Here is a 131949-nt window from a genome sequence, read left to right as displayed (position 1 = left end):
GCACATGAGACTGCCCTTTGTGCTCAGGCCACTCTGCAAAGCCCACCACTTAGCACCCCCCTTCCTTTAAAAAGTCCACTGAAACAGAGTGGTGATTGACTCTTCATAAGGGGCTGTATCTTACTTACCATTGAGTCCACCCATGGTTTAGCACCTCTTATATAATAACCACATAAACAGTGGATGGAGAGAGGGATAGACAGCGGATGGGTGGTGGTCAGAGAATGGTAACCAGAGGACATTTGCACAGAATGGATTGAATGGAGGCCTCCCTTCATCTGTCAAATTAGTATCAAGCCCACCACCAGGTGGGCCAGGCATTGCTCTTAGTGCTGAGAAGACAAGGTCTCTTTGATATTGACCCTGGAGAACATGATATTGTGAGATAAGCAGACACCTTTGTTTCCTTGTTGGGCTTAACTGCCTTCCCATCCTGGTATCCAACCACAGGCAGACCCAATAGTCCTTCAAACACTAATTTCAAGCCTTTGGAGTTTCCTGGGGGACTTGCCATCCTCCAGCCAACCATCATCGAGTCCTTGTTGTTCTCTTTCTATTAGAGGAGCCCTGATTATTCAGGTCAAATTCATAAGGTCATGTACTTAATCAACTTTAAATTACAGTACAAATAGATTAATTACCTTCAAGGGCATTATTGGTGTTGCCTTTAACAGAGGCAGTGTAAATAATGATCGTCGATGTAGAGAACCAAGCCTCAGGCCCTGCAGAGTCCCAGATCACCAAAACAGGGTACCAGCTCCATCATTCCACTGTTCTTGCTGAGATAAGAAACTCAACATTTCAGAAACACTTCCAGTTTTAAAGTCCCAACAAAAAGAGATTTTTGATTTGTACTAAATTGCTAAGAACGTTCAGTGAACCAAAATATTCCACCTCTTAAAGCTTCTAGATGATTGAGATTACCCCCCCCCAGGTTGCTATGGAGACTTGCCCATCTCCACCCTGCAGGTCCCTGGGAAACATTGGGCAGAGGAGCATAAGGAAATCTGGTGTTTCTCGACACAGCCTGGGAAGGGGCTTTTAGAGATGCAGCAGACAGCTCCCTGTTCTAGAAATGTTATTTAGGCCTCAGACGTGACACATTGGCCGGGGGTATCTTATGCGGCACTGCAGCGTCATGGCTGATCACGTGCTTTGGCTGCATGACTCTACAAGAGCACTACGTCTGTTCACGTCCTTGCTCTGTTTCCACGGAGCTCTGGTGCTCTCCACACGCTCCTCCTCCCAGCCCTATGCACCCCTGCGTGCCCCTAGCCCCTTATATTCTCCCTGGTGCTGCTTCGGCTTTACATAGGTCAGGGTTAGGACAGAGGGTATGGTTAGTAGCAGGTGTTAGGATGTAGAGGTGGAGGGTGGTTTCTTTCTGAGGAACAGTGGTAATCACTGTTTACAGTATTGTTAACTTCCTGATGCATCAAACACCATCATGTCCCACACGAGCGCAAAAAACTAGTCTGAAGTGACTTTTTAAAAAAAAAATATTTTTATTTATTTATTTGCCTCTGCCAGGTCTTTGCTGGGGCATATGGAATCTAGTTCCATGATCAGGGATCAAACCCAGGTCCCCTGCATTGGGAGCGTGGTGTCTTACCCCCTAGACCACCAGGGAAGTCCCCGAAATGGTTTTTTTTCCCCCAAAGTGATTTTTAAATTAGCGGCCATGTTGAAGTGTTCATGCCTGTCTCCTCTCCACCCGTACAGTATTGATGGTGTGTTTTTGTGTCAGACACTTGTGCAGTTCACAGGACTGTCAGATGGTTCATCTCTGCTCCTGTGTTGGAGTATACATGTGCATGCACACACACACCCTCCTCCCCATCCCAGCCTCAGCATTCTTGCAGAGGGAGGGGTTCTGTAGCCATCTCATTCTTTCAGAGAAGGGTAAGCTCTTGGGAACAGTGAGATGCCCCTTGGTGGGGGTCCACTGATTCCACCTATCTCCAGCTCCAAGGCTTCTTCAGTCTCTGGCTGTGAGCATGGTGTCTATGTTCCCAATTCCATCATTGAGCCCTGTGGCTGACAAAGGCTGTTCATTGTTGCCACTACACTTCTTCCCCTACTTATTGTGAGAAGCTGACTGGGAAATGGAGTTTGGATGCCAAAATACTGACATCTGGAACATCTCAGCTTGACAGAATGACTGATATCTTCTAAAAGTCCAGTTCCTTGTGGCTACCATAACTTCAAAGCAAAGCGTTTGGCAAAGGAACAAGCTTTGTTGACTTATTCAAACTATTGCCTACTGTTCCACAGGCTCCTCCTGTTGTCTGTAAAATGGGGACAAAAATTCCTACTTGGTAGGGAGTTATTAAATGAGTCAAATGCTTGGAAAGCAGCATGGTCCCTGGCAGATAGCACTCAATTTGTGGATTCTGTTATTTCGAACTTGGAAAGGTAGTGAAAGAAGGACTGCGGTAGGTTGAACTTCAGCCTGGTGGGACAGGTGGAGCGCAGGCTTGGATGGCAGCTCTTTGCAGTCGTATGCACCCCTTGCTGTGTGGCAATCCCCCAACCATTCCAGGGGAAGGGGCTTTGCAAAAATGGGTCCTCAGTAACGTGTTGTAGTGTAGGGTTGGGGGGAACTGCCATGTTTACCAAATGTTTGGCAATAAAATTGATGTATGATGATAAGTTTTGAAATTTTATTTTAAGACTTGATGACTAAAATGACAGACTGTTTTAAGATTTGCATCTCTTTCTTGGGGTAAAGGAAGGTGTAGTGTCCTGGTTGGACCCAGTGCTTTGATAGCATCTTTAGCAGAACCAAGTAGAAGAGGGTGTGGGGGAACCACTCTTCTGGGGTGCTCTGGTACTGCAAGGTGTGGGGCCTGGCAGGAATTCTGAGATGTGCAGCCAGCTCTGCTATGGCCCCCACGAGCATGAAGAAGAGGACAAGCCCAACCTGGGAGAGCGCCGATGTACTCGCTGTGGGAAACCGGCATTGGACCAGAAAGGAGAGAGGTAGGCGTGCATTAGCATCGCTTCCTCCTCAACAAATGACATTGTCTGAGAAGGCTCAGAAAATGCTCCTGTCTCCTTCCCTGCTCCCTGGCCCTGCACACGGCTGCATGGAGGTTAGCTGAAGGACTGGATCTGTACACGTCCACATCCCACTCTGGAGGTACATCAATGCACAGAGACGCTGAACAGGGCGCCTGGCCCAGGCTGCCTCATACTGTGCATCAGGAAGTGAGGACCACAAGTGAGGCAAGTTGCTGGGAGCTCCCCTGCATTGTCACCTTTCTTCTGCCCCTGGATATCCTAGAGGGAGGCTGCAGTGGACCTTAGAGTAGGCAGAAGGTGCCTCCTAGGAATATCTGCTTGTTTGAAGAGAACCCTCAGGGTAAGAAAAACGCAGAACCAAAGGGAGCAATTTGCTAACATGCTAAGCACTTCCATTGGGCAGCTGACTATTTTAATCACTTAATCCTCACTTAAGCTGTAACTGATAAGTACATTATTATTCCCATTTTACAAAAGAAAATTGAGGGGAGCGAGTTTAAGTCACTTCCCCAAGGTCACATAGCTAGTTGGACAGAATCCTGTTTGGAGAATTCAGTTTAAATGGGCTTAACTTCAACTGATACACATGTCACTTACTAGACCAGCCCTTTCTGCCTCTTGAGATTTACAGGAAAAGTATAATAGGAGTGGAGCAGTTTAATTGTTTGATCTGGGCTCTGTCAAAAGCTCTGGCCCTACATTTTCCTAGTCTCCTGTTGCCATGGTGGGTGGAGAATTCTGCCTGGGCTCCCATTTTCTGCAGCCAGTTAAAATAAGTGGAAATTAATAACGGGGAGGGAGGGAAAGTGAGATTCTTTGGAAAAAGAAAGGGCTGATTTATGAAGGGCCATTAAAATAAGTAAGAGCATCATTATGTCCGAGAAAATATAAAATGCAGTGAGAGTGGAAGAAAAAAGGGAGGAAACTTAAAAAAGAGGTTGGGAAATACTAAGAAGAAGCCAAACACAATTCAAGGTTAGGGACCTCCCTGGTGGTCTGATAGCTAAGAGTCTGTACTCCTAATGTGGGGGGGAGGCGGGGTGCAGGTTCAGTCCCTGGTCAGGGAACTAAATCTGCAAGCCCCAATGAAGAACTAGCACAGCCAAATAAATAAACATTTTAAAAAAGAAAAGAAAAATTCAGGTGGGATCTATGTCTTGTGAATCTGAGCATAGCTAAATAAGTCAATGCCTCAATCAAGGAGTAAGAGGCCTACCACTGGAGCTATCTTAAGGCAGCCAAAGCAAGATCCAGGGAGGAGAAAGGAGAAAGTAGGTGCCTTAGGTACTGATAGTAGCTATAGTCCCAATTCAAACTTGTTCATAGTCTAGACCTGTCAGATTTACAAAGGAAAGTGTAGGCAAGCAGTCTCTAAGGGGCTTCCCAAAAGTCAGCAAAACTTCTAAGAAAAGAATGTACCTAATTTCTTGTGCTAGTGATTAAGCCAGTTAACAGATGCTTGGAATCCATTTGAAGGTACTTTTGAGATACATCTTCTCTGTGTGGGCCCAGAACAGATCTAGTTTCTACCTCAAGTAGCAGGAAAAGTAAACAAAACTCAAGGAAAAGAGACAGTACGCTTTTAACTTTGAGGGCATGGTGGGTAACAGTATTTAGAAGGTGAAGGCTTGAAATGTACACAGAGCACTAGAGTTTAGAATGATGTAGAAGATAATTGATGATGTTTATTAGGATAGAGAAAAATCCAGTGCTGATTTTCTTTGATGCTCTTATCATCTAATTCCAATGAAAGAGCCAGCTTGCCCTGAAGCTATCAATATGGCTGAATAGGAAATTACTGATATTCAACTGTTTTTTGACCTACAAAGCAGCAAACAGTGGGGTGACTTGTGACCTAAATGGGCTGTCTGAAGCCCCTGCAGGAAAGGGGGTGGAAGTTCCTGATGGAAGCCCAGATGGCTTGGGACATCCAGGTCTCATGCAGAGAGGTGTCTCTTAAGGAGCCAGCGCAGACAGGTGAAAGGCAGCTTGCGGGTGTGCATGGGCAAAGGCAGCTTTTCTTCCTGCAGAAAGCATACATTTACATCAGCATTTCTAAGTGAGAATCCATTTGGTCTCCCCTTCATCAGACTGGGCTGCAGGGTGGTTCATTTCCTTAAAACCTGCCAACTTTTCTGCAGAGGCTATAGCCTCGTGGCTGACTGCATGCTCCCAGGAGTTCCGCAGGGAGCGAGTTGATCAGCACACTGCTGCCTGCCCAGAATACCAAACAGCAAACAGCAGGGCAGACTCCCGGTTCTCTGCTGCAGCCGGCTCTCCTGGCGCCAGCTCCGCCCTCCAAGAGCCTTTTCTCTCCCTCCATTGTCGCTTTTCTAGAAGCCTACATGTTTCCAGGTGGCAGAAAAACGTCTGCAATCCAGCGATGTATTTCTAAAACCTTCTCCATGACAACACAGGGCCTCGAGGAGACTGCCAGCTCGGAGCAGCCAGAGAACTGCCCTGGGGGCCGGATGGCAGAGAGCCGGCACCGCTCAGCCAGGGATGCTAAAATCTGCCTTAGCGGTGTTGAAGTCTGGGGTTAACATTCCGCAGATTCTGAGGAAGTGGCGAGCCCGTGCCTCCAGATGCCCAGCAATGATAATTCATAAACCCTGATGTTAGCTCCGAAGCAATAGTCCAGGGCAGCTTGGACCTCTTTTCTCCTTGAATGATCTTTTGCAGCGGAACAAGAGAGAAATCCGGCAAAGAAAGGACCTGGATTTTTTAATGGGCTGCCAGTGCTTTGTGACTGTAGAAATTCTTTACACATCTCAAGTGCTGTCCAGATGGTGTGTCTCACAGATGTCGTCTCACCCACCCGCCCAAATCACCTCCCGCCCCAGCCGATCCCACGGTGGCCAGAGCCTCAGAACCAAAAGCTCTACTTCCCCTCCCTAATATTGAACGACATTAACCTTGGGGCAGAATGCCAGGCACAGCAGAGATGGCGGCTGCAGACCCAGCATCCACAGCGAAGCTTTGCGGAGCTTGTCGTCAAAAATATGGGGGCATTAGAAAAGGGAGAAAGCCAGAGGAGCAAGCTGAGGTTTATCTGTGAGCTGGAAACAAGGATAAAGACAGGAACCAAACCAGATGGCGCTAATTCTCCTTCCCAACTCTGCCTTTCAAACTAGCTTCTTTACGGCTAAACCAGAGGCGGGACCTCCAGACCTTGGGTAGCCTTTAGCAAGAAGCCAGGTGCCTCCCCAACCATGCCCACACTGCACCCCTCCCCAAACTGTTTAAGCAGAGCCCTCTCCGATGGTGTGGTGGTTTGATAGTTTGGTTCCAAAACAGGTGGTACCAAAGACTCTGAACTCCAATCTGGAGTCAGAAGACATGTTTAGGTCAGAGGCATTGAAATCAGACCATTGGCCACCAGTCAGGGCACCAAATCCAAACTCAGGGACCCTTGAGCCACCTGCCCCCATTCTCCTGAGGTTTGCATTAGCATCAGGACTCCCTCCACCTCTGTTCTGACGGAGAGAGTGCTGAGTTCCTGCTCTGCCATCAACATCAGCCCTCTCTGCAAGGTAAGGAGTGGCTCTCCTCTGGGTGGTTTTCTGTGGTCACAGAAAGCGGGTGCCACAGGAGTGTCAGCTCTGACTCTGGGTTAGTTCACGGCTCCCTCTATTCTGTGTCATAGTACTTTTTTTTTTTTTCTGGCCTCACCACACGGCATGTGGAATCTTGATTCCCTGACCAGGGATTGAACCCAAGCCCCCTGAAGTGGAAGCACTGAGTCCTAGCCACTGGACCAGCCAGGGAAACCCCACAGTACCTTATTTTTATCTCCTAAATTACAGGACCAATGACAAAACTTGCAGTGCCCAGTGCAAACTGAAAATGGACAACCTTTCACTCAAATATCATAAACCATTTCCAGACAGCTATAGCAGAGCAGTCCGCAAAGCACAGGCCCCTTCAAAGCACAGGGCCCCGGGTGGTACACAAGAACTATCCCCATGAAGCCAGCTCTGCCAAATCCATATACTTGGTAGAAGAATCTGTAGCCAAAGATACACATTTGGGGAGTTTCAAACTTGAAGGGTGATAAGGACCTTTACAGTTGCAAAACCAGACTCAGGCGAGAAAGAAATTCAGACAGCCTATTTTGTTGTTTTCTTTTATCTAATTCCCATTTAGATCCTTCCCTACCCATGAGCACAAGGGTTGTGGAATAGTTTTCTGGGACCATCAGAGGTGGGTGATAGAACACAGCCTTTTCTGAAATGGAAGAACCTGGTTTCTGCCCATTTCATTAATAATCAGCCCTTAAAATTTTTTAATTAAGGGTGCCTTCTTTTGTTTATTTATTTATGGATGTGCTGGGTCTTCATTGCTGCATGAGGGCTTTCTCTAGATGTGATGAGTGAGGGCTGCTTTTCTTTGTGGTGCACAGTCTTCTCTTGTTGCAGAGCTTGGGCTCTAGAGACTGGGTTTCAGTAGTTGTAGCACATGGGCTTAGCTGCTCCTTGGCATGTAGGATCTTCCCAGACCAGGGCTCAAACCCATGTCCTTTGCATTGGCAGGCCTACTTGGCCTCTGCAGGCCCGGCAGCTGGGTAGACCAGCTGCTTCCCCAGGCCCCTCCCCAGGGAGGCCAAGTCAACTGGATTCCTATCCACCGTACCACAAAAGGAGTCCCAATAATCAAACTTTTTGCAAAATTATGTAGTGGTCAAAATTGTACAGTCAGTGTTCCCTGGTAGTCCAATAGTTAAGAATCCACCTTATAATGCAGGGGACACAGGTTCAATCCCTGGTCCGGGAAGATCTCACATGCCGCGGGGTGAGTAAGCCCGTGCTGCAATTCCTGAAGCCCATGTACCTAGCACCAGTCCGCTGCAGGGGAAGTCTGAGCGCCACAGTGAAGAGGAGCCCCCTCTCATCACGACTCGAGAAAGCCCACGCCCAGCAGTGAAGACCCAGCACAGCCAAAAATGAATAAATAATAAAAGTAAAAAAACGGAAGTCAGACAACCTGGCCTTTGCATCACCTTGAGCAAATTATATAATTTCTCTGAGCTTCAGTTTCCTTATCTGTAAAGCAGGCATAATAATGGTACCTATGTCGCAGGTGGTCATAAGAACCACATGAGATAAAGTGTGAAGAGAGAATAACACAGTGCCTGACAAGTAATATGAGCTCAATAAAGAGCTTCTATGATTAATTTCATTGTTTGATTTTTTTTAAAAGTAGGTGCTTCTAAAAGCTGGGCTCTGTCGGAGCCAAGGTAACTATGAGCTGAACTATTTCTCTTAGCCTCATTCTCAAGAAGAAACTGCTAGAAGGGATACAGAGAGGCTGGCTGGAGGTGTCTGTATTCCAACCCAAATCACAGACCCTAACAGTCCATTAGAGTGGGGTCATGGACCCTCAACTAAGCTCTTGAAGTTTCTCCCCCAAAGCTGAATTAAGTTCAGTTCTCTTGTCAATTCACAGACAAAATTAAGCATAAGCTGCCTTAATTTTAGGACCCTGATGCTGGGAAAGCTTGAAGGCAGAAGGAGAACAGGGTGACAGAGGATGAGATGGTTGGATGGCATCACCGATTCAATGGACATGAACTTGGGCAAACTCTGGAAGATGGTGAGGGATGGAGAGGACTGATGTGCTGCAGTCCACGGGGTCACAAAGAGTCAGACACGATTGAGCAACTGAACAAACCAACTAACCTCCACCCATGATGTTTTTCTTAAGACTTTGGTGCTTCTGGATATCTAAATTGTTAATACAATGTAGTCAAAAATGGTAGCCATTTAAAACCAAAGTGTATTGAGTATTTTGAAGTTTAAGACCACAAAGATTCATGACTTGCACGTGACTTGTCACCTGAACACATTTAAGTAAGGTGAACATGAACTTTGAAACAGTGCCCTAGGATCGACATTAGCTAATGTGAACTAGTGCCAGGGGATTAGTGGCCCTGGAGGACTCAGTTTGATGGCTCATCTGAGGGTGGCCTCCTCTCCCACCCTTGTCACTCTGCTCCACTGGGGAGGATATCTGAGCAAGGCCCATCAGAGGCCGAGCCCTAAGAAGCTCAGCCCTTTGTATCCCTCCACAAAGGTGCGGGATCCTGGCTCAAACACCAGAAACGCTTAAACCACCGTAATCTTGTTGTGGTCAAGGTCGTGCCTGAGACTAAAAGCCCCACTCTGAAGTGGTACTCCTCTTCTTCTCAAAAGCACCAATCTCATTCTTTTTAGGCTAAATGATACACCCCCCTGCTCTGGGGTAAAGTCAGCCTCTTAGGCCCTGGACTGGGGCTCACTAGACCCACCAAGCTCTCAGGAAAGTTGATGCCATTTCTGACCCTCCTGGGCTGTGGGATCACAACACTGCCTGTTTGGAAGTTTGGATGATGCTGTGTGCTTGATCCCCAGAGCCAAGGCTGATGAATGGTGAGGCAGGCCAACTGTGATCTTTTGAACTCGCAGGCCGCAATGAAAGCTGCCATCGACATAGAGTACCCCAAAGAAAGGTCTGGCAGAAGACAAGGAAGCTCTAATGAAAAGCAACAGCGTCTAACTGCTGCCAAGGCCAGTGCTCTTGGGAACTGTCTTCAAGGAAAGGCTGGCGGGAGGCCAGAGCCTCTGCATTCAAAGTCAGCTGCCAAGGCCTTGGCCCATTGGATGGTGCATTCAGTGACTGGAGAAATCCACCAGGACTGCCCTGCTCCGGGTTTGTAAACAGACCTCATCGATGTATATAAATTGAAAACAAATACAAAAGAGCTTGCATATCTTTTCTAATTAAATTTGATGTATGGATTTTCCCCATTTTTACCAAAAGACTATTTTTTTGCCCGGGCTTTCAAGTCAAAGTTAATCTAGTGAGGGTTAGTTAGTGTTGGTTGCTCAGTCATGTCCAATTCTTTATGACCCCATGGACTGTAGCTCACCAGGCTCCTCTATCCATGGAATTCTCCAGGCAAGAATACTAGAGCGGTTAGCCATTCCGTTCTCCAGGAGATCTTCCCAACCCAGGGATTGAACTTCAGGTCTCCTGCATTACAGGTGAGTTCTTTACTGTCTGAGCCGCCATGGACTCAAAACACTCCCAGGTCTCACATTGGGGTGGAGCTCTCCTGATAACAGGGCTCTTGTGGAAATGTACTCCCGTGGACTGGGTCAAGTGCTAGATTGCATCTGGCTATAGTCAACAAACCGCTAGGGGAGAGCTACTCTCCCGGGCCTGGACTGGCCTACTGGACTGTGGAAGAGAGCCCTGAGTATGTTTGGAGGAAGACAGGAATGGGGATTGGTTCTTCTGCTTTTGTTTGGGATTATGCAGTGGGGGTGTTTACGATCCCTTTAGGAAAGAACTAAGGCAGTCCTCAAGTGCATAGCCCTACCTTTGATCTAATCAACGCTTACTAAGTGCCTACTGTATTTCAGATCCTGAGAACAGAGGGCAGGTGAGATTGCCGTCCCTGCCTTAAAGCACTGCTAGGGTGGTGGGGGTTACAAATAAGCCAGTAGATCTTTGTAAGACTCTGTGATGTGTGCTTCAGTGAGGACATGGGTGAAAGCTGGTCCTGGGAGCAGCAGAAACAGCTTCCTAGAGAAATGAGATCTAAGCTGAGGCCTGAGGTTTGAGCAGAAGGCTGAGGGGAGGTTTGTTTTTCTCTTGCATGACATTCCATAGGCAGGCAGATGATCCAGGCTGGATAGATGCTCCAGGGCCCAGCTTCCTTCTAGCTTACCCTGCCATCTCCTAGGGCATTTTCCTCACGTGCATAATCAAAGCCAACTCACCAGCACAGTTTTCACATTTCAGGAAAAGAGAGAACACAAAAGACAATTTCCTCCTGTAGGAGCTGCATACCTCACTTTTGCTTCTATCTCACGGGCCGTAACTTAGTCATATGATTGCTCTGGGCTGCAAAAGAGGCTGGACAATATAGACTCTGGCTAATCTGCCATATCTCAAGCTAAAACTAAGAGGGAAGAAGGGGGAATGGACACTAGTGAACAATTAGAAGTCTCTGTGACAGTGGGGACAGAATGGTCTATGCGTGTTCCATAGTCAAGGGCAGGAGGCAAAAGAGTACAATGGACTTGGGAAAGGATATACCATACACTAAATACATCAACAACATTATTTCATTTAAACCTCACAGTTCTATATATAAATAAAAAGTGTTACCATTCTAATTTTACAGAAGCGTAAAGTGAAAGTCAGAGAGGTTAGGTAATTTCCCCAAAGTCACACAGCTCTAAAGGTTAAGCCAAGATATTGATCTAGGTCCACCCAGCTCCAGACCTGTTTGTCTTTCCATGAGGCCACAGTTCCTCTACATAAAGCCACCTAGAAGGTCAAGGAGGCTATAGGAGACTCTGGAAGTCTCTGGCAGAATGGTGCCCAATGGTGGAGGCACTGTGAGGAATGAATAAAGAATAGAAAGCAGAGAGGGGATTGGCAACAGTTGTCAGGTAAATCCAAGAAAGAACATCAGATGAAGCCAACCAGTTTTGAGTCTTAGAGAATCAATGATCAGAGGCTGCTTTGAGATCAAATTATTCCTAGTAACTGCATTCTAGAATCTCAAGACACTCAGTTACACGGATGATCTTTTCCCCCAAACTGATCAACAGGATAATTCTGAATAATCATCCACAGACAGTTAGTCCAACAATAACCAAAGCAGGAGCCCCTCCAACAGCATGCCTGATGGTTGTTCATCATTGCCAACTCAAACACTTTCAGAGCTGGGGAGCTCACTGCCCCCAACCTGTGTCTCTGTCAGAAAACTCTGGGTACACTGATCCCCTCCTGAATGGTTCCAGCTGAGGGGGAGATGGATTCTATACAGGTGTAGAGGTTGAGTGAGTCCCAACTATCTTCTGGTGTGTTTAATCCATCAGTCCACTGATTGAAGAGTTCTGGGAGTCCAGAGTTCTATCCACCCAAAGCCAAGGTTTTATGAATCACTACACAGGACATTTCTCTTCAGCATGCTTGTCCTAGGATCTTATGAGACAGAGACCCTGCACTACCTGATTTCTGAGGGCATTCCTGATCTCCTTTAATGTTAGGCATATTCATTAATCCTTTCACCCGCAGTCTTACATCCACAACCTTGAAAAAAAATCACTTTGAAATTTGCAACAGATTTGACCTATGAATAATTCAGCATGGCTCTCGACTCAGGGGAAGTATTCAGTTTCTGAAGCTTCTGAACCTACAGGAGACAGTAGATAGGATGCTGCAGGCATGCATCTGCTTAGATTTGAGTGAATGCATGGGAGGAAGAAGGGAGAGTAGGAAGATAAAAGGAAGGAGGACTGGGAGGGAGGGAAAGTAGGGAGAAGAAAAGTTACACATAGAACAGATTTCCTCCTTCAAGCAGTCTCAGAAGATCCCAAGGGCTTCAGCTCATCCTGAGGAACAGGCACTGAGGGAAGAGTTGTGGTCAGGTTGTGGTGCCAAGCCAACATGCCTCCCAGGGCAGCTGCAGAAGAGTATGGAGTGTGGATCTTGTCCACCGTGGAACCAACCTTGACCCGTAGGAACCTGGCACCAGCGTGCAGAGTTCCCCCCGGAATGCCCAGGGGTGCGGGGCCATCCCCCATCCTCACATTTTGTCTTGGCTTTGTCTCAAGACTAGAACAGATAGAAGGAAAGAGATGGAGACCTGGCTTGGTTTCAGCCCCGGTTCTACTTATCAAGGCACTGGGATCTTGGGCGGGTCACTGATGTGTGGTTTGAGCAGGGTCACTTTATCTGGATAAGGATGACAGTGTGTGGCCAGAGACTCTCCCACTTCCACCATAGGTGGGGTCTCAGCTTACTATCTTGGCATTCTTTTGCTTTTTAAGTAAATGCACTTTTTACTATTTACCTCTCACTCTAAAGAAATGTGGTGGATAGAATTTTTTTTAAAATCCTATCCTATCCCAGAGCAAACAAATGCAGACTCTTGACTATTGAAACTCGTTTATCCAAGTGGACCAGGCTGTCCTATGTAAGAGATTCCTTCTTGTAGGCTGAGGGCTCATTGAAGGAGCTTTCTTTTTTTTTTTTTTCCTTCTGAATCCCAAAACTACTTAACAGTCCCACAGTAAGGAAAGGTGAGTCCTAGGAAAAGCATTCAAGGAAAAGTGAGCAAGAATTCCTGTCCAAGGCCCAGACAGAGCTTGTCTGATCCACATTCCTCAGGCTCACTCAGGGAGAGAAATCCCAGGCAGGGAGAAGAGCCGGAGCAGGCACCCTCCCCATCTTGCAGGTCTAGAGCACTGCCTCCTTCTCCAGGCCCTTGATCACCCCTGAAAACATCCTGTTCCTTGGGACTGGAGGGGAGGAGGGGCAGGGCTAGGCAGAGTGAGATTTCAAGCTTCTCTTGAAGCTGGCACTCTCTGATCTCTGTTTCTTCATCTTTAAAACAGAAATTGGAAAAGCACCACCCTGTTTCTTTAGGGGCTGAGACAGTGGAGGTGAAGGCGTGCTGTCAACAGCAAGGAGACTCACAAATACTGGCTATGATTACAGAGCCACCAGCCCCTATTTCAGGAAGCTCTCGCTGGAGTGCAGATGGACAGCAAGCCCATTCCGGCTGCAGCAGGTTCCCTGGAGTGGCGCACTGTGTGTGAAATACAGTCCCAGCCTGCCGGTTACCTAAATGCTTGTCAGGAGCAGATCACACTCCAGCAATACTGTGAGGAGCCACCCTGCGATGGTAGACTACCTGGTGCTGGTTCTTTGCTGCAGAGAGATGGTTGTCTGCAGTTAGCATGCTTGTTCTAGAATCTGAGTCCCACAGCCTCCCTCCAGTCAGACTCCTGGCATCCTCCACACCGTGGTGGAGTCATCAGGACTCCCAGCCTGATCCTTGACTCAGCAGTTCCAAAACTCTTTCAGAAACTAATCTACCATGGGAAAGAGGTTCACATCAGCCAGCCCCCTGGTCCAGATGAGCATGCATTCTTTACAATGGAAAAGCACCCCCCTCATTTGCACAGAGCCCACATCCGCTCAAGGGACCTAGGGAGGGACCAGAGGATTTCGTGGTAAGAATAGTGAAACCAGAGGGTTTGGTCAGCCTCACAGGGCATCACCTATTACTCCAACACACTTGCATGGCAACTGCATCTTGGCCCTTTCTTATTATCCACAGTCTCTTTCTCTCTGGGCCTCTTGGGAACCCTCACTCTCCTGACAGTCTATTGCCTCTCCTTTTTCTGTCCTCCATGTTTTCTACCAAGAAAATAAGTTAGATGCAGTTTATCTGGTGTTGTGCACACATTGGACATGGGCTTCCTTAATAAGACTCACAGTGAGCCAAACCCCTAAGAACTGCCCCATGCGTCCAGGCTGCCAGCCCCAGGGAGCAGCAGTTCCTTCCGTGATTGGTCGCACTGTGGTCACTATCCCAAGGGCCAACTCTGTCCTTCAGGGGAGACTTCATCCCCACTGCCAAGGAAGTTACCGGCAAACAATCTCTTAGGCTCTGATTCTTGACATTTTTTAACTCATAGTCCAAAAAGACTCAAGCGCGCTTTACTACTATCCGCGGTTTGAAGGCCAGAAATGCTGGATGGTGATCATTATTCTAAATTATATTAGAATATTGGATGTATTTTCAAGCTCTGCGACACCCAATCCACGTGCTGACACCCTCCCCTCCTCGAAGCAGGTTCCCTCCTACTCCCAGCTTGTTGTGAGTCACCGTTTGCAGGTCACCTCTTCAAGTGGACCTTCTGACTTGTGCTGCAGGGAAATCAATTCCACAAGCATTGGGAGTGCCAGGCTCTATGCTGATATCGCCAGCCTGTTCGTGGGTGGACTCGGTGGGGGGTGGGGGGGTGGGCAGGATTTCAGAAATAATTAGCACAAAATTCAAAGAGCGAAAGAGTGACTTTTTTTTTCCTATGTTTGAATTCTGAGAGTGGATCTGAAGGTGAGATATGGCATCTCACTGAATGCAGAAAGATCCATTCAGCTGTAGAAGGAAAGATAAGGACCCTCTCCAGGGAGCTGAGGGAAACTGGAGGAGGGTGTCTGGTACCCCTGGCTAGACCACACAGTGCTGCAAAGGGAGAGGGAAGGGTTGCGGAGGATGACCCAAGATAAATAAAAGTCCCTCTCCTTTGGTTCCTTTCCAGCCTTCAAAAAGGTGACTCATTCCAGCCTCTCCTGGGTTCCACCTTTACAGTCAATGCAGAGAGCAACTTTTTTCCAGTTTCCTTCCATGGACAGAGGAGCCTAGTGGGCTACAGTCCTTGAGGTCACAAAGAGTCGGACACAACTGAGTGACTAATCAGCTGCAGAGGACCTAATGGTCCCTTTCCCGAGGTGCTGGGAGGACAAGTGGGGCATCTCTGGGAGTTTTCTCACTATTAATTACCTTGTGACACCTCCAAGGCTTTGTCTCTGCTTCGAGTGAGAAAAATGAGTCGTGAGCATCCCCAGCGCTGAGTCATGGGGAAGAGTGAGACTGTTTTCCCGAGGGCTATTTTCCTGGGGATCTGGGTGGAGCCACACTCCTAGGCCAGTGTGCACGGCCCTCAGCTGGGAAGGCTGACTGCCACTCCTCTGGCCTGAGCGGGTGAGAAATCACCTGGAGGGAAGCCGGGGAATGAGGCTGCGGGAGGCTGCCAAGGAGACTCACGGGAGGGGGAGCAGCAGGCAGCGCCCCTCCTGGAGTGGAACAAAAGGGGGCATGGTGGGAGGGGGACCTCTGCTCCTGGAGCCTGGAAACCAGATGATCAGAATGCAAACTTTGAGCTCTCATCTCAGATTTTCATACTTTTCATTTTAAAGGTCGGAGGTTTGGAAGCACTGAAAAACTCTTGGCCGTGGCATAACAACCTAAGTGAATAAGCGGGGGTGGGACCTCGTAAGGAGGTTAACCATGGAACCTGTCCTAGGGAACCTACGGGAAGTGGTCTCCGGTTTTCTGTCTCTCCTCTGTCCTCCCCTGGAATGCTGGTTCTGAGCGTATCACTAAGAGGATATGCTCTTACTCTTCCTGGCAGGCTCCTCCTCTTGTTGGGGTGCTCCAGGGTCTGAGCTTTGTTCTGATCTTCACTCACTTCTTGATGATCTCACCTAGCTTCATGGTTTTAAACACCATCAGGATGGGATAACTCCTGAATTTATGTCTACATCTCAGACTCTTTCCCATATCAGTCTTATAGATCCAATTACCTTCCTGATACATCCACTCAGATACCTGACACCTCACACTCAATGTATCCAACACCAAAACACCTAATCCTTTCCCCTAAACCTCCTCTATCTGCAGCCTTCCCCATCATAACTAATGGTGCCTGCATTCTTCCCACCACCCAAGCCAAGATCTGGGAGTCATTTTAACTCCTTTTTCTCTCCCACTCCGCATCCAATTTGTTAGGGAATCCTGTGGATTTTCCTTCCCAAATAAGTACAGAACCTGACCACTTCTCCCTGCCTCCCTTCTCATCACCTTGGCCAAGTTACCGTCGTTCCTTATCTGGATTTCTATAAGCGCTTCCTAACAGGTGTTCTTGTTACGACATGGCCTAATCCCAATATAGTACCAGGTGGTCACTTAAAGTCTGATCTTGCTGTCCCTCAGCTCAACATCTCAGGTGGTTCTCATGCCGAAAACTCAGCTTCTGTGTACCCCGGAGCCAAATCAAATCCCAGAGACAGTTTGGATGAAGCCAAAAAGGATAGCTTTCTTGCTTTGTCAGGCAAAGGAGGGGGCCACAGTGGGGCTAGTGCACTTAAAACCGTGTTTCCCAACTTGGAAAAGGTAATGAGAAGTTTTATAGTAATCGTTCAAAGAGGGTGTGATCAGCTTGTGGACATGTTTTCTGATGGGTTGGTGGTGAGTTAAGCAGCAGTCAGCATCATCACCTTCAGGTCCAGTTGGTCTGGGGTCTACAAGCTTGTGGGCAGTGTACCATCATTAATCATTTACTTCTCCCACCTGGAGGGGCTTTCAGCACCTGCAAAATGGCTCAAAGTTATTGTGTGTGTATCCATTAATGGTGAACCAGAACCTTGCCCCAAGGCTACCTTTGACAAGTTTGTTTCTCCCTGGTCTGGCATCCCCTCCCTTTACCAATTAACAACTTCTTGAATCTGCCTATCCGGAAAGGCCATGGAGGCTGAATGAAGGCTATTTCCTGCAATTAAAGAAATGGGGGCTACAGAAAGTCTTTGTGTTCAGGAGCTTCACAGGGCCTTCTCAGTATCAGCTCCCATCTCTCGCCTAGGAAAGCCTCACATGGCCCGCAAGGCCCTGCATGATCTGGTCCCAGCACCCCTCTAACCTCGTCTCCTAGTCCTGTGCCCTGCTCACCCATCCCAGCCACGCTGGCCTCCTTTCAGTTCTTCTCACCTGTGGGCATATTCCCACCCCAGGCTCTTTGCTGCAGCCATTCTATTGCCTGGAATGCCCTCCCCCCAGATATTCAAATTTCCTCACCTCCTACAATCCCATCCTCAAATTTTGCCTTCTCAGCAAGGCTCATTTTGGACTGAATCGTTTTCCCCACCCTCCCTCCAAGTTCATATGTTGAAGCCTGAACACTCAGTGTGACAGTATTTGGAAATGAAGCTTTGTTGTTGTTGAGTGCTAAGTTATGTCCAGCTCTTTTTTACCCCATGGACTGCAGCACGCCAGGCTTCCCTGTCCTTCACTATCTCCTGGAGTTTGCTCACATTCATGTCCATTGAGTCGGTGATGCCATCCAACCATCTCATCTTCTGCTGCCCTCTTCTTTTGCTTTCAATCTTTCCTAGCCTCAGGGCCTTTTCCAATGAGTTGGCTCTGCATCAGGTGGCCAAAGTATTGGAGCTTCAGCTTCAGTAGCTTATAAGGAGGTAATAAAGATTAAGTGATATGATGAGGGTGGGACCTTACACCAATAGAGCTGGTATCCTTTTAAAAAGAGGAAGAGGGACTTGCCTGTTGGTCCAGTGGTTAAGACTCCATGCTTCCAATGCAAGGGACGTGGGTTCAATCTCCCATCAGGGAACTAAGAACCCACATGCCCCACGGCAGAAAATAAATAGAAAAAATAAAAATTAAACATGAACAACATTGTCAAAAATAAACATAGGAAGAGATCCTGGAGCTCTCTAAAGAAGAGGTCATGTGAACACACAGGGAGATGGCAGTCACCAACGAGGAGAGAGAAGGGACTGCAGAGTGAAACCTACCTGGACTGCACCTTCATTTTGCACTTCCCAGGCTCCAGGGCAGTGGGAAATAGATCCCTGTGGTTGAAGCCGCCAGGTCTGGGGCATTTTGTTATGGCACCCTTAGTAGACTGATCCTGTTCCTTTATTACTATTGCAACCTGCCCACCCTCCCTTCCTGGGACACCCAGACTCCCTTATCTTGCTCAACTTGTCCTATTCACCATAGCCTTCAGTGCCTTTTTTTTTTTTTCTTCAGTGCCTTTTAATAAATGATTTAATTTATCTTTTTTCTTATATTTATTGTTTACTGTCTGTGTCCCCTGCTAGAACACAAGCTCCTTGAGGGCAGGGGTTTTTGCCTGTTTTGTTTACCAGTGTATCCAAGTGTCTAGAACAGTGTCTAGTACATAAGGGATATTCACCAAGTCTTTGTCAGGTGAAGGGATGAGGCACCTTTTTGAAGGTGCAAAAGAACCTAAGGAGAGAGTTTTTTAATTTATCTTGGGTCTGCTTGTCTCTAAAGGGGAAGCTGTCCAACCTGGCCAGGGGTTGCCAGATGGGCTGGGCAGGCCTGGCCACGGCCTCGTGCACCCAGAGGGACAAGTGTGGCTCAAGAGGCTCAAGCTCGACCTCTTGGCTGATGCTCTCCTAGTCTGAGAGTCATGCAGATGGGAGGAGCCGTTACCCGACTTGTTTAAAGAAGGTGCTAGCGTTCTCCAGTGTAAGCAGGAAGATAGTCCAAGCACACAGCAAATGCAAAGATACTGAGGCATGCAGCCATCCAGGAATACAGATTTGCAAGGAGTGTGAGTGGAGGAGAGGGACAGTGAAGCAGAGAGTCCAGAGAAGGCAAGATCACGAGGACAAGGAATGTCAAGTTCAGGTACTTGAGCTTTATTCTATCAAGAATCAGGGGCCACCACAGGACTTAAGCAGAGAAGCAGTCTGATGGGATTTACTTGCTAGAAAGACCACGTGGGCAGTAGCTGGAAGAGGAAGGCTGGAAGCAGGGAGTCCACATGGGAAGATATTTCACCAGCCCCAGGCACCTCATCGCAGCATATTTGCATCTTGTGAACTCTCAGAGTGCAGAACACACGTCTTTGTTAGCCTGTAACAGGCAGAACTAGGGCCACCTCAGGGAGGGAAAGCCAAACCCCATCCCGCCCTCCCCCACTCAGAGTGAGACAACCCAAATAGCTGGGATCGGTCTTTCTTTGGCTCTTAGCAAGAGAGGGGCTCATCTATAGGCAAATACCATTCAAAACATTCTAGCCTTAGTCTTTTCCTTAAGACATTCCCATCAGACTGTTGCCATGGCAACCATTGCTGACCCCGGGCTTCAGGAGCCCAGAGAGACGTGGTCCTGCTGTTACCGCTGCTCATCAACTCGTCAACAATGCTTGTCCCGTGATGCAACAGTCCCAGCCGGCTGTAGTTCACACACATACCCACACCCTCCCCCTGCCACACACACACAGACCCACAAATCACTCCACACACACTCCTCTGCTGCTATCCCCTGCACGTATTATTTCCACTCGCCTCTGCTGGTGCATTGCCTGACCAATTATAGATCAATTCTCCCCACCCACAGCAGGGATTCAACCAAGTGGTGGATGTATCACCTAAGCTGTGGGACCAATTCATTCCTTGGGATGAATACAGGGAATGTCAAGAAAGGAACCCTCCTTCCTCTAGGGTGCCAAGCTGGGGCTGGGAATGGCCAGGCCCTCTCCCAGATGTTTGCAATGAGAGAGCGAGGTCAATATACCAATAGAAGCAAATACATAAGCAGAGAAGAGAGCCAACATCCCAGTGACAAGAGCGCCCAGTTCTAGGCCCTAAGCCCTGGATATCCTGTGACTTATACTCTGACTCAGAGTCCTTCTAGCCTCTGAAGCCAATGTGTTCTGTCACAGCAACCAGGAGTGGCCCGATGGGCCGTCCCTCTTTCCAAGTGAATTCTTCGCAGTCACCACCCGTCCACCTCTACTTGCCTCATCTGAAGAAATCCCCTCCCTGTCTGTGTCTTAATTTGCATAGGTCTACAACTGAGATCAAACCAGTCCATCCGAAAGGAAATCGCCCTGAATATTCACTGGAAGGACTGATGCTGAAGCTGAAGTTTCAAAGCTTTGGCCACCTGATGTGAAGAGCTGACTCACTGGAAAAGACCCTGATGCTGGGAAAGATTGAAGGCAGGAGGAGAAGGGGATGACAGAGGATGAGATGGTTGGATGGCATCATCTGCCCAAGGACATGAGTTTGAGCAAACTCTGGGAGGTTGTGAAAGACAGGGAAGCCTGGTGGGCTGCCGTCCATGATGTCACAAAGAGTCAAACATGACTGAGCAACTGAAAAACAACAACAAATTCCACACCCTCATTTAATCAAGGGGAGGTCGCTTGGCTTTACAGGAACACCCAGGCCTCTAGATTCAGCCCAGGACCTTCCCATTGGCTGCCTCCTCCCTGGGAGGATACTTCTGTTGCAGAGGACACTGGACTGGGGGAGGGGCGGGGAGGGGAGGTAAAAGGAAGGTGAAGGTCAGGAGACTGCCGGACTGGAAATGGTTGGAGGCAGCAAGAAAAGGCATGGTTGCTTTGCCAAGCCCTCAGGATGAAAAGTTCTGTCCTTCAGGGCCTGCTACCCGGGACAAGCCAGATTTTGAGAAAGGAAGGATTCTAGGGAGACTGTCAGTTACCAAGCAGCTGAGTCAATCCCTCAAAAACCTATGATAGCAAATAACTTCGTGGAGACTCTTGGGGCCCTGAACATAGAAGTTCAGTTCAGTCGCTCAGTCGTGTCCAACTGTTTTCGACCCCATGGACTGCAGCACACCAGGCTTCCCTGTCCATCACCAACTCCTGGAGCTTACGCAAACTCATGTCCATTGAATCGGTGATGCCATCTAACCATCTCATCCTCTGTCATCCCCTTCTTATCCTGCCCTCAACCTTTCCCAGCATCAGGGTCTTTTCAAATGAGTCAGCTCTTCACATCAGGTGGCCAAAGTATTGGAGTCTCAGCTTCAACATCAGTCCTTCCAATGAACACCCAGGACTGATCTCCTTTAGGATGGGCTGGTTGGATCTCCTTGCAGTCCAAGGGACGCTCAAGAGTCTTCTCCAACACCACAGTTCAAAAGTATCAATTCTTCGGTGCTCAGCTTTCTTTATGGTCCAACTCACATCCATACATGCTGCTGCTGCTGCTAAGTCACTTCAGTGGTGTCCGACTCTGTGCGACCCATAGACGGCAGTTTACCAGGCTCACTGTCCCTGGGATTCTCCACGCGAGAACACTGGAATGAGTTGCCATTTCCTTCTCCAATGCATGAAAGTGTAAAGTGAAAGCGAAGTCGCTCAGTCGTGTCACACTCTTCGAGACCCCATGGACTGCAGCTTACCAGGCTCCTCTATCCATGGGATTTTCCAGGCAAGAGTACTGGAGTGGGATGCCATTGCCTTCTCTGACATCCATACATGACTACTGGAAAAATCATAGCCTTGACTGGATGGACCTTTGCTGGCAAAGTAATGTCTCTGCTTTTTAATAGGCTGTCTAGGTTGGTCATAATTTTCCTTCCAAGGAGTAAGCATCTTTTAATTTCATGGCTGCAGTCACCCTCTGCAGTGATTTTGGAGCCCAGGAAAATAAAGTCTGTTCACTGTTTCCACTGTTTCCCCATCTATTTGCCATGAAGTGAAGGGACCAGATGCCATGATCTTAGTTTTCTGAATGTTGAGTTTTAAGCCACCTTTTTCACTCCCCTCTTTCACTTTCATCAAGAGGCTCTTTAGTTCTTCTTCACTTTACGCCATAGGGGTGGTGTCATCTGCATATCTGAGGTTATTGATATTTCACCTGGCAATCTTGATTCCAGCTTGTGCTTCCTCCAGCCCAGCGTTTCTCATGATGTACTCTGCATAAAAGTTAAATAAGCAGGGTGACAATGTACAGCCTTGACATACTACTTTCCCGACTTGGAACAAGTCTGTTGTTCCATGTCCAGTTCTAACTGTTGCTTCTTGACCTGCATACAGGTTTCTCAGCAGGCAGGTCAGTAGATGTTTTTCTGGAACTCTCTTGCTTTTTCGATGATCCAACGGATGTTGGTAATTTGATCTCTGGTTCCTCTGCCTTTTCTAAATCCAGCTTGAACATCTGGAAGTTCACACTTCATGTACTATTGAAGCCTGGCTTGGAGAATTTTGAGCACTATTTGCTAGCATGTGAGATGAGTGCAATTGTGTGGTAGTTTGAGCATTCTTTGGCATTGCCTTTCTTAGGGATTGGAATGAAAACTGACATTTTCCAGTCCTGTGGCCTTTTCCAAATTTGCTGGCATATTGAGTGAAGCTCTTTCACAGCATCATCTTTTAGGATTTGAAATACAATAGCTCAACTGGAATTCCATCATCTCCACTAGCTTTGTTCGTAGTGATGCTTCCCAAGGCCCACTTGACTTTATATTTCAGGATGTCTGGTTCTAGGTGAATGATCACACCATCGTAAATATCTAGGTCATGAAGATCTTTTTTAATAGTTCTTCTGTGTATTCTTGCCACCTCTTCTTAATATCTTCTGCTTCTGTTTGGTCCATACCATTTCTGTCTTTTATTGTGCCTATCTTTGCATGAAATGTTCCCTTGGTATCTCTAATTTTCTTGAAGAGATTTCTAGTCTTTCCCATTCTGTTGTTTTCCTCTATTTCCTTGCATTGATCACTGAGGAAGGCTTTATCTCTCCTTGCTATTCTTTGGAACTCTGCATTCAAATGGAATGCAAACGGAACACAGAATAGCTCCCTACACTTGTTGAAGGAAAGAAAGGAGGGAGGAAACTCACTAAAAATAATTTACATGTAACAATTTACATATTTATACAATATTTTACATGCTAAAATTACATGCTAACATTTACATATGCTAGAAAGGATATTAGCCATGAACTCCAGTACCTGAAACTCCACATAGAAGCTCTGTGGGATTCCCCTGGTCATCCAGTGGTTAAGTATCTGCCTGCCAATTCAGGGGACACGGGTTCAGTCCCTGCTCCCGGAAGATCCCACATGCTTTGAGGCAACTAAGCCCAAGAGCCTCAGCTACTGAAGCCTATGCTCCTAGAGCCTGCGCTCTGCAACAAACGAAGCCACCGCAATGAGAAGCCCTTGAACCAGAACTATAAAGTAGCCCCTGCTCACCACAGCTAGAGAAAACCCACGCACAGCAACAAAGACCCAGCGCAGCCAAAACTAAATAAATAAACGAACAAACCTTTTTTTTTCCCCAAATCTTAAAAAAAAAAGAAGCTGTGTGACCTTGAGGTTCATTGTTCTGTAAATCAAGGAGAGGGATTTTGTGAGAACAAAAAAGAAATCAGTGCGAAGGTGGATGGTACAGCACAGAGACGAAAGATGATGGCTGAAGCAGAGACCTTTGTTTCATATCTTAAAGGGGAGAACCGCTGGCAGACTCAGCAATAATGCAGAACCTCAGTAGTATCACAAAGCCCTCCCTTTTCTCAGAGAGCCTCGGTTCACTTTCCCCCTGGAATTTGCAGCCCAGCTCAGAGCATGCTGCCACCTGCTGGGGATACGGAGGAAGTGAACACCAAGGCATCCCTCAACTCAAGGCCGCCCTGAGGAGAAACCTGGAGAAGGGGAAGCCTAGGCATACAACTTCCTCTTAGATATGACTCTCATCCTTTAAGACAGGCAGGGCCCTTACCAGCGGCCAGCAATTTGTCAGGAAAAATAGGATATCTCCCCGTTTTGTTTTTCTTTTTAAAAGTAGGATAAGATATTATTCAGCCTTAAGTGAAAGTGAAAGTCACTCAGTCGTGTTCGACCCTTAGCAACTCCAAGGACTGTACAGCCCACGGAATTCTCCAGGTCAGAATACTGGAGTGGGTAGCCATTCCCTTCTCCAGGGGATCTTCCCAACCCAAGGGTCGAACCCAGGTCTCCCGCATTGCAGGAGGATTGTTTACCAGCTGAGTCACAAGGGAAGCCCAAGAATGCTGAAGTGGGTAGCCTATCCCTTCTCCAGTGGATTTTCCCAATCCAGGAATTGAACCAGGGTCTCCTGCATTGCAGGCAGATTCTTAACCAACTGAGATATCAGGGAAGTCCTTAAGGAGGAAGAAAATTCCTACACACGCTACAACACGGATGGATCTTGAGGACATTATACTAAGTGAAATAAGCCATCACAAAAAAGACAAACATTGTATGATTCAAGTTATACTAGGTAACTAAAGTCATCAAATTCATAGAGACAGAAAGTGTTGATAGAATGGTGGTTGCCAGAAACTGGCGGGGAGCGGAAATGGAGAGTTGTTTAGTGGGTATAGAGGACTTCCCTGGTGTCCAGTGATTAAGACACCATACTTCCATGGCTAGGGGCATGGTTTTAAGCCCTGGTTGGGGAATTAAGATCCTGCATGTCTCGAGGCCCCCCCCCCCCCCAAAAAAGGAGGGATATGGAGTTTCAGTTCTGCAAGATGAAGAGTTCTGAAGACAGGTTGTACAACAACGTGAAGATACACTGTTGAACAATATACTACATACTGTTGAACTATACACTTAAAAATGGGTAAAATGCTAACTTCTATGTTATGTATATTTTACCACAATACAAAACCAGTAAGTAATAGGGATAATAAGCACATGGTATGGGCTTGACTTTATGCACTAGAATCACAATAAATATTTGAATGAAGATGGGAAGAAGTGATGCTGACAGATGGTCTCAGACACCAGGGGGAACATGAGAACTGACGTCTCTCCCTTCCCAGGCCAGCCTTCCAAGTGACTACAGTTGGTTGTGGCGACCTTCTCTTTGGGGTGATAAATCAGTTATCTTTCCTCTTCTCATCCCTTCTGATACCAGCGTGGTTCCAAGTTCAACCTGAGCTGAAATGTCCTCCCTGGGAACTGCATCTTCTCGGTCACACCTTCAGTGGCAGCCACGTCTCTGTTGATGTCAAGGCTGCAAGTTCTCAGATCATAGAATTTCAAACAGCAAGAGAGGGACTATCTGGTGGTCCAGTGGGTAAGAATCCAAGCTCCCAATGCAGGGGGCCTGGGTTTGATCCCTGGTCAGGGACCTAGATGCCACATGCCTCAACTAAGAGTCCACATGCTGCAATTGAAAATCCTACACACTGCAACAAAGACCGAAGATGTCCTGCATGCCACAACTGAGACCTGGCCTAGGCCAAATAAATGTTTTTTAACGTTGTTGTGTCAGTCACTAAGTCATGTCCGACTCTTTGCAGCCCCATGGACTGCAGCGTGCCAGGCTCTTCCATACCCCACTGTCTCCCAGAGTTTGCTCAAATTCATGTCCGTTGACTAGGTGATGCTATCTAACTGTCTCATCCTCTGCCACCCCCTTCTCCTCCTGCCTTCAATCTTTCCCAGCATCAGGGTCTTTTCCAACGAGTCAGTTCTTTCCATAAGGTGGCCAAAATATTGGAGCTCCAGCTTTAGCATCAGTCCTTCCAATCAATATTCGGGACTGATTTCCTTTAGAATTGACTAGTTTGATCTCCTTTCAGTCCAAGAGATTCAAGCGTCATCTCCAGCACCACAATTCAAAAGTATCAGTTCTTTGGTGCTCAGTTTTCTTTATGGTCCAACTCTCACATCTGTACATGACTTCTGGAAAAACCATAGCTTTGATCATATGGACCTTTGTTGGCAAAGTAATGTCTCTGTTTTTCCATATGCTGTCTAGGTTGCTCATAGCTTTTCTTCCAAGGAGCAAGCATCTTTTAATTTCATGGCTGCAGTCACCCTCTGCAGTGATTTTGGAGTCCAAGAAAATAAAGTATGTCGCTGCTTCCACTTTTTCCCCTTCTATTTGCTACAAAGTGATGGAACTGGAAGCCATGATCTTAGTTTTGTTGTTGTTGTTAATACCTACTTTTAACAAAGAAAAAAACTCCAAGGGCTCTGAGCAGCCTCAAGAGATTTGAGTTGTTTCTCCTATCTAATAAAGATACATAAATACAAAAAACATTTCAAATAGTGACATCAAAAGCTCCAGAACCAGTAAGCAGTGAGACAACACCCCCCACCCCCACCCCTACTCTGCTCCCACCTCCAGGATAGCAGCAGGCAGAGTGCGGGATAAGTTCCTCCCCCGGTGCTTGTGATGAGGGCTGTGCTCTGCAAGAGGAAAGGTTCTCTTTGTGTCACACCAAGGCTCATAGGTCCTAATTTTGCCAGGCTAACAGAGCAGGTTGTCTGTTCATAGCAAGCAGGACTCTCGGTCCAGAGGCAGGTTTCAGATCCTCCAAGGCAAGCAAGGCAGAGAGTGTGAGCCCCAAATGCATGGAGCTGGTTCTGCAACTGCCAGACAATTCCTGGAGCCCCTGTGGTCGAGCCCTGGCCTTTGGGCAGCCCTGATTCACTGCAACTTCCCTGCCTGATCATCAAGTGTCACCCAGAGATAAGCCATGGGACACACAGAATGCTGGGCTGCACTGAAGCATGGGTGGCAGTTGCAGGTAGAATTCACCACAAAGGGATAGAGTTTATTAGGATCCCCTACCCTCAGGATCTGGGGGCTTGGAGTGCTTCCTGAACTTCACCTAAACTTCTTTCTCCCAGCAGGATGGAGAGGGAGGCTCTTTTCTGGGTCAGAGAAGTTGGTAGCAATGACTGGCAGCCCAGGTCTAGGAAGGGAAGGGGAGATGAGATATGCAGAGAGTCAGGACAGCCAAACCTGTGGTGTTACACCACACCCATCCACTCCCATGTGGACATTTGAAGAACCAATTTCTCCTAGTTGCTTTGGATGTGTGGGAGTGGAACTGTTTCCAAGTGGCAAGAACAAAAAGGATACCACTGTATCCTCTTCCAAAGTCTTGCAAAGGACACACTTCACCTCTGTTCCTGAGGGTGGGGTGAGAGAATTCAGCATCTTTCCCCCCAAAGTTAAAGCCATAAGATTTCTGAGCTTGGAGAGTCTTTTGTCTGCATGCCAGGGGTCTGAGAACTTTTGTCCTGGCTTAACACAGAAGCACAAGGGTCTCCAGGGACTGCTGAGAGCTCCTTTGTTTAGTGGGGTTTTTTCTTTCTTTCTTTTTTTTTTTTTTTTTTACTGGAGTACAGTTGCTTTACAATGTTGTGTTAGCTTCCACTGCACAGCAAAGTGAATCAGCTATGAAAGGAAGTGTCAGTCTCAGTTGTGTCTGATTCTTTGTGACCCCATGGACTGTAGCCCTCCAGGCTCATCTGTCCAGGGGATTTTCCAGGCAAGAGTACTGCCTACTCCAGGCAGTCATTCCCTTCTCCAAGGGAACTATATGTATATATATATATATATACCCCCTCTTTTTTAGATTTCCTTCCCATTTAGGTCACAACAGGGTACTGAGTAGAGTTCCCTGAGCTCTACTGTAGATTCTCATTTGTTACCTATTTACACGCAGTAGTGTGTGTTAACCCCAGTCTCCCAATTCACCCCAGCCCTCCTTCCCCTTCCCCCTTGGTGTCTATAAGCGTGTTCTCTACGTTTGTGTCTCTATTTCTGCTTTGTGAATATGTTCACCTGTACCATTATTCTAGATTCCACATATAAGTGATTTTATCTAATATTTGTTTTTCTCTTTCTGACTTTCTTAACTACCTTCCAATTAGACCAAATCTGACACACCCTGGGCTTGAGCAAGTTTCTGTTTCACCATCACAATTCACTGTGGGCTCACGTGGATGGTACCTGAGCACCCACAGGCTGCTCAGGTCATGCTGGGCTGGGCAAGATAGGATGCATGGGCCCAAGAATGACATCCTTTCAGAGACAGTGGTATCTGTTCATTCTTGCCACTTGGAAACAGATCCACTCCCAGACATTCAAAGCAACTAGGAGAAACTGGTTGTTCAAACGTCCAGGTGTGGATGGGTGTGGTGTAACACCACAGGTTTGGCTGTCCTAACTCTGCATATCTCATCTCCCCTTCCCTTCCCTAGACCTGGGCTTCTACTCACCACTACCAACTTCTCTGACCCAGAAAAGAGCTTCCCTCTCCATCCTGCTGGGAGAAAGAAGTTCAGGTGAAGTTCAGGAAGCACTCCAAGCCCCCAGATCCTGGGGGTAGGAGGTCCTAATAAACTCCATCCCCTTGTGATGAATTCTACGACAACTGCCACCCAAGTTTCGATGCAGTCCAACATTCTGTGTGTCCCATGGCTTTATCTCTGGGTGACACCTGATGATCAGGCAGGGAAGTTGCAGTGAATCAGGGCTGCCCAAAGGCCAGGGCTGGACCACAGGGGCTTCAGGAGCTGTCAGTGATTCAGGCGGTGGGTCCTTCCCAGAGCCCGGGTCAGAGCCCAAGTGCTTTACAGCTCTCTTGCCTCACCTATTAGCATCTTTCTGGAGAGAAGCACTAAAGCTAGGATGACCATGGCATTACCATCTAAACTGGGACAGCAAAAGTGAAAGTCGCTCAGTTGTGTCCGACTGTTTGTGATCCCATGGACTATACAGTCCATGGAATTCTCCAGGCCAGAATTCTGGATTGGGTAGCCTTTCCCTTCTCCAGGGGATCTTCCCAACCCAGGGATCAAACCCAGGTCTCCCACATTGCAGGTGGATTCTTTACCATCTAAGCCACAAGGGAAGTCCAAGAATACTGGAGTGGGTAGCCTATCCCTTCTTTAGTGGATCTTTCAAACCCAGGAATCGAACTGGGGTCTCCTGCACTGCAGGCAGATTTTTTTACTAACTGAGCTATCAGGGAAACCCATAACAGCAAAAGGAGGAGTCATTAATAAGTATGCTGGGAAACAACACATAAAGGGCTACGATGTGGCTTCCCTCGCAGCTCAGTGGTGAAGAGTCTGCTTGCCAATGCAGGAGACATGGGTTTGATCCCTAGTTCGGGAAGATCCCACATACCACGGAACAGGCCCATGTGCCATAACTATTGGGCCTGTGCTCTAGAGCCCAAGAAGCACAACTATTGAGCTCACATGCTGCGACTACTAAAGCCCATGCCCCCTAGGACCCATGCTCCACAACAAGAGAGGCCACTGAAATGAGAAACCTGTGCACCGCAACTAGGAGCCCTTGCTCTCAGCAACTACAGAAAGCCCTCGCAGTAATGAAGACTCAGCACAGCCAAAAGTACACAAATAAGTGAAATTATATTTCAAAAAGGGTTAAGATGATAGCTCATCCATCCCCAGTGAGGGAATAAATCAAATAGGAGAATCCAGTTATCACCATTTCTCACCCTCCCTTACATGATGCAAAACAAAGCCATAAACCTCTCCTCACCAGAGCAGGTAAAAGGGTCCATTTCCAGTAGGGACACCAAAATGAGGCAAATTATCAAACTAGGTACCCTTCGCCTGCCTGAGGCTATTCCCATGGGAGCAGTCAGGTCTGTCCCTTCTGCCTGTGCTGAAGTCAGAAGAAAAGCTGGTTGCTAGCCTGGATGGGAGCGGTTTGAGGGAGAATGGATACATATATATGTGCCGCCGAGTCCTTCGCTGTCCACCTGAAACTATCACAACACTGTTAATCAACTGTGCCCGACTCTTTGAGACCCTAAGGACTGCAGCCCGCCAGGTTCTTCTGTCCATGGGGATTCTCCAGGCAAGAATACTGGAGTGGGTTGCCATGCCGTCCTCCAGGGGAATCTTCCTAACCCAGGGATCGAACCCAAGTCTCCCGCCTTGCAGGTAGATTCTTTACCATCTGAGCCAATCAGGGAAGGCCATGAACACTGATGCGGGTAGCTACCAGGGAAGCCCGTTAACCAGCTATACCCCAATACAAAATGGTTTTGGTGTTACAAAAAATAAAAATTAAGAAAAAAAAGAAAAGAAAATCCGGCTGACAGACCTTCGGGAACAAAGTTTTTTGTTACTTATTAAGGAGCCACTCCCTGGAGGTGCAATCTTCCTCCTAAGTAGCTTCACGTGTGTGTATAAACGACCACAAGCAGGCAGTTCCGTAATTCCACATTCAGCCTGCAGGGGGCAACATCTCTCTAGCAATGACCACAATGTGCGTGACACTGCAGGAAATGCTTTTAATTGACCAAGGAATTAGGGTTTTGTTTTTGTAAAAAAAAAAAAAAAAATCGGATCAATATATTTCCAGTAAATAATTTTTACCCCTACATATTTTCACATAGAGATGTTACTCTCTATTTACAGTGCTAGGTACAGAATGAGTTTTTAACAAATAAATACTTGTGGATTGATCAGTTGTTTGAAGATAACCCAAACTTGCCTGAGGCATGGAAAGTACAGCGTGAGCCAGGAGGAAAGAAATTCGAGGTTGGTGAATATGCATGAAAAAGCACTTTCCTCTCTGGTTAATAGTTTGCCCAGGGGGGGAAGTGCATTTGAAAAACCTCTCTCCAAGAGCAAACCATCATTAACTTGATTCTTTAAAAACAAAGAATAAAATAGTAATCTCGGTTCATAAATCGTCCTCATTTCAAAGTCCATCTCGCATACATGATAGATCAACGGGTTCCAGGTTTATGCAGGTTCCTACGTGTTGAAAGCTTTTACATGGAGACTCGGGCCTTTCAGGTGCATTGACTCTGAAACTCTTGCACCCCTGCTCCCCACCTAGGCTTGGAAGAGACTGGTCGAAGCCCGCCTACCACGGAGAAGGGACCGTTGAGGTTCGTTTCTCCGGCAGCCCTGACCGCAGAGCAGGGCAGCCCTCCTGGCCTTGGCTGGCCTAGCAGTAGACACGCCCGTGTTTTGAGTCAGTAACATTCCTTTCCCCACGGAGCAGCCACAGGCCTATGCCCTGCAGCCGTCTGTCCACCTCTCCGACTGGGCTCCGTTCTCCGAGCAGCACAGGATGAGCACGTTCAGTACCACTAGCATCCCTGAGCACCCTGACCCATGGGGACTCCTTCTGGGGAGAGGCTAACAGACTCAGGCAGTTTGGGACAGAAGGCCCGGATGGAGAGGATGCCGGGCAGACGTCTGTCCATGAATGAGGGACACGCAGTCCTCAGCGCCCCCTGGAGGGCAGTGTCTGCCACGACACTGGGCCAACCAATGGCTGCAAGCCTTCTTACAGGCCCAAGCCCCCATCTTCCGGGGCTCACCGCTGCAGTTGCATGGGGTAAAGCCTCTGCAGGGAGAAGGAGGCAAGGTGATCCGAGCAGGGTCAGCAGAGAGGGAGACCTCCGGGACCCCGCTGACCGGGAGTAGATGTTGCAGGAGCCCAGCCGCCTTCCTCCACTCCCTGACTTGCCACCTGTCCTCTGGGGTAGACTTCAGCATGGCTGTTGGCCGCAGTTCCTGCCGAGGGCCCTCAGGACACACAAGGGAGGGATGTGGGGATGGGGAGGGGGGAGCCAAGTCTTCCTCGAAGATGCTGAGGCTGCAGGTGGGTGAGTTCATCTGAGGAGGGGAGTGGGCGAGCGGCCCACAGCCAGGGCCCAGCCTCAGGTGCGCGTGGAGACTGTGGCCGCCACCAGCCCAGAAGTGTGCCGGGTCCCTTTCTTCTCTCCCCCACACTGTGGTTGACGTAAGGGGCCTTGACAGAGGGTTTCAAAAGCCAAAGGAGGGCTGGGAAACCCCGGAGAAGCCAGGGTCAAGGAGGGTGGCAGAGTCACGGAGAGGTACAGGGCGCTTGACAGAGGGCCGTGGGCCCTGCCCACCCCACTCCCCTAGTCAGAAAGTCTCTCCACACTATCAGGCCCCTCCTTCACTTTACCGGGCGGCCCCAGCTTGAGCCTGCACGGGCCTGGCCTGGACACAGGGTAGGGTCTGGGGTGAGGGTGCCAGGGCGGCATCCCTGTCCTCTGAGGGTGAGGCTGCCCACCCCCCCAGGTGGAGCTCTGGCAGAGAGGAACCGGGTGGTTAGGCCCCCCCCTGCCACCCCTCTGTCCCCAGTGAGGAAGGCCTTGGGGGGCCAGGGGAGGGGAGCCCATCACTTTCCCCCCCGGGGAAGCGCAGAGGGGGCTCCAGGCTGGGTGGCCATGATGTGGTAGATGGATTCTCGGAAGCGCTGGTCCCTGCTGAGCCGCTTGGCCACCTCCTTCAGCTCCTCCATGTTGTTGGCTTCCAGCTGGGAGGCCATGAAGGACTGGGACGGCTTCACTGGGGAGACAGTGGCCCCCGGGGCCCGGCTGTGAACAGTCTTCCCTCCACTGGGACACAGCCCTGTCCCCAGCCCCCACCCCACCCCACCCCACCCCCCTGCTCCCCATGTCCCCATGCTGGTCCCTGGGCTCCCGTGACCCTGGGGGAAGCCCAAGGCTGGGGCCACAAGGGCTCGGGGCACACTGTCTGACCTCAGGGCTGGGTCAGCCTCCCCACCTCCCCACCCTGCCTTCTTCGAGGCCCATTGTCGCTGACAGCCCGTGAGCATCCCGCCCACCAGTGCCCGGGGGCTGCGACACCCACCATCGTTCCAGGAGGTGCTGGAGCGGCGCCGGTGGAAGCGGCAGCTCTTGATGCGGCGAGTGGCTGCCTTGTGGATGTACACCGAGTTCTTCATGATGACCGGCATCTTGGCCTCCAGCTCCGCATTCCGGATGCACTCTTCAAAGAACCCTGCGGCCACAGTTCCACTGCACCCTCCCCTCCCGGCCGCCCCTCTCCTTCCCAGGATCCTGGTGGGCTCCAGAGGGAAATACCCTGACCCCATCCTTTGGGAGACCAGAGTCACCTGCTGAAGGGGGAAGAAACACAGGCTTCCCTACCCCCACCCCAGATCCAAGAGCCAAAGGCAGCCACACACCAAGAAGATGCCGGAAGGCAGGGTGTCTGGAGAAGAAACTCCATCCACACTTGTGGGTCACCCGGTGCACACCAGGCCCCAAGTGTGCACCCCGGCCCAGTTCCCAGTTCTGCCGGGCCTGGACGGCCGTGCAGAGCTCTAGGGCTGGGCTGGTACCGAGGGCAGGGCTTACTCTTCAGGTGGCTCACGTCAGCCCGCATCCTCTCCTCCTTCTCCTTGTTCCGCACCTTGGAGTTGAGCCCTTGTTCCAGGCTTCGCAAGGCCCCTTCTGCCTCCCGCAGACGCCTCTCCAGGTCCATGCGGACCTTCACCTCAGCCTGAGGGCAGAGGCGAGGAGAGGGAAGTGGGTCCTGGGGGGGTGGGGGGTGGGGTGCAGCTGCCAGCCCCTGGCCCCTGGGAAACCTTCTCTGATCAGCCCTGGCTCAAGTGGGCTTTGTTGCCTCTGGACTTGGATGGAAGTGACCGCATTCTGCTTGGTGTCTTATGCCCTCCACCCAACGGCCCGGACTCGGCCTCTGCACTGGGCCGGTGTCTATAATGACGCCACACACTATGCAGCAGGCTTCGCCTCAGGGCGGCTGCACTGCCCACGCCTGGCGGGTCAGATTGGCAGGGATAATTCAGGAAGTTGCCTGCTGAGGGCAGGGACGTGAGGGAAGTAAGCCTCCAGGTGAGGGGGCAGGGGACCCACCCCGAGCACCAAATGCTCCCAGTGACCCAGCACCTTGAGCTCGCGCTCGGCCTGCTGCTTCTCCACCGTCAGCTCCTGCAGCGAGTTTTGCAGCGCCTGGGACTGGCTGGAGTAGAACTCCCGCTCCTCCTCCAGCGCCCTGGAGCGCTCCTCGTTCTCCTTCATCCTGCCCCCCCGGGGAGAGGCGCTCACTCAGGGCCCCACTCGCCAAGGGTGCATCCGGTGAGAGGGTAGCCCCTGCTCAGGGAGCTGGCTAGAGAAACCCAGGGACCCTGCTTGGTGAGCCCCAGAGCTGGGCTGGGTCCTGTCCCCCCCCCCCCTCCCCCCCCGATGGTAACAGGAGTAATGTGGTCAGTGCAGGGAGTCCTGGGTCCAGATCTAGCTAGGAAGGAAGCGAGATCAGGAAGGTCCTCCAAGCCTTAGACTCCTCATCAGTAAAAAGCAGCTGGGAGGACCTGTCCAGCCCGTCTGTTAGATGGTCCTAATGATTCAAGTTAGCTTAGGATAGTGAAGGATTGCTTCCCACTTGCCTGGTGGGGAACCTGAGACCTAGGCAAAAGGAAATGAGTGATCCATCAGATCACGGCCAACCGGAACCCAAGGGCGTCCAGTTCAAGGAGAACTACCCCTGTGGGCTCAGGGCTTCAGGGCTCCCTCACCGCTTCTCCGCCAGGAGCTTCTCCTCCAAGAGCTGCTGCATCTTCTCCTCTATCTGCCTCAGGTTGCTATGGAGACCCCCGCTGGGAGGCGGCTGCTCGCTCTGATTGGCCAGCGTCTGCAGCTGGTTCTCATTCTCCTCCAGCATCTCCAGGGTTTTCTTCTTCTCTATGGAGAGCTCCTGGCATGAGGGAGGAAAGGGAGTGAAGCAGCCTAAGTCAGGTTCTCTGTCCTCACCTGCCTTTCAATTCTGGCCACTGAGGCCCTCCTTACTTAATCCTCTGAGGGACACTTGAAATGTCTTCATTCATCCCTTGAGGTAAAAGGTCAACTAGGATCTCCCTCCTCCCACTGAGGCAAGGCTACTCCTCCATCGAGGGAGTCAGGGAACAGCCCCACATGGCTTCCAGGAGACCCAAAGCCCAAGGGCGCCACAAGGTCTGGGTGCTTGTTCCTCCAGGGACAAGTGAGGGGAGTGTGTTGGGCTCATGTGAAAAACACCCAACAGGAACCAGTCCAAGAGCAGACTTAGACATTCTCCCCACTTATCAGACTGGGATCTTGTACTACTCAGAAATTCTGGAGTTGAAACTACCCGTAAGAACCACCTCCTGTGATGTGGGACAGGGAAACATAAACAAATCAAAGACGCCACTAACAAAGCCCCATCAGTCAAGGGAGAATAGAAACCTCGAAGTCTATAAGTCTTGAATTTTGTAACCATCACGGACCCCCCATGACATGCCAGGCTCACTCGAGGTACTGGACTTGGAGGGGCCTTAAGACACAGTCTACTGATGCCCACCATTTGGAAAACACAATCTCATGTGTCAAGCGCATTCACAGATGCACTAAGTGTGTGGGACCCAGAGCTCAGAGCAAATCCCTCCCCTAGAACAGTCAGGGAGGCTTGACTAAGGTGATACTCGGACCAAGTCTTAGAAGGATGAGAGCATTCTTCCAAGCGGAGAAGAGGGCAGAGCACAGTCTGGGCAGAAGGAACGGTGTGGGCAAGGATGGGGAAGATGAAAGGTGTGGCTTCCTGGGAGCATGTGTGCTCAGTGGTCTGAAGTTGGGGTTGGGATATCGTTGTGCTCGGAGGGGCAGCAGGGGGAGAGGGGACAGGAGGGGAGGAGAGGCTGGGGCCGGAGTGGGCACTTGGACGTGCTAAAGTGTCTGCCCTCTCTCCTTTGCACATGCCACCTCCTCCTCCCTCACAACTTGTGTGGAATCAAATGGATTTTCCCTCCTGCTCAATTTCACCCCCGGAGCAGCTAAGTGGATGAGTCACAGGAAGGAAGCGAAGGGTCACCTTGCCCCCGGCCCTAATCAATCCTCCGTCTGGTGTAAAAATATAAGCACTGAAGACCGTAGATTTCTCAAGGCCATAGTCACCATAAAGACAAACTTGAATTTGGCCTTCTGGGTCCTGCTTTGGGCCTCATGTGTCGACTAGAGTTCCCAATGGTCCACAGAGACGAGACCCTTTAGATCAGCGCCCTGTTTTCCTTGCAGATAACCCTCTAGAGAAACGCTGTTGGGAAAAAACTGCATCATGTGGCCCAACCAACCAGCCTGCCTCCTTCCAGGAAACCAGCCCGCCAGGAGCCCCTCACCTCCAGCGTCTGCTGTAAGGACTCTGTGAAGTGTCTTAGCTCCTTTTTCTCTTGCTCCACGCCCTTGAGGCATCTTGCAGTCAGCTCAAGCTCCCTGTGGGGACAGAAGGCGGGGAATGGCCGTGCCAACCCCTCCCAGCCCCGGTGTGGCTTCCACCACACCTCCCTGTATGGCTCAGAGGGTTCTCTGCAGGCCAGCTCCTCACATGGCTGGTCCTGCCAGCAGCTGCAGGGGCCCTGGGCTGAATGAAGGAAATCCTGGCCATGTGAGGCTGAAGTCACCTGCTCCCGGTACACATGAATCTGTCAGAGTAAATACAGGGCCACCCGAAGGGCAGAGAGAAGAGCTGGAGAAACGAAAGCCTCACTCCCTATCTTCCCAGGACAGCTCTTGCTAGAACCTATTCACTCTAACATGGGACGTGGCTGAGGCCCTTCTCTGGGGTGACAAACAAACTCCTTGCTGCTATCTTAATAAGCCTGGGTCCCCTTCCCCTTGCTTGGGATGTTTTGCCTTTCTGCCCAATTTTCAAACTCCTACCACCCCTCAAGACCCAGCTCAATTTAACCTGCTGAAGCCCACAGGCATCATACATCTTAGGTAGGGAGTCTGTTCTACGCCTTTGAGCACCTGTTTGTACATTATGGGAAGTACTGTTGATATTTCCTGGGTGTGAGTCTGGTTTTCCCAACCAGATCCTCAAGGGAGGAGACTTATTTTCCATTCCAGAGTCTGGCACAAAAGTACTTCCAGGTACTTCCAGAATTAGCTGGCTATTAGCTTGTGAGTTTCCCTGAGCTTCTCCTGCCCCAAAATACATGTCCAGTGACTTTCTTTTATAAGGTTGTTACAAGAAAAATCCTTCTCGGCTATCACTGATAATCAGTTGTGGTCGTGGTGGTGGTCGTGGTGGTGGTAATGATGGTGACTACAACCAAAACCACCTACAGTACCCAGAGCAGCTGTCTCCAAGTTCATCGATTGACTGCATCAGAATGACCCGGAAAACTTTTTAAAATATAGATTTCTGGGTTCTACCTTCAGCAGATTCTATTAATAATCCTCTGTGTGTGCTGTTTAGTTGCTCAGTTGTGTCTGACTCCTTGCAACCCCATGGACTGTAGTCTACCAGGCTCCTCTGTCCTTGGGATTTTTTCAGGCAAGAATACTGGAGTGGCTTCCCATTTCCTCCTCCAAGGGATCTTCTTGACCCAGGGATTGAACCTGTGTCTTCTATGTCTCCTGCATTGCAGGCAGATTCTTTACCTGCCAAGCCATGGGGGAAGCCCTAATAATCCTCTTAGATGATTATAATGTGCAACTGAGTTTGCAAACCATACACAGACAAAAAAAAAATTCCAAGGGACAGGCATCATTGGCCAGAACGTGATGAGACTGTGCAGAAAAGACAGGGAATGTTGGGGGGGGGTCTTGGCCAGGGGTACCTCCAGACCAGCCTGTCCTGTCTGCCCCGGGGTAAGGGAGGTGTGACCCAGCAGGAGGGCCTCACTACTGGTGGGATGTCTGGTTGGGACCTGCCCATGCCTCACACTCCACCGGGCAGAAGACCCCTTGGTGTGGGGTCTACGGCTTTTTTCTAGGCCCCCCCCCCCCAAGGCCTGGAGCTTTGGAAGGTCGGGTCCAAACTAAGTCACTGACCAGTGAGGATCTCCTGGGGGCAGGCCTCACCAGCCTGGCAGGACACACGGGTCTCACCCGTCCTAGCCTGGGCGCATCTTCCTCCCCTCACCCCCGCCCCATCAGGACACCACGGCTACCTCTTGATCTGTTCCTGCTCCATCCTCAGCTCCTGTACCACCTCCTCAAACTGCTGCTTCTCGGCCTCCAGCACCTGATTCAGGCGCTCAAGAGCCTGAAGAGGATCAGAGAGGAAGAAAAGAGTCAGAGAGAGCAAAGGGGCCCTGGCGCCAGGAACCCCCACTCTCACCCAGAGGACACCCTGGGATTCAGTACAATCTGTACCAGACTCAGAATTAAGCCCTGAGGAGTCCTGATCCTGCTCAGTAACACACAGTCTCAGTGAAACCAAGATCTGTGATGCGCTGGGCTCATTTACAACACCCTCAACAAAAGAATAGATATACAGACATACAATTGAATCACTTTTGTTGTACGCCCAACACTAAAACAACATTGTAAATCAACTATACTTCAACAAAAATTTTAACAATAAACAAACAAAACAAAACGAAAACACACTTAGCGTGCTGAGGGCAGGGTTTAGAAATTATCCCAACGTTAGTTCTTAGACTGGCGTGCTTGCATCCTACGTTGCTTCACTCATGTCAGACTCTCTGTGACCCTATGGACTGTAGCCCGCCAGGCTCCTCTGTCCCTGGGATTCTCCAGGCGAGAGTACTGGAGTGGGTTGCCATGCCCTCCTCCAGGGAATCTTCCCTACCCAGGGATGGAACTGGTGTCTCTTAGCCTCCTGTATTGGCAGATGGGTTCTTTACCACCGGCACCACCTGCGAAGCCCTCTTATGAATGGATGTTTGGTAAATAACCTGCTAATGCGGGAGATATAAGAGACATGGGTTCATTCCCGGGGTTGGGAAGCTCCCCTGGAGAAGGAAACAGCAACCCACTTCAGTATTCTTGCCTGGGAAACCCCATGGACAGAGGAGCCTGGGGGACTACAGTCCATGGGGTTCCAGAGTCGGACACGACTGAGCATCTGAGCATACTACAACATACTATGATAATTTTAGATGTCTGCTCTGCTGGGCAACTCCTGTCACTCGCACCCTAAGATGTATTGGCTGACCCCCAAGCCCTGGAGTGAAATGTGTGGGTGTACATTTCCATTAAAGATCTCTGGAGTGGCATCTGTTAGAAGTCACAAAGAAAAGTCATTTTCAGCCCCGAAGTCACACCATAAAGACGTTTTTCTCAAGGCATCCAGGAAACAATGAGCTTTGGTGGCAGCTTCCCCTGGACTCATCCCCAAGGGAACAGGTGAGCCAGAAAGCCCAGGACTAGCTGGCCCAGGGAACGGGACCTGCTCCTTCAGGACTGCTGGCAAGAACAAGTGTTTTCCCAGTAAGCAGGTGCTCCCCCAGGGGTCCTGTATTCCCAGGGCTCAGTAACAGGTAGTATTGGTGGGTACACATCATGCCACGGGTGGTTAGAAGCATTTTGTGACAACTGTTTTGTTCCTCCACATTTTATGCTCTGGGAGGATATGCACATTCTCTCTTATCTTATAGTTCTGAATTACGCCCTCATTTTTCACCCAGAGGCTTTGTTCTCAAGGATAATGGAAACCTCTCCAGGGAGGTGGGGGTGGCTGGCTGTAGGGGGAAATTGCCCTTGGCTTTGAGGAAAATCAGAGAAGGAATAAAACCCAAGGAAAGGGAAGAGTCCGATTCTAAACCCTATGTCCTTCACCACTAAGCTTCTTACCCCAAAAGTTGCTATTTTTTTCCTTCTAATTATTACTGGCATTTTGGGTGTGGCTCATAAGTGGTCATCCTGGGGCTGCTCACAGGGCTCTGATGCCCTCATGACACAGGGCATGGCCACAGCCCACCTGTAAAAGTTGGGAGGCCCGTGGGTCTGGCCGAGGCCGGTGGAAAGTGAACAGAAGTGCGTCCCTCCAGGCAGACACCCTTTACAGACTGGGCGTGACACGCTGTGTTCCCTTCCCTGCCACGTCAGCCAGTGCTTCCGCTAACAGTGGAGGCTCCGTGAGCCTGGGTTTCTCCGAGTGAGGAGGCGTGGAGCAGAGCCCCACGCTGAGCCATGTAGCTGAGTGAGAAATAGACCCTTGCTGTTCAAAACCACTAATATTTTGGGGTTGTGTGTGGTGGCAGTAGACACAGCCACATACAGACATAATATAATATAAATATATTTAAATTTTTATTCTTGTAGACCTCCCTCTTTTTAATGCAAGAAGAGTTCAGAGCTACAAAAAGTTTGAAACCCTCTGTGTTCATACATTCTCAGTAACTGACCTATGGTGTTGTGAATGGCGATAAACAGTGATGTGGCCTCAGATGCGTATTTCCTCTCTCTGGTGGCCTCTACCTGCTGCGGCAGGGCTGTTACAGGCTGGAGGCATCCCTGGGCTTAGACCTGAGAAGTCACAAGGGCACTTGGCTCTTATGGGCACCTGGCTTTTGCTGCTTCAGAGCAGATCAGATAGGACCTGACTGGAGGACACTCTCCCACGGTCTCAGCCTCTTGGCCTGGAGAGCCCCCTTTTCCAATACCCCAACCTGCAATTATTTCCCTTTACTTACTATTACCCTGTGATATCTTTTTATGATTGAAAATGAGAGAAAATTAATTATTAAAACCCCATGGAAATGTCCATACTCTGCTGGTGGGAGTGTCAATAGGTACATATTTTTAAAAAGCAGTTTGGCCACATGCATCAGAAAGTCTAAAAGTTCTTGTCCTTTGAGTCAGTAATTCCACCTACAGGAATCTATCCTAGGGAAATAATTAGAAAACTAGACCAAGATTTATATACAAAGATGTTCATTCACTGTGGCATAATTTATAATAGTGAAAACAGCCTAGATGTCCAAAAGTAGAAGATTAGTGAACATCACCTATGATGAATCAGTGCTTGGTCATTAAAACTCATGTTTTCAAAAAGTGTTGAATGATGTGGAAAATTGCTGAAGGTATAGTGTTAATGAAGGTAAAATGAAAGATATCATGAAAAAGCCCATAAAACTGAGTATCTGATATGATCCTATTAGGTTTAAAATATATATAAGAATAATCTACAGGAACAAAGACAAAGGAAAAATGCTGAATTGACAGTAATTGTCTGTGGAGTTGTAGGGTTAAAGGTAAAACCTATTTTCTTCTTCATGTTTCCTAAGTTTTCTACGAAGAGCATGATTTCTCCCATTTCTACCATTATGGGGGAAAGGTCTATATTAAAGAGCAAAAAGAAGGAGAATCTTCTTCCTGGATGCTCAGTTCTTTCCCACTTTCCATTTCATCCCAATGATTCTTAAATGATGTCCATGTGTAGCCTAAGAATGCTGATTGAAGTGGTACACACAGTCTACAAACCTGAAGCAGCTAGAAGCTCCTGTTCATGCAGCCCAGGATGGCACGAGTCTTTGAGGCCCTCCTGCCACAGGCCGCGGTCAGCTAAGACCCACGGCAGCTAAGTCTTCATCCACCCCATCATGCTCCTTCAGTGACTGTTGGACTTACTTAAGTTGCCAAAGTATGAGGTTGGAAAGAAGTCGGTAGAAAGCAGATTCCAGTTGCATGGAAAGAAGAGCTTTCAAATAATGGAACACTAATGCAAAGGACACCTCCCAAGCTGCCCGTGGCAGAATCAGGATCAACAACCGTCAGGGAGGTCACCTGAGAGTCTCACCTGAAAGGGAGAGGTCCTTTCCAGCTCCGAGAGTCTGAGTTCTGACTGGGGGCACTCCACATGGCAAGAACCCTGCCTGAAGGGTCCTGGGCATTTATGATTTCCCGTGTGCCTGCCCACGTGCCAGGTTGAGCTCTCCCAGTGCAATCAGAAGAGGAAAGGCAGGCCGGCTGGCCTCCCCCAGGGGATAAGAGCGATGAGACCAGGCCCAACGGAGCCAGGGACACCTGAGGGGCCTGTGCCCAAGGAAGGGCATGGTCTTCTGGTGAAACGCAGAACCTTGTTTTATTTTGTTTTTGTCTGCACCACGCGGCAAGCGAAACTTCACGGACCAGGGATCGAACCTACGCCCTTTGCAATGAAAGCGCAGAACCTTAACTACTGGACCACCGGGGAAGTCCTAGAGGCATAATCTTCTGATCTCAGGGCAGAAGACCCAGGATGGTCCCCTCTGAACCCTCAGCTCGTGCCCCTTGAGTTCCTGGGCCTTTCTACCTCGCGGAGGATGTCAGAGCTACACTATCACACAGCGCCCATTGGCCCGGGCCTTGCCGGTCCACAAAGCACCTCCTGCCTTGTATTTCAACGAGCCCCACAGCAACCTGGGAGCTAGCCAGGCGCAGCCATCACTGTTACTGGAGCAACACAGAGGCTAATGTGCCCACAGTCACACAGTCAGCGATAGATTGGTACCAGACCCTGCGTCTCCTTTTAAACCAAACTGCCTCTTAAAGATCAAAGAATCTTCAACTTATCACTGGGCCAGGGTGCCACATGCCTTTCTAAGTGGCCCATGCAAGGCCTCCCAGAGCATCTCTGTGACCTGGATGCAGATGGGAAAGGAGAAGGGGGCAGGTGGATCCATAATCTAGATGAACAAGGTAAGGAAGGGAAACCCTCGACAGAATGACTCCGTGAGTTCTATTCTCCATCTAGAGCACACAGCCGACCTGGAAATGCGAACTTGAACACACTCCTCTCCCTCCTGCCAGCCCGGGGCAGCCTTCACCGGGGCACCAGCTGGACTCAAGTGAGTCTTACTCACATTTTATACCCAAAACCCAGGAAATTCACAGCTGGCCAGCCTCCCTCCTTCAGCATGCTACGGCTTTAAGCGAGGCCTGTGAGCAGTGGGTCTCTGCTGGCCTCATTTCCTGGCTAAAGACCTAGATAGAGTGTCTAAATTTTCCTCGGGCTGACTGCTGCCCCAGATTTAGCCTCTCTGATGGATAAGTCTGTCTCCCCCTGCCAGTGGCTGTATCTGTCACTCCATCCCATCCCCTGGCTTCCTAAACTACCTGCCTTTAAGTTGCTGACAATCTACCACATCTCACTTCTCAAAATGCACGGAACAGTCTGAAGAAAATGCCCACACTCTAATACAGGAAGGATCCATTTGAGAGCCTGACCCTGGGGGCCCACACATAGCCAGGGGGAGAAGGCTCAATGCTGTCACCACGCCAAACCTCAAATCCATGCAATCCTAATAAAAATCCTCAGTAGATTTCCTGCGCTGTTTGGTTGGTTGGTTGGGTTTTTGTAATTGACAAAATGACACTGAAGTTCAGCCGAAAGAAAAAATGGGTGAGAATATCTGATAACATTTTAGAAGAAGAAAAATGAGGGTGGACTGTCCTACTGGTTAAAAATCAAGATGCAAAGTAAAATTATACAAATTAAAAATATTAAGTCATTCCACAACATTATTGAGCGCCCATCCTAGACCAGGTACTCTGAAAGGCCCCAGGAGTATTCAGGGTGCAACAGTACCAAGAGGCTTCTTTTTTTTTTTTTTTTTTCCGTGATATGCTTCTTGACTGTCAGGCCTGTTCCCAAGCCCAGGGAGGGTGGTTGGGAAGGGTGAGAGGTTTGTGAGAATCAAGTCAGAGAAGCAGGCACTGAGCCCGGGCGGACAGGCCCAGCCCTGAACTTTCCTGGGAGAGATAAGCAACAGGAACCAGGCAAAGAGAAGTGGACCAAATCAGGCCCTCCCTCTGTGGGTGCGTCAGGGCATGCCACTCTGCGGCTTGGAGCTCAGGCAGTTGGCAGTCCAATTGTAGGATGGGCTCATAGTTAACGATTTTAATACTAACAAACACAAATGTTCATTAAGCATGTACTCTGTGCTAAGCACTTTATATATAACATCTCACTTAATCCTCCAAACATACCTGATAAGATAGGTTCTATTATTATCCCCATTTTTCAAAAGAGGCTATTAATGCTCAGCGAGGTGGGGTAACTTGCCCAAGGTCACACAGTCAGAAGCAGTGAAGGTCCAATCCAGACACAGGCAGCCTGGCTCCACTGATAACCACTACCCCACCCTGCCCTTCATGACTTCTCAGAACAGGCAAGGCCCAGGGCTTCGTGGAGATCCCAAATAGCACGGACTTCAGCAGCCCTCGCCTTTAAACGAGGCAAGGGTTAGGGTTAGCTGCCTCCAGTCAATGCTTGGCCTCCTTAAAACTTGTATCTTAACATTTAGAGGATGAAGGAACCTCTGATATCTTCCAACCCAGTCACCTTTATGGGGCCAGAAATTCCTCTGTAGATGAAAAAGGCCGCCTCAGCCTTCTGTGAATATCAGTAGTGACACGAAGCTCGTTGCCTCCTGACACAGCTTATAAAATTTCTGAATGGCTCTTTCTTTAGAAAGTGATCACCTACTCTTTTGACTTTTCTCCCCGGGTACTGGTAAGGAGAAACACACTTCTTGCCAAAAAGCGACAGCAAGTCCCAAGCACTGTCATTTCAGTGCCTTCCCTGCTCTGCCCGTCTGATTTCCCAGCAGGTTGCCTGGGAACCTGTCTCCCCTAACACCCTTCCTTAATGCCAGAAACACAGGTCAGCGCACAGTGGTTGTGAAAGGGCCCATAGAGCAGACACACCGCCCATAAAGGCGGTGGGGAGTGGCCTCGATGTGCCCCTACCTCTCTCTGCTCCCTCTGAAGGCAGAGTTCTTCAGTCTCTTCCATCAGTTTGTCTGCCAAAGCAAGGATACACACTCTCACGAGATGCTCACTGCAGATCCAGTCCTGAGGGGTCACTGTCTGTGATCACCTCCATCACCCCCAGCTCCTTCCAAGGATGAGGTTGGCACTGCTGGGCCTCCCAGCTGGGAGAGCAACCAGCTCCTGGGGCTGCAAACTCTGAGTTGGCCTGATCTGCTACCCTCCTCTCCTGGCAATGACCCCGCATTGTGCATTCACAAGAAAATGACAGCTCATCTTTGGAAGCTCAAGTGGGTCTCTGCGCCCCCAGGGTGCTGTTAACCTTTGCACTTATTTCTGGTGAGTGAGGCAAGGCAGGTCCTGAGGGCAGAGGGTGTCTAGAGTAGGCAGAGGGGAGTCAGTGCTCTGGTCCCCACACATTTAAGGAGGCAGCAAGGGAGAGGGTCCCAGGCAAAGGACCAACCTCCAAGACTAACTATCTTTCTCAAACAGAGCATGCCTACCAGCTAATCTCGTTGGAAAAGACCCTGATGCTGGGAAGAATTGATGGTAGGAAGAGAAGGGGGTGACACAGGATGAGATGGTTGCATGGCATCATCTACTCGATGGACATGAGTTTGAGCAAACTCCAGGAGACAGTCAAGGACAGGGAAGACTGGAGTGCTGCTGTCCATGAGGGCTCAAAGTGTCAGACCCAACTTAACAACTGAACAACAGCAACCGCTAGCCAATCAGGGGCACCTCGGCCTAGAACCTTAAAGAGGGCTGGGGGTGAGAACTGGGGTCTGGGGGCAACATCCTCTCCGTTTGTGGGGCCCTTGCTGCACAGCTGACACAAGTGTTTCTAGGCATTTCCACCACCTCTAAAAGTTGGGGGCTGATTTTGTCTCCAGTTTAAGGGTGAGGAAACTGAGGCTTAAGATGAACTGCCTAAAGATCCACACAGCTGATGCATAAATGACAAAGCTGGGTCCAGAGCTCCAGCTCCTAACCACTAGGCTCTCCTGCCTCCTGTCATGCCAACCCAGAGGACTCGTATCATGCCATACAGCCCCCCAGGCTCCGGGCTGGTCTCCAGCTCCTTGGAGCCTGCTAAACCCCTACCCAAGACACCCTCCCTCAGCCCTGCACCAAACCTTGGGCTGCAGCCCCCAGCCCTGAAATGCTATCACCAGGGAACCTGTTTGCAGCCCATCCCTCAGCCAACCTAAATACTCCTGCTTCTCCTTGGCCAACTGCAGCCCCTGGGCCTCCAGGCTTTTGATCATGGCTTCTCCCAGCTGGGCATTCTTCCAAGTCCTGGGGAGGGAGGGCAGATGGAACAGGAGAGAAAAGGAAGACACACACAACCGTTAAAACAGAAGGCTGGAGGAGAAAGAGAACGTGCATAGCGTGTCCTCGTCATCCTCTCTCCTCCAGAATCCCAGCTCGCACCCACCCTGGTCCCTGTGACTCTGGCCATGCCGCCAACATTGATCCATTACAGTCCCTGGAGGCTGGCCCGGGCTGCAAAGTGGGCCACCGGGGGCTGGGCCAAGAGCACTTTGGGAGCAGGAAAGAGGTTGCTTCCTCGGCTGCTTTCTAGACCACTGAATGCCTACCACCTGCCAAAAGGCCTGGCCCAGGGCACCATTCAGAATTATTTGTGGAACTGAAAGCTCAGCCCAGCATGAATAGGCAGGGGCCGAGACAGGGGTCTGTGAGCAAATGGGCTGGAGGTTTCTGTACCTCCATCTACAAACCACTGGTTTGTGCTAGGATTAACTAAGGGCCTGGGGAGATGGGATGGGTGTCAGGAGGCTGCCAGCTTCTCCTAATGACACCGGATTTGCTCCTGAGAGTGGGGGACAAATGGTGCCTACGTGTGCTTGTGACTACACCAGCAAAGCTCATTTTGCTCGAATCTCACTTAGAAGACTCCCCAAAGATGCTCTAAATCTGGTCTGTCTCAACTCCCCACACAAACCAGCTCCCCCCAGCCCTGTGCTCCCCACCCTGCCCTCTCCCAGGATGACTGTGCTTCCACCGGGATCCCAATCGAGAGGCAGGGAGGTCAGGGTTGGCCCAGCCCACACTCTTTCCCCTTCCAGACCCTCAGGCTGCCCTCCTTCCCGCCCAGGTGCACTTACACCTTCCCAGACTCCTGCAGCATCTCCAGCCACTGGGTCTGCTCAAACTCCGACTCGGCGGCCAGCAAGATGGTCCCCTGCCAGGAAGAGAAGACACTGGTGCGCCTGAGAGGAACCACCCTGCGTGCCACCACTCGGCCTCTGCAGGCCTGCTCTGCGTTCTCACCCACGTCCCCAAGTCACTGACACTCTTCTCAGGCTAGCCCACTGGAGGGGATGCCCCCGGGGAGCCTGGGGTCCCAGGGAATCTGCTCTGTCCCTGCGGAGCCCAGGCCAAGCGGAGAGCCTTACTCACGTGGAAATCCTGGTGGGAGATTTTCATGGCATAGGGCATGCTGGGCTCTTCCTTGGCCTCCACCAGGCAGCCACCCAGAGGGATGACACCCTGAGAAAGAAGCAGATCAGTGGCCTGCAGCCCCCACCCAGCCCAGGTCACCGAAGGCCTCTGGGAGCCTTCAGCCAATATCCAGGTGTTGCTAAAGGCTCGAAGCTAGAAGCCAGACCAGAACTCTCCCAGAGGGACACAGGAGGGATACTGCCTGGGAGGGGGCCAGGGTGGTTTCTGCACCCGCCCCCCCATAAGACTTGCCCTGAGACCAGGGCAGGACACCAGAGGGCACCCTCCCCTCTGTTCCCACTGGGCCCTCCCGCACTGTGTCCTGGGGAGAGGCCCCTCACCTTGGGATGGATGTTGAAGTATTTATTGGTTTCAAAGCTCTTTTTTTCGCTCTCAGAGTAGTAAAGAAGGAAGCTCTCTTTGATGATGAAAAACCTAAAGTGGGTGGTGGGGAGGAGGGGCAAACAGGAGAAAAGGGGTGAGGTTTCTCGGGACAAGAGCACCCTTGTGCTCACGTGGGGAGCCCATGAGGACACCACTCAAACTCATCCTTGCCAACTCACGTGCCACATCCAGGCAAAGTCCTCAGCTGGCCAGGCCCCCGCCAACAGGCAGCCCACCCTCACACCAGTGGACAAGCATAAGTAGGAGGCTCACAGGCAGCCTCCCGAAGCTTCACAGCTGGCTCCTCCAGCCCCCCGAGCCGCCACCTTCGGCACAGGGGGGTATCTGTGGTCCTTCCCCTCAGGTACCTTCAGCCCTGTGAGTCTACCCCAGGAGGGGCAGAAGAAGGGCTGGAGGGACACACAGTTCCAAAGTGGGTCTTTTGACAAGTGGTCCTGAAGACTGGCCATCAAATGGCATGTGGGTACCAGGCTGGTGAGGCCAGGCCTGCAGCCTACATGTGACACCTGCATTGCCTTCAGTCTTAGATGTTTCACACAGCCTCCTTCTGGGCCCTGGGGCTAACTTAGGGCTGCCCTGGTGGCTCAGACAGTAAAGAATCCACCTCCTATGCAGGAGATGTGGGTTTGATCCCCGGGTTGGGAAAATCTCCTGGGGAATGGAATGGCTACACCCACTCCAGTATTCTCACCTGGAGAATCCCACGGACAGGGGAGCCTAGCCGGCTACAGTCCACGGGGTCGCAAAGGGTCAGACATGACTGAGTGACTAACACTTTCACTTCGGGATCTCTAGGCCTTTGGGGCTTTCTGGCTTTGATGCCCACGGGCGGAGCTCTTGCATCCACCCAGGGGACTCTCATAGGACTGATGACTAGATAAGACACCAGGTGCCCTCCAGGAGAAGATCCAGTTGGACCTGAGAGTCCAGAATGGTAGCTCCAGCCTCCTGGGGCAGCTGCTAATGCCGCTGTTGAGCCATGGGACTAGGGGGAGCCGGAAACACCGCTTAGATGGGCTCATGGAGGCCAACAGTGGGACTCTCCCCTGCTATGTGATCAGCGACATTGTATCGGTAGCTGATGTCAGTCAGAGTGGGAATATTTACACCATGGAAATCATCAAACGCTACAAAACATCAAGTGCTCCACCCCACCCCACCCCCAAGAGAGCAAGTGGTTAAACATTCACTGACACACCCCTGGTTGGACACACCCTCTTGGGAGGGACTCGAAAAGTGGTCGGTGAATCTCTGAAGGTGCCACCAGCCAAGGGGACCCTCCCGAGGCCACAGCTACAGTGGGAGGGTCACTGTGACTGCCGACAGCTGCTGTCTCCCCTCCCCGAGGAGAGGAGCTTGGCTCTGTCCTTCACTGTGCACCCCACCCCAACCATGTTCTTTATTTGCATGGGCGCTCTCGGCCCAGCCAGATACTGCGGGCAGCTGTGGGCCTCAGAGGTGACATCCTGCTAAAGCTGACTCACCCCCACCCCCGTGGAGGAAGAACACACGAATACCGCCATCTGCAGAACAGCGGACACGTCCTGGCCCCCCAGCACCTGACCCCTGCCCACCTTCTCAGCCTTCCTGCCTCTTCTGCCTTTTAGCCTCTTGGCCCCACAAACCCTGAGCTCGCTGCCTCCCGCCTCACTCTGTCTTGCAGGATCCTGCGAAAGAGGCCGCACAGTTTCCCAGGAATGCCTACTCTCTCTCTTCACCTGGCTGAAACTGTCTCACTGTTGGTGACCAGCCCAGCCCACACTGCCGTGTGAGCTCCTTCTGTCCGTGCTGACGGGCCGTGCACCGGCCGAGCACCACTGCCACACCCTGGGTGCTCACTCTTGTCCGGAGGGCGTGTCATGGCCCCTCAGTCCTGTGGGACACGAGAGATGTCCTTTGACAGTCTCAAAGGAAATTCAAAGAGTGGATAAGAACACAGAGCTGTCACTTCTCAGCCTGGGGTGGGGGGGGAAGGGGGAAGGGCTAGACCAAGTAAGCTCGCCTCTCTGAGCCTCAGTTTATTCACCTGTAGAATGGAAGTGATAACACGGACCTCATCTGGTTATTGTGAGGATCCGATGAGACTGTGCTCATCACTCTGCCAATTTGAAGAAGAGCCAGGACTGGACTGAGTGATGCATCTCCACAGTCCTGTCACCCACAGAAAAATGGGAGGCAGGGGGCACAGGGCCACCTCCTAGGGACCCTTATTCTCCCCTTTCAGTGGTTACTAAAATACTGCTATTGAATGAACTGTGTTCCCCCAGATTTATAAGTTGAAACCCTATCTTCCAATGTGACTGTTCTGGAGAAGGGGTCTTTTTTTTTTTTAAGATTTTTCTTTGATGTGGACCATTTTTAAAGTTTCTATTGAATTTCTTACAATGTTGCTTCTGTTTCATGTTTTGGTTTTTTGGCCCCAAGGCATGTAGGATCCTAGCTCTCCAATCCCAACCAGGGATCAAACCTGCAGCCCCTGCATTGGAAGGTAGACTCTTAACCACAGGACTACCAAGGCAGTCCCTGAAGATAGGGTCTTTAGATAGTAGTTAAGGTTACATGAGGTCAAGAAGTGGGGCCATAATCCAATCCTATTAAGACGAAGCATTTGCTCTCCCACTTGGCCCCTTGAGAACATAGTGAGAAGGCGGCTGTCGGCAAGCCAGGAAAAGAGTCCTTCCCAGAAAGAACCTGCTTATGTCAGCACCTGATCTCAGACTTTCAGCCTCCTAGGAAAATAAATTTCTGTTGTTGAGCAGAAGGGTTTAACAGTGTAACAGACTGTTTACTCAATCTATGGTATTTGCCTGAGCTGACCAAGATGAATACTTTCTTGCCTTTGTGACACTTCTAGAGACCCCTCCTCCCTCAGAGCAAAGCCCTGTTCCAGGGATTCGGTGAGGGTGGCAGACAGCTGGTCACTAGACACACAGACAGGGAGAGGACGGGGCGCTGGAGGCAAACAATCCCTATCCCTCAAGCCACAGCCTCCGGCCGGCTCCCAGCCTTGCAGAATCTTCCCTTCAAAGCTCCTCTGCAAAACGAGGCCGCACGTATCTGCCTTTTGGGGCTGCTATGAAGAAACGTTCACTGAGTCAACAAATAATCGCTGCACTCCTACCTGTGCCAGGCAATGTTCTGAGTGTTGGGGACAGAGGTGTGGACAAGAGAGACACAAATCCCTGTTCCCGTAGAGCTTATACTTGAGTGTATGTAGTGGGGACGCAGACCGTAAGTAAGTTAGAAAGACAGGCCACATACCAGATGCTGATAAATGCTATGGAGGAACACAAAGCAGGGGGAGCAATGGGGTGAGGGGTGGGTGGGGGAGGTGTTGATGTTAAACAAAGTGGTCAAGGAGAGCCTGAAGGCATCATCTGTGGAAAGGTAAGTGTTCCAGGCAGAGGAGCCACAGGTGCAAAGGCCCTGGATGGGAAGTGTGCCTGGTTCTGGAAGGAACCGCAGTGTGGCTGCAACAGAGGGAACCAGGTAGAAAGCAGATTGTGTAAGGCCCTGCTGGCTACTAGAATAGCATTAATGATAAAATTAACGTTTATTTAGCACTTACCCCAAGCAATACGTTATTACAAGCAGTTACCTCTGTTAATGCATTTAACACTCACTATTATCCTATAAGGGCTTCCCTGGTGGCTCAGATGGTAAAAAATCTGCCAGAAATGTGAGACTTGGGTTCAGTCCCTGGGTGGAGAAGATTCCCTGGAGAAGGAAATGGCAACCCACCCCAGTATTCTTGCCTGGAGAGTTCTGTGGACCGAGGAGCCTGGCAGGCTACAGGGTAGCAAAGAGTCATTGACGACTGAGCGACTAACATTTTCATTTTCCCATGAGGCAGGTGTCTGCATTTTCTATGGGCAGAAATGAAGCAGAAAGGTGACATGACCTGCTGAAAGTCAGACCGCTAGTTGATAGAGGCTGATTTTTCCTCTGAGTAAGCGGGACAGGCACTGGAGGGTTCTAAGAGGAGTGACATGATCTGACTCACACTGCAGAAGGCTCAGTCTGGCTGCTGGGTTGAGGACAGACTGTTGCTGGTGGGTTAGCGGGTAATGCATGGGATCCCTTAGGGGCTGGGGCCACAGGAGGGACAGGAAAGGATCCAGGGGATGAAGGCATGAAACGCCCTCCACATCTGTCTGCCACATAGGATGTCACTGCCGAATGTCACGGCCCTTCTCTCTGTGCCCTCTGAGAGGTGGGGAAGACGGATGTCCAGGGCACGCTTTGTTCCAGACTTCGGCAGAGCTCGGGGCTCCCATGGCCACAGGGGTCATGAAGGGTCACGTGCCATGCATGCCAAACCTGGTCTGGTTGCAGCTGCTCTCGGTTTGCTTCGGGTGGGGATGGGAATCAAGGAAAGGAAGCTGGCATGGATCTGGAGGAGGAGGGTGACTCCCCAGCTGGCAAGGAGGAGGATCGCCCAACAAAGGGTACATCTGGCAAGTTCACTTCGAGGACCCATAGGGCTGGCTTTGCTTGTAACCCTGTCTCAGGGCGTGTCCGCTGCTCCAGCCGATGACTCTCAGCTTCTCTGCAGCAGGCGGGGGCCCAAGGTTAGAGTACCCCTGCACAGAAGGATACTTCCTCTTCCTGCCCCTTCCTCCACCATCCCCTTACTCCCGGGGTTCTCACTCTGACCACAAGCCAGGGGCTGCTTCCTTCTGAGTCCTGCAGAGTTAGGGTCACTGAGTTGGGCTGGAGACAGTCACTGGTTGTTTAGCTGTTCTCCTGGGCTGCTTTCCAAGCAGAGTGTGGAAGTGTTAGTTGCTCAGTTGTGTCTGACTCTTTGTGACCCCACAGACTGTAGCCCACCAGGCTCCACTGTCCATGGAATTCTCCAGGCAAGAACACTGGAGTGGGTTACCGTTATATTTTCCAGGGGATCTTCCTGATCCAGATATCGAACCCGGGTCACCGGCACTGCAGGCAGATTCTTTACAGTCTGAGCCACGAGGGAAGCCCTAGGTATCAGTATTTGATCCATGTAATAATTCTGGAAGGTAGGGCTTTTTATTCCCATTTTACAGATGAGGAAACTGAGGCTAAGAGATGAAGCTACACATGCAAGGTCATATAGCCAGGGTAGAGGTGGAGGTGGGACTGGAAATACAGACAACAGCCTCCGTTCCTACTCCCATACCACACTGCCTCAGAAGCTGCTTTGGCCTTTGGGCCATCACCTGGGCAGGAAACAGATGGGCCAAAGGCAGTAGGTGTCAAGGCTGGCGTAGCCAAGCGTCAGAACTCTGCCACTTACCAGCAGTGTGACCAGGGCAAGTCCTCTGATCTCTCTAGGGCTCTGGTCCTCCAGGGGAACTCGAAAACACTAATAGTACATATATCTCTTAGGGTTGTTGGGATAACGGAAAGAGTTGTTCACTTAAAGTCTTCGAATATTGTGTGACACATGGTAGATATTCCTTAAACATTTACTTTTATTACTACTACTAATATTTATTATTATTAGGTTCAGTGTCTGCCGCTGCCTCCCCTGACCTCCTTTCCCATTTGTGCTCAAAAACCTCCTACTGGCAAGAGCCCTTGGCTTCAGCCCAGCTGGCCAACTTGCTGTCCTCCAAACACACAGCCCTTTCCTGCACCCGCCCCTCCCCCCTGTCCAGGGCCCACCCTTCTACCCAGGCCAGCTTCAGTCCTGGGCAAAGCTTCGTCTCCAGTCCCAGCCCCTAGGGTCTCCCTGTCTGGTCCCAAGCTTCAGTGAAGCCCAGAGTGTGTGCATGAGTATAGGCTCTGTGTCTGCCCTGGCCGCCTCTTCTCTCTGGTCTTAAAGAATTCACCTCTAGATGAAGGAAAATTTACCAGGTACCAAGACGCTCATGTTTCTAAGTGTTTTATTGACATTATCTTACCTAATCTCTCATGCCAACTCTGAGAGTTGGGGCTGTATTTCCATTTCACTGGTGAGGGAATTGAGGCACAGAGAGATTCAGCAACTAGTAAGGGGCAGACCAGGAACTCAGCTGATCAGCTTGTTACCATACCAGGTTTGTCTGCCCGAAGTGCAGCAAGCCAAATGCTAAGACGCTGAGGTTTGCAGCAGAGGAGTGTGTGTGTGGCGGTCAGTAGCTCGTGTTATGTATATAATAACACCACGTCGGAAGTTAAAACCTACTGTGAAAAAATTATGCAACTTGACTCCAACAAGTGTCACCCCCAGAACCTGGATTCTTAGGAAATATCTTCTCAGGCATCCCATCAGGAAATAGGCCTATATTTGAAGGATTACTTAAACTGTCATCTTTTTTTAAAAGATTTTCTTTCTTGATATGGATCCATTTTTAAAATCTTTTATTTGCTACAATATTGCTTTTGGTTTTTTTATGTTTTGCTGTTTTGGCCCCAAGGTTTGTGGGATCTAACTCTCCAACCAGGGTTCAAATCCACACCCGCTACAGTGGCAGGCAAAGTCCTAAACACTGGACGACTAGGGAAGTTCCCTAAACTGTCATTCTTTTGTGAGCTGGCTAGGATTTATATTCCTTCTTGTTAAAACTCTGTACTTGCTCTTTGCCACGTATACTTAACTTTAATTCATATGATGATTATTCAAATAAAGACTAAGTGCCTGCCTTCAAAAGAGAAAAAACCCAGATCCAAAACATGGTCCCAAGTTTGCAATCAAATGCAAAACAGTTCCATTCCTCTAATTCTCCATAGGCCTTCCACCGTTATCAGCAGAATGTAGTCCTCTTCTGTCAAAGCTGAGGAACTGAAGATAGGGGAGGACTGAAACCATGCCCCTTGGGCTGAAAAAATCCATAACAGAAACTGGTGACTAATGCAAATTCTTGAGCTTGTCTTAACAGACCAGCAGATAAGGGAACAGCTTGTTTAAAAGCCCTCTCTTTGTAACACAACAAACTGGCTGAAACCGGGAGGATCCAACACATCTGATCAGAGTCTGCACAGAATAGACCTGCTCGCCCCACAGGTGATGTTTTGCCGTCCCAGTCCCAGGTTCCCTCCATATCAGACTTCCCTGAAATTTGCACATGCCTTCCACAAAGAAGCATGTAACTCAGGTGCGCCTGTGCAGAACACAGGCTCCTTCACCTCCTTCCTCCAGTCACCTCCCCCCATGCCTCAGATTCCCTTCTGGTTTAGACCATAAATACCCCCAGCTGCTCGCCTCTGGGGAGGCAGATTTGGGATTAACTCTCCCAACTCCTCACTTGGCTGCCTCGTGAATAAACCTTTTCTCTGCTGCAAAGCTGGGTGGCTCAGCATCTGGCTTGCTGTGTGTCAGGCAAGCAAAGTTGGCTGGGTATCACACTGACAAAGCTCAGGCTCTCAGCTGCTCTGCTCTCTGATGCCCAGCCCCCCTCACCACTCCTCTAGGCTCTCCTTAGCGCTTCAGACCTGGCATCGTGGTTTGTCTTCTTAGAGCTTCTCTCTGCAAAGTAACTGCAAGCCCCTGGCCAGCTCAAGTCAGAGAGCATGAGCGAATCTCCCGGTATACTTCTGGGCCCGGGGGCTTGATGATTTCCTGTCCTCAGGGAGTTTATAGGCAAACACTGATTGTACACATCAATAATTTAAAATACAGCCAATGCTTATCCAGCTCCTCCTGTGTGCCAGGCACTGTTTTAATAACATCAGAATGGTAATGAGCCATTCACTCCTCACATGAGCTAGATGAAATGCGTGGAGAACAGACAGGTTAAGCAGCATGCCCCAGGTTACACAACTGGCAAGTGGGAAGCTGGGATCAATATACAGCACCAGGGTACCCTGCCACTTTGTAAGTTTGTATGAGATACAGAAAGAGGACAGATGGGTGAGGAATGAATGGTTTGGGTGTCCAGCCCGGAATGTTCTCCGAGAGGGGGTGACAACTGAGCAAGGTTTGGAAGGACGAATAGGAGCGTCTAGGAAACTGAGGGGACGAGGGAAGTGGAGATGCATCTCAGACAGAAGGCACAGCAGATGCAACAAACATTGTGTTTCAAGGCTATCAGAACACATCTGGTATTGCTGGCAGCTAAGTGCCAAAGGGGTGCGCAGTGGTGTCGGGGAGGGGAGTGAGAGGTGGGTTAAGGTCAAAGATAGCAGTGGGGACCAGGCGCGGGTGGGGCTTGTGGTCCCTGTGAGAAGGCGGGGCTCCTTGTGGCAGACGACGGGAGCTGCCAACGGGTTTCAAACAGGGCCCTTGTGAGGTCACCTTGCAGTTTTAGATGTGGAGAAGGTGTCTTGGAGGGCTCCACAGCTGGGCAGAGGGGGCAGACTAGAGTTCTTGGTTGTTGCTGATACAAGTCAGCAGAGCTTGTTGAACAGACAAGCGAGGGAGAGCAGAGTCTGGGATGACACGAGGCCCAGGACGCTAGCTGAGCTGCAAAGCGGACGAGGTGCCATCCGAGCTGAACCAGGGAGCCCAGGAAGGTTGTCCTCAGCTTTGCTTCCACCTTGACTCCCCTCCTCAGCGCCCTGAAGGCAACAAGGGCTCAAGCAGAGCTTGATGGTCAACATGGGCCTCACAGTCGATCCAGCTGGAAGCAAGCAATAAAGGCTATTTAGACCCACAAATACCCAAAGTTGGGTGGGTCCTGGCAAACCAAGGCGCATCTACACTGCTCCTGAATGTCTGGAGGTGCAAAGCCAAGTGTGAATGTAGGGGCTGGGAAGGGAGTTGCATCACAGAGAGAGACTTGGAGTCGGGGGCAGTCCTGGAGGGCAGAGGGGAGGTGGGGTGAGGGGAGAGGGCAGAGGAGAGAGGATGCGGGGAAGATCCAAGAGCCTGGGCCCTACAGGGTCAAGAGACAGCAGAGAACAATCCCAGCCCTGGTGGTACTGAGATGTAATGTCTGGAAGGCTCAGGAAACCAGGGAACTGACCCAACTAGGTGCTTGCAACTCTGGGATTCAAATACCTCTCCACCCTGCTCTTTGACAAACCTTCTCTTCACGCTGGAGCAGGAAATGGCAACCCACTCCGGTATACTTGTCTGGAGAATCCCATGGACAGAGGAGCCTGGTGGGCTACAGTCCATGGGGTCACAAAGAGTCGAACGTTTACTTTCCCTTCACACAGTCTACAAGGCCCCCAGAAAGCTTGTGTGGAGGCTGGTGCATCAGTGTGGCGGTGGGGATGGAGGGGGAGACTGAGGAATGAGCCAGGGTCCATATCTGCTAACGCAACAAGGAGCGTCTACGCTGGGCAACCAGTTCATCCACAGATAAGGAAACAAGAACTCAGAGCCCCTGGGGATCAGCAGAAACCCTGGTCTGTGGAAGCGTGAGAGGTCATGGGTTACACGTCCCAGGAAGGCAGTTCACCCAGTCTGGTGGCCTCTCCCTGGGGGCACCGACATCCAGAACAGGAGCAGCACCCAGGCTTCCTTAGCCCTGAGCTCCTCGGGCACTGAGAAAAGGGGTGTGGGGTGTGGAGTCAAGCAGATCCTAGAGCCGGGGAAGGACGGCTTATCAGAAGTGTCCCTTTCAGAAGTGGCAGAAATGACATAGCTCCCAGTGTGTGTCCCTTTTTGCTCATTCCAGGCAGCCTGGTACACTCAGGGAATGCCCACCCTGGCCTCTGCTACTTGCCTGGCTCTAGGTCTGAGATGGTGGAGAAGGCAATGGCACCCCACTCCAGTACTCTTGCCTGGAAAAGCCCATGGACGGAGGAACCTGGTAGGCTGCAGTCCATGGGGTTGCCAAGAGTCAGACATGACTGAGCGACTTCACTTTCACTTTTCACTTTCATGCCTTGGAGAAGGAAATGGTAACCCACTCCACTGTTCTTGCCTGGAGAATCCCAGGGATGGGAGAGCCTGGTGGGCTGCTGTCTATGGGGTCACACTGTGTCAGACACGACTGAAGTGACTTAGCAGCAGCAGCAGGTCTGAGATGGCAGGACAGCAGAAATCCTGCCTGTGAAGTACATGGGTGATGACAAGTAAGGGTTTATGCAAAGATCACCAAGTCCAAGGGGCTCCAAAAAATGTTAGCAAAGGGGATACATGTATACTTACAGCTGATTCACATTGTTGTACAACAGAAACTAGCACAACATCATAAAGCAATTGTGTGCGTGCTCAGTCACGTCCGACTTTGTGACCCCATCATGGACTGTAGCCCACCAGCCTCCTCTGTCCATGGGATTTCTCAGGCAAGAATACTGGAGTGGGTTGTCATTTCCTCCTCCCGGGGATCTTCCCAACCCAGGGATCAAACTGCGTGTCTTGTGTCTCCTGCTTTGGCAGGTAGATTCTTTACAACTTGAGCCACCTGGGAATTGTACTCCAATTTTAAAAAATCAAAAACAAGTTAGCAGAATTCTTTGAACAACATAATAAAGACCAGCTTACTGTACCAAGCAGGCAGTAGTGCAGAGGCACTGGGTGATGTAGGAGGGGGCCTTGGGGCCCTCCTTCTGCCCCCCACCTCCCTGTGGTGGAGTTAAGGCACCTGTAGAATCACCATGGAACAGAGTTTAAACACCACAGTTTGATCCATTTCCATTTGACGGATGAGACACTGCCAGCCGGTGAGCTGTGAGGCAGCCGTGCCCCGGCCTGGCTCACACCTGGTCACCGGCAGAGCTGGGACTGGAGCTCAGGGCACCCGCCTCTCAGCCTAGGTTCACCTGCCACAGGGCCACACCCGCTCTCAAAAGAAACTGCTCTATATTTCCAAGTCTTGGACACGAGGCAGTTGAATTGCCTGAAAGTGTTCCACTTGAGTTCCGGCCCCTGTTTTCAAACAGCCCATCAACAGCCTCTCATTACAGCTCCTGGGGGTGGGGAGAAGGAGAAGGAGAAGTGTGTCTTGTTTGCATAACCAACTCATTTAACTTCGGGCCAAGAGAACCATCACATGACCCCAGTGAAGCCTGACACAATGGTGTCATCTCATCTTACAGATGTGCTATGATCTGGAGAGTGTATCCAGATCATACTTAAACTCAGGACTCAAAACAACCTTGATGCCACCATCTTAGACAGATCTGGGGAGAACCCTGAGCTGCCACCTAGCCACTGCCCACCACCAAACACTGTCATTCTGAAAGAAGTTGGGAGAGCACAGGTTGACTATAAAAAAAAAAGAGGGGCCTGCAGCCTGGGATAGAACAGGCAGAAATGCTGCAGCTGTGCTGGGGGGACTCCCCCCAGTCAGCTGTGAGAGAAGCTCTGTGAGCCAGGAAGCGAGCCCAAGTCCCAGGGTCACTGGAGTGAGGCTGAGCCTGGTGCGTGGCGGTGACGGGCAAGCTCTCCCCCCACAGTCCTCTGGGACAGTGTCACAGTGTCGCCTTTAGGAAGCGGTGCTCAGAGCCAAGGCTGAAACTCCTGGACCCAAATCTCTGTGGGAAGAAAGTCTCCTCAGGTCTTTTTGGCGTGATGAACACCAGCTGCACAGATCATCTTTCCACCCCTGCGCAGGTTGTGGCCTGAGATTTGGGAAATGAGGCCCCCTCGTCTCCAGGGCTCCCCTGGCACTTAGCGGACACTGTGAGTCTCAGCAACCTGAGGTAGGATGCCCCGAAGCTCCACAAGAGTGAGCTGATGCCCAGGGCCCACCAGTCACCTTATACCTGAGGGAGGAGGAGGGACATGGGTGTAGACACTCCAGAGGCAGGAAGGAATCAGCTGGGCCCTCCTTATCAGAGGCTCCAGCCTTGGGAGATGTGCAGAGGGATTAGGGAATGGATTGGACTGCAAGGAGATCAAACCAGTCAATCCTAAAGGAAATCAACCCTGAATATTCACTGGAAGGACTGATGCTGAAGCTGAAGCTCCAATATTTTGACCATCTGATGGGAAGAGCCGACTCACTGGAAAAGACCCTGATGCTGGGAAAGATTGAAGGCAGGAGGAGAAGGGGACGACAGAGGATGAGACAGTTGGATGGCATCACCAACTCAATGGATGTGAGTTTGAGCAAACTCCAGGAGACAGTGAAGGACAGGGAAGCCTGGCGTGCTGCAGTCCAAGGGGTCGCAGAGTAGAACAAGACTTCGTGACTGAACAACAACAACTGGAGTGCTGGGGAAAGAATGAAGCCCTGGGAGAGAGCTGGCCTGTCTGCTGGACCAGTGCCTCCGTGCGGCTGACAACGGCCCAGGCAGAGAGGCTTCACTCCTGTCCTTGTCTCTGAGCACCTGCGTCTCCGCTGCTCACAGGTGAGGGAGAGGAGTCACCCTCTAGACACCTCTCCCAGATCCTCTGATTACTGCTAAAAAACATTGTTGATTCCTCTCTCTTTTTGTTGTTCATGGGGAATAAAAGCTGACCCTTCAGCTCAAGGGCATCTTCCCACCCCGGGAATGGCAGGGCTGCTCGGGCACTAGGAGCTGGAGGCACAGGCCCTGAAAGAGGCCCTGAGGGGAAGAGGTTTTGTAGAACCCAGCCGGCCACAGCCGCTCCCATCCTGCCCATGAGTTATTTATGCGGCTCAGGAACCTTTCCAGGCCCCCTCCTCTTAGCTGCCCCCAACGCCCCCGCCCGCCGACCATGGCATCGATCGCTCTAATGGCAGGGCTCTGCGGCGGCAGGCCTGAGTGCCCTCTCCCCAGGCCTTCCTGTGGCTGCTAATTAGCTGGAGTCCAGAGAGGCCACAGAGAGGTAACTGGGGCCCAAGGGGCCCTGCTGGGAAGTGACAGGGGGCTAAGCTGAGCATCAGGCCCCCCCCTGCTCCATTCCAGATGCTCTCTGGCCGGCTGTTGCTGATCCAAGGCTAGATCGCATGTGCATGTGCGTGTGTGTGTGTGTGTGTGTGTGTGTGTGTGTGTGTTTATCTGTGAACATGGACAGAGGCCTAGAAAGGGCAGGGGAACGTTAGCTCTTTCCTGAGTCCCAGGGAAGGAGGAGTCTTTGCACAGGGGCAACTCTGGAATTCCCATGAAGGAATAGAGTGAAAATCTCCTTGGAAGGCAGTTGGAGGACTTAACTTTGCAGAACGTGTACACTGTTCTGACTTGGGCTGGATGAGTTTTTGAGTGGTTGTGGGAGTTACTGGTGGAGATTCTTGGGGTGGGGGTGCTACAGCTCTCCAAGGCCCCTGGGCTCCATCACTGTGCTTTTAGCTGGCGAACTTTTGCCCACAATGCCTCCCAGCCCTGGAATCAACTGCAGATGCAGGGGCCAAGTCTCCACACCTGTGGGTGATGGGTACAAGGGGACAGAACCTGGGGGTTGCAGATCCCCAGCACTTATTAGGAATGCCATCAGGTGAAAAATGCATGGAAAGGGACGTCTTGGAGGACAAGACCCAAAGGTAATACCAAGGACAGCAGCTAGACCCAACAAAGGAGTGTTGTTTGCCTAGAGCAACTGAGGTAGAAGAGGGTGGTGGGGTGCATTCAGGTAATGGCTCTTGAATTTATAAGCAGCCTCCCCACCCCCACTCAATGCCTTTGGTAGAGACAAGCCTGCTCCTGGCGCTTGAGAGCTGCCACTCAGACCACACAGCCCTGGAAACCCCTCACAACATGGTCTCTCTGCTGCCCCAGGCCTCCACTCAGGAGATCAGAGATAAGCTTAACTTCAGAGGAACTCAAGGAGCCACCATCCCGCTAAACCCCAAAGTGTGAAGTCCAGCAGAAACCAGGTATGTAAAATATGAAACAGCATCCACAGTCCTGTTTGTTCTGTAGACATATTAAATTATTCATCAAAACAGAACATCAAAACCAACTATTACCATGTCCCTGTGAACTGTGTTCCTGGCACATAGGAAGCCCCCCTGCCCAGGGCCAGACGCACAGGGTGGGATGGAAGGGGCATCTAGACCCCCTCCTAGTTTCCTGGCAGGGTCATGCCTCCAGGCAGGGGCCATCATACAGCAAATCTCAGAGCTGAGATTGCCCTGAAGGTGAACACTTTCCAGAAAATCGCCCATTGCTCCTGAAACCAGCATTGGGAGCTTCCTGAAAGTTCAGGGCTGTGAACTCTCCCTTCCTCCAATACCTTCCAGGCTCAGTTATGAGTGGCTACTGGCCTCTGCGGAGTAGCCTTGGAGTTGGGACCAGGAAGCTGATGCCAGAGACCCAGGCTGCTCTGCTCTTCCCCACCACCCCTTCCACAGGATCAGTCCTTTTGACAGGACCCATCCATCCTCAGTCCTGCCCCATCTCCCTTCCCCCAACCCTCAAGAGTCCCTCCTTTCTGTTCCAGCTTCTCTGCCTAAAGCACTGGAGTCTCTCTTCCTTAGGCCCAGTTTAAGGACACACATGTGTCCATGTGCATGCTAAGTCGCTTCAGTCATTTCCAACTCTTTGTGAGCCCAAGGACTGTCAGGCAGGTTCTTTACAACTAAAGAAGCCCCAGCTTCCACCTGGGAAGCCCCAGTTCCCAGTAAGACTCCTCCAGGGGTGGGCACAGACTCTCCCAGACCCTCCTTCCCGCCCCTGACCCGTGCTTTTCAAAAGCTCCCTCACTGCAGGTACCCGACTGTCGGGGGTAGGTGGAAGTGGGGGGTGGGAGGTAGGACACCCATGCCCCACCTCTGTGCCCACTTCTAGAAGCCTGGGGCCGAGGGTTGTGAATATGATGGAATTGGGGGCGGGGTCCCAGGGAGGCTGTTTGGGTGAAGAAGGGCTTCTTTCTCCACTGCAGAGTACAGTCCAATCTGACCCAACTGGGCTCCAACCACGGCCACGATCTCTTCCGCCCGCGCCCATTCTCCCCAACCCGACTTAGATCCATTCCACAGAGAACTCAGCGGCCCCACCCCAGCCCGATCAGACTCCCGCAGGGGTGACCCGGCCCGAGGCTGGGATCCACATCTTCCAGGAGGAGCCAGCGAAGAGCGAAACGGGGCGAGGCCAAGGTCACAAGAAAGGCAGGCGCAGGACGGCAGTGAGCGCTTCGGTAGGGGGTCCTTAGGCCCTGGCTCCCTCCCCAGGAGGTCCTCCCTCGGCGCGGGAGGGGCACTCACCGCCGGGACCACTTGGCCGACGTCCTCCCGAAGGAGCGCTTCCACAGCACGCCGTAGAGCTGCACCTTGGTGCTGATGTCCAGCGCGTCCGAGTCGGCCTGCTCCAGAGACGGCGAGGGCGACACCGAGTTGGACTTGGACGTGAACATCCTGCCTCTGCGGGGCTGCTCGCGGCCGGGCCCACCCGCTCCCCGGGGCCGGCAGGGACGCGGGGCTCAGGGCTCGGGCGGGCTCGGCGCGAGGCTGCGGGGAAGCGGCGTCGGCCGGCGCCGTCGGGGCGCGTCCCAGCCGGCGGAGACGCGGAGCGGTGCGGGCCGGGAGCTGCGGCATTCAAGCGCGCGGGGCCCGGAACGCGGCGGCTAGGGGCCAGGGGGCGCGCAGCCTGGGGCTCGGGCTCCGGGCTGCGGCGGGCCCGGCGGGGAGGGAGGCTCAGCCTCCAGTCAACAGCATCACTCCCCTCTCCCTGCGACAGCCCCAATTCTGGTGGCCCCGATTGGCTGGGAGGGGCAGGTGAGCTGGCTGGAGGCCGGCCGCGAGCGCCAATCAGTGCGGGCGCCGGCGGGAGGGCCGGGCTCCGTGCGTCCGGAATGTCCCGGCGGGTAGCCTGGCCCCGGGACGCAGCCCCAGCTCCCCACCCCCGCCCCGCGGGCCCATTTCTCCCCCGGGCTTCTTCTCGCGTGGGGCGCCTACATCGAAACCGGGAACACGTCTGCTTTGTGACGGGCTTGGAGTCAGTCCTGCAGATCCTTAAACTTGCTCTGGATGCGGGAGAGCAGACGACCGGGCTTGGAGTCCCACCTCAGTTCTTACAAGGCTCGGGGAAGCGGCAGTGAGCCTTACTTTTCTCTCCTTTAGAGCGGAGACCCCTTACCTCCTCGGGCAGGGCAGGGAGCCAGGTGAGACTTCGGCCGGTGCCCGAGCGCCCGCGGGAGAGGAGACTCCATCGCGGCTGGCAGCCCCTCCCCGCCCCGCTCAGGTGGGTCTCACTTTGCACCACGTCTGCCGCGATCCGGATCAGATTTCCCTTCCCAGAACTTGGCTGCCTGCGTCGGCATTTGGCTCTCATTGCCAATCCCGAACGGTCCGCGCCGCTGGTGTCCGTGATTTATCTGCGCGCCTGGCCCGTGCTCCCTGGGGCCTGGCGCTCCATCCACTTCCGCTCCTCTCGGCGGCTCTAGGTGATCGTCTCACTTTCAGGCTAGGGCAGACGCCTGTCCAAACCCTGGGGACCGCCCGCGGAGAGATTCTGTTAACACCGCCACCTATGGGCACCGCTCCAAAGGCAGGAGCGAATCTGCGCGGTGAGAGGCAGCCAGCTGAACCAGGCTGCAGTCTCCCTACCCCTGGTCGGGGACCACAGCCATCTCTGGGCATGCAGGTTTCTTCTGAGCGCTTGGGAAAAACCCTCCTCCCCTCTCCCCTCAGGGGCTCTTGATGCCTCACTTGTAAGGTAAGGAAGTTAGACTGGAACAGAGGTTTGTAAAGAGGCAGTTGTTCAGTCACAAAGTCGTGTGTCAGACTCTTTGAGACGCCATGGACTGCAGCAGGCCAGGCTTCCCTGTCCATCATCATCTCGTGGAGCTTGCTCAAACTCACGTCCATCCAGTTGGAGATGCCATCCAACCATCTCATCCTCTGTCTTCCCCTTCTCCTCCTGCCCTCAGTCTTTCCCAGCATCAGGGTCTTTTCCAGCGAGTCGGCTCTTCAAATCAGGTGGCCAAAGCATTGGAGCTTCAACTTCAGCATCAGTCCTTCCAATGAAAATTCAGGATTGATTTCCTTTAGGATTGACTGGTTTGATCTCCTTGCTGTCCAAGAGACTCTCAAGAGTCTTCTCCAGCACTGCAAATAGGTAGCCTGAGTGTCAAATCACTTTATAGATACACTCTACTAATTTGCCAAAATAAAAAGTAAAAAATTGAGGTATAATTAAAACATGACAAAACATACCAGTCTTAAGTATTTGTTTGATGAAGTTTATCTGATGAATGTATACACAGAGTCATCACTACCCAAAGCAAGATGCAGTGCATTTCCATCACCCCAGAAGTTTCCCTCATGCTCCTGGTTACTCAACATCCCCTCCTCACTGCCTCCCAGGCAAGCCACTTTCTGACTCTTATCAACCTTTACAAGCCTTTTTTTTTTTTAAACAAGCCTTTTAAAAAGTTTATACTGTAATGCCTAAAATGGCATTCTCCACAGAGCAACTATCCTGTTGTCTTTCAACCTGCCTACTTCTCTCACTGTTATCTGCTTGACTTCTCCCTGTAGGCATTTGAATTTGTGATCCTCACTCAGTGCTCCTCCAAGGGCTTCCCAGGTCTACATATTATGAGTCTAGTTAAGAAAAGTGAAAGTGAAGTCGCTCAGTTGTGTCTGACTCTTTGCGACCCCGTGGACTGTAGCCTACCAGATTCCTCCATCCATGGGATTTTCCAGGCAAGAATACTGGAGTGGGTTGCCATTTCCTTCTCCAGGCGATCTTCCCAACCCAGGGATTGAACCCCGGTCTCCTGCATTGTAGGCAGATGCTTTACCATCTGAGCCACCTAGTTAAGAAGGAGTTGAACAAAGGCCTTCTCCACCCTGGCACCGTTCCCCTCACCAAGTCCTGGGGTCCTAAGCCCAGGCAGCATCCCCTTGTTTCTCGCTGTCCAAAGGGGCTGATCTGAATTCCCCTCTTGGCTCATGTTGCCCTGCAGAAAGTCCCAGGCTCAGCTATGACACAGGGTCCAGGGCCGGAGTCCATCAGAAGGAAAGAGACAGGACTAGGAAGATGATGAGAGCCCTCAGAGGGGATACAAAGTAGACATTTCACACATTGGGTGGGGGGGGGGTGATTTTGGACACATGCTTTAATGCTTGGAAAATTTCCTACTTTAGGAGTTCTGTTTTTTCCAGATGGGAGCCTGAAAACTTGTGTTGGAAGCTTGTGGTGTGGAGCTCACTGGTCAGGGGCACCAGGGCAGGACTCTGAACTGCAGGTGACAAACATGAGGAAGGAGCATGCCCGGCCATCAGATTTCCAAGAGCGAATACCAGAGGCATCTGTCTGGCTTTGGGCGACAGCTGGGGCTGCAGGGATGCGTTCCCAACTACAGCGCCTAGCAGCGTTTGACTGGCTGCAGGGGCAGTCACAGGCAGGTGGACTCCTGGAGGCACCCACACGGCAGCATCCACAGCCTGCCCATCCGGCTGCTTCTGCAGTTGGAGAAAGGCAGGATGTCTGGAATCATCTTTGAGGAAGTCCTTCCCAAGAAGAAGGGCTGGGTGAGCCCAGATGGCTCCTGGGAAAGCACCATCTTCGTTCCATTTCTTCAGTGGAAGAAATGGAGCACAGGTTTCTTCAGTGGCAAAGAGAAAGCAACCTTTGCCTCTTCTCTCTGCATACAGGACACCTGAATAGACCTTAGCTAATGGTAGTCAGGGAGAGGTGCAAAGACTGCCACGAGGCAAGCAGCGTGAGTGTGATGGTCCAATGGGTGCTTCAATGGCTTCTGCTTCCCTCAACTAACCGGTCCAGATCAAGCCCAGCCAGCCTTGTTAGGAGCCGTTTCTACTTCCATCGTGTTCTCTGCTCCAGCTTGTGGGAGTGCAGGATGTCTGGCAGATAGTTTACCAGAAGACACAACAAGCGGGGTGCCAGTCCACTGACCCAGCCCAAGTGTGGGCCAGGGCTGTCCAATCTTATCAGAAAGTAAGTTAGGGTGGAAACTCAGGGTCCCAGTGCACTGCCGACTCAAGCACAGAGCTGATGTTCTGAATATATGATTTATGTCGTATCTATTTCATTTCATGTTTGAAACATCCCCAATGAGGTGTGTTACCTTTAGTTTTCCAGATGAGAAAAGTGAAGTTCAAAACAGTTGTCTACCTAAGGTCATCCAGCAATTCATTTCCTGGAACATGGCAGGTGCTCAAATATGTGCTGAATGAAGGGAAGTGGCAGGATTTGGTTTGAATCCTAAGTCCATACTTGTCACACTGCAGCACACTGCTGAGTAAGGTGCCATCTGGAGAAACATGGACCTTTATTTCAGTTTTTCCCCTTTTTTCCAGTACCTTCTTTCAATTCCCAACTCACTTAAAGTTCTAAGTTCCTATATTACTGAAGGTAAAACTCCACTTGCACTATAAAACTCCAGCCTTTCAGCTGTGTTCAGGAATAGATTCCTAATAATGAACACACATTTTCTTTTTCTTATTGTTTTTACTTTTTGCCAGCTTTCCTGAGATATGATTTACAAATGAAAATTGTATACCTTTAGTACGTGTGTGTTCTAAGTCACTTTAGTTGTGTCCGACTCTTTGCGACCCTATGGACTGCAGCACACCAGGCTTCCCTGTTCTTCACTACCTCCCAGAGTTTGCTCAAACTCATGTCCATTGAGTCAGTGATGCCACCCGACCTTCTCATCTTCTGTTGCCCCTTTTCCCCCTACCCTCAATCTTTCCCGGCATCAGGGTTTTTTCTAATGAGTTGGCTCTTCACATTAGGTAACCAAATTATTGGAGCTTCAGCTTTACCATTATTCATTCCAATGAATATTCAGGGTTGATTTCCTTTAGGATTGACTGGTTTGATCTTGATGTCCAAGGGACTCTAAGAGTCTTCTCCAGCACCACAGTGCGAAAACATCATTTCTTTGGCACTCAGCCTTCTTTGTAGTCCACCTCTCACATCCATACATGACTACTGGAAAAACTAGCTTTGACTAGACAGGTCTTTGTTGGCAAAGTAATGTCTCTGCTTTTTAATACACTGTCTAGGTTTCTCTAGCTTTTCTTTCAAGGGGCAAGTGTCTTTTAATTTCATGGCTGCAATCGACATTCACGGTAATTTTGGAGCCCAAGAAAATAAAGTCTCTCACTGTTTCCATTGTTTCCCCATCTATTTGCCATTAAGTGATGGGACTGGATGCCATGATCTTAGTTTTTTCATGTTGTTTTAAGTCAGCTTTTTCACACTCCTCTTTCACCTTCATCAAAAGGCTCTTTAGTTCCTCTTCACTTTCTGCCATTAGGGTGGTGTCATCTGCATATGTGAGGTTATTGATATTTCTTCTGGCACTCTTGATTCCAGCTGTGCTTCATCCAGCCCAGCATTTCGCATGATGTACTCTGTGTATAAGTTAAATAAGCAAGGTGATGATATACAGCCTTGATGTACTCCTTTCCCAATTTTGAACAAGTCTGTTGTTCCATGTCTGGTTCTACCTGTTGCTTCTTGACCTGCATACAGGTTAGGTGGTCTGGTATTCCCATCTTTTCAAGAATTTTCCATAGTTTGCTGTGCTCTACACAGTCAAAGGCTTTAGCATAGTTAAAGAATCAGAAATAGATGTTTTCAACTCCAAAGATAAGTGAAACATACAGCATTTATCTGTGTCTGGCTTATTTCATTTAGTATAATGTCCTCCAAGTTTACCCACATTTGTTGCAATGACAGATTTAATGGTGAAATAATATTCCAATGTGTGTGTGTGTGCACGTATGAAATGTTCTTTTCCCATTCAACCATCAGTGAACACTTTCAGTTGTTTCCATAGTTGGCTATTGTGAATAATGCTGCAATGAACATGAGAATGCAGATAGCTCTTCAACACACTGAATTCATTTTCTTTGGATATATACACCAGAAGTGGGATTTCTGGATCATATGGTAGTTCTATTTTTAACTTTTTGAGGAACCCTCATACTGTTTTCCATAGCGGCTGTAGCAATTTACATTACCACCTACAGTGCTCAAGGGTTCCCTTTTCTCCACACCCTCACCAATATTTATCTCTAATCTTAATGAGAATAGCCATCCTCATAGGCGTGAAATGCTATTTCATTGTGGTTTTGATTTGCATTTCCCTGATGATTAGTAATGCTGAACACCTTTTCGTGTACCTGTTGGCCATTTGTATTTCTTCCTTGGAAATATGTCTATTCAGGTCTTTTAGCCCATTTTTTCATCAGGTTGCTTCTTTGCTATTAAGTTGATTGAGTTCCTTACATATTTTGGATGTTTACCCCTTATCAGATAAATGGTTGGTGAATATTTTCTCCCATTCCAGATTATTTTCATTTTGTTGATTCCTTTACTGTGAAAATGAACAGACATTTTCATAATATTGCTTTTACCTTATAGTCTGCATGCTCATGTGGTAGTCACCGTTCTTCCATGAAACAGGTATTAGCATGTCTGTTGTACATGCCCAGCCCACGGGAGTTAAATGTGTGAGCATCAACAGGGGTCCAGCACTCTGATCTTATGCTTCAGCCAGAGTGAGTCAGACACAGAGGCTTTCTTAACCCACTCCAGCCAGAGATGGGCAGGAAGACATTTTCAGGCAGGGAACACTGATGAGGGTCTCCCAGGACGGTCACAGCCTGATTGGGCCTCCGAAGCTCCCAGCAACCTGGCCAACAGTGGCTCTTCCCATAGGGCCGTCTCCGCAGCCCCGGGCCCTCCCTGGCCCTGGCCCCACCCTCAGGCAGGCGGCCTGGCCGGTGCTGAGCGGAGGACCCAGGGATGCGCCCCCTCAGGTTCCCTGAGCTCTTGTGTCAGTCTGATGCCTGGGCCCAGCACAGGAGTCCTTAGAGGGCCAGGAAGCAGAAGAAACAGGAAGGTCTGGGCTCCAGGCCAGGCCCTGCTGTAGTAGCGAATCTCTTCCATAGACGTCTTTTCCTCCTCCAGTCCTAATTCCATCATTCAGGCTCCCGTCCTGGTTTCCGCAGGGTATGGCACTAATTCAGCTGAAACTACACTCTCCTCCTGGTTCCTTCCATCCTAGCACCTGTCTGTCTGCCTTGTTGGGAGTTTTTCTTTTCCCTTCCAGACTGTGAGCTCCTTGAAGCAGAGTCCAGGGCATGCAGTAGGTGCTCAGCAAATGCTTGCTGAACAGATTCTTTTTCACTTGGGCCCTGTTCCGATACCTCAGATTCTTGTTTCAATTTGCCAACTGAATGGAGACTGACTTCTCAGGCCCTCAGCTGTCCCTCATCTATAAAACAGAATCTGTGGGTAGGCGTGAAAGCAATGGATGTGAAAGCAATCTTTAGATGGACGGCAGACTTGTCAATGGCTTTTGGCATTAGGATGGGTTAATTCCAGTTTCTGCCATTAGGCGTGTGAACCAAGGACGATCCCTGGACTTCTCTGGGCTTCTCAACTTGCACTGTGTAGTCAGTCATCTTCCACTTGGACTACACAGTAGCCTTTCCAAATGACTCCCCACCTACAGCAGGGTCCCCCAAGGAATCCTGGCTCGCCACCATCACTCACGTGATCTTCTCAAGACTCAAAGGTTCTTGTAAGCTTCTTGTTTAAAACCCTTGACTGGGTCTCCATTCCTTCAACTCTAGTTTCCCATTCCTGACCTTTGACTTAACACCCTCCTCAATCTGGTCCTGACTTATTGTCAGGGCTTAACCCCTGGCACCTTATCACACCTTCTCTGCTTTGGTTGCACTGGTTCTAATATCCCAAGGAGTTACCACGCTCTTTCACATCTTCTTTTCACTTGCTGTTCTCTTAGTCTGGAATACTTTTTGTATCTTCTGCAAATTCCACTTCAAGATTCAGCTCAAATGACTCTTCTTTTGTGAAGTCATTTCTGATGGCATCCCTTCTGGGGATTAAAGCCCTTGTTTTTATAGAATTGTATTCCATTTTTACTAATGTCTTATGACCAGCATAGGTCTCAGACTCCTATACTAGTGGCAGGGCTTGGCTGCCCACAGGGGAACCCAAGAGGAAGGGGCTGGAGGGATGGAGAAAACAAGAGGTGGAGGGTGGGGCCCTTTGGGAGACAGCGATAGCAGAGGAAGATGGTGAGACACTTCCTGATCCAGGGCAACCACGTGTAAGTGATCTTGCCAGCCGCTGAAAGACAAAGGGGATGGGGAGAGCACATGGGGGCACAGAACCACCGCCCCGTCCCCAGGCAAACCCCCATTCTAGACGTCTTGGGACAGGAGGTGCCTTGTATTATAGTTCAGTTCTCATCCGCAAGGTCACCCTCTTGCTAGGTAGGCGTCTGTCATCTCTACCCAACAACTGCTCACATCTGAGGTTGTCAGTGTGATATATTTCTGGGGGTGGCCAAGGACCTCCTAACCCGCCAGCCTTTTCACAGCACTGACGCAGGTTCTCAGCATCCAAGGGCATCATTGAGAACAGCACAACTGCTCAGAAAAACACCAAAGGTAAAAAGGACTTCCCCTTGTGCGTGATGTGTGGGTTCAAATGTACACATTTAGCTTCTAAGAGCAAAGATAATAGTTCACTAGGGGATGGGAGATGGGCTCAGTCTGGCCAGTAAGCCCACAGCCATTCATTGTCAAAATCTCACATGCTTTCCCAGAAAGTCCAAGGGAGAGCTAGGGTGCTGCTTTCTCCTGTGGAACAGCGTTAACAGTCCATGGGACCAGCTGCGGGAGGCTTGGGTACCAGCGGTGGCTCCGTCCTTAGTGAAAAGACCTTGGGCAAGTTACTTTGCAAAGCTCGCGGCTTCATACATTAAAAGGGGCCCTTCCAACTCAGCATTAGATCCAGTAGCATATTCTTTTCTGGTTTCTCAAAGTATAGAGCAAGGGTGAAGGCAGACAGAAGAGGAGAACGTCACACGGGTTCTATAAATTCTCACATTGCCACCCCCACCGAACCCTCAGCCCTGGAGAAGACGCAATTCACACAGGGGCTGGAGGCGTGGAGGAAGCAAGAGGTGGGGGTGGAGGCTTTGGGGACAGTGGGGACAGAGGAAGACAGTAGGTGGGGTTCTTCCAAGCCAGGTCTCTTAGATAAACGAGAGAGTTGGGGAGGGAGAGCTGGGGGGTAGAAGAAAGATTGGGCACCCCTCCCAGGCTGGGTCAGGTCCTCTGAATGGAACTGACACCCATGTTCAGAGGTGGAATGAGGGGAGTCCTTGGGGCCCAGCCAGGAATGGGGGAGGCAAACAGTCACCAAGCCCCACCTTGAGGTGCCAGGGGAGCCACTAGAGCGCAGAGATCGGGACATTGCGGACTTCCTCCTGCACCAGGCATCATGTGGTGACCGGGACTCAGGACGAGGGCAGCCAGCACTGCCCCTGGGAGGGGCCCTGGTGGCAGCGGAGGCGGGAATTACAAGGACCTCTGCTGGGCTCAGTTATCTGTGGGATGTTCAGTCTGGAGGTCACCTAGGGAGCCAGCACACCAGCTCTCGCCTTCCCTCTCCTCCCTCCAGCCGTGGCACCTCTGGGGCAGGGTCCCTCTTCCTGGGCCCCTGGGCCTCTGCCCACAGGGGTCTTCCCTTTCCACCTTTTCGAGCTCATCCTGCCCAGCCTTTTAGTTCAGGGCAGCCGTCATCTCCCTCTGATGCTCTCCCTGAAGCCCACCCAGGATTTCTTGCCCCTACATGCTCTCTGTGCCTTCTTGGCTCCCAATAATAATAATTGACTTTATTGCCAATTGTTTTACTTGAACCTCTCACTGAACAACAAGCTCTCTAAGGACTGGATAGAGCCTTATTCCCTTCTGTACGCTCAGCTCTGGGAATTGCGTCCATAGGAAGGGCTGTTAACCCTGCTGAGTGACAAGAGGGTTGGTGGAGGAGAGGCAGAGCCCTCCTTCTGGTTCCACCCTAGGGAGATTATGGTATCTGTACCCTCCCACACTTGACAGCCCTTGAAGTTATCTGGTGATGACTATCAAATTCCGCCCTCAAGAGCATTCCAGACATAACAACCCAGTGCCTTCTGCACTGTCTCCAGGGCCCCGGCTTCCCATCTCCTCTTCACTGTGCTCCTTCCTCTGATGGCTCCAGAATATGTCAGGATCCCTTTATGAATAAGGCAACCAGACTGGGACAAATGCTTTCACTCATCCATAATTTATAGAAACTGGGCAGTAGCTATCACTGCAATAGAAATCAGTAGCTAAGCCAGAAACGGGGTCCAGGTTTTCCCATCCCTAAATTCGCCACACAGCACCTTACTAATGTTAGTACTGGATTTGTAACCTGAACCAGGTTAATCTCTCACCTGTCTGCTCAGTCTCCAGCCCTAACAGCCCTCACCTCAGTGTGAGACAAAGGCAGAGCTATAGCAAGGCCAGCAGTAGGTCCAGCCAGGAGTCAGGGCAGCAGCTAGTGGAGGGAAAGAGGGGAGAGCACAGATTAGGGAAAAAGTGGCCCCTCAGAACAGACTGATTCATTTAACAACATATTTTTTTGAGTACCTAGCTCCTGGAGCTTATATTTTAGCAGAGAAGAGGAACAAAGTAAAGACATCTATTACAAAGCAGATTAAAAGGTGATTAGGTTCTTACTCCAGTGGTTCTTATCACTGATGAGCAGATTACAACTTTAAATATAGTGGTCACATCCATGGAATTCTCCAGATCAGAATACTGGAGTGGGTAGCCTTTCCCCTCTCCAGGGGATCTTCCCAACCCAGGAATTGAATCCAGGTCTGCTGCATTGCAGATGAATTCTTTACCAGCTGAGCCACAAGGGAAGCCCAAGAATACTGGAGTGGGTAATCTTTCCCTTCACCAGTGCATCTTCCCGACTCAGGAATCAAATCAGGGTCTCCTGCATTGCAAGTGGATTCTTTACCAACTGAGCTATCAGGGAAGCCCTGGCCTAACTAAAGAAGACGCTAAAACAAGACTTGGAGGAAAGAAGGAACTGGAGGAGGGGCATTGACACGGGGCAAACGGGGACACAAAGCTGGTTTATTTCCTACATTCTACAAACTACACTGTATGACACAGCTCTAGCTTGTTAAGAAATAGAAATTAACAGAATAATGACTGTTGACTATTTTGACTAAACCCGTATGTATATATACACATCTGTATATATATACAGGTACATAGATACATACATTTTGATCTCAGGGTGATAGGATAAAAGGGCTTTTGAAGATTTCACAACCCACTGCTTAAGGCAAAGGAGGGATGACTTCTTGAGAAAGATGGCAAGAATCATGAGTACTATGTCCTTGAGGCCTATTTTCTTAATCATGAAGAGAGGTTTTCTGGAAGCATGTTAACACTCTGGGTACCTTTGTAACTAGTTGTAGCATGTGATACACATAGAAAGTCAGCACACAGTGGATTAGCAATAATGAAATCTAATGAATAAACAGATAAGTGATACATTTAAATGATACATGGCTATATATGGCCCTTATCAGTATATGTTAAAAACTGAGCTTCAAAAAAAAAACAAAACTGAGCTTCAGTACTACAGAGGGAGAAAATATTTATCAAATTTATAACTTTCACTTCCATTTAAATGTTTCCAGGGTCCACTGTTCATAGTGTCTACATACTCAGATTAGTAACTGTGCCCTTTGAAATGTATCCACTGTGATTGGGATCTACTGGCTTGCGTCTCTTTTCTGGGATTAGATAGGTAACTTCATAAATAATATTTGCTAACAGCAAAGGCAAAGGCAAAAAAAAAAACTGTCAATAAATTGCTGTCTCTGGGTCAGATGGTATACTGAGTCCTTTATCTTCCTTCCACCTTTCTTGCCCTCCTTCCCCAAAGGAGGTTCATATAGATACATCTTTCCACTGCCCCTCAAACCATTTCATTACCTTTTCTGATGTTCGAATGTGGGTCCAGTCTGGTCATCAAACGAAAAAACTGCTGAGAGGATCAAAATAATGAACCACTCACATATGGTATGCACTAATAAAAATTTAATATCATAAAACAAATCAGAAAACAGCAAAAACATTTTTTTTAACCATTCACAATTAAAGTGGAAAGAGACAAAAATTATAAGGCAGCCATCCATGGAATGATTTCATGTTTACAAAGGATCCAGAAAAAGGGGACATTTAAAATCACCGTTTAGGCTACCAAACCAGGGGAACTGCAGTGTTATCCCATGAGATTTCCCACTTAGTAGAAGACGCTATGAGAAAACAGATCAAAGCCAACCTTCTTGTGTTAGGCTGAGCATATCAAGAAAATTCCTAATTGTTGTCTAGCCCTTTCATGCAGGTCATACACTTCCCTCAGGTCTTCTCAGGTGAATCTAGATGTCTCAGGTGCTAAGGGGCTACGTGACTGGTTTTAATTTCATAGCATCTCAAACAGTGCTCTGTGGGTGATGTGGACCACTCTGTGTTCTCGCCTTGCCCGACAGCAGTTTTGGGTGAATCTGGTCATTCTCAGTCCCCCACGGGGCTCAGGGGCCCCAAGGAAGGAACATGCTTTGGGGGCTTGTGCTGCTGACATATGCAGTTCCCGTGTTCAGTACCTGGCTACCATGTATCTGAGGGGCTGGCATGTCCTCCTAGTTCTAATCCTTGAAAAAGAGGAAAACCCAGGCAGTGACACTTAGAAGTAGGCCAGTAAAAAAACACCATTACATTTTCTTCTTTCTACAAAGAACTGACCACTCAAAACAGCCACCTCTCTCATTTCTCTAATGATTCAAAATATAGGAACAGACTTGGCTGTTTTGAATAGGGAAATAAAAAGGTGAAGAGGGAAAGGGAGAACACAGGGCCTCTCTGGTGGTGTTCCAACACCCTACACTCCAGGGCAGAATTCGCCTTTAGAGCTGAAATCTGGCAATAGCGTGCACAGGAAAGCCATCAGACCTGGAAGATGGCTGCTTTGGGGATATGGGAACTGACAAAAGCAATTCACTGGCGAACCAATGAAGGGAATGGAAGAGTATAATTTTCACTTTAATTTGCCATTTAAGAGAGCACTCGACATCTGAAGAAAGTCTATCCGTACCTAGGAAAGGGAGTCAAATCGTAATTAAGATTAACTTTGGTTATGAGGAAGGAAGGACAATGCTTTTCATCATCAATTGCATCTCTTTGGTAGCCAATAATTCCATCTGTAATCACAGCAGCGACTGAAGTACTGCCAAGGTTCCCAAATGTGTGAGAGCATTAAGGCATCCACATCTAAGGAGGCAGTTTTTAACAAGAGGAAAATGGAGCTGAAATGTGCCAATAAGAGACCATCGGTGTGGCCTCTCTGGGACACTGCCCACACAAGTTCTCCCCTACCCCCCAAAGGAAGGAGGCCCCTGCCACACTGCTGAGTACCCTGCTACCCGGAGATGCGTCTGAGCCCTGTAAGGTTAGTATGGCTATTTCTGCCTGCTGACCAGGAGGGAAATGAATGGTTCCTGGGGTAGCAGTTTTAAAATCTGGGACAGCCCACAGCTCTTGAGAGCTGATAGGCCTTGAAAGGTTTGCTTGTTAATGTGGGGTCCAGAGGGGAAGGCCAATTTGAAGGTTAGATGGTTCTGCCCTTGCCAGAGTTCAAGGCCCTACCCGGCAAGATATTCTAGCCCAACTTTTAAGTGTGATGGCAAGGCACTGCAGAAAGAGGCTTTGGCCAGCAGAACAAATTTCTGATCATTGCACAACAATATGATAGAAAAGTGCCACTATTCAAACCAGACCAGACACTAAAATGAGCTATTTATTTAACGAAGTACATTTCTAGGGAGAATCAAGGCAACCATGTCATTTTGAAGGACTGGGTGAAACCCCATGACTCTCTGAAGTCCGAGCTGTTGGCAGGAAAGTCACTTAGACTTTCATGCTGCACCTTCTGTTGGTTTTTATGCTGTTCACAACGGTTCCCAGCCACTATCCAAAGCCAGATCCTGTTTATGCTACTTTGGTCTAGCCAGCAGAGGGCTCACAAGTTCTCTTTCCATAGCTGCTGGCTGACCCAGTGACAAATCTAGGAAGGAAATACAGAAATCCTGGGCATCCTGGTTTACGTGTTATATAAAATGTTTCACAAACTTCTAAATCCAATGCCTTGACAAAAATAGTCTTGGTTCCCACTTTATGAAATGTGCTTTGAAATGGTACAGAAAATCAAAATAAATTAACAATATTATACACTTATTTGATAACACAAGGTTTACAGGGATTTTTGGCAAATATGGACAAATTATCCTAGTTTGCTTACTATTTTTAATATCTCAGTTGGTTAAATTACCAGAATATCAGTGATTGTATCATCTCACATACGAGGAAGTTGACATTTTAAGGGGTTAACAAAGCTGCAATTGACACAAAGGTAACTTCATTGAAAGGAACAGAGAACAGAGACAATATTATCTTTATCATCACAGTTCCAAGAAGAGGTTGTCCTGATGAGAACTTAACTCACACAAATATTAGCATCACCATCAGCAGTAAGCAGCAAATTGTCGGGAGGAAGGGCTGTAGGGAAAAGTTACGGATAAAATATGGGAAAGATGAAGAGACAAAAGACATGATTTTAATAAGCGTTAAATCAACAGGCAAACACCTCCCATTTGTGATACATCTTGACTTTCTTCACTGCTACAGGTGCTTACGTGATGCTGGCCTGGCAGTCCCAAAGGAGCACTGAGTATTTTGCCAGAGGGACTGCTGGTCTACTAAGATAAATACTTAAAGAGACAAAAAAAGGACAAGTAGGTTTTGGTGATCTTTCTTCTAAAAAGGTTACTACAAAGATGTCAGTAACTGTCCAAATTCAGTTAAAATTTAACACCCCTTAATTTCCAAAGATACTTTGGGATCTGACTGTTCTTAGAACAGTCAGAAGGGAAGCCTAGGTTGGTCTGAACCTCCTAGAACTTGGCTCCTCCACTACAAACAGGAGGACTTCAAAAAAAATGTTTTATAAAACACATCACCTCTTTAAAAGCTAGTCCACCTCTGCTGGTCCATCTGATGGAAGGCAGGCTCTCTGTAAAGAGGCACATGCTAAATGGGGTGTTTAAGTCTCCCCAGATGTCCCCTCTTCAACGGATCTCTCAAGTGTAAAGTCAGTTTTCAATGTGTCTTGCCATCATTTTCTTGACTCTAGCCCCAAATGAACTACTTATCTTTAGCATCTAACACAGTGGGCATCAAGACCTTCATTCAAGGCAAGTGGCATAGATGCTAAAGCACCAGTCTTACACGGTGAGAACCATGTTAAAAAATCAATGGATAAAGTGGCAGAGCCTCTAAACTAAGAGATTTAGCTTAATTACAGAATACTGTACTTTCATAATTATTTCATTATGAGTAGGAAGTTCTCCACTTTTCCTTAAAACTAAATTCCATCTTCCCTGAGAATAGGGTTAAGGGAAACATCAAAACTCAAAATGCCAAGGGCCCTTGAAAAGACAACACAACGGAATGTCTGTATCCTTCGCAGTGTGTTGTTTCTACTTGAAAAGCTTTCCGTTACTCCAGGTTTTCATCTCACCTCCCTCCGGGCTCTTCAGGAATACAGGTGGAGATGGGCGAGGTGAGACGGGAGACTGAGGGAGTGAGCGGCTGGTCTCACTGCGTGGCGACCGGCCATGACCGAGGCTGGACCCTCACCAGTTAATGCTGGTGTCCTACTGACAGAACGAGGGGGATGAGGCAACCCAGAACCAGGGCTGCCACCTCCAGGCGGCTGAGACCTCTCCCGCCAGCGGGGTCGGGTTTGTGGCTGTGCCCCAATCCGCCCACCTCAGGGAGGACATGTACTGTGGCAACGTAAAGAAAGGTCCCGGCAGAGAAAAGCATGGCCACTCCAGTGGCATTGACCTCTGAGAGGGCCTCTTTACTGCTCTGTGAAGTAAGAGAAAGAGAGAAGAAAATTAAGTCAAGTAACATGCAGAGTCAGAAAGAAGAATAATTTAAAAATCACTCAATATTCATAACTGGTGTGATTTGGGAAGTGGGGACACCTTGAGATCAGAACAATTCTGTTATTTATGGAAACCTTCCAAATAAGGGTTTAAGACTGTTGGCCAAGTGTGCATGCGTGTTCAGCCGCTTTAGTCATGTCCGACTGTTTGCGACCCTATGGACTGTAGCCTGCCAGGTTCCTCTGTTCATGGGTTTCTTCAGACAATACCGGAATGGGTTGCCATGCCCTCCTCCAGAGGAATCTTCCCAACCCAAGGACTGAACCTGCATCTCCTAAATTGCAGGCGGATTCTTTACCCACTGAACCACTTGGGATTACTTTTACAAACAAACATCAAGATTATTAAGATGGAATCAACAGCATTAATGCAGATATCAAATTTCATACATTCATTTGTTCTACCAATATTAACTAACATCCCATATGCACCAGGCTCTAGGCCAGGGCCTGAGATATAGTGATAACTGAGGTGTAGCACCTGCCCTCACAGAGCCTAGATATATCTCAAAAGCTAATCTTTACACAATTAATTTCCATCTTTTTTTTTTTAATTAAAAAAGTGGCCCAAAATAACAAAAAGAAAAAAAAAAAAAGTGGCCCTACAGACTAAGACAAGTAACTGAAAATTTAAGAACATGCCATAAACATAACCTGTAACTCCGTGCCTCCAAAATTATCATATCTTTTTGTCAAAACTTCTAGAAACTTACATTGATCAATGAAGTGATAAACAGGATAATATTTAAAAGGGAACTATGTATTATTACTCATTGACTAAAAGAAGATAAAGCTCTTCAGGTGAACAATGAGGTGTTAGCAATCCAGATCAGCTAAGCCTAGACTGACAGGAACTTAACCATTCTCTGACCATTTCATTTCTCATGTTCCTTTCAACGCAAGCTCTTCTATATCAAACACGAACTGAATAACACTCAGAAGAATCAGTGATCTTCAGAGAGTGTGGGGGAAAGCCCTAAGTTGGTTTGGTTCTAAGATCTTCCTCTGTCGCCTGCCAACTGATATTTAAGTAAAACGGGGAGGGTTGTTGTTAAGAGCTACAGCCCTAGTGGACAGAATAAGAAGGCACGGGAAGGTCTAACTGGAGCAACAGAGCAGAATGCCTGGGCTCTGATGTGACAAACGACACACGCCACTTCAGGACTGGAGGTATGATCAGTGTAATGACAAAGACCTGGGTACCTAACATGCAGTGATATGAGAGCTGGGAGTACAAGAATCTGAGTCTTAGCTGAACACAGAGATCTCTGCTCATTCCCTACCGCTCTTAAAGCTGCTGCAAGCTCATTACTCACACTTCCTGTGCTCACATTACATACACACTGTTGTGACTTATTATGTACCAGTTAAATATAACTAGCATGTCTGATAAGATTTAAATTGGATTGTTTTAAAGATCACGTATTTGTGCAAATATTTTTGGAACCGATGGGAAAGAAATTTTTTAATTAAATGAATAAGAAAATGTTCTAAATTTATGAAGCAGATTGACTTGGAATTAAGATGTACACTTTGTACAGTACAGGTTTTTAAGCTGAATTTTCTTTTTAGCTTGAGGCAGTAATTGAAAACTTCAACAAAAGAGACCGTAAGTTTTGGTAGATCACAGGAGTTAGATACTCATCCAGACAAGCTTGATTCAGACTCACCTTACTTAGTCCTAAGTACGTCACCATGGACATAACTGGTGCTGCCAGTGCAAAGACGAGCAAGTGCTTTCTGATTCGATTCCGCTCAAGGCCTGCATGCATTAAGAAGGAAACTAGCCCAAAAGCAGCTGGTGCCTGGAAAAGAAAAACTATCCCTTATTACTCTAGAAATCTAGGTTGCTTCTACATGATGAAGTAATGTCATTTGACTAAATTATTATCATATAAGAAAACCAAGTATAACAAACATTAAGTCTGAGCTCTGCCTTTTAGAAATTAATGTTCTAAGCTAGAAAATGTCCCATTTGTGTGTGTGTGTGTGTGTGTGTGTGTGTGAAATAGTTAAGCATAAGAAAGGAAAAATATTTATGAACAAAAATTACCACGAAATACAGAAATCTGTAGAGGACTTAACAGTTTGTGTATATGCCATAAAAAAATAAAATCCCTTCAACTGACAAGTTTAAGAAATGGTAGCAAAAGACCTAGTTTTAAACAGATTTACTCAATTCTCTAAGCTGAACAGCAGTTATGAAAATAACTACAAAAACCTTTCCATTCCAGAAAAACACAAAGACCAAAGAGAAATTTTAATGATAGGTGCAGTCCATAACAAATCTTACACCAAATTTTGCTTACCTTATGTAGCATTATTGCCACAAACACAATTAACTGGACACTAGTTTGTGAAGTAGAAGCTGCTGCTCCCAAAGCAACACCGTCAGCTGAATTCGGAAAAAATGAAACATAAAACACTATAAGTAACAACTATAATAGTGTGGTGGGTGAATGTGTGGGCTTCAGACTCACATAGGGCTGGACCAGGCTCTGGGAAGGTTACCTAAGCTTTCTGAAACTTAGCCTTCTGATTTCTAAACTGGGTTCAATAAAGTACATATTCCTAAGGTTTTCATGAAGTAACATATGTGAAGAGCTTAGCGCAGGTGCTATTTGATATTTAACAGGCCAGTTATTGTTGCTGTTGTTGAAAAAGTATGACGCTCAAAAATCTACTGACTAATCAGTTCAACTGCAATAATAGAAAAAGAAAGGAATTTCAAAGGAGGCATCTCTGCATCTTGCAGGTGAAAAAACAAAGACACCACGACTTCGCATAGATGATTTATACGTAATGAGTAAACACTGGCTGGATGGATGAATTTTTTGTTAGAAAAGCATGCGTTACTATAAAGTTCAGATAACAAGGTGTCAGCTTTCACATGCTATTGTCACTTACAGACCCCTACAACTGGGACTGGTTGTGGTTATGATTCAAAGGTGCTCTCAGTCAGCACTGCTGAGACTTCTGACACTCTACAGCCCACCCCTGCCTCAACTGGCATTCTGGATAGATATTAGGTAGCAGGGCTATTCAGTACAAAAGTGTTCGAGCTCTTGTGCAGATGAGGTCCTAGGGAAAAGGTCAGCAAACTTCTCTTAAAGGGCCAGATAGGAAATATTTTAGCCTTTGTGAGTCATTCGGTCTCTTGCAACTACTCAACTCTACCATTGTTGTGTGAAACTAGCCACAGATTATACGTAAACAAGTGGCCATGGCTATATTCCAATACAACTTTACTTATGGACACTGAAATTTGAATTTCATGTAATTTTCATGTGCCATGAATTATTCTTTATTTTTTCATCCGATTAGAAATATAAAAACCATTCTTAGCTTACAATCCCCTGACACTGAGTATACTGGGGTTCGTGCTCCTGTCGGAGGACTTCATTAAACAACCCCTTCTCCAAAAGGTCAGCCCCAGAGTATTTCCTGTGGGTGGTACCTGTGTGACAGAAAAGAAAGGGGTTCCACCGCAATCTGAACCCACCTGCAGCATGGACGACCAGACCCAGCGTGGTGGTGATTTTGGAATTGCTGGGCCTTGCTGTTTCTGGATCTGAAGTGAAAAACAGGCAAGTCAGCCATGAAGCAACGGGAAACAGAAACTAGTAGAACATTCACCTGGAAGTGGAAGAATTCTCTGAAAGTTGTTTTAGGCAGACTATTATTATTTTCCTTACTATTATCTTTTTCCTTTTGCTTCAAACACTTAGAAACTTCTCCTGTCCTGAAGAGACGGGCAGATGGGAACTCTTGACCCAGCCTTCTCTGAACGGGCACGATGTCACCCTAACTGCCTCACACCCCTTACCATCCCACCTCTCCAAGGAACCGGCTCTGTGGCCTCTGACCACTTCTCTCTAGACCAATCTCATTGTCATTGCCTCCCCTTTCCCCTTCCTCAGCCTCCTGCAACTTTATCTTTATTCTAACATCAAAATGTCTGTCACATTTGCCTTTCTCCATTTTACTGCCACCATCCTAACCTAAATTTTCATCAAACCAAACAAGCTCTTCTCCAACCCCTGAACTAGCAGGAGATCTGGATGTCTCCTCTCACTCTCATTTCTCCCTAACCAAATTCATCCAACATATCCTTGTCAGAATCATCTTCCTAACTCACTACTCTTTTGATGGGTCAGTTAACAAGAATCTGCTACTTTTCAAATTCAATCCAAACTGCTCTATTAAGTAGGTTCTTGAGCTCTACATCAACTGATATCATTGTATTTCTCATCGTATTTCTCCAGTTAAACCAGTTTCTTTAACACCCTGTCCAACATTTTGCCACATTTGCCTTATCATCTATACTCAGGCTCTCCTGTTCTCTCTCCACACTACACACAGACACACATATATTTCCTTCCCTGGAATGTACCATTTGAGAGTATACTACACTTTATACTACTCGTTAACTCTTTACCCTTAGATCCTTCAATGTGTATTTTTGATGGGAAAGCATATTTTCTTACATAATCACAGTAAAGTTATCAAATTCAGTAAATGTCATTGAGATTTTTTCTACTCTCTCTTGCATATTTTATTTTTGTCAATTGCCCAAGAATGACTTTCAGAGCATTTTTCCTTTCCCAGGAAGAATCCAGTCTAGGACTGCATGTTACACTTAGCTGTAACTCTCTCTTTAGTCTCCTTTAATCTGAAACATTTTCTCTGCCTTTGATTTCTGTGACATTGATATCTTGAAGAATACATTCCCCTCCCTGCACCTTTCTTGTTTTTTAAGAGTGATCCCTACTTTTGGATCTGTCTGATGTGTCCTTAGACAAAGCATTCTTGGATGGAATACTACACAGGTGATGCTTCTCAGGCTATCACACCCAGACGCACAGGATGCACACCTATTGCTCACTGGTGGTGTGCATTTTGGACTACATCTTGGACACTGTAAGCATTATTTTGTGGATACTATGGATTCTATTACATTCCTCCAAAGAATGTTGATTTCTTTTTTGCTTTGCTTTAAAGTAACCTGATTTGGCTCAAACTGCAAATTCTGTCTTCTGGGCAGCTACCTAAGTCTCAGTTTAGTTCTTTCATCTTTAGCGGACCTGCCTGGAGCCTGCCCAAGAAAGCATGGTTCAGGGCTTAGCCAGAGACTTGGGTAGTTTATACACAGAATTTAGCGCTGACTTTCTCTGTCTGTCTCCTTTCTAAGATTCTCCTCTCACTCTGCAGTGACTGTAGTTACCTTGAACTCTGTCCTCTTTAGGCCAGAAAGACTCTTCTATCAGTTGGCTACCCCATAGGAACCGACTGCTAAAAGCAGTGAAACAGGAACTAAAAGCTGTAAAAATCGGTTCCCAGTGTAGACTCCCTTCCAGAATTTGCCTCCTTTAGGTGATTCTCCAGTGTCTTCAGACAGTGGGTTTTCAAAACTGTCTAAAGTTTATAGTTACCTGCAGAGGGGTTGATCTAGTAGGAACTTTCTGCACACACTGAAGCAAAGTATCAGTGACATTAATCTTGATCATCTGATCAAGGTGTTGTCTGATTTCTTCATTTAGTTACTTTTTCCCCCCTTTGCGACTAATAAGCAAATCAAAACATACCCCCTTGATCTAACATTCCTTGACGATTCTGGCCTGAGCCTATTTTTACTAGAAAGGTTGCAAAAATGTCCAATTCCAACTGCTTCCATGTTTACCAGTTGGTATTTAGCGTTCTGCTGAAAGTAAATGCCCTTCCCTCTTTTATCTTTCTCTCATGTGGATGTGCACATTGACTCCCATTTTTTTTTAATGCTTTATTGCTTTTTTAATTTTTTTATGCTTTATTGCTGTTCTTAATCATCTCGGTGGACAAACTGTCCGAGATCTGGCCAACGGATGCCCCTTCAAGCTGGTTCCTATATTCTGTGACGTTCCCATCTTTTTCCTTCATATATATTTTGAGCACTAGATATTTCAAGCTCATTTTACACTTACCCTGACCCATCCTAGAATCAGTCATTTCTTTGAAGGGCCCTGATATGCTCATTGCCAGTGGGGTGTCTACTTCTAGGCCCTCTCTACACACACAGCTATGACATACACCCATGTATATTTAAACACACATGTATATATGTACACATACACATACACGTTTTCGAAATCATGATTCCAATAGCTCCAATTCCAATCCACCCTGGCAGGGGTTCTTTCTTGCTTTCCCTCATTCCCTGTTTGCATGTCCCTTCTTCCTCAGTGAGGGCTCTGGTTTCACCAACAGCGGCACATCTACTCATTTACTCAGCCTTGTAACATATCCAAAATAGTTTCAGAGCACTTTTGCCCACACCATTACAAAAGACAAAGCCTACTAAAAAGAGTCCAGCATTGCTTATATGTCTTCCGCAACTCTACCCACTACTAAAGGTATATAGCCAAATAACTACACTCATGAATTACTTGAATTTGTTTTTTCTAAGTCCCTTTCAGTGTGATTGTGTTATTCATTTGATGTATAGTTCATCTGTTTGAGTTAGCTCCCCCACCCCTTGTTGACTTCATTTTATATTTTGAATATGGAAACATTAACATATTTCCAAAAGTTAAAACTGTATCAAAAAGGCATGCCCAGGGAAGTGTCATGCCCTTTCTTAAAACCTTTCTACCCTATCCCACAACTGCCCCCACTCCTACAAGTAATCAACTTTGGTTTCTAGTTGATTCTTATGCCTCTTTTTTGTAAAGATAAGCAAATATATACATGTTTCCTTATTTCTCCTTCTTTCTTACACAAATATATGATAGACAGTACTTTATTTTTGCTTCCCCCCCCCCCCCCCCGCAACTTAACAATATTTCCTGGAAATCTCTCCCCCTTGGTTGACAGAGATTGGATTCCTTACTTTATTTCATTTCTACAGAGAACTCAATTACATAGACACATCATACTTCACTCAGTTAGTCTGCATGACTGGACACTGAAGTGGTCTTACGATGACAAACAATGCTGCATTGATTAATCTTGTGCATATGTATCTTCACACTGAAGCTGAATTATCAGAACAGATTCCTAGAAGTGGGATTTTTAGCTTGAAGGGTAAACTCCCCTCCACAGGGACTGTACCACTACGAACATCCACAGCAACAGATGAGAGTGCCTATAGCATCACAGCTTTACCAACAGAATATATGTTGTCAAGGTTTTGAATTTGTGACTATCTGACAGGTGAGAAATGGCCTCTTGGTGGAACTTTTGATTTGCATTTTTCTTATTTTAAATGCAGGGGACATCTTTTCATATATTTAAAGACTATTTTTACTTCTTTTCATGAACTATTTGTTCATGTCTTTGGCCAGCTTTTCTACATTTTTTTTTGTAGATCAAGATTGTTAACCTGGGGTCTAATAGGAGAACACGGGGAGAAGGCAGGGGTGTCTATGACCTTAAATTGAAAAAAAAAAAAAAAGCATTTTTATTTTTACTAACCTTTAACTGAACTTTCAGTTCAGTTCAGTCGCTCAGTCGTGTCCGACTCTTTGCGACCCCATGAACTGCAGCACGCCAGGCCTCCCTGTCCATCACTAGCTCCCGGAGTTCACCTAAACCCATGTCCATCAAGTTGGTAATGCCATCCAACCATCTCATCTTCTGTCATCCCCTTCTCCTCCTGCCCTCAATCTTTCCCAGCATTAAGGTCTTTTCAAAGGAGCCAGCTCTTCGCATCGAGTGGCCAAAGTATTGGAGTTTCAGCTTTAACATCAATCCTTCCAATGAATATTCAGGACGGATCTCCTTCAGGATGGACTGGCTGGATCTCTTTGCAGTCCAAGGGACTTTCAAGAGTCTTCTCCAACACCACAGTTCAAAAGCATCAGCTTTTCAGAGCTCAGCTTTCTTTATAGTCCAACTCTCACATCCATACATGACTACTGGAAAAACCATAGCTTTGACTAGACGGACTTTGTTGGCAAAGTAATGTCTCTACTTTTTAATATGCTGTCTAGGTTGGTCATAACTTTCCATTCAAGGAGTAAGCGTCTTTTAATTTCATGGCTGCAATCACCATCTGTATTGATTTTGGAGCCAGAAAAATAAAGTCAGCCACTGTTTCCCCATCTGTTTGCATTTCCTTTTGTCATAAATATAGACAATAAGCCACAAGTAATAATTAGCACTACCTTTACCAATAGAAATCAGATAATTTCATATTATTTTACAGTCATTCTAAGATACCTTCATATTATCACTCATCACTACTTTAAATTAAGGGCTTATAGAAGTACTGTTTACAGAATGCAGATGACACCACCCTTATGGGAGAAAGTGAAGAGGAACTAAAGAACCTCTTGATGAAAGTGAAAGAGGAGAGTGAAAAAGCTGGCTTAAAACTCAACATTCAGAAAACTAAGATCATGGCATCTGGTTCCATCACTTCATGGCAAGTAGATGGGGAAACAATGAAAACCATGACAGACTTTATTTTCTTGGGCTCCAAAATCACTGCAGATGGTGACTGCAGCCATGAAATTAAAAGACGCTTGCTCCTTAGAAGAAAAGCTATGACAAACCTAGATAGCACATTAAAAAGCAGAGACATTACTTTGCCAACAAAGGTCTGTCTAGTCAAAGCTATAATTTTTCCCATAGTAATGTACGATTGTGAGAGTTGGACCATAGAGAAGGCTGAGCGTGGAAGAATTAATGCTTTTGAACTGTGGGGTTGGAGAAGACTCTTGCGAGTCCCTTGGACTGCAAGGAGATCAAACCAGTCTATCCTAAAAGAAATCAGTCCTGAATATTCATTGGAAGGACTGATGCTAAAGTTGAAGTTCCAATACTTTGGCCACCTGATGTGAAGAATTAACTCATTGGAAAAGTCCCTGAAGATGGGAAACATCGAAGGCAGGAGGAGAAGGAGATGACAGAGGATAAAATGTTTGGATGGCAACACTGATCAATGGACATGAGTTTGAGCAAGTTCCAGGAGTTGGTGATGGACAGGGAATCCTGGTGTGCTGCAGTCCATGGGGTCACAAAGAGTTGGGACACAACTGAGCAACTGAACTCAACTGCAAAGTTCTGCCACACTGCTTGATCACAGTCTTCCTGTCTGCAAATGCTCATGTGATGGAGCTGGGTAACTGTGAGGCAAATCTGTACCTACCGTCATTTAGCCACCAAACAGTAGAAGTCATGGGATCTCTCACTGAGGAACAAGATAGCTATGTTTTCTAGTAGTTTCTATCTGTAAAATTCTCTGTCAATATATTTAAAAAGAAATATCTATAAATTCTCATGTCTATTATAACCCTTTTAAATTTATTTGTATCACAATGGTATTAAAGGTGTATCATGGCTTAGAATCCTTTTTTATTTAATACAAATCCATATCAAAGATGTTGATTTAACCAAAGATGAATTCATTGCTCTCAAGACAAAAAAGTTACTATGACTGGAATTGATTTTAAAAGTCTTGGAAAATTCTAGGTGTCTTTGAAAGAAGTTTATCTTTCCCTGGAAAGCAAGCTACAAATGTGTTTAAGTGTATCTGTAATAATGTATCTTTGTGAATCAGGCTCTTCTACACTAATAACCATCAGAACAAAAACCCAAATCAACTGGATGTTCAACTTGACAATCTGTTGCCTGTTAAAGCCCATCTCAGAATTTAATGTTCTTAGTCAAGCTACTCAACAACAGCTGTTATACTAATGTCCTAAACAATTATATTTAACTCTAACTTGCTTACAATTTAAGTATATTATATCATTATTTAATGCATTGATAAAGAAGACATCCTATATCACAAACTTGTTTTTAATGTTTTAGTAACTATATTTCAATAAAATTGATTTTCTCTGTAGTCCTATGTACTATGCTTTATGCATTTAAAAACATTATTTATCCCAATGAAAGGTCCACAGGCTTTAGACTGCTTAAAGGCTCCATGGAACAAAAAGGGTTAAGAACTTCTGCCCTAGACCTCCATCAAATAAAACAGCTTTAAGATAACCAGGGTAGTAACCCAATAAACACTCTCTTGTGCCACATGTCACAACCCACTAGCTTCCTCAAATGAATAAAATGTTCACCTGAACCTAAAACAAGAGTTTTAGTACTAAATATGGCCACTGATACATACTGAATCATTCAATCATTTGTGATCACCTAAAATGCAAATTTTCTGCACTGCCCAGAAAACCTTAGGGTCACTTACCGTCAGTAGAATGCACATGGGAGCTGCCAATCTGGTCCACCAACAACATGAAAACAAAGCCCAGTACGAGGGAAACGCCGATGTAGGCATGCAGCTGTGTGTGGTCATGGCTGTGCTCATGTTCATGGGCAACTGGTATTACTGCTGCTTTGTCTGATGCAATCACGTTCTGTGTTTGACTCGCTTGGTGGTGCTTCCCTAGAGCAGAATGAACCATAAAGAGACAACATGTTTACTCTCTTAAAGCATCTTCATGTAGAGGCTTCTGTTCTTTTGTACTTTTGAGCTCTACAGATTTTCCTGCAAAGACATTCACTTCCTATATTGTAACGTAGCAAGTCATAAACTCTCTTAAAGTTCATGATGAAAAAATTCCCAAAGCTCTTTCTGCTTTTGGCAAGCAGAGTTTTTAACTGCCTATTATTCTTAAAACCTAGGAAGTGGAAGCAAATCACCAGGCAAGAAAGCAGTCATTTTTCCAAGGGATATCATCTTCCAATTCCCCTTTCTGTCTAGAGATTCAGACTAGTCTCACCAGAAACCAAAGAAAGATTTATTCTGATAAAAACAGGCAAATGAAGAACATAACAATGAAAATAAGTATAATCAAATTCATCTAGTTTTATACTTAGGTTGATATAAAAATTGCAAATAAAGAGCAAACTGAGTAGAAAATGCTTTAGTTTTAAAAATTATCAGGGGACAATCACCAATTAGAAACCAAAAGGGCAGAGCAGTTTAAACGAGACATTTCCTTCAGTCTAAATTCAGTTCTAGAAATACGATTGTTGGGATACTCTGAATTACAGGAAATGACACCTGGCTAGGCAATATTAATACTACTAGTTTATACTCAAATATCTGATACTCAAAGTATGAACACTTCAAGAATTCTTAAAAAAAAAAAAAAGAATTCTTATCTTTGCTGGTTTTATAAATACAGGCCAAAATACTAAACATATTTATCATTTATAATTAGATTAAGCATTTAACCTTTGACTAAAGAAATCACAGAAGCCTGCTGTAATATTTTAGACCCTGCTTTAATTCTTTAAAAGTCATTATTGAGAAGCACAAACCATCTTAAGATAACAAAAGTATGTGTTTCTAATTCTTTAAAGATATTTTGTTAACATAGCTTTTTCCTTTTTTTAACCTTTTTAAAAAGTGTAAAATATACATTACATAAAATTTACTTATCATTTTAACCATTTTTAATCATATGATTCTGTGGCTTTAGGTACACACATTGTTCTACAACCATCATCCATCTCCAGAACTTTTTCATCTTCCCAAAGTAATTTTTTAACCTTAGGTTTTTTTCCTAATAGTGATTTCATTGTTTGCTTTTTTTAAAATTTATTTGTTTTGAAATGTCTCAATCTTTTTTTTTTAAAGCACACTTTACTGAGGTATAATTCACAGATGTAAAAAAACTAGTTAAACCACCACCAAGATCAAGCTTTGGAACAGTACTCAAAAATATCATAACAGTTCTCCTGTGCTCCCCTGAAGTCAATATGTCAGTCCTGGTCCCAAGCAAGTGCTGAATGTGCTTTTTGTCCCCTGAGTTTTCCCTGCTCTAGGATTTCATATAAATGGAATCATGCAACATGAATTCTTTTGCATAAGGATTCTTTTGATCAGCAGGATATTTTGAGATTTATCTAAGCTTTGCATGTACCGGTAGTTTGGTCCTCTTTTTTTTGCTGAATAATGTCCCATTGTATAGACATATCACAACTTATTTACCCATTCAGCTATTGACGGACATTTAGGTAATTTCCAACACTGGTCCATTATAAAGCTGCTACCAGTATTCAGGCACAAGTCTTTCTCTTTTTTAAAAAATTTATTTGTATTATTTTTAGGCTATACTGGGTCTTCACTGCTGCAAGTGGGCTTTCTCTAGTAGCAGCAAGCAGGGGTAACTCTCTAGTTGTGGTGCATGGCCTTCTCTTTTTGTGGCTCAAGGTACCCGGGCTTCAGTAGTTATGGTGCATGGGCTCTAGAGTGTGGGCTTGGTAGCTACGGCACATGGGCTTAGTTGCCCTGCAGCATGTGGGATCTTCCCAGACCAGGGATCCAACCCATGTCCCTTTCATTGGTGGACTCTTAACCACTGGACCACCAGAGAAGTCCAGGTATAAATCTTTCTGTGGATGCAAATTTTCTTTTCTCTTGGGTAAATACCTAAGATCAGAACTTTTGGGTATATGTATGTTTATAAAAGAAAATGGGCTTCCCAGGTGGTGCTAGTGGTCAAGAGTCTGCCTGCCAATGCAGGAGACATAAGAAACACGGGTTTGATCCCTGGGTCGGGAAGATCCCCTGGAGGAGGAAATGGCAGTCCATTCCAGTATTCTTTCCTGGAAAATTCCACAGACAGAGGAGCCTGGCGGACTATAGTCCATAGGGTCACAAAGAGTCGGACACGACTGAAGTGACTTAACATAACAATGTAAGATAAAACTCTCAAATTGTTTTCCAAAGTGGTTGTACCATTTTACATATTCAACAGCAATATCTGAAAGTACTAGTTGCTCCATACCATTGTCAACATTTGATACTAAGAGGTTTTAAATTTTTAACCATTTTTACATAGGTGATCATGTCATCTGCAAATAGATAATTTTATTTCTTGCCAATCTTTATGCCTTGTCTTTTTGTTTCTGGCCTTACTGCAGACTAGCATCTGGCTAGGACTCCAAGTACAATGTTAAGTACAAGCGGCTAGAGGCGACAGCCTTGTATTGTTCCCAGTGTTATGCACCTTATCTGTTGTTGCTATCCGACTCTTTGCGATCCCAATAATACTTAGCTTTACAATGGTTACAATGCAGAAAAATTTAATTTCTTTATTTCTTTCTCTGTCTTTGTCCCTCCCTCCCTTGTGCTCCTCTTAAATGCCAGTCACAAGTCCAACTTACTAAATTTACCTCAAGATCCACTGAGTTGCTACATTCAGCATGGAAGCACTGCTGGAGGTAAAGAGAGACTTTCAGAGGAAGAAATGGATGATTTGGAATAAGAGGCATTTCCTGGAAATTAGAAGCCTACACTGCAGTGATTAAAAGAGAATCAAACTTTAGACAGGTCTAGGAGGAAAAGGTGGGCAGACAGTGTGTGCCCACACTGTTATTCATGCAAGCAAAATTATTGTTAGCAATAAGGATTTTAAGCCAGAGAACTGACTGAAAGCTCAGAGATGAAAAATAATTAAGTTTACGAGAGAAGCAGTCTAAGAATTTTGATTGGTAGTGTTGAACAATTAAAATATGGCCTCATGGTAACACAAGGGTGTTTGGTTTGTGAAAAATCAATGAACTATATATATACTGCCAAATAATTAGCATGGCCTTGAGAATGTAAAATAAATAAAAGAAGTAAAACACTTGACTTTCTCTAAAGACAAGGTAATTTTTGGTAGGCTTCCATTTTAATATACAAAATCAATTCTTCATATTTAGATATGTGGTACCTACACTTTTCAATACTACTTAGAAAGATGCTATTGGAAAGGATTTGAATGATTATCTTTTTAAAAGGTCCCCACTAAATATTTAACAAAATGAGCTCGCATCTCTGCCTTTGTTTAGTCTCTGCAGTTCATGAACCCATGGGCCTTCCATGCTGCTTCTCCTGGATAACAAACACCCTGTCTTTCAAGACTCAGCTTGTAAGTTCCTTCCTCCCTGACATTTTCTGTGTCCTCTTCTCTTCATGCATACCCAGCAGACTGGTGTGTGTCAACCCTAAGTTTTATATCACTATCCTACAATTCAGACAGCAGCAAACTAGAGGACAAGGGTTCACGTCTAGTTTTGTAAATAAAACTTGCAGTGGAACGCAGCCATGCTCACTTGTTCAGACTGTCTATAGCTGCTTTCAGGCTATGACGGCAGAGCTGAGTAACTGCAACAGAAACCATCTGGCCCACAAAGCCTAAAACATTTACTGTTTGGCCCTTTTAGAAAAAGTTTGCCAACCCCTGCTGTCACTGACTGCTAATTTATTCATTTTCCATCAGCTGTGAATTCTTGAAGGCAGAAGCTATATTGTAGATCTATGAACTCTAACAATCAATATAAGGCCATAAATTGAGTATATACGCAACAAATAAGATTTTGAAGGCAAAAAAAAAATAGCCTTCACACTTAGGTAATTTTTTAATGTGTCATTTCATTTCGAAAGTTATGCAATTAATTCCTTCCAATGCAAAAAGATTTTTAAAAATGGAAATAAAATACAATCTTTTAGTCTTATGTTTTAGAATGGCTTCCCTGGTGGCTCAGATGGTAAAGAATCTGGCTGCAATGCAGAAGATCCAGGTTTGATCCCTGGGTTGCCCCTGAAGAAGGAAATGGCTACCCACTCCAGTATTCTTGCCTAGAAAACTCCATGGACAGAGAAGCCTGGTGGACGACATACAGTCCAAGGGGTTGCAAAAAGTAGGACGTGACTGAGAAACTTTCACTTTCAAGGTAACTATGCACATGCTTCTTTATAAATCCAGACCTAACAGGTAACAGATGTATGTGCTAAATTAGGTGAAAGGTTATGCTAAAGTGAGCTGAGGTGCAAAGGTAAGTTAACACCTCATTAAAGGGTGTTAGTCATACTATTATTTGTGAACAGTTGTATAATAATTTTTAAAGGCAATTACTTTTGGGGTATCCATAGCTCTGAAACTAAATGTCAAGCCTAATTACAGCTTTCAAAGGATGACCATTATTTCCCTTCACTGTTGTTGTTGTTTAGGCGCTAAGTCATGTCTGACTCTTTGCAACCCTTGGACTGCAACATGCCAGGCTTTCCTGTCCTCACTATCTCCTGGAGTTTGTTAAAGTTCATGTGCATTGAGTCAGCGATGCCATCTAACCACCTCATCTTCCGCCGCCCTCTTCTCCTTTTGCCTTCAGTCTTTCCGATCATCAGGGTCTTTTCCAATAAGTCGGTTCTTCGCATCAGGTGGCCAAAGTACTGGAGCTTCAACTTTAGTTATCAATCTTTCCAATGAATATTCAGGGTTGATTTCCTTTAGGCCTGACTGGTTTGATCTCCTTGCAGTCCAAGGGTCTCTCAAGAGTCTTCTCCAGTACCACAATTCAAAAGCATCAATTCTTTGGCATTCAAGTCTTTTTTACGGTCCAACTTTCACATCCCTTAATAATAAGGTACACCTATATCAGAATTTTTCAATTTAGATGAGTGTAAGAACCTTCTATATCTTATCCTAACAACGCTTTCTTTATATAAATCATTTTGGAACTCTTGGCATAGCCTTCGGAGTCAAATTTATGAGTCATAATAAAACTCCTACTTTCTAATATACCAGCTTCTGATCTAAAATAATACTGAATAAATGGGTCACCCATGTTATTAAACAGATTGGTGTTGAATAACTGTATTTCTCCAAATCTAAACTGCTTTCAAGAAAATTCTGTTGTGACTGATGATTTTCATCTCATACTCTGGAGGTAAATTAAAGAGAGAGTTCTAACATTTCTTGAGCATTCACTGATATAAGTATATAATTTCCTGATGTTACCACTTTGAAAGAATTAACACTTAATTTTATGTATAAATAAAACTGTGGCAAATAAATGTCAGGAACATTATTTTATATATATATATATATAGACACACACACACACACACACACATAAAACTTGAAATAAGTGTGCTGTTGATTGAAGCTTTCCATAGAAGATCTGAATACTTATAACTAAGTGGAATTTAATTATATATATAAAAATACAAATATTTACTGGATTATATACAATGAATGGTAGGCATTATTGGTTTGATTTGCAAGCATTAGCCAAAACAAAATGAAAAAGCTTTTTAAAGTGAGTGATAATCCCATGACTTGTTAGTACATTAACAGTTTAGTAATGGGATCTGGATATTCAGTATTAACACATCCACCCTTTCACTTCTACTGGAGGACAGGAAACTCAATCTAGCAAAACCTGAGATCTCAAAACCCAGCTATTTACTATTTACAATAGCCAAGATATGGAAACAACATACATGTTCACTGAAAGATGAATGGATAAACAAGATGCAGAGCATATATACAATAGAATAACACTCAGCCATAAAAAGGAGTGAAATGATGCCATTTGCAGCAAGACGGATGGACCTAGAGACTATACTAAGTGAAGTGAATCAGAAAGAGAAAGACAAATAGCATATGACATCACTTACATGTGGAATTTAACATATGACACAAATGAACTTATCTCTGAAACAGAAACAGACTCACACACATAGAGAAGACTTCTCACTGCCAAGGGGCAGAGAGGTTGGGGAGGGATGGATTAGGAGTATGGGATTATTAGATGCAAACTATTATAGAATGGAGAAATAACAAGGGCCTACTGCATAGCACAGGGAACTATATAGTCAATATCCTGTGCTAAAACATAATGGAAAAGAACATGAAAAATAATATACATATGTATAACTGAGTCACTTTGCTATACAGTAGAAATGAACACCCCATTGTAAATCAACTATACTAAAATAAAAAATTTTAACACCCAGATATTTAATTAAAATTTGTGTACATATGTTACTCATTGTTGAAAGAACTTTCAGGTTGTTACTATTGTGTCTATTTCACTCAGGGTACTGGTTGGTAATGAATAACTGAGACATGTTCCATGTCACATTCCCCACTGCAAAGTATATAAACCCAGTATTATCACTGGATATTGCTCATCAGACATGTATTTCTCATGCCAGTAACAGAGTGTTCAGCAAATCATTATGGGCTTAATTCTTTCCCCAGATATTCATACAGGAATCCTTCCAATAAGTTCCACCAGTATGGTAGCCTTCCTATGTTACGGACACATATGTTAAATTATTGATAAATATAATAGAATCAATTTACTCTTTGAAGACATTCACTAGAACTCCTTCAGATTAACATTTACAAAGGACAAAGCATTCTAAGAATCAAACCTTCAGGTAATCTGTTTCTTTGGGGGGAAGGGTGACCCCCAGCTTTGATGTTTATATTTTTGGCCTTTATTGATTGTTTTAAATTTTTTACCTTCTACTTATATCTTATAACCTTTACAGATTTTTATTACATACTTTTTTTTTTTCTGGGCAAAGACAGTTCTTTACACTTAGTGTGTTTTCAGTAATAGTCAAAGTGTTAGTCGCTCAGTGGTGTCTGGCTCTTTGCGACACTGTAGGCTGTAGCCTGCCAGGCTCTTCTGTCCATGGAATTCTTCAGGCAAGAATACTGGAGAGGGTAGCCATTTCCTTCTCCAGGGGCTCTTCCAACCCAGGGACTCAATCTGGGTCTCCCACAATGCAGGCAGATTCTTTATGGTCTGAGCCACCAAGGAAGCCCAATAGGGTAGAGTAGCTCTTACTTACTATCTGTTTATCATGTAAAAGAGAAAACTGACTATAGTCAAATGTATAAAACTAATGTTTTAAAGGGATGTTAATGAATCTTTTTTTTTTTAATCAAAATACTACTATGTTTCTGAAAGAAAAAAAAATCTCATTATAAGGTAGGAAGCTTAGATTTCTTTAGCAGATAAACAATGTTTTGGTGATGTGAAATTCCTTACAATGTTCACCACATAGCAGAGTGTCACTAAAAGTGTAGACTTCAGATAGAGTAAGATAGCCTGTGTTCAATCCTGGTCCTGACACTTACTGGCTGAGTTCCTTGGGCAAATTATTTAACCTCTTGGGGGGCTCAAAAGTCTCATCTACAAAACAGCATCCACCTTAGAGGACTGTTGTGATGATTAGGCAATATATTCACACAATACCTGGTATTGTGGTTAAGTGCTCACTAAATGTTCAGGAACATAGTTGTATATTAAATCAAATTAATTCAAGAGATTTACATGAATATCTGGTCAGATACAGTACTGAGTAATAAAACAATTTAAAAATCCTGAAAGTAAAGTATAAATAGAGTCTTAAAGAGCTCCATTTTTATTAATGGATGATAGGATAAATGTTAATATATTAGCAGATTTAACCCTCTACTTTAAAAGAATTTTGGTGGTTTTAAACATTAGCTCCATAGTAAACAAGTACTGCAGTACTCAATAGACTATGTTCTCAAAACCTGTTTCTACAGAAAGACTGTTTCCTCACATGAACACAGACAATCATCTAAGTCCAGTGATTTTAGAGCTATAAGTGTAGAAGAGTATGTGAGAAGTTCCTTTTCACATTAATTTGTATTTAATACTGCTTATTAAAGTGTCAGAGTAAAAAAAAAAAAAAAATAAAGTGTCAGAGTACTTAGTTAATATGGCATACCGAGCTCTGAAAAAATACCTGCTAATTATCATAATTATAAGGTCCACAGAAGAACTAAACCATAGGCTGCAGTTACATGTACACAAATTCCTTTCTCAAAGTTTGGAGAAAAGTTGGTTTGAACTACAATAACGGAAGAGCGGAAGGGACTCCCCTGGTGGTCCAGTGGCTAAGACTCTACACTCCCAATGCAGGGGGCCCAGGTTTGATGGAACAAGATCCCACACACTGCAACAAAGATGGAAGATCCCTCATGCTACAACTAAGACTCAACACGGTCAAATCAATCAAAACACACAGACACACACAGACACACAACTACCCATCTATTTGGGTGATTAAAATACAAAAACTAAAACAAAAGAGACAACAAAAATGTTTGGAAGGGAGTGAACTGCAACTCTCACACATTACTGTGTGTGGGTGTTAGTCACTCAGTGTCAGACTCTTTGTGACCCCATGGACTCTAGCCCACCAGGCTCCTTTGTCCATGTATTTCTCCAGGCAAGAATATTGGAGAAGGTATAAACCAGATACACCAAACAACAGGATGACTTCTCAACTGCATTAAGCTAACTAAAAGAAGCCAGACCCAAAGACTACAAGGCTGCATATATATGACACTGAGAAAAGACAAAACTATAGATACAGAGATCAGAGGTTGCTCAAGATTGGGAGTGGAGGAAGTTTGATTACAAAAGGAGATGAGAGTGATGGAACTGTTCTGTATTTTGACTTTATGCATTTGACAAAACGTAGTCATTCATGCCAAAACCAGTGAATGCTATTGTTGTTCAGTTGCTCAGTTGTGTCCAGCTGTTTGCAACCCTAAAGACTGCAGCATGCGAGTCTTCCCTGTCCTTCTCTACCTCTTGAAGTTTGCTCAAACTCTGTCCATTGAGTTGGTGATGCCATCCAGCTACCACTTTCTCTGTTGCCACCTTCTCCTCCTGCCTTCAGTTCTTCCCAGCATCAGGGTCTTTTCCAATGGGTCAGTTCTTCACATCAGGCCAAAATATTGGAGCTCCAGCTTCAGCATCAGTCCTTCCGATGAATATTCAGGGTTGATTTCCTTTATTGACTGCTTTGATCTCTTTGCTGTCCAAGGGACTCTCAAGAGTCTTCTCCAGCACCACAGTTTGAAAACATCAATTTTTTGGCACTCAGCTTTCTTTACGGTCCAACTCTCACAACCATGGATGACTACCAGAAAAGCCACAGCTTTGACTATGTGGACCTTTGACGGTTAAGTGATGTCTCTCCTTTTTAATATGCTGTCGAGGTTTGTCATAGATTTCCTTTTAAGAAGCAAGCATCTTCTAATTTCATAGCTGGAGTCACCATCCACAATGATTTTGGAGCCCAAGAAGATAAACTCTGTCAATGTTTCCAATTTTTCCCTATTTGCCATGAAGTGATGGGATCAAATGCCATAATTTTTGTTTTTTGAATGTTGTTGTTGTTTTTTTTTTAAATGTTGAGTTTTAAGCCAGTTTTTTCACTCTCCTCTTTCACCTGCATCAAGAGGCTCTTTTGTTCCTCTTTGGTTTCTGCCATTAGGGTGGTATCATCTGCATATCTGAGGTTATTGATATTTCTCCCAGGAATCTTGATTCCAGCTTGTGCTTCATCCAGCCCAGTGTCTCTCATGATGTACTCTGCATATTAGTTAAATAAACAGGGTGACAATATACAGCCTTGATGTACTCCTTTCCTAGTTTGGACCCAGTCTGTTGTTCTATGTCTGGTTCTGTTACTTCTTGACCTGCATACAGATTTCTCAGGGGCAGGTAAGGTGGTCTGGTATTCCCATTTCTTTAAGAATTCTCCACAGTTTGTGATCCACACAGTCAAAGGCTTTAGTGCAGTCAATGAAGCAGAAGTAGATGTTTTTCTGGAATCCCCTTGCTTTTTCTATGACCCAACAGATGTTGGCAATTTGATCTTTGGTTCCTCTGCCTTTTCTAAATCTAACTTGTACATCTGGAAGTTCTCAATTCAAGTACTTCTGAAGCCTAGACAGAAGGATTTTGAGCATGACCTTGCTAGCATGTGAAAAGACCACAATTCTGACGTAGTTTGAACATTCTTTGGCATTGCCTTTCTTTGGGATTGGAATAAAAACTGACCTTTTCCAGTCCTGTGGCCACTGCTGAGTTTTCCAAATTTGCTGACATATTGAGTGCAGCACTTTAACGGCATCATCTTTTAGATAACTCAGCTGGAATTCTATCACCTCCGCTAGCTTTGTTTGTAGTAATCTTTCCTGAGGCCCACTTGAATTCATACTCCAGGATATCTGGCTCTAGTTGAGTGATCACACCATCATGGTTATCCAGATTCAGTTCAGTTCAGTTCAGTCTCTCAGTCATGTCCGACTCTTTGCGACCCCATGAACCACAGCATGCCAGGCCTCCCTGTCCATCACCAACTCCTGGAGTCCACCCAAACCCATGTCCATTGAGTCGGTGATGCCATCCAACCATCTCAACTTCTGTCGTTCCCTTCTCCTCCTGCCCTCAATCTTTCCCAGCATCAGGGTCTTTTCAAATGAGTCAGCTCTTCACATCAGGTGGCCAAAGTATTGGAGTTTCAGCTTCAACATCAGTCCTTCCAATGAACGCCAGTTATCCAGATTATTAAGACCTTTTTTGTAAAGTTCTTCTGTGTATTCTTGGCACTTCTTAATATCTTCTGCTTCTGTTAAGTCCATACCATTTCTGTCCTTTATTGTGCCCATCTTTGCCAGAAATGTTTCCTTGGTATTTCTAATTTTCTTGAATAGGTGTCTAGTCTTTTCCATTATATTGTTTCCTTCTATGTCTTTACATTGTTCACTTATGAAGGCTGTCTTATCTTTCCGTGCAATTCTTTGGAACTCTGCATTCAGATGGGTTTATCTTTCCTTTTCTCCTTTGTCTTTCGTTTCTCTTCTTTTCTCAGCTATTTCTAAGGCCTCCTAAGATAACCATTTTGCCTTTCTTTTTCTTGAGGATGGTTTTGATCACTGCCTCCTATATAATGTCACGAACCTCCGTCCATAGTTCTTCAGGCACTCTATCAGATCTAATCCCTTGAATCTACCTGTCACTTTCATTGTATAACTATAAGGGATTTGATTTAGGTCATACCTGAATGGCCTGATGGTTTTCCCTACATTCTACAATTTACGTCTGAATTTTGCAGTAAGAAGCTAATGATCTGAGCCATAGTCAGCTCCAGGCCTTGTTTTTGCTGACTATATGGAGTTTCTCCATCTCTGGCTGCAAAGAATAAAATCAATCTGATTTTGGTTTTGACCATCTGGTGATGTTCATGTGTAGAGTCGTCTCTTGTGTTGTTGGAAGAGGGTGTTTTGCTATGAACAGTGCATTCTTGGCAAAACTTTGTTAGCCTTTGCCCTGCTTCATTTTGTATTCCAAGGCCAAACTTGTCTGTTATTCCAGGTATCTCTTGACTTCCTACTTTTGCATTCCAGTCCCTTATGATAAAAAGGACATCTTTTTAGTGTTAGTTCTAGAAAGTCTTGTAGGTCTTCATAGAACTGGTCATCTTCAGCTTCTTCATCATTAGTGGCTGGGGCACAGATTTGGATTACTGTGATACTGAATGGTTTGCCTTGGAAATGAACTGAGATCATTCTATCATTTTTGAGATTGCACTCAAGTACTGCATTTTGAAATCTTTTTGTTGACTATGAGGGCTATTCCATTTCTTCTAAGGGGTTCTTGCCCACAGTAGGAGATACAATGGTCATCTGAATTAAATTTGCCCATTCCTGTCCATTTTAGCTCACTGATTACTAAAATGTCAATGTTCACTCTTGCCACCTCCTGTTTAATCGCTTCCAATTTACCTTGATTCATGGACCTAATATTTCAGGTTCTTATGCAGTATTGTTCTTTACAGTATCGGACTTTACTTTCACCACCAGCCACATCCACAACTGGGCATTGTTTCTGCTTTGGCTCAGCCTCTTTATTCCTTATGGAGTTATTTCTCCACTCCTCTCCTGTAGCATATTGGGCACCAACTAACCTAAGGGCTTCATCTTTCAGTGTCATAGCTTTTTGCCTTGTGAATGTAAAATATGTAAGTGAAAATAGTTAAAAAAAAATTTTTTTTTTTCTCATGAAGGCCAACCAACATATGGGATCTTAGTTTCCTGACCAGGGATCAAACTTACAACTCCTGCAGTAAAGCAGAGTCTGTTACACTGGACCACTAGGGAAGTCCCTTAAAAGACTTTTTAATGACGGCTTGGGGCAGGAGAATAATCTGTGATAAAAAGGTTAAAGAGATCAGAATACTTATTTAAAAAAAATAGGTTTATAAAGCACATGTATCTATTTTCAAATGAACCCACAAAATTATTTTGGGCCAAAACAAGGAAAACTGAAAATAAAGGAAAGCAACCCAACACATAGTAGCTACATTTAACTTTAAAACTATACCTGAAATATGGTATAACATTATTGTTATAATAATATATATAAATTATCATAATTATATAATCAAAATTATCATAAAACTATCAGCAAAATAACAACAATAAAAAACTAAAGCTGAAGCACTTTTTCCCTCTACCCTAGTGTTTCCCAAACTTGTCTAATAAGAATCATTTGACAACTTGTTAAAATTAGATATACCCCAATATCTTCCTTGGAGATACTGATTCAATAGTCTAGGTTGGGGGTCAGAAAACTGTACTTTTAAAATGCACCCCTCCCTCAAGAAACTTTTATTATCAGACAAGTTTAGCAAACAACTAACACCCATAATTCTTAGCACAAAGCCAAGCAAAACAAATTTTAAGTGTCTATTTAATCATAGTCTGAATGTTTTCTAGCACACTAGCTTAGTAATTTCCACAGTAGAATAAGCATACCCAGGAAAATTCAAGATGATCCACTAGAACATGAAAGGAAATACTGATCTATATACTGTTACTTTAAATTTCATTTTCCAAAATTTTCTATTTAAGGAGTGTGTTTTACAATGGAGAGTATATCAGTGCAATAGCACATGTATTATCTTTTTTTCTCAGTAGAATATATGATCAAAAAGAGTGGAAACCACGGCTCTAAGTCTCCTAATTTATTATTTTTTCCTCCTAAGGCTGACCAATCCTCAGCCTCTGTCCTATTTTTCACTAACCCCCACGATCCTCACTCTTTACCACTATGACCATATTCACACCCCAGGCATATAAGCATCATCTCTCTGAAGACAGGACACAGTTTTTTTCCTCTACTAACATCTGAAAAACTATTTATTATGCTGTGACTAGTAAGAAATTTGGAAGGTGTTGACCTCTTTATTCTGTTCTTAAAGTCCAGCAGACTCTTGGCATCTGAAGAGTCAGCTCACTAATATAATATTTGTGGTTTCAGTCAAGTGGGATGTTTCATGACAGGTGGGAATCTGATTTTGCTGAATCACAAATGTGAATCGAGTATGCCTCCCAGCTGATATAAAGGACCAAGTCATTTAGCAGATGAATGAACCAAGCTGACTGCCCAGCATTTACTCTTCTACAGCTATGCTGTTCTCTGCTTGTAAACATGGTCAGGAGAGGTCTCTTTAATTTCTTAGTTATCCTTTACTACAGAAGTCCTCATCATCTACAAGGTTTATTATAAAGAGTCCTTGAGGGGCCTCCCTGGTGGCTCAGTGGTAACAAACCTGCCCACCAATGCAAGAAACATGGCTTCCCTCCCTGGTCCAGGAAGATCCCACACGCCTTGGAGCAACTAAGCCTATGCGTCACAACTACCGAGTCTGTGCTCCAGAGCCTGGGAGCTGCAGCTACCGAGCCCATGTGCTGTAGCTACTGAAGCCTGCATGCCCCAGAGTCCGTGCTCTGCAACGAGAAGCCACCACAATAAGAAGCCTGTGCACAGCAAGTAGAAAAAGTCAATACAGCAACGAAGACCCAGAACAGCCATAAATAAACGAATAAAATTTTAAAACAAAATGGTTAAAGATTTTTTTAAAAAGAGTCCTTGAATCCAAATGTGTTTCTCTCTCTCTCTCTATATATATATTTTTTTTTAAATTAAAGAACACTAAACATAGAATCATTGTCATGTAGGAATTTGGAAGTTTTGCATAGGCATTAAATTCTTTTTAATTTGTCATTCTGAGAAAGGCCGCAATTCATGTGTTATTGCAAATAAATCTTAAGTGGTATTCGTGGACAGAGGCATTCAATTCACAAACTTCTACTGACGTGTTTATTGTCAAAGACATCAAAAGATATGCTTTGGCATATATTCTACGGCAAACGTGTGAACTGCTTTCAGAAACAAATATCACCAAGCTTCTCTTTTGAGCTCTCCACATCAATAACAGAGCTCAAGGAAGGCCCGTCTCTCTCTCACCCTCAAGAATGTCTTCATAAAGTGCGTGTACTCCTTCAGGCACAATGACCGCCAGCGCGGTTCCACAGAGGAGGCCGGCACCCAGAACAGTCACCAGCTTTAGTCGCTCCTGGAAAGAAAACATAAGCTGTTGAAAAGACTGATGACTAAACGGCGGGGCAAGTTTCTGAGGTATCTGCAATGAAGACGGTAAGCTGCTTATTTGTGAGGCCAAAATCTACAATGGCCAGTGAACGTGAAAAAGTGTCAGCTTCGTCAAAGTGTGCTCGGTCCCTTCAGTCGTGTCTGACTGTCTGCGACCCCATGGACTGTAGCCCGCCAGACTCCTCTGTCCATGGGATTCTCCAGGAGAATACTGGAGTGGGTTGCCATGCCCTCCTCCAGGGGATCTTCTGACCTAGGGATCAAACCCTCGTCTCCTGCTTCACCTGTGTTGCAGGTGGATTCTTTACCTGCTGAGCCATCAGGGAAGCCCAAGTTTCATGAATAATAATGCCAATTAGAACAAGGAGATAACCATTTTTAAGCTTACCAGATTGGCAGTGATGTGGGAAAACTTGTCTACTACCCACAATAGGGAGAAGTTAGCATACTCATCTTAAACTGGAGGAACTGGAAGCTATTGCAACCTATCTGGACCCCAATTTGGTAATTTAGATTTAAAGCCTCAAAAATGTGAATTCTCTGATCCAGCAATTTCACTGCTGGAAATTTTCCTAAGAAAGAAAGAACTATGCAAAGATGACCACTGTACATATTAAGAATGCAAACCTGAAAATAATCTAAATGTCCAAGAAAGGACATTAGCTAATAAACTTAAATACTTCATCACAGCATCAAGTGAAAAGTGAAAGTGTTAGTAGCTCAGCAGTTAAAAATTATGACAGAGGTCTACTCATGGATACAGAAAGTAATGACATGACTTCCCTGATGGTCCAGTGGGTAAGAATCCACCTGCCAATGCGGGGGACAGGGGTTTCATCACTGATTCGGTAAGACGCCATATGTCATGGGGCAACTTAGCCCGTGTGCCACAGCTACACAGCCCACGCTCGACAGCCCGCCAGCTGCAGGCTGTGCTCTGCAGCAAGAGTAACAAGAGCGGCCAGTGCAATCAGAAGCCCGTGTACCACATCGAACAGCAACGAAGATCCAGCACAACCAAAAACAAATAAGTTAATTAATTTTTTAAAAAGGCACGATGTACTGCTATGAGGAAAAAGCTACTGGCAAACAATATGCATTGATAATCTCATAGTTCTTTTGAAAAAGTATACATATAAGCAGAACAAGTGTAAACAGTAACAATTTTTCTTTATAGTTTATAAATATGTAATATATAACTTACAATACATTTACTTATCTGCAATGAACATGTAGTATTCATGCAATGAAAAAACATATTTAGTTTAATACTAAAATGTCCTCTAGTTTTAAAAAAATACTCAAGATTGACATACTAGAGCTGTAGATATTTAATGTATACAACTTTATGTATTTGGAAGTATACATCTATGAAACCAACATTAGAATCAATGCCATAAATGATCTATGGCTTTAATCCACTAATACCAGCTTTTTCTTTTTACTCAGATTTCCTTAGGAGACTGTATCCTGACATATAAGATATAAAAGATTATGTTTCAAAATTTCCTGAAGCAGTGATGTACCCTTCTTAGAATCTTGGCAGTATGAAAAATGATCTTTAAAACTAAAAGAGGGCATTTATGTTGCTTATGAAAAACTTTTAATAATTTTACAGTATATCACGTACTCACCTTTTGTTTTAGTTTCTTTTATGAGGTTAGCAAAAACAACAATGGCTGTATTAGTTCTGAAATACTACTGAAGCTGCAACTGTGAAGCTGTGGGAATACACACATACAAGTACTGCCTCTAAGGGAGGTTCTTAGCTGAAAAGCTAGAAGAAATATTACCCGCTCCTTGTTTGGAAAGAAAGCAGGGATCCATATCTATTGTGTCTCTATTGAAAATGGGGGAACTATAGCCGCAATGTCAGCACAGCTAATACTTGCCCTATAGCAAGAGGGAAATCCCCTTAGCACCTAGGCCAGGTTAGCCCTTCACACATTCTGGATGGCTATTAATGACTTACAAACTGAGAGAGTTCTGAACGCATCCAATGGTTGGGGCGTTGACTTGGGAGGCAGAACTAACTCCATGTTCAAATCACTTAACAAGTCAGCACCTCAACTTTTCTTCTTTAAAATAATATTTCTACACATCCTATGAAGATATAGGAGGCAACAGGAGAACGTGGTTGAAGCATTTTGGGAAAAGGACATCAAACAGCTGGTGTTCCTATTTTAATGTTCAATATTGAGCTATTCTAAGAGTTTTTGTCTTTTCCAAGTTACTAAACTCACCAAAGCACTGCTAATCACAGCATTCATTTGAGAACAACTGTCACAGTATGGAGAACACAAGATGGAAAAATAGCTCTGACATGGCAACTAATTAGTCTTTTCATCATGCTCTAAACAATTCATAAAAGTCACCTTTGCTTAAAACAATCATGAATGTCAAGTTTTACTGCAAAGAAAGGACAAAAATAAGGGTAAAACTGCACCGGACTATCATTTCACTTGAGGGCCTCAGTTTCAGAACTCCACAATTCAAACTAATGAATAAATTATTAGGGAAGAAGACTGTCCTGTCAACGTTTTGACTATGCTCTACTCTGGGAAATGGAAATGAAAGATGCCTCAGCTTTGCAAATAAGGGAAGATGAGAAGAGGAAAGGGATGTACCTAAAAGAGAAAGAGCTAACTGCCTTAAGAATTACTTGGGTGGTAGCTCAAGTCATATACATGAAAACTAATTCCTGATGGATTATACACCTAAATATAAAACCTAAAACTCAACAGCTGTTAGAAAAAAAATATAGAAAATCTTGGCAATCTTGGGGTTGGCAAAGATTTCTCAACAGGGACACAAAAAACACAAACTATTTTAAGAGAAAGAAGTTCAACATCAGAATTTTAAATGTTTGCTGATCCATTAAGAAATGAATAGGCAGGCTACACACTGGAAGAAAGTACATATATCTGTATTGGAAATACATATATTTGTGGTGGGTGTTATGGTAACAACATACACTCAGGCCCCTTCAGGTTGGAGACATCTGTTCCCCCAATTGCTGGCAATGTTGCCTACTGATGGCTTTCAGCTAAATCCCTCTGAGATACTGCCCTTGGGCCAAAGGGAATGAACCTAAAAGTTACATTCCCTCCCCTCGAGCAGTCCACACCCAGTGACTAGCCCAACTTGCTGCTATGCAGATGCAGGTACAAAGCCTCAGGTCAGAATATCTCAGAAGGGCCATAAAACTTCAGTGCGTTCTGTGGAGTGATCTGAGGCCTCTACTGCAACCAAACTATAGCTCAACTTCTTCATCTGCTTCATCCTGCTCCTTCTTTCATAGTTGCTATTCCCTGGTGGCTCACAGGGTGGCCTGCAGTGCAGGAGACCCGGGTTTGATCTCTGGGTCGGGAAGATCCCCTGGAGAAGGGAATGACTACCCACTCCAGTATTCTTGCCTGGAGAATTCCATGAACAGAGGAGTCTGAATGGGCTACAGTCCACGGAGGTACAAAGAATCGGATACAACTGAGCAACTAACACTTGGTTATTCCCAAGACCACCATCCAATAAACTTCCTGTAAATCTTTCTGCAAATCTTCTGAGAGTCTGTATTCTGGGGAACCCAACCTAAGCCACTGACAAAGCACTTGCATTTGAAATATAAAGAATGATTACCACTCAGTAAGAGACAAAATTAAAGTTAAAAATTAAAAAAAGGTAAAACACTGAACAGATACTTCACAAAAGATATACGAATGGCCAGTAAGTCCATGAAAAGATGTTCAACATCATTTAGTCATCATCAAAACGCAAACTTTACTATAATGAGATACTTCTTCACACCCACTAGAATGGCTAATATCAAAGAGATCAACAATACTAAATGATGGCAAGGATACAGACCAACTGGAACTCCCATATGTTGTTGGGCTGAGCATAAAATAGTACAATCACTTCAGAAAACTGGTAGTCTCTTATGAAGTTAAACCAGTAATTCCACTTTTGGGTTATTTACCAAGAGAAATGAAAGCATACGTCTCCCCCCAAAACTTGTATAAAAACGCTCAAAGAAGCTTTATCAGTAATAACCATAAGAATACCACAGTTTATCCATTCTGCTATTGCTGGACATCTGATTCAGATTACGGCTAACGAGATCTGTGTTTGTTGTTGTTTAGATTTCGAAAAGTCATGTCTGACTCTTTCGTGACCCCATGGATTGTAGCCCACCAGGCTTCTCTGTCCATGGGATTTCCCAAGCAAGAATACTGGAGTGGGTTGCCATTTCCTTCTCTAGGGAATCTCCCTGACTTGGGGACCAAACTCAGGTCAGCCAATGCACACAGATTCTTTACCACAGAGCCATCAAGGAAGCCTGAGATCTGTATTATACAATATCATTTTAAAGAGTCAGAAAAAGAAGAATTTGAGAATTTGGAAAAAGAGATCTCTGAGGTAAACTTGAGTAAATCATCCCACTTTGTAGTATTTCCTCAAAGGAAAGGCAGTGTGAGCTAAAATTACTGTATTATGCTTTCAGTCTACTTTGAAATTAAGAGTACATACATTTATTTACCAAATGAAGTTAAACCTCCTATGCTTAACTAAGTTATTTAACTAAGTTAGACAAACCTATGTTTGTTCTTGGAACTCCTTACACCAAAATTTTAAGTTCTGTGAAGGCAGAAACTTTTGTTTTTAATTTACTGCTGATATTTAGTTTATAGACTAGTATCTTGACACATAACAGATTCTTCCCTAAACATATACAAAAAGAATGAATTAAATACCCAGATTCATACAAGGTACCTGCCATTCAACTGGCCCTTAAAACCAACAAATATATAAATGCTCTGGAACCTCTTTAGAACACTTGTGCTGGGAAATAGGCCTAACATGTCCCTTAAAAGTGTAACCATATCTAGAATTTTCAGTGGTTATTTGATTCAGAATTTATCCTTTGGCTCAAGGGGTATTAAAGTACATAAAATAAGGAACCATAATAGGATTCCATCACAGTAAATGTGAGGCAACGCAGTCATTTGTCTCATTAATGCAAATACCTTAAAAGACATCTTTTTTTTTCCCCAGGAGTTCAAAACCTGTTTCAATCTTCAGCACTGTTTCAATCACTATTTAGTCACTGCTTCAATCTTCAGCAAAGTGATACGAAGATTATTTATTGTACATAACTTTGATTAGCTTGATAAATGTGTAGTAACTTTCTCACTGCAACCTAATTATAGAGGGAACACTTCTGACGGAAACAAAAAAATCCAATAGTCAAAAAAAATAAGCATAACTGCCATGGGTTATAGTTTCAATTTCTCTTAAAAAATTTTTTTCAACTACCCAAATCATTTTAGACTCAATTTATTTCAAACACTTGAGATAGGGCTCCATGTTATTTGTACAGCTGTATTCTTTCACACAACTTCACAACTTGTTATTTAATCTCAGAACAGTGTACATGTCAAAGTCAAAATGCTGACAAGTTCTCTCCTTTGCTTATGGTAAATCACTGAAAAGCTATATTTAAATGAAGAACTACAAATTTCACGTGCGGTTCAAGATGAAAAAAGTTCCCAAAGCAATAGTATCTGTTGAACAAGTGAAATATTTTCTCGAGAGAGGTATGAACTGGGCAATGCCATTTGTCTGGTGCTATCTCATTCTACAATTCCACATCTGTAGCTGACTAAGCCAAAGGACTGACCAGAATTATTAATTAAAACAGCAGTTTGGACTCAGTGCCATTAAGCTATCAGCGCAGTGCAAGCTTTGAAGTCAGTTTAGTTTTCTTGGCAGATACCAAGGTAGTTAAATGATTTTTCTTTCCTTGCTCACAGAAACAGCCAATAAATTGTTTGGTTCAATTAAATACATGCCAATAATTTTAAAAGCTTTTAATACTGAAAATGGTTTATTTCAATCTCCCTTATACCATGCTCATGTTCTACTGAAAAACATCAACTGCAGTTTCCTAAAAAATGAAAGATGCATCTCTTGTTATAAGACTGACTCCTTCAAAGCTGTAAGCACTGAAGGGATGAAATATCACGGGGCACAAGGTGACTCTTGTTGAAGCAATAAAGGCTTTCTCCACATTCTTACAAATAAACCTGCTTCAAGGAGACACTTCCTGATGTCAATTTACCTACTACATGATCTGCTGCTAAGTGACAGTAACACAGTAACAGTAATCAAGAAAACTCAAATATGAACTTGATTCTTCAAGTTCTGACAACGGAGACAAGATGTCTAAAAGCTTCCTGCCTCGAAGCCGTGGCTCTGTGACACCAAGCAAGTTCAATATCCTTCTCTGGAAGACAGGATTGCCACTACTACTACTAGCATGTAGGCATATGATGTTAGCACACTTAATACAGAGCAGTTGTCACTAGCACTTACCTCCAAGCTCATTGGGAGCATGCCGTAAATGCTTCTAAGCCCCTCCGCCACAAGAATCACAATACAAAACCCAGATACTTGGATGGAAGTTCAAGTGAACAATGCTACAATCACTACCATTAAGCCAGTGGCATACAGATTTCCCTTTCCTAAATTCATTTGCATAGAGGTAATAACAAGCAACACTCCACTGATGCTACTTCCTTCAATCTCGGAAAACAAGACCAACTTGCTTTTCTTTTTGTATGAGTCTTTTCTAAAAATAAAACAAAATCTCATAAGACTGCTCAACATGACTATAAAAACAAAAACCCACTGATGCATGGGAAAGACCTGGGAAAACACTGACAACGAATATTATTAATACACAAGAAGTTTGATTGAACTGAGAAAAAAATAATTTTTCCCTATCAAATTAGCAAAGTTTTAAAAATTAAAAATGATGGTACTCAGTGTTTGTAAGAATACAGTGTTATTTGCATTTGTTGGAAACAATACATTAAGAAAACCTGGTAATATGGACTGAGACTCTTCTTGAGGATATCTACGTTCTTTAATCCTGTCATTCTACCCCTGAGGAAACAATCTGAAATGTGGTCATAGCATTAGACACAAAAATATCCATTCAACACTATTATCATTAAAAAAAAAAAATCCCAACAGTATCATGGCAAAAACTTGAAAACAAATGCATAATAAGAATTTCTGTATATAAAATAACTGAATGTAATGAAGACGTGAAAAAGTGCCTAGAGGGAATTTCCTGGCTGTGTAGTGGTTAGGATTCCATTCTTTAACTGCCCAGGGTTTCCACAAACCCTGGTTTCCACAGCCACAAAGTGTGGCCAAATGAGGCCAAAAGTGCCTAGAACATGTCTTTAATGATAAAGGAAAAGAATACCAGATAAAAGAAGTGAAAAGTGAAGTCAAGTCACTCGGTCCTGTCTGACTGTTTGCGACCCCATGGACTGTAGCCTCCCAGGCTCCTCCATCCATGGGATTTTCCAGGCAAGAATACTGGAGTGGGTTGCCATTTCCTTCTCCAGGGGATCTTCCTGACCCAGGGATTGAACCCAGGTCTCCCGAATTTCGGGTAGACGCTTTACCAATCTGAGCCACCAGGGAAGTTCCCCAGATAAAAGGGGGAATGCAATAAATAAATAAATAAATAAATACACACACACACACACACACACACACACACACACACACACACACACATGTACACACTACATAATCAATCATATTAAAAATGCAAACAAACATGAAAAAAAAATGAATGAAAAGAAACAAAAATGTTACTAGTGATTCTCCCGTAGGATAATAGTTTTATTTTCCTTTCACACGTTATTATGTTTTACAAATTTTCCACAAAGAGCCTCTATTATACAGCTAGGCTTAAAAATTTTAATTTAGAGGTCATATAAATAGTGGCTTTGAACTTAATAAAGTTTGAGGCTCTTCCTATTCAAGGTCACTGTAAAATCAAAGCAGAATTTAACACATAAATTGATACTGTAGCTATTGTTATTATACTGTGGGATTAGAGAGCACAGTGCCCTTAATATGCAGATAGATGTTTTCCCCTTTTCAAAGTGGTTCAGAACAATGGTGTGTTGAGGGTTTGTAGCAATTTGAAATCTTTTCAGTGCCCCCCCCCCCCGTTGGTGTCATGCTGTGACTTATTTCCTCTACTTGCTGTCCCTCCCCTTCTATTGCTAGTTTGCCCTTTCTACTTCACAGAGAGCTTAGGAATGAGCAGTCCAGCCCAGAAGTTTGAGACTGGCAGCTCATAAACAGGTTTTTTTGACCCACACAGCAATGTAATAATATTTGAATTAGCAACCAAAGTATAAAATTTATAAGATTCAATATTTTCAACTTCTGAAAAGCAGGAAGATTTGGCAATGCCAGGGCTGGTGTCATTAAATGACATCTGCGGCTGACCACAGTTCTTAGGACTCCCTGAGACCCCTAGGCACTGACCCTGGAGGTCAGCTGCCACATATTGTGTGTGACACGTGGACCATTTTATCTCACACCAGGGCTGATTTACTGCTCAGTCTCAGTAGCTATATGATTTTATGACCCACTGTGTGTGCGTGCTCAGTTGTGTCCACAACTGAGTTGTGTCTGCAACTCTATGGACTGTAGCCCATCAGGCTCCTCTGTCCATGCGACTTCCTAGGCAAGAATACTGGAGTGGGTTGTCATTTCCTCCCCCAGGAGATCTTCCTGACCCATGCATCGAACCTCCGTCTCCTGCACAGGCAGGCGGATTCTCTACCACTGAGGCACCTGGGAAGCCCTTATAACCCATTACCTTAGCTATATTAGTCAGGGTTCAATTAAGAAATGAAAAACATAAAGTAATGTGAACTAGAAAAGTTTAACAAAAAGAAGAAGAAAAAGTTAAATACTGAGAAAAATACTATACAGCAGGGAGACCAGTGGAAAAGCCCTGGCCTCTCCAAAAAAAAAAAACATTCATGGTGATCTGGAAAGTCAACCCCAAAGCAAAACCTTTCGGATTTCAAACTGCAGAGAAGTTTCAAGATTTGGGGTGGGGAAGGGAGGCGTTTACCCATTATTAGAAGTCTATTCCAAAAGAAAAGGGTTTAAAATTATAATTTAGAACAAAGATATAAAAATGAAAATCTTTAGAAAGTTTTCATAATCAGTACTGAGGATAATCCTCAATGTTTCTAAAGTTCTTACGTTCTAGATACAATGTTAAGCCCTGTGCTATGTTATTTCCTTACATCCTCACAACAATCCTACAAGGTCATTTAACAGAAGAGAGTTGGATGTTAAACAGTTTGCTCAACACTGATTTTGAACTACACTGTATCACAGTTCCTTTTGAAATGAGTGCATTACTAATTACCTTAAAACCTTTATTGAGATAGGAGTAACACTACTTTCCAGAGAAGGAAATGGCAACCCACTCCAGTACTCTTGCCTGGAGAATCCCAGGGACAGGGGAGCCTGGTGGGCTGCCGTCAATGGGGTCACACAGAGTCAGATGTGACCGAAGCAACTTAGCAGCAGCAGCAACGCTACTTTCATCTGGATATCTATGGATCTATGCTGTTTTAAGACATGAAAAAATGTGGCATTATAATCCAAAACGGTCTGCAACAAGTACAGGCTTGTAGTAAAGAATCTGCCTGCCAATGCAGGAGGCAGCCTGAAATGCAGGACCTGCGGGTTTGATGCTTGGGTCAGAAAGACCCTCTGGGGAAGGAAATGGCAACCACTGCAGTATTCTTGCCTGGGAACTCCCACAGGGAGAGAAGCCTGGTGGGCTACAGTCCACGGGGTCACAGAGTCAGACACGGCCAAGTGACTAAAACCACCACCACCAGGTACAACATGAGAGAAAGTCTTTGAAAAATTTTATAGCAATATGATTTTTACAACTATAGGAGTAGTTATATGTCTGTTAAATCTCACGATACTGCATCCGGGCTTGTATTTTGTATGCCTTTTTTCCCATTTCATTTTCACAAGTATACTGCTCTGCAAAGGAATGGAAGTTAAAGATAAAACTGGTCAAGCACCAGGGTTTGAGGAGTGCTGCCCTACAGCTCTGAGCAAATGCTTTGCTTTCTGTTACCAGCTCTGTTACAAAGAGGAAACATGCTCTGCTAAACGACATCTCACACTAGGCATCTGAACTTCACTCATCAGAGCATCTGATGAGCTGCGTTTATCCTAGGTAATGTTTCACAGGTGGTGCAGCAGTAAAAAATCTGCCTGCAATGCAGGGGGTGCGGATTTAGTCCCTGGGTCAGGAAGATCCCCTGGAGAAGGTAACCCACTCCTGTACTCTTGTCTGGAAAATTCCATGGACAGAGGAGCCTGGCAGATAGTCCATTGGGTCACAAAAAGAGTCAGACACGACTTAGCGACTAAACAACAACAAAATGTTAAGTTACAGGTTCTCAGCCTACTTATACAGCATTTTCGTTTAGAGCCGAAGAAAACTGCTCAACATCTGAATCTTAAAAACACAATGTAGTTGCTAAAGTAGTGTGTCCAATTCCTTTATTCAACAAAACCTCATTTGTATAAAGCATGTTTCAGCTGCTTTTACAAGTTTAATTTTTCTCCTGCTCATATGCTGAAGAAGAAAATCTCTTATCAGTCACTTACAAATGCATTTAAAAATCAGAGATTTTGTTCATTTTAGAAATCAGTTAGGCATACATGTGTGCTGAGACACTTCAGTAGTGTCCAACTCTTTGCGACCCTATGGACTATGGCCTGCCAGGCTCCTCTGTGAGATTCTCCAGGCAAGATCACTGGAGTGGGTTGCCATGCCCTCCTCCAGGGGATCTTCCCAACCCAGGGACCAAACCTGAGTCTCTTATGTCTCCTGCACTGGCAGGTGGGTTCTTTACCATTAGCACCATCTGTGAAGCCCCATTTAGGCATAAGGAAGTTACAAAACCATCAATCAAGAAAGTTGGTCTGGGGACAAGGCATGTTGGAGAAAGTGACTAAGAAATCAATGCCATACATACCTCATGATGGTCAGATAATGGCAGACAGATACCACTGCTACAGTAATTTCAGACTACTTGACTTTATCTCATTTCTAAACACTAATCCTGCCATCATTAATGGTTTACTGATCTTTTGTTCCTGCTCTGAGAAATTCTGAAGAAAAAAGTGCTGAAAGACAGAGTAGTTAGATTAAGAACATGAATAAAAATCATATCTTCTCATATAAATGAAAGTTAACTATATGATAAATTAGATTTATCGGTCCTTTTATTTATAATAACTCCAGTCCTGAAGAAAAGCTACACTTCCTTAAAAAGAAAAACTGTTTAGTCAATGTAGGAATTTGGGGAGCTATTCTCTAAGGATAGAAACTCTGTTTCTTGGTCTTCATGAATGAAGCTCATTTTTTACAGATTATCTACTAGTTTCACAATACATTGATTTATAATAATAGCATAACCTGTCTGGAAAAAAATGCTAATTCCTAGGAGATAAAAATCATCAGTTGAATTCTAAAATGTTTTTGACTAAGTTATATGTAACTTTAATTTTTTTATCCTAACAGCTCAAAATGCATTGGTCCTGCTGTAATAATGAACAGATATAAGTGGTAATTTATAGCATTTCAAGAACTACAGCTGGAAAAAGACCACCTGACCATCAATTTAGAAAGCCATAAATAAATGACGTATCATACTAATTATCTTTATTAATGGCCTAGTTAATTACACCACTCATGGACACATTTCCTTCAGTAAGAGGATAGCATATAGCTGCATATTATAAGAATCACTGAAGACAGTTTGAGAAAATACTGAAACTGGAAAAGGTCTAGGAATTTTATAGAAATAAAAAGTTTTATCAGCCTTTTATTTGAGTTAATTATAATTCTTCATAAATGTTATCTCTACTGAGGCTTTAAATATACAAGCCAATTTAAACTTCACAAATGTCAGCCCTAATAATGTCAACTCAATTCTAATGTAATTAGAAGATTCAGTCCCTGGGGCTCAGTGTTAAAGAATCCGCCTGCAGTACTGGAAACCCAGGTTCAGTCCCTGGGTCAGGAAGACCCCCTGGAGAAGGAAATGGCAACCCACTCCAGTATTCTTGCCTGGAGAATTCCATGGACAGGGGAGCCTGGCAGGCTACAGTCCATGGGATAGCAAAGAGCCAGACACGATTGAGCAACTGACACTCTACTTTTTTTCCATGATTTAGTCAGAGGAGAGAAAGCACACTCACAAAGTACTGGGCAGGCAGGTAGCTCAAATGAGTGAAGTAGGCTTCACCGCCAAGAAGGACCATGATAATCTACCACTACTCAGCTCTAGTCAACTGTTACTTTGAGGAATAAAGATAAAAAAACAGTAACAATAAAATCGACACTCTGCTAATCTGAAGAAGTAAATCCAGGGAGTTTCTTGGTGGCTCTATGGTTGAAGCTTCATGCTTCCAATGCAGGGGGCCCAGGTTCAATCCCTGGTCAGGGAACTAGATCCCATATGACACAACTGGGGGGAAAAAAAAATCCTACATGCTGCAGCTAAAGATCCTGCATGCCACAACTAAGACCTGGTGCAGTGAAACATATAAATAAGTCTGTAGGCTAGATTTGGTATATGGACTACTACTGCCTCAAGGGACAAAGTGGCTAAGAACTGTTGCAAGTCAGAAAAATCTAGATTGAAAAAAACAGCTCTGATTCTAACACATTTCATAAATTTGTCCAAGTTATATAATTTAAGTCTCAGTCTCCTAATCTGTACCGCACTGTTTTTTTTTCCTAATGAAATTAGGCAATGTATATGCTCAAAAAATTGTAGTTCAATGTTATCATCAGATGTTGAAAGAAATCAAAACAAAAAGGAAACAGATAAGGAGCAATAGCAATTCAAGTCCCCCTTCTATCTGACTGTGGGGTTTATTTCTCAAACTCATAACGCCTAGTCCCAAATTTTTTCTCACCCACAGGCTAGTTTCTTTACCACCAATGCCTTCTCGTCCCTCAGGTTAACTCAAGGCCTACCTCACAGCTCATCTATACCTTTCCTTTACTTTAGACCATTCTCCACTTTCCTTTTCTTTGAAAGCACTTTCAGGACTGACAGTGAAACTATCTTACTGTCGAACATCAAGGTATACTTAAGAAATCCTGGAGAGGGTGTGGAGAAAAGGGAACCCTCTTACACTGTTGGTGGGAATGCAAACTAGTACAGCCACTATGGAAAACAGTGTGGAGATTTCTTAAAAAACTGGAAATAGAACTGCCATATGACCCAGCAATACCACTTCTGGGCATACACACTGAGGAATCCAGATCTGAAAGAGACACGTGCACCCCAATGTTCATCGCAGCACTGTTTATAATAGCCAGGACATGGAAGCAACCTAGATGCCCATCAGCAGATGAATGGATAAGGAAGCTGTGGTACATATACACCATGGAATATTACTCAGCCGTTAAAAAGAATTCATTTGAATCAGTTCTAATGAGATGGATGAAACTGGAGCCCATTATACAGAGTGAAGTAAGCCAGAAAGATAAAGAACATTACAGTATACTAACACATATATACGGAATTTAGATAGATGGTAGCGATAACCCTATATGCAAAACAGAAAAAGAGACACAGAAGTACAGAACAGATTTTTGAACTCTGGGGGAGAACGTGAGGGTGGGAAGTTTTGAAAGAACAGCATGTATATTATCTATGGTGAAACAGACCACCAGCCCAGGTGGGATGCATGAGTCAAGGGCTCGGGCCTGGTGCACTGGGAGGACCCTGAGGAGTCGGGTGGAGAGGGAGGTGGGAGGGGGGATCGGGATGGGGAATACGTATAACTCTATGGCTGATTCATGTCAATGTGTGACAAAACCCACTGAAATGTTGTGAAGTGATTGGCCTCCAACTAATAAAATAATATAAAAAAAAAAATAAAAATTAAAAAAAAAAAAAAAAGAAATCCTGAATGCAGTAGTTTTTCTCTCCCAATCTTTTAGCACTGTGCAAGCTGTGAATTCCTTACAACAGCCCAAAGAATCCATCTGCACTTTCACTGAACAATGCTTTCATCTTTCTTCCCTGTTAAAGTTCGTTTAAGTGATAATAAAGAACCAAAGAAATTAAAACAAAATGTCAAACCATATTAACAAAAAAATTCATTTCTAAACAAATAGATTTGAAAACAACTTCAAAAACCTGTCCAATGTTCTCCTTTAAAAGGAAGTTTGAGTTAAGAACAATCCAGTTGTTTTCCTTATTTCAATCTAATTACAGGTATCAAAAAAAAAAAAAAACAACACAAAAAACCTTTTACCAAAAAGCTATGCCTGATTTTCTCAAAAAGAAATTATATTGATTTCAACTCATATGAACAAACTATATTCTTCATGTATATTTTGACAGTCATCCAGAACCTTGATTCTTTGAAACTTCTGGGTATCAAAATAACATTACGGTGTCTTTCCTGGAAAATGTAGAGTCCCAAATTTTGGTATGCAATTTCAGGAAGTTCAGAGTATCCAAGGATCTTCAGTGGATCCACTCCCCGCCCCATCCCTCTCCGTTAAGAACTTGTGCTAAATAAGTGGTTTGTTTCTATTATTAAATGTTTTGCATCTTCTGAAAATAGTCATCCTTAAGAAGACCTTTAGCTCTGCTATTAAATGGGGGAGCAGCTTCCCTTTTAACTGTCACTACTTCCTAGCTGCCATCCTGACAGCTGATAGAACACAGAAAATTGAGCGCTTACCTCCGAAAAATTAACAGCCAAAGGAATGATTCCAGCCACGTAACATCCCACCAACATAGCCAGAGACAGCAGGCTAATGGAGATGAAATCATCCATTCTGCCTTCTTTATTCATCCAATACCACTAGTCTATAATTTTTCGGGAGCTCAGGTCCTTAAACACGTGTGATTGTTCCAAAAGAACAGGTGGACTTTCCAGTTCTTTCGTCCTCCACACCAGCAGATGCGTTCACGAGACACTTCTCTCTTGAACGTACCTGTAAAGAATCCCCTTTTTGCTGATACTAGAAACAACTTTCAGCAATCTTAGGTCCCAGCCCGTAAGTTTTCATATACCACTCACTGGATTCCCATGGGTTAACAGAGATGAGAAGTCAACGGGAAACTATACGAAGGAGCTACTGATTCAATCGTCGGAATACGGGCAGCACAATGGGCCTACTTCCTCCACAAGCAATGTTCCCGATGGCAGCAAGAAAAGGACGAAAACCCAGGCGAATTTGTTCGTTCTCCCTGCTCCCCTATCTCCCTGGGGCACCCCCGCAGGTGATCGCCCCCCCAGGTCCGGGACCAGCCCACCAATCACGGCAAACTCTCCTCCGAGTCTAGAGTGAGGAAAGGAGTCCTGCAGGCCGGTAATGGCGGGTCGTGGGGTTCAGCAGTGAAGCTGATACAAAGCTGTCTCTACCCTATACCCAGTGCTGCCCATGTTACTCCACTCCGAGGGGCCTTGACCCGGAGCCACCGATACTACAGCTGCCATGGCCGCCAAGTGGCACCTCTTCATTACATCCACTTCCGGATTGCCTTACAGCCCCCTCCTTTAGAAGGGTACTTCCGGGGTTACAACCGACCTATGCCCCAGGGTTCTTATACCGCCGCCATTTTTGAGTGGGGCCACTGAAAGATGGCTTGTGTCACTGTGTATACCGGTGATCACTTTAGCCGCGCGTCTAATAACGCGAGTACCGAAGATCGTGTCTCGAAAAAAGTGCTCCTTTTTCAAGTTCCGATACGTTCCCTGTGTGCTTCCTTTCCCTTATCCAAGATGGCTGAAACAGAGTCACTCTCTGCTCTAGCTGCCGGAAATCCGTGAGCCTCTATGGTCCGAAAGGTTCTTTCGCGGTGCGCCTCTGACGATTTCCGGCTGCTCCTCTCGCGGGGATTGGCTGTTGGCGGCGTTGCGGGTAAGCTCGTGTGCGGCGGCGGAGTCGGCATCGGCTGCAGCGGGAGACTTTGGCGCGATGGTGAGAAAGGCCTAACCGGCTACCCGAACCCCCAACCCCCCCGGGGCGACCCCCGCCCATACATCTCCCCACCCCATCCAGCGCTAGCGTGCTGCCGCTCCGCACTCCAGCTTATGAGTCGACCCTTCTCTTTCCCGCCGCGGAGGCACTGGGCCTGGCGCTAGGCCCCGGATCCCGGGTCCGCCCCGCGGTTGCGCGCCCGCCTGCTGGCTCTGGCGAGGCGTGCGTTACGGAGGTTGCTCTTTCTTCCGATTGCTGCTTGGTAGAGGCAGGCGTGGGGGCGCTTCCCTTTCCTTCCAAACGCCCCAGCCTACTATAGGAACAATGGCCGAGGGATGTCTGACAGTCCGTCTCGAAGCTGACAGATTGAATACTGCATCCCCCGTGTGGGCCGGGAGGGAACATCTTTGCTTTGTAGCGTGCTTTTCCGACCATATTCCCTTTTGTTTTTCTGGGCTCTGCCTTTTTTGAAAAAATACATTTTCCCTCGTTTCTAAGACGTGTAGGGGCCGATTTGGTGTTGTTTTTTTTTTTTAACCCCCTCCAGCCACCCATCCTGTGCTTACCTTTATTTATAGTCTCTTGGGTCTGGAAGTTGAAAAGATAGATTCAGCTCAGGGTCCACTTTACTTAGAATCTAAGTAGAATGGGTGGGAAGGGTTGTTTTTTGGCTTGTGTGTTTGTGTTTTGTAATCTGCAAAAAGGAGATGCTCACGAGGATTCCAAAGAATCGTGGTTGCTTCCACACTTCAGTTTTCGTCTTCTGGTTGCTGCAGATTAACAGATCATGCAGCTATTGTTAACAAGGAACTTTTTCAGGTTATAGTTTTCTGGATTGAGATAGGCCAGTGTTTGATCCAACAGTCTCCCAAGGAGGACTGGGAATTAGGAGATTGGGTTTCCAGTTCCTGTCTTAACTAGCAGTGTGACCTTGAGCAAGTCATTTCACTTCGGAGTTTCCTTCTTTCTCTGCCTTTATTTGATATTATTTTTAAATGCTTAGATTAAAATCTGGGGATATGACAGCAGTTAATATGAACACTCTATTATCATTGAGCAATTATCAGTGATAATTCTTTATCATTTCGTGTAAAATTGAAAATTGGAATTTGTATTTAAAGTGAATACTGGTTCAAAAGTCTTAAATATTGGTTCAATTTCTTTTTTTTATTCTTCCTTCCTTTCTTTTTTGGTAGTTTGAGAGATGCATTTAAAACTCAAGAACCAATTGTATGTATTGTAGCATATCTGTAACAGTAGAATGACTAACTGTTCTTAAGGTTCATGTTTGTGAGACTTTAAAAACAGATTAATAGATTAACTCTTCATTAGAGTGAATCATAACTGCTTAGTAAACAGAGAATAGGATATTATTAAGGTAATTCTGCATAACTTTTTTTGATTTAGGTTTCACAGTGTTATTTTTCTATTGTGGCAAATATTAATAGATATATCTATTCCTGTATGTATTTATATTTTTATTTACTACTGGTCATTCCCCTAAGAAAGAGTAACCTAAGGAATGCTGGACCAAATCTGTTTAGAAGAAGGAAAAATCTGATAATTTTGTTTATAGTTTTGTAAATTTAGTCATTCCTTGTTCCTAATTGTTAAGCCTTGTCTTTGGGCAGTAAGTATTAAAAATAGTAAACTTTGTTCAGGTTCACTTTAAGGGTAAATATAAAAAGGAGCATACTGTATAGCCATTTTCGTATCTTTACTCTTAAGTGAATTGGTCCTTATTAGAATAAGAAGAAAATTAATATAGTAGCAACTTGTCTGGCTGGTATGTGGGACAGGTCCTCTTACAGGAATGTTAGTATAGTTTCTATAAAGTCATTTTTCTTCTCACCATATGAGCCATTGAAACTATTGGTGGTTTTTAAATAACCAGTAATCTAACATTCTGTTTTCTCTGACTTCTGATCACTATTTAAGAAAGGCCTTGGCTGTGTTCAGGTCTTTATAGGACAGAATTACTTTTCATCTCTTGTCATCAAGTTCTATCTCAGATCCTCTCAAACTGTTAATCAGAATGACTCACTTCTTGATGGAGAGGGAGGAGTATGATAAATTCCTTTGTTTTTCACATTGTGTTCAAAGTACTGTTTGGGCGGGGGCGGTGCTTATTCAGAAACTCTCAATATCATCTCTTTCAGTTGCAGTTTGTTGGACATTAAAAAGTCTGATTATTTCAGAACATTTAGTTCCTGTCCTTAAGAGGTTTGTTTGTTTTTTATTAAAAACTAATACAGCAGAAGAGAAGAATATGTTGTTCAGTCACTCAGTTATGTCCAACTCTTTGTAACACTAGGCTTCCCTGTTCTTCACCATCTCCCAAAGATTATAAATAGTTTGATTTAGCATTGGGTTTACAGTGAGGTTACATCATATTTGAATTTAATTAGTGAACCGTACACACTTGGCAAAAAAAAAAAAACGGAAGGGGTTATACTTTCAACAGACCAATGTTCTGGAGATATTTTTAGTTGCCACACGTTGGGAGGAGGGCATGGGAGTGCAGGTGCTACTAGTATTTACTGGGAATAGGCTAGGAATACTGCCATCCTTCAATGCACAGGACAACCTCTGCAACAAGGAATCTTCCAGCCCCTGATGCAGTAGTGCCAGAGTTGAGAAACCCTGAAATAGACCCACAAACGAAAGCATGCTCCCCAATGAGGGTGAGATGGGAGACGAAAGATCTGCTGATCTTTAGGCATATTCACATTTCCTATGTCATATCCTCTAGCTATTTTGTGATTCTAGTTCTTAAAAATACAATATTTTAGTATAACACAGCCCCTTATGGTGAGTCACCTACTGGGTGAATAATTTAATGGATTTTCTAGGGTAACGTTAACTGTATATACTAATTTTATATTGCCAGTTTATCTTACACCTTTAATGTTTGAGTCTAATCTCTGGATAAGATGTGATTTCACTGTAGTGCTAAAGTTAGAAAAAACATAGATTGATAAAGTGCTTGTAATCATTACAGTGTTTTCCTTTTTTCTCCTTTCATCAGCCCATATCTGTTTTCATTAGGAACCTAATGGGATTAGAGTGACCAATGGAGATAGAACACCTAAGCAGGTTTACAATCTGGCTGGGAAGAAAAGTGCAAAAGAGAAAAAACAGTACAGGGTAGTTTATGCTGAGAACTTACAGGCAGTAAGTGCAATAAGAGTTTGAGACAGCAGTTGTTAAGAACTGGGAGACTAAGAGACCTTACAGAAAAGTTGTGAATCCAGCTTCTGGCGCTGCACTTGGGTAGAGGCATCAATATTGCAGAAAGACTCCCCTAATTAATAGTGTTTTAATAACCAACGATAATTTGTGTGGTGAATGGAGATTTTATCCCATACTATGAATTTCTCAAATACTGAGTTAGAAACTTACACTGAAATCACTTTTCCCTCTGCAGTCTCACACCATCTTGCTGGTACAGCCTACCAAGAGGCCAGAAGGCAGAACTTACGCTGACTATGAATCTGTGAATGAGTGCATGGAAGGTGAGTTTAAACACTAATCAAGGGGTAGAAATCATTGACTTTGTTTTGGGGGTAGTAAGGGGTTGGGGGCTGGAGGTGGAATGGGCTATAGAGTCTCCTGGCTCCCACGCTAGCTAGCATCCACACCAGCTGGTCTGCGCTTGCTCCCAGGGTGAGAGTGGTAAGTGCTAAGACTCTCAGTTGTCTTGAGTTTGTTTACCCTGACATTCACTGTTATTTCTACTTTTTAGAATCAAGCTCATATGTATAGTGACTTTCCCAGGCCTCTGCTTGTTTTGTAAATATTCTTTATTTATTATATGTTATTTTGTTACTGTGCTGGGTAAATATTTTACAGGTATTCCTTATATAGTCTAGTCAAACTCAATAGAGTTATTAAGACAGGCTTGAGAAACCTAATAGTGCCTACACAACCTAATAGTCTAATTACTAAACAAACATTAAAAGCTAAGGTTACAGTCCATCAGAATGTTAAGAAATAAAAAATTAGTTCAGTGAATAAAGGCAAATGGAACCAAATCAGTATAATTTATTGTACATTTGATAAGCTGGCACCACCCTGAAGGGAGGTATCAGCCCCCAGTAAACCATTAGATGAGAGCACGTAGATTGGATCATCACTAACTGGATTCATCCTTACATCCTTTCATTACATCATTAGATCATCACACCCAGTAAGCCACTTGTGTACACCCTGCACCCTTTCTAGCAAACTGCACATTCTTCACCTCTTCTGTAAAGATTTTATAGGAATATAAAATTTGCTGCTGGCTGTCCCTGGAATTGCCAATTATCTGAAGCTAATTGGATTAGGCTTAAAAATCTCTTCTTAAAACCAATGGTGGGTAGACCTCTGGCGGGACAAAAAGCTACTCATTGTATCAGAGATGGCTCCTCAGATTCTATTCTAATTTTTAAAGCAAAGCTTGTGTTCTTTTCTTTTCTCAAGTCCCTTCCTCTGCTGATAGACTTACTTGCCATTAAGGTAGACTTTGTGCACACACTCTAGATTGTTGCTTTATCTATATTACCATGTTTGGTCTTTGATTCTGCAATACTCTTTACTAACCTTTGCTGATTTTAGGGAAGCCTGATGCTGGGAGGGATTGGGGGCAGGAGGAGAAGGGGATGACAGAGGATGAGATGGCTGGAAGGCATCACCGACTCGATGGGCATGAGTTTGAGTACACTCTGGGAGTTTGTGATGGACAGGGAGGCCTGGAGTGCTACGATTCATGGGGTCGCAAAGAGTCGGACACGACTAAGCGACTGAACTGAACTTTAAAAAAAAAAGAATACATTTAATTTCTAGAGCAGTTTTAGGCTTAAAGAAAAACTGAATAGAAAGTACAGAGGGTTCCCAAGTACTTCTCCCTATCCCCAGTTTCCCCTGTTAATGACACCTTTCCTGGTAGTCCAGTGGTTAATACTGCTTCCAATGCAGGGGGCTCAGGTTCTCCTGGTCAGGGAACTAAGGTCCTGCATGCCACACCCCCCACCCCACCCCAAAAAAAGATAGAATATGAGGTATGGTACATTGTTACAGTTGAAGCAGAATACAGTCCATAGTTTATTTTGGGATTTATTCCTTGTGTTGTGCAGTGCTGTGGGTGTTGCCAAATGTGTAATGCTGTGTATTCACCATTACATTATCATACTGTAATGTTGAGAATATTCTTATTGCCCTAAAAATCCTCCATGTTCCCCCTAGTCATCCCTCTTCACCTCACTCCCTGCCTCCTGGCAACCACTGGTCTCTTTGCCACATCCATTGTTTTGCTTTTTCCAGAATGTCATAGATTTGGAATCATTGACATATAGCTCTTTCAGACTAGCTTCTTTCACTTAGCAATGTGTTTAAGTTTCTTCCATGCCTTTTTGTGGCTTTCTAGCTCTTTTTTTCTATTTAAATTAGAAATGGTGGTTTATTTTCCATTTTAAAAGTTAAAATGGAATTATTGGAATCAGTTCTCACATGGTGGTTGTCAAATGGTAATTTTCTTACTTTCTTATTTTTCTTTGTTATAGTAGTTAATATTCATCTGGAATACAGAGCTTTCCCTCCCCTCATCCCTTTTTTAAAATTAATAGGTTTAGTTTTTTTTAGAGTAGTTTTGGGTTTACAGGAAAATTGATTAGAAAGCACAGTTCTGTCATAACCCCTGCTTCGCCCCCTCCCAGTTTTCCCGAATATTTACATCCTGTGTTAGTGTGGTACATTTGTTAGAATTGTAGAGTCAGTACTGATACATTATTGACTAAAGCCTTGTTTGCATTACTGTTCACTCTTTGCTTTGAACATTATGTGGACTTTGACATGTGCAAAGACATGTATCTAACATTTAGTACCCTGAAAATCCCCTGTGCTTCACCTGCTCGCCCATCTCTCCCCTAAACAGCAACCACTGATCTTTTTGATGTCTTCATAGTTTCTTCTTTTCCAGAATATTGTATTGTTGAAATTATAGTATGTAGCCTTTTCAGATCAGCTCTTTCACTTCAGTTCAGTTCAGTTGCTCAGTCGTGTTTGACTCTGCGACCCCATGGACTACAGCACACCAGGCCTCCCTGTCCATCACCAACTCCCGGAGCCTACTCAAACTCATGTCCATCGCATTGGTGATGCCATCCAGCCATCTCGTCCTCTGTCATATGCTTTTAAGATGTCTCCATGTCTGTCATGGCCTGATAGCTCATTTCATTTTGTTGTTGAATAATACTCCATTGTATGGGTATAGCACAGTCTGGTTATCCATCACCTGTTGAAGGATATCTTGGTTGCTTACGGGTTTTGTCAGTAAATAAGCTGCCATGTACATTCCTGTGTAAGTTTTTGTGTGGACCTAGGCTTTCAGCTCCTTTCGGTAAATCCTGAGGAGCGTGACTGTCAGATCATGTGGCAAGACTTTATTAGCTTTGTGAGAAGCAGACGAGCTGTCTTCACACGTGGCTGTGTCACTGCATTCCCTGCGGTTCCTGTGGCAGCCTTTGGTGTTGTCAGTGTTCTGGAGTTTCTTGCCATCCTAATAGATGTATAGTGATACCTCATTTCAGTTTGCAATTTCCTCATGTTGTGATGTTGAACATCTTTTCATAATGCGTATTTTTCTTCTCTATATCTTCTCTGGTGAGGTGTCTGTTCCCATCTTTTGCCTATTTTTTAATTGAGTTGTTTGCTTTCCCATCGTTGAGTTTTAGGAGTTCTTTGTATATTTTTGATAATAGTTCTTTATCTCAGTGGTCCCCAACCATTTTGGTACCAGGAACCAGTTTCGTGGAAGATAGTTTTTCTGTGGACGGTTGGAGGATTGGTGTGTGTGTGTGGTTTTGGGATGATTTGAGAACATTGCATTTATTGTGCACTTTATTTCTATTATTAATATTATTATATCCGCTCCACCTCAAATCATGAGGCATTCGACCCCAGAGGTTGGGGACCCCTGTTTTATCAGATACATGTTTTGCAAAGATTTTCTTCTAGTCTGTGGCTTGTGTTTTCACTTTCTTTGATAGTGTCCTCTGAAGTACAAAAGGCTTAAATTTTGATGAAGTCCAGCCTATCTAAGAAGCTTATCCAAAGTCACAAAGATTTGTGCCTACATTTTCTTCCAAGAGTTTTATAATTTTGACTTAGATTTAAGTTTCTGGGCCATTGTGAGTGACTGTTTATACGTGGTGTGAGAGGAGTCCAAGTTTCTTCTTTTGCGTATCACTGTACAGTTGTCCTAGCACCCTTTGTTGATAAAATACTCTTTCTCTGTTGATTTGTCTTGGTATCCTTTTGGAAAAACAGTTGACCATCAATGTGAGGGTTTATTTGTGGACTCCTATTTCTGTTCCATTACTCTTAAGTCACCCCATCTGTGAACTTGAGATAGCATTCTATTTATTTAAATCTTTACTATCAGTGACATTTTACAGTTTTCAGTGTGCCTTATGTCTCTTTTATTGAATTTATTTGTAAGAATTCTATTCTTTTTTGATGTTGTTCATTTCATTTTCAGTATTTTTATTGTTGAGGTATAGAAATATAATAGATTTTTGTATATTGATTTTACATCATGCAGTCTTACCACCCTGACTTATTAGTTCTAATAGTTTGTATTTTGTAGTTTCCTTAAGGTATTCTGTATACAATTCTGTATACATTTATAGAGATAGGTACACTTCTTCCATTCCAGTGTGAATGCCAATTATTTCTTTTCCTTGCCAAACTACCCTTACTAGAGCCTCCAGTGCCTTGTTACCTGATACAAGTGACAAGAGCAGGTATTCTAGTCTGAATGGGAAAGCATTGTCCTTTGCCACTAAGTATGATGGCAGCTGTGGGTTAGTGTCACAATGAATTGATTTTCCTGGTTTTTATTTCCTTTCCATTCACCCTTTCTATTCAGGAACTCATAAGTGATACTTCTGATCACAGTGTCTTGAACCAAGCTTTATTAAGATAGCTTTTGATAATTCTGTGCTTGACTGTTACTTTTTATTAGGAAATTTATGAAGTCAATTTGGAGGTACACAAAGACCTATATGTACAGGGAAGGACAAAGTATTGTGATATAAGCACATAACACTACTCATATCTAAAGTTCATACAATTGTACGATCTTGGTTTTCCCCTCTCTTAGGTGTTTGTAAAATGTATGAAGAACATCTGAAGAGAATGAATCCCAACAGCCCCTCTATCACATATGATATCAGTCAGTTGTTTGATTTTATTGATGACCTGGCAGACCTCAGCTGCCTTGTGTAAGTATTAGCCCCCGTATCTCTTAAACTGTGTTTTTTTTTTCCTTGTTTGTTTGTTTGAGGTGATTTATGCTATTAGGAGCTCGCTCTGCATGACACAGATCTTTGTGTTTTGCCTGTGATGTGGTAATTAATATTTCTTCTGCACGTGGCTCATACATTGTCAACATAAAGCTGAAGAAGGCACAAGAAAATCTTAGGAATTTTGCTAATTGACGCTGTTAGTGTACATCCACCTTGAACCGAGAACTTTGTTCCTTAAATAATCTTTTACTTAGTTTTTTCCCCAATTACAGTCTTTATCCTAAAGCAGTTAGCTTTAAATTAAAACTAAGATTATTCTGTTTTCATGATTTTTTTAAAATATATGTAGGACTGAAATAGAATTTAATTTTAATTACACCTAATGTTGATCATGTGTATTTTGGTATGTTAGAATGAGTTTGTTTTTTTGACACTTTTCTATTCTCTGAGTTTTGTCAAATTAAATTTTTTCCCCTAACATTATGCTTATTTTAAGTTATATCAGTAATTACTTATCACCACTGTTACTAAGGACCATGTGAATCTATAATACTTCATCTTCTCAGCATTGTTGGAGAGACCGAGTATTAAGTACAGTGAATTTTACAGAGGAAAATGGAAGTACCTTATAATGAGAGCTTCGGTCACCAGGCATATTTATTATGTGTCAGACACTATGCTAGAAGAAAAAAATATTTTTCAGTCGTGAAAAACATGTAGATCCTACTCTAAGGCACTTCCTGTTTCAGCACTGGAACCAAGTCTGGAATGCTGTCTCACAAAAGATCCGGGTGAAAATAAGCATTTCCTTGGAATTTTTGAGTTCAGTTTTCTTCACCTCTTCATTGTGTTTCAGTTATAGTCACTCTGCTTACTCAGAGTATTTCAGTGATCCAGTTCTGGTCTTTAATGAAATGTGTTTATAATGTGTGATAATTTTATTATGATTATTTTGATATAAAAACTCAAAAAACTATTGAGGCCAATAGAGCTGTATATATATCATACTGTATTAGTTTATAATGTTTATAGTTGATGTGTTTATTGCCTGACACACAGAAAGAGACAGACATACATGTTCATATAATATATTTATTGAGTGCCAGTTATGTACCATATGTGTTCCAAGGCACTGAGGATTGCACAGTGAATAAGTCAGTGTCAAATGAAGCCTGTGAAGCTGCAGAAGAGTAAGTGGAGGGCGTGGAGAGTAGAGGGAGATGAATTTGGTGAACCAGCCTGTTCAAAAGTATTGATACTTCATATTTTTGGTAGATCAAATGAATGAGGACTGAATGAGGATTGAAATTTGGTACAGCCCTGTGGAACTTTGGTGATTCCCAGAGCAGTTTTGGCAGAGTGAAGTGGAAGTGTGAGAGCATTAGCTGCTCAGTAGTGTCCAGCTCTTTGTAAGCCCACGGGCTGCAGCCCACCAGGCTGCATAGACTTCTCCAGGCACCAGTACTGGAGTGGATTGCCATTCCCTTCTCCAGAGGCTCTTTCCGACCCGGGAGTTGAACCCAGGTCTCTCTCATTACAGGCAGATTCTTTACTGTCTGAGCCACCTAGGAAGCCCTAGAGTAAAATCTTTATATATTCCAGTGAGTTAGTAAGAAGAGAGGAGTTGTAGACTGCCAACACAGACAAATTTTGTAGAATTTGACTCAAAAGGAGAGGAGGGAAATGGGGTTATAGCTAGAGGAAAAAATACTTTTTTCCCCCTTTAATTTTGTTTTTAAGGTGAGAAAAATAATGGTATATTGGCAGGCTAATGTGATGATGTAGTAGAGGGAGAAATTGATGGCTTTAGATAGGATCTTGGACAATCCATTAATAGTAAAGTAGGAAACACAGGCCGATGTGATAGAAGCTTGAGGAGGTTTTCTAATTGCTTTAGTTACTTCAGGAAAATAGAAGGGAGGACACCATTTGGAATTAAGGGTGAGGGAGGAAGTGTTGGAGGTTGTGAAAAAGAGATGAGAAATCCAGGAGGGTGAAGGGATTAGGGAATGTGATTTAAGAGGTACTTGATAGTGAATATAAAATTAAAATAGTCATGTGGTAATTGTATTTTCCTAGTCACTCTTAATTTGAAGAGTTAAGGGTGAGTTTACTTTTTAGATTATTTCTCACTGTAACAACAGGACATTAGTAAAAAACCAAATGTTCTGTAAAAGTAGAGAGCTTGTGAATTTTACTAAACCCCATTCTGACCTTACCATTCAGGGGAAGAATTTGATAATGGTGTAAAGCATTCCTACTTTGGAGTTTGTTTCTCTTCAAAGATTGGATTGTAGCTCAGTGATGACCTGGAGGAGTGGGTGAGAGGGAAGGGATATATGTATACATATAGTGGACTCACTTTGTTGTGCAGCAGAAACTAACACAGCGTTGTAAAGCAGTTAAACTCCTCCACCCCCCCCCCCGCCCCCCAAAAAATGGATCATAAGTTTCTAGCTCAATGGTTCACAGACAATAAGAACTCTGGTCAGGAGTGTTTAAGCTTTTACTCCTTGCCTGAAGTCACTTAGCCAATAAGTTGCCTGCACTGTTTTGAGCCTTGGTTTCCCCCTTTATTAAAAAGGGATAATTGTATCTACTCACAGAGTTGTAAATAGGATTAAATTGATTCAGATGAGTGCCCAAAGCAATAACCTAGCAGTTGGCAACTTCTTTATAGGCTTCTCTGGTAGCTCAGATGGTAAAGAATCTGCCTGCAGTACTGGAAATTCAGGTTTGATTCCTTAAAGAAGGAAATGGCTACCCACTCCAGTATTCTTACCTGGAGAATCCCATGGATAGAGGAGCTTGGTGGGCTACAGTCCATGGGATCGCAAAGAGTCGGACACAACTGAGCGATTAATGCTTCTAACACTTAGAGGTATTTACTGTCATTTGTAGTTATATGTATATAATTTTTTTTGCTGAGAACCTAAAAAATGATGGTGCTCATGGCCTTAAAACACTGTGACGTACTTTGTGTTTCTGCGATCTCTGCTTGTTTATTATATTCTTTTTTTATACCATAGCTTTAGTTTGTTTACTCTAAAAAATGAATTTATTGCTTAACCAGCAATCTAGCTGGTTGTAGTTGTTCAGTTTTAGGTCAGTGGAATATTTCTGTTTTTTGTCCTCTAAACATACCTTGAGTCAGTGTCCATTAAGTGATGCATTGTACTCCAAAAACCCTGGAATTCTGTTAGAGTTTCATTGCTGATATTACTCCTTGTACTCCAGGCTCTTCTCAGCCTCTAGCATTGTTCATTAAAAAGAAAATCCTAAAAAAAAAAATAAATAGAATAAAAATAAATAAAAAGAAAATCCTGAAATACTGGATGTATATAAAATTTTCCTTCTGTTAATACTTTCCAGAGAAGAAATCTTTGTGGCAGCAACATATTTTTAAAGGTTTTCTTTTTTTTTTTAAGTTGATTCAAAGTAAATATAGTAAACCTGAAGTTTTGTTTTTTCATCACTGAAGGAACCATAAGAATAGTTAACTATGTAGGAGAAAGAACACATGGTTTCTGGACAGACTTCACCAAGAAGTAGCTGTGTAACGCAGTGAGCGTTTACCTTAAGATCTCTAGACCTCAGTTTCTTTTTCTGCTGTGAGATTGTGCTAGATGATCTAAACTTCATATTGCATAAAATCCAACAGTTATGTAATCCGCTGTTTTACGTTTTCATTATGTTCATGTATCAACATGTGCACATCTGTGCCATTCTAAAACAGTTAACAATTTCCAGTTTTAAAAACACGACGGTATTTGACCATTGTAACTTTGCTTATTATTCTTCTGTTCCTCAGTTACCGAGCTGATACCCAGACATACCAGCCTTATAACAAAGACTGGATTAAAGAGAAGATCTACGTGCTCCTTCGTCGACAGGCCCAACAGGCTGGGAAATAGTTGAGTTTGGAAGCATTAGGGGAACGAGGGTGGGCTTGGAACACAGATGTGTGCAGTGTGCTGTAGTGGAAGTTTTGTATTATAGTTATCCTGTTTCCATTTTGGTATACCCTAGCCAAAATTGAATGTATTAGATAAAATGTGATGATCTTGTCCAATCTGAAAACCCCTTTGCCCCCCTCCCCCCCCCTTTTTTTTACTTAAACATTTTTATGATGATTTAGATGGAAGTTGGTTTTTGTCAGTTAATGTTGGTTCCAGTCCCTCAAACTGTTCATACCTGCTTTATAACATCCACTGTACTAATCCTCCTTCAAATTGGGGTGGGGAGTGGAGGCGCAGTTTAGTTACGTCCTCAAGATAAAGTCTTGGTGAAAAACAAATAAATGTTCTTTAGTTATATTTTTCCCCCTGAGTGATTTTTTTCCCACTTTTTTTGTGTCTCTGATCTGAATTGGGTGTTCTTACAAAGCATTATCAGTTTCTAAACCAATAGGCTGCTACACGATGAAGTTGAAGAAAGCCTATATATGTGCTGAATATGTTTTCCTGTGGCTTATATGAAGCTAAAGAGTTTTTACCTCATTTCTCCTAGTTTTTCCCTCTTGTAAGTGAATCTCAATTGTATCTCCAAGGTTTCCACCTACTGGTGCAAACATGATGAAACACTTTCCAGTGACATAGTTTATCTACAGCAGCAACCAGGTTAATTCCTTAGCCTTGCTGATGTCCTTTTTCTGGGAGGTCCTTTTGCCTTCTAATACCCTTCAGCAGTGGAATGCTAATTACCGCTCCTGTGCAAGGGTAAGGGAAGGACCACAGAAAAGTACAGGATGATCTTGCTTTTAATGTAAAGATTATGGTCATACTGTGACTTGAACGTACACTGCATTCCCATCGTACCTCCAGTCAAAGTATGTGGACATTTCCCTGATTCTGCTAATATCACACTTCACCAATGACGAATAATATCTTTACACACTGTAAGATGGACAGTTTTTTGGAGGCTTCATGACTGGCCTTATTTGCTTGTTTTATGCAGAATGAAATTATATTTGTAGCTGTAGTTAATTAATATTTCACTGTGAATCAGCCAATTTTAAAAAATGTTATCCAAAAAAAAAAAAAAATGTTCTCACAGGAAAAGAAATAGATCCAAAAGTAAGTCAGATTGTCCTACTTTTCAGTTGGCATGTCTAGTATAGTTTTA

The 131949-nt window shown here is 45.4% G+C and overlaps 3 protein-coding genes across 3 annotated transcripts; 1 reads left to right on the top strand and 2 right to left on the bottom strand.

Moving 5' to 3' along the window:
• Nucleotides 1–29380: 29380 nt before the first annotated feature.
• Nucleotides 29381–62409, bottom strand: PLEKHD1 (pleckstrin homology and coiled-coil domain containing D1). The gene is made up of 13 exons (XM_065941476.1): nucleotides 61983–62409; nucleotides 47013–47106; nucleotides 46630–46719; nucleotides 46335–46411; nucleotides 45413–45504; nucleotides 44185–44237; nucleotides 37656–37750; nucleotides 35877–35970; nucleotides 34263–34441; nucleotides 33637–33769; nucleotides 33085–33229; nucleotides 32576–32725; nucleotides 29381–32269 (listed from the first exon to the last, which is right to left on the bottom strand). The coding sequence occupies exons 1-13, from the start codon at nucleotides 62129–62131 to the stop codon at nucleotides 32100–32102; spliced, it is 1521 nt and encodes a 506-aa protein (XP_065797548.1). The 5' UTR covers nucleotides 62132–62409; the 3' UTR covers nucleotides 29381–32099.
• Nucleotides 62410–73649: 11240 nt separating this feature from the next.
• On the bottom strand, nucleotides 73650–118095 carry SLC39A9 (solute carrier family 39 member 9). Its single transcript, XM_065940137.1, has 8 exons — nucleotides 117634–118095; nucleotides 117292–117547; nucleotides 102508–102616; nucleotides 87815–88012; nucleotides 81137–81205; nucleotides 79944–80029; nucleotides 79305–79439; nucleotides 73650–77555 (listed from the first exon to the last, which is right to left on the bottom strand). The coding sequence occupies exons 2-8, from the start codon at nucleotides 117403–117405 to the stop codon at nucleotides 77325–77327; spliced, it is 942 nt and encodes a 313-aa protein (XP_065796209.1). The 5' UTR covers nucleotides 117406–117547; nucleotides 117634–118095; the 3' UTR covers nucleotides 73650–77324.
• Nucleotides 118096–118400: 305 nt separating this feature from the next.
• ERH (ERH mRNA splicing and mitosis factor) lies at nucleotides 118401–131144 on the top strand. Its single transcript, XM_065940138.1, has 4 exons — nucleotides 118401–118537; nucleotides 121965–122052; nucleotides 126681–126801; nucleotides 130637–131144. Exons 1-4 carry the CDS (start codon nucleotides 118535–118537, stop codon nucleotides 130737–130739), a joined length of 315 nt encoding a protein of 104 aa, XP_065796210.1. The 5' UTR covers nucleotides 118401–118534; the 3' UTR covers nucleotides 130740–131144.
• The last annotated feature ends 805 nt before the right edge of the window (nucleotides 131145–131949 follow it).

Source organism: Muntiacus reevesi, chromosome 7 (genome assembly GCF_963930625.1).
Source record: "Muntiacus reevesi chromosome 7, mMunRee1.1, whole genome shotgun sequence".
Taxonomy (NCBI): domain Eukaryota; kingdom Metazoa; phylum Chordata; class Mammalia; order Artiodactyla; family Cervidae; genus Muntiacus; species Muntiacus reevesi.
The sequence above is the reverse complement of the archived record's forward strand: the minus strand, read 5'-3'. Positions and strand labels throughout refer to the sequence as shown.

Bases quoted from the DNA above. Each gene is read 5' to 3' on its own strand.
- PLEKHD1 (XM_065941476.1), bottom strand. From the start codon at position 62,131: ATGTTCACGTCCAAGTCCAACTCGGTGTCGCCCTCGCCGTCTCTGGAG. The intron at 33,770-34,262 runs GTGAGGGAGCCC...CCGGGGGGGCAG, and splicing joins AAGCTCCTGGCGGAGAAGCG to GATGAAGGAGAACGAGGAGC. The intron at 33,230-33,636 runs GTGCTGGGTCAC...CTCTGCCCTCAG, and splicing joins AGGCCGAGCGCGAGCTCAAG to GCTGAGGTGAAGGTCCGCAT.
- SLC39A9 (XM_065940137.1), bottom strand. From the start codon at position 117,405: ATGAATAAAGAAGGCAGAATGGATGATTTCATCTCCATTAGCCTGCTG. The intron at 79,440-79,943 runs GTAAGCAAAATT...TTTCTTTTCCAG, and splicing joins TGGCAATAATGCTACATAAG to GCACCAGCTGCTTTTGGGCT. The intron at 77,556-79,304 runs GTGAGTCTGAAT...CTTACTTCACAG, and splicing joins CGTACTTAGGACTAAGTAAG to AGCAGTAAAGAGGCCCTCTC.
- ERH (XM_065940138.1), top strand. The intron at 122,053-126,680 runs GTGAGTTTAAAC...CCCCTCTCTTAG, and splicing joins TGTGAATGAGTGCATGGAAG to GTGTTTGTAAAATGTATGAA. The intron at 126,802-130,636 runs GTAAGTATTAGC...TCTGTTCCTCAG, and splicing joins GCAGACCTCAGCTGCCTTGT to TTACCGAGCTGATACCCAGA.